The sequence below is a fragment of the Calypte anna genome, chromosome 2, assembly GCF_003957555.1.
Source record: "Calypte anna isolate BGI_N300 chromosome 2, bCalAnn1_v1.p, whole genome shotgun sequence".
In the NCBI taxonomy this organism is placed as follows: domain Eukaryota; kingdom Metazoa; phylum Chordata; class Aves; order Apodiformes; family Trochilidae; genus Calypte; species Calypte anna.
This window is the reverse complement of record NC_044245.1, coordinates 91,313,948-91,456,746: the sequence shown is the minus strand read 5'-3', so window position 1 is coordinate 91,456,746 and position 142,799 is coordinate 91,313,948. Positions and strand designations below refer to the sequence as shown.

The window sequence follows — 142,799 nt, the reverse complement described above, 5'->3', positions numbered from 1 at the left end:
GTTCAAGGCCAGGTTGGATGGGGCTTTGAGCAACCTGGTCTGGTGGGAGGTGTCCCAGCCCATACTGAAGAGTTGGAACCAGATGATCTTCAAGGTCTCTTCCACCCCAAACCATTTTGTGATTCTATGAATAACAGAAATTACAGATTCTGAAAGATACTCAGGGAGAAACCAACCTTCAGAAATACTTAAAATGGTAATAAAGTAATATATTACTTTTAATCAAGTAAGAGTCCAAAATCCCAAACAAACTCAAGTCATTCTTGTGTAAAGTACTGTGAAGATGCACACACAGAGACAGAGATAATCCCAGTGAAACACACACAGGCAGGTGTTGCTGACACACCAGATATGATTTTTTGAACTTCATAATACATATGCAACCAAGGAACTTCTACCATAAGCAAGAGGCCATAAATATGGCCAACATTTTCTGTTGGAAAGAAGCCATCCATGTTCTTGAGATGTCTCCTATGGAATTTGTAGCCATGTCAAACCTCAAGGCACACCAGTGATCTCCAAAATATGCTCCTGCTGCCACATAGGTACACAGGCAGCACCTTTGCTGCTGTTATCTGGAGCCAAGACCTGAAGTTGCATGTCTTCTATTTCCTCTGCAACCATAGTATGATGGATATTTTTTCAAAGAGAGAGGCTAATGCTTTTACTGTGTTACAATTCCGCTTTCTGGGATCAAAGAAAATACCAAATACAAGATGACATTGAGAATTAGCAACGCAAATGTGAAAATAGAAAAGCTTTCTTCTGTACCTCCATTCATGTAACATCAGACACATTTTCTCAAGTAGTAATGTTTCCTCGTTGCTCTGAGCTACAAATAAGCTGGCTTAACTATCAGTGTGTTAAAAATGCCTTAGCTCAAGCTTGAACTGACAGCACACACTTCTGCTCTCCAATCTGAGATTTGAATATCTCCATAGAGTCAAGTAGTAAATATATAGTATTTCCTGCCTTTTTAGATGGCATTCAATAAGACGTTTTAATAAAAATATTTTTAATATATATATAATAATATATATATTAATATATATTAATAATATATATTATTATATTATATATATTATATTATATATATTATTATTATATATAATAATATATATATTAATATATTTTAATAAAAATATTTTTATTTTTATTTAATTCATTTTAATTTCCAAAACCAAAACGACTGTGAATGGGTGCTAAAAAAATGTCAGGTACAAACTCTATGTTAGTACCAAATTAATGCTAATGAATATTTATTCTTTCAGTGGAAAAATAGAGAAAGTTAGCATTAATAAAACCACGGCTAGTCTCGGGAGGAAACACCTACTATTTGTCCATGAAATACTGTGGGACTACTGCCATCTTCTGGGACATGAAACAAAGGCAGGTGGATGCTAAATGGAATACTTCACCTGTTGGCATAGAAGAGACTGAGGACTTGAGATGCAGAATTAGCAGAACATTTGAGGGCTGCCAAAATTGCCCATGGTTTCTTGTACATATCATACTACAGCCCTTGACTGTTTGCATATTTGACTCCTAAAAACTAGATGAGCCTCATTTCATAAACTCAGCAAGCCGACACTTATTTTGAGTTTAGGGGAAGACTCTTGTAAGCACTTACTGCATTCTGCTTCTGATAAGTTTCTCAGGGTCACTGCATGGGAATACTGTAATTTTTTTTTTTGTTTATATCATACTGATTGACATGGCTTCTGATGGTTCCTGATTAGGGCTCACTGAAGGAGTGTTACAGAAACACGTAATTCACTAGATGTATGTGCATGTGATGCATTTTACAGTAACTGTTGCTTATTTCAGACTTTTTGTGCTTTGAAAAGGACTCCAAGCAGAGAGAGATTTGGATTGCTTTATTTTAAAATCTATTTATTTATGTATTTTTATTTATGGTTGGTTGTATGGGCTTGTTTGTCCTGTAGCTTGATTGTGAACACAAAAGTTTGTCATAGGAGGCCAACACCCAATGCATAAGCTATGAGTGGGTTTGTCAAGGCTGACAACAAAGAGCTTTTTGGTGTTTCATGATCAGAAGGCAAACCAAAAGAAACTGCATAGCACCAGGCTTCTCGGGGATAAATTAGACTTCAGGTTCACAGAAAATAAATTCTTAATGAGAAATAAATAATACATAAATTAAATATACATATATATATATACACATACATATATATGCACACATATATATGTATATAAACAGGACTCTTAATTCTCCCTGAGTGGTACATCATTCCTTTTCAAAACAAACAGCACCTCCTGCCTAACCTTAAGGTCCTCAACAACCACCTACTACCTTAGGCCATTTAATGCATACACCTTATATTGGAGAAATGTAACACTTCTGCCTACCCTCTTAAATGTTAGCCTGTGGCATAACTGAACTTGAGATGGTTTTATTTTTTCACTAGTTTCTCCCTATTTTCTCTGCACTTTAGGTTAGATTTTTCCCAGTCTGAAATTACAATTGACTCCTGGGCTTCTTTTTTTTTTATTTTCTTTTTTCAGGACAACTCAAGCAAAGATAAAATGTTAGCTGGTCAAAATCTCTACCCCAGATAGTGTGGCAGGAGGAAAAGTGCAGCTTTCTGCCCACAGCCCAGCAAGATCTATGGGATGTCAAGTGGCCTTTGGGACAGGGCTAGCAAACATATGTCAAGTGAGTTGTATACTTGCCATCCTGCCTTGGGTTTATATTTGCTGTTCGTGCTTGCCATCTGTCCTCCTGAGGCTGACTGCTCTTGCAGGCAACTCCTTTACCTCTGCCCACTCATTGTGTCTGTCACTCACAAAAGACAATTTTATACTCTTGGTGCAATGAAGAGTGTCAGCCTATAGGCTCAGCAGAAATAACTCCATGTCTTGAGGAAGTTCCCCATGCTCCAGTAAGACAGTGGAGGAGGGATGCTACAGAGACCTCAGGTAATCTAGAGGTGAGCTTATGATAACTGGGAAGTGAAATACACCACTGTAGCAAGATGAACCTCTTTTAGGGAATGGCGCTTCAAGGTCCAACCAGGGGTTCCAGCAGAGACTCACGAGCAATGCTCTAAGCCTACGGCTCTCAGAGTTGACTAGCCCGGATCAGTGCTGTTGCTCCAAGAGCAACTGACCTCTCTGATGGCTTGCTCAGGAGTGAGCTGAGCCTGTGCTTCAAGCCTCACCTTTTATTGGCCCCCTGGTCCTGCTCATGCGCAGTCAGGGCCTGCCTTAACCAGGCACAGGTGGGCTTAACACAAGCTCACGCCCACTACCTGGCAATTAGTGGCACCTGGTTGCCTCATTTCACTACATACCACAGTCTAACAACAATTAAAACCGGGACAATCTGGAACAAGATCTGTGCAATATTTACCTGTAAGTAATATCCCATTCTGTTAAAAATGCCAGTACATTTCTTTGCTTAATCATGCCACCAAAAATAAGATACAATCCATCAGTTCTGAGTGAGGTAGTTTATTAGTTACACAATGTACTTTCTAAAACAATAAATTCATTTTTGTGATATCCCAGGCTTACATCATACTTGATGAGAAGACTTCAAAGGCTTATTACTGTGACAACCCAGAGAAAACAGAATCAGTGATTAAGCATTGGAATGGGCTGCCCAGGGAAGTAGTGGATTCTCCGTCCCTGGAGATATTTAAAAAGAGACTGGATGTGGCACTCAGTGCCATGGTCTAGCAACCGCAACGGTGGTTCAAGGGTTGGACTCGATGATCTCTGAGGTCCCTTCCAACCCAGCCAATTCTATGATTCTATGATTCTATGCTTGTCACATTATTAGAAGAAATTCTATTTAGTATTTATAGTACTGCATTTTTATTACTTGCTCCATTTTTAACTATGTTGAACTAGGATGGTTTAATATGAGAACCTTGACAAAAAGAGAAAAGAAAGAAGTCTCCATCAGCACTGACTTTGCTGATAGTGAACAGTATTTCACACATTCCATAAAACGATGCAGACAATCTGCCATCTATCCAGAACTGTTTTCCATGTCACATTGTGTCTTGTCTAATAGGAAGCATTAAATACAAGGTAAATTAGTGTGGCAGTGTAAATTACTTATTAATTTGTTACCTTTGAACCTTATACCAAACTGTTCTTTGCATTCTAATATTAATATTTGGAACTGCTACTACTATGTTGGCACCATTGCTATTTACAGGGAGGGGGCAGGGGTTGTTGCTTCAGGTTGTTTATCACTGTGCTTCTGTTTCCAAGTGGAAGACATACAGTCTATAGGATCATTCAGATATGACCTTTGAGCTGCATGGTGTATGGCACAAATATGCATAAAGATGGGCTCCTAGAAAGCCCTTTATGTTCTAAAAATGCCGACATGCACATTTTGTACAGTAGTAGAGGAATGTGTGTGGTCCCCTTTTTATTTAGTTTTGAACAACTGGAAAGAGGATACTGGACCTGGCAAGGCAATACATTAAAATTCACAGAATAGGTAGGAGTAGCCCAGAAGCAGCAAATCCTCAGGCATGCCATCCTCTGGTTGTCTCCTACCCTAAAAAACACAGTGGCACTCAATAGGAATGGTCCAGTTGATGGAGCCTGAGCTACCCTTACAGGATGTTTCCCAACAAACATCCTCACTTTTGCTAGAGGTTACCATGCAGCTGAGGTGGGTCTTCTGCCAGATACTGAAGGCAGTATTCTACAAACAGCTCCCTGTTGGAGCTTGCTTGGAAAAAAAAAAGAAAAAAAAAATACAAGGGAAGTGGAGGGAGGTGGGAAATAGATTTTTTTTTTCAGACTTGCATATCTGCTAAGTTTACAACCAAAGTGTTTGTTTTTAACATGGTATTTTGAAATAAGCAAATACTCATAGAATCATAGAATTGGCTGGGCTGGAAGGGACCTCAGAGATCATCAAGTCCAACCCTTGAACCACCATTGTGGTTGCTAGACTATGGCACTGAGTGCCACATCCAGTCTCTTTAAATATCTCCAGGGATGGAGAATCCACTACTTCCCTGGGCAGCCCATTCCAATGTCTGATCACCCTCTCCGTAAAGAAATTCTTTCTAATATCTAATCTAAACTTCCCTTGGCACAACTTAAGACCATGCCCTCTTGTCTTGTTGAAAGTTGTCTGGCAAAAGAGACCAACCCACCCATGGCTACCCCCTCCTTTCAGGGAGTTGTAGAGAGTGATGAGGTCTCCTCTGAGCCTCCTCTTCTCCAGGCTGAACAGCCCCAGCTCCCTCAGCCTCTCCTCATAGGATCTGTGCTCGAGTCCCTTCACCAGCCTGGTTGCCCTCCTTTGGACCTGCTCCAGGACTTCGATATCCTTCCTAAACTGGGGGGCCCAGAACTGGACACAGTACTCGAGGTGTGGCCTCACCAGCGCTGAGTACAGGGGCAGAATCACTTCCTTGGACCTGCTGGCCACGCTGTTCCTGATCCAGGCCAGGATGCCATTGGCCTTCTTGGCCACCTGGGCACACTGCTGGCTCATGTTCAGCTTCCTGTCAATCCAGACTCCCAGGTCCCTTTCTGCCTGGCTGCTCTCCAGCCACTCTGTCCCCAGCCTGTAGCGCTGCATGGGGTTGTTGTGGCCAAAGTGCAGGACCTGGCACTTGGCCGTGTTGAACCTCATCCTGTTGGAATCAGCCCAACTCTCCAGTCTGTCCAGGTCCCTCTGCAGAGCTCTCCTGCCTTCCAGCTGATCCACACTCCCCCCCAGCTTAGTGTCATCTGTGAATTTGCTGATGAAGGACTCAATCCCTTCATCTAAATCATCAATAAAGATATTGAACAGAACTGGGCCCAACACTTTTTGTTTTAATAAAATTTAAGATAAACTTTGATTTGTCTTTGATATGTAATATTTTTTTAAGAGAGTAAAATTTTGACAATTTTTTAGAATTTTCTGTAAAAAATGTAATCAGATATCGTATTTATAAGCTCTTCTAAATATAATGAAAAGAGATGCTCCAGGGTCCAAGGATGGATGATACTATGAGAAAAGCTGGAGCATCTTCTGGGTTTATGGGGTCTGCTGCCTACGGGTGTGGGACTCTTGATGAGATATGGGGGAAGAGCATTCTGGAAGAGAATAAACACAGGACTTACTATGAGTTCTCTAGGGGAGCAACCAGAGGGCTGGAGAAAGCATGGATTTAAGTGATCTAGGGAGGAACAAGTGTGGGTAAAACAGAGGAGTAAAAGGATTAAAAAGGACGGTCTTGTGTCAACAGTTGGCTGCTCAGTACACTTGTCTGGCCATGCCCTGCCCCTGATCACCACAATCTGCCCCAGCCCCTTTTTCAATGCTCTCTTGAACACATCAAATATGATCTACTTAGAGCACTGATGGATTACCAGATCAGTTAAAAAAATTGAAATCTGTTTTATGATATCCAAAGAAAGTGAAGCCCAGCTGCTCTTTTCGATCTTATTGCTTTTAATTAAGCTACTAGTGACCTGAACTGGATTTACTGGAGGACATCACTTTCTCAGACCTGTGCAACTGTATTTGTATGAAGTCTCTGATGCATTTAGCTATGGGTGACAAATACCTGACTTACACACTCTGGCTTCATGCATGTGTATTTAGACAACTAAGACTTAAGATCTTCTTAAAGGAGAATCATTATATGATCATATATGGGCTGGAAGAGCAATGAACTCCTGCATTCTCCTGGAACATGGATTTACCTTTTATTGCAGAACTGAAACTTAGATTTCCTATTTATTATTGTATACAAATATTCAATTTTTGTCTTAATTTTCAGAACTCCAAACTTTACCAGATTCTGTTGTCTGTTTCTCAAATTCAGGACTGGAAAGTGAGCAGCAGAAATGAGCATGTTCTACACGAGTGGGACAGAGCAATACCCGAAGTATTAACAGAGGGAAAACAGAGGAAAAAGTGGGGGATGAGTAATTTGCAAAAATTCTTTGCCACTGTTTAAGCCAGAATGCTTTTGCTCTGCCTTTCCACATGACTAAAACTTGTGTGCATGTGCCCCTGCCACCTCTCTGTTGCCTTAGTTTCCACTGGAGGGAAGGTTGGATGTGTAGGATAAGGATGGATGGACCTTGGGAACCTGAGGGAGAATGTGGAGCTGGAGCTTAACCAATGATCGGGCTGGATGTAGCTTTTGACACTTCTGGGGCAACTGCAGAAAAGAGAAGTAAAAAAAGGCCATTTGGCCAGATGTCTCTGCTACTTCTGTTTCAGAGCTTGAAGCTTCAGATTCCAAGTCAGGAGGCTATTTTGAATTACCATGAAGCACTTGTTCTGCCATGACTGTGGACGTTCGAGTTGCTCAATGACTTCTAAAATCTCTTTGGTTTTGTAGAGAAGAAATCCATCATGGACCATAAAAATTCACGACATACCTCATTTTTGTAGCTGGTAAGTCTTACCTTTACTACATGCCTACAACTTATACGTTCTGGAAAGTTTAGGTATGATTTGTTCTCACTAGAGTTGGGAAATGTAGAGTCCTGGGTGATCCCAGTAACCTCTACTATTTCCCCAGGTCAGTCTGACTAGCAAGAATCTAGGCTAAAAACTAAAAGCTGGGGATGACTCTAAATTTGCCTGAGGTAGGTTCCTCCACCTTTATTATTATTTAACTCCTATTGGAACACAAACTATGAGTATTTTACAGTTATCTTCAAGAGAAAGCTGACCATCTCTTACTGGCAGTACATTTATTCATATATTGCATAAAATAATAAATGACAGCCATCACTGTCTTCAAGATCAAACTGAGCTACACTGACTTTAATACAATTGAAAAGAGAATTAAAAGTTTAAGTCAAATTACTATTAAAAGATGAAGCGCTTTGTGCTCTGATTCAGCAAGATACTGAAACATAATTGTAATGAAAAGTGGTTGGTTGCCTTGTTCTATTGCATGTGCACAGATTAAAAGTAAATGTGGCTTAAATGTTGTCTTGAAATGAAGCCACTGAGTTGTAACTTACGCACTTTAAAATGCAGTCATTTTTTGCAAATAATAGCAAATTACTCTGAAGATATAAAAGTTGTGTTGTATTCCTATGTCTGCTAATTTCAAAATACCTTATTTAGAAGAATCATGCAATATCTGATGCAGAGGAAAAAAATCCTCCTTTGGCATTAGGCAACATTTATCAATTTTAAACATTTGTTCATATTACCCTTTATATGTGTGTGACCGTATTTTTCTTCTCCTTGATGAAGCTGTGGCAGAACAGAAAGGGAATTCATTATGTTAAGTGACAGAAAACTCATTTTTCATTTTTCTGGCACCAAGCAGCTACAATGAAATTGCCTAAACCACTAGATCACAATTCCTCACCACTGTGGTTCTTCAGGTCACCCTCAAGGGTCTTCAATTTCCTTATATTGCAGCTTGGCACCTAGTAATTTTCAAAATCAGAAAATAGAGGGAAGGGATGTATTTTTATTCTGAGGAGGATTTTTCTTTATTTGAGAAGAAACAAATCTGTCAGGTTGAAGATATTTAAAAAATCAGGAGTTTGACTGTAATAATCACAACAACGTCAATGCCAATTTTGTTCAGTAAACTTGGGAAAGAAAATTTTCTGCATGACAAAGAATCTGGCCCTCTCCCTGCAAGAAATTGTCCATGGTCAGTAGAAACTGAATTTTGAGTTCCATAATTGATGGAGTTCAAGAATAAGTTATGGTAATAAGGTTGAAAGGCACCCAGCATTATTTTTCCTTAGATTGCTCATTATATTTGCTGCTGCTAACTTCTCTGGGCTACGTTGTCTAAAATGAAAGAAGTGTAAAGAATTTTCTCTATATACAAAATGTTCATAATGCTTGTATACAAATATTTATAACTGAGGAAATGTGACAATGGGCAATAGTACAGAATTCAACCAAATTCCTGAAGTATGGCTTTGGATATTTGCTTTGAGCTGTGCAATAGTGTGAAAGAAGGGTTTCCTTTTCATCTGATTTTATCTCTACCACATATACTGGATATGCCCTGTGAGTTTGGGAATCACTTATATTGGTGTCTGCCTGCAATGTACACACGGAGCTTTGACCCATCCAGTTACCAGCTCAGGGCAAACACAGCCACAGAAAGTTGTCTGTTTGTAGAAGGCTTTTTTCCCCTCATGTTGAAATTATGTTGGAGAAATCAAATCTGTTAGGGGCTAATAACATGAGCCACGAGATACTCTTCCATGCTGACACAAACAAAAGCCTAAATCAGAAGCCACATCCACACAGGGGTTTTCTTTATTACACATCCCATTGAAGGGAGCAACTTCATTGATCAGACTTCCAACCCCAGTGCAAGTGCATTTTTGATGAGAGCATTCTGAGATAATCTTTCTGGATCTACCATGGAAACAAAAAATTTAATGGAACATGTTAACCAGACTGGCAGTAAGGTAGGGAAAAGCTGTGGCTCATAGTGTACCTACAGATTTACACATGCATTACCAAATGGGACAAGTGTATATAAGTAAATGTGTATTTTCTCGGACTTTCTCTATGGCTATGAAAATATATAGGTCTTTTTTACACCAACATCTTTCTTTTATAGTATAGTTTTTGCTGTCAATGGTTAAATGGCTGGCTTTTTGCCTTAATGCTTTTAATATGTCATTATCTATTTTATAGGTTTTATTTTTTAAAATGTGAATGTGATATTTTGATAACTCTGAAAACTATAAATGGATATGTCTATGGTTTCACACGTTTTTGTTACTGTTATTTATTTTATATGAGAGAAATCCAACATTTTTAACTTTGAGTGATAAGCAATTCAAGACCAATTACTACCATGTATCATGGATCATTACTGTATTTGTCTGAGGTTTTTACAGTTAGGAATTTCCAGTCTTTCTCCAATAACTTTTAGTTCAGATAAGTTACAATGCTGAATAACTACTGCAACTTTTATGTCTGAAATAAATCATGCTTTCAAGAGAACTTCTTAAAAATAATTATTTTCCAAATAATTTTTAAAGATCCAGGTCTGTATTTCAGAAATGCTGCTAGTTGTGTTGTTTGATGGGAAATTTTTGACGTTAAATGTATCAGGATTTAAATGGATATTCTGCAAGAACTGTGTGCAAATGGTCATTACTGCCCAAAAAAAGCAGATCTGGGAGATGGCACAGCTGTAGGTGAGAAGTGTAGATACAACCACTAAACCTTTGCAAAGTTTAATTTCAAAGAATTAGCTGGTTAAGATGCTGGTGTTGTTTTGGATGTTGCCTTATCAAAACCCCAAGACTACTACTTTATAACAAAGTAAACTGCATATCTCCTCTTCTTTACTTCTTCCTTTACTCCCTCCTCTTCTTCCTCCTCTTCCTTTACGTCCTGTGCCTTAAGCCGCCTGATTCAGCTGTACGAGGGAGCAGCTGAGCATGTAAATACGGAGCAGATCACTAGATGTCCTCCTTTCACAAGATTTCTTCTCTTTCTCAATTAGTAAAGGGATAATTTTCTCTTAAAAAGACCTACTACCACCGTCATCAGCATTAAAAAGTTGCCAGTGCCAATCTGTGTAGTAGCAAACCACCTGAGCCCATAAAACAGGCTGAAGGCAGGTCAGAGCTCTGCACTTAGGAAATATATTGTATTATGTGCAAAGAAGGCCCTTAAGGGGTACAGAGAAATTTTTTGTTACAGCCAAGTGTTGCAGGAGTAGAGGGCCTGGGAAGCTATCCCCTTGGTGACTTACAAAAATCTGGAGTGCATAGATATATGAGACTGAGAGTAATATTTTTTATTATCTATATGCACTGGTTATGTGGTGGTTTCTGTGCCCAGATGCATAAATTCTCAAGATGATTCCTTATTTTTGCATTATGTGACCACATTCCATTCTGCTTTTTTTTTTTTTCCCTCCTAAGGAAATACAGGGGTTTTGTTTCTTACTTTTCCCCAATGTGCTGAATACATCTATATTCCTATAAAATATGACATATTCCATATGAAACAGGTACTTGCCTTGTGAGGGGTTATGTGACACCAGTCACCTCTCTGTGGCTGCTGCTCTGCTGCCTGGAGAAATCTGAAAAGCAACTGCAGCAAACCCACCTTTAAGGAATTAATTAGCAAACAAGTTTACAGTTCACCTTCTCCAGTGATAACACATGAAAAATCTACAGCTCACTAAACACAGCACTGGAGAATACAGCTTTGAATTCTCCAAGCACTTCAGAAGAATCTTTCACCTACTAATATAACCAACACGATGATTACACATTTACTTCCTAGGTAGGGCATTATTTTTTCTCCTGTGGCATGCAAATTTCAGGTGACAGCTTTCTGTTCAAGCTTTGAAGTGTTCCCCTTCGGTTTTCTATAATTACTGTAGAGCCTGTGGAAGAAAGAAAATTTGAGATGCTGAAGGAAATCTGCAGTACAATAATCTTCTCCCTAAGGTCAGGAATGGACACGCCAAACTGTTTTTGTTTTTTTTTAAAGAAGAAATGTGCTTTTTTTCAGCAACTGCTACAGGGCATCAGCATCACCTCTCGAATTTTATGTTGTGCTCTTTTCAGTCCACTAAACATAGCTGTAAGAAAGCACTAACTAAACAGAGAACCCTGATGCACCTTTCATTCAGACCACCATAAGCTATCATTCTTACAAAGATACTTCTTTTGCTTATGCCTAGAAAAGAGGACTTGACTTTGTGAATAAAATCTTTTCTCTATTTACTTCTATATTGTATATAAGATCCATCAATAAAGTTTCACATTTACATTTCTGATCAATGGTGAAAGCATTTGAAGGCTTCTGTAAATCTGTGAAAACCAGAACCTGGAGGCTGTACTGTGAGACCCAAGGAAACCTTATATTTGTTGGGAAATGGAGGAGTCCAGAGTGCTTGTTCACTGTGTAACTCCACCGACTTTGTCCATTATGTGCGTTATAATACCCTACAACTCCAAGGTTCTAACTCCTGTAAAACAATAGTTTTACAGCTCACCTCCTGACTTTTCAGTGTGTCATGGGCCATTGCACTGTAAACATACAGAGAAGATGAAGTAGTTGCACATCATTTAAGTATATATATCTTACTGGCAGACTTTCACAGGCCTTTCTTGTGTATTACATATTAATCCCTGTCTTCTATATTTCAAAACTGTAATGATTAATTTGAGATATGTGAACAGTGTCATTATCTTCTGGCAATAAATGGCAATACATATTCATAGTTGTATGTATTTCATCTTCCATTAAAAGGTCCTTATAAACATTTCTCTAGAGCTTATCAGCAATTAATCCTCAAAACAATAAATGGAGAGAGTGTCCTTTCCCCTCTGTCTCTAGTTTATTTATGTGTTTCCACTAATTATGCCAAATTTTCTGTTGGCACTTTGCTTCTTAATGCACTTCAGTTTTAGCATATCTTTCCAAAGATTTATTAATTGGTAGGATTGTTTACATTATGCTGCACAAATATTTTATAATCCACTAATCATGACAAAAAAGCTAATAACTTATTAGGTCAAATCACTGAATTTGAAATGTTTATCACAATTTAATTTTATCAGAATTCATCTCTTGCAATGTGCTGCTCTTCTTCATCATTTGTTGAGATTATTTTTATCCCAACAAAAGCAGCTTGCACAGTAATAGGGCAGACACATGTTGCAATAAGCAAAATTCCACCTGGATAAAGCTTAAATTTCGCCATGTTACACATGGTTACATAGTAGAATAATTTGACCAAGGAGATTGGAAGCTCAGTCATACTCAAAGCAGATTGAGACGACGATCCAGTTTCATACCAATACTGTGCATTCCAGTGTATTTAATATAGCCTAGAAAAGAAGGGCTCCAATCATAATTTGTATGCATTTAATTTCCTGGATTTGCACTAGGAAATGGGTAAAGTTATTGTGCCTTACACAAATTTAAGAAAAAAACAAGCAGGGATCATAATCAGAGCTCAAAAAAAAAAAAAAAAAGAAAAAAAAAAAAAGATAAACTTACTGCTACTTACTATCACTTACTGTCAAGTTAATCACTGACCATAAGATAAATTTGGGTTAAGACTGTAGCAACAGGTAAATTGATACAGCTCTCCCTTAAAAAAAAAATCTGAGTGAGTAACTCAGTTTTACGAGAAATTTTGAATTCTGGATTGCCTATCAAAAGAGTAAGAAATATTAACACTGAAGGTGCTTAATGGCTATAAAGAAATAATTTGTGAGTTGTGCTCAGACCACATATAAAACTAGGAATTGGAAGGGCCCCTTAGCTGACCAGCTACAGTCAGTAGTATCAGTATATTCAGTATACAGTCAGTATACAGTCAGTATATCATTGGTTTGGTGTAGGGACAATAACCTGAGAAAGATCACACTCTGACATCTTTTCCTTTGTATTGGCTGCTGTATGAACAGAAACTGTTCCCTCCAGCCAGCCAGCTATTGATCCCACTCCTTCTGCCAGTGAAGCAGTTAATGAGAATTCCATGGGCAAATCAAACATGCATTTTGTCTTCATTTTCATCTGAAATATGAGTTGGTCTTTTGTACTCTAGACAGTCATTTACTACTCAATTTCCTTTATTGATGTTTATGAGCTGAAGCTCATATTATTCTCAGATACAGTTTAACTGAGGCAACAGTTGACACTGTGACCATGACTACTGCTGCACCATCAGCTGCATTAAGTTCATCAACCAGGCTTTGCTTTTCGTTCATCTTTGAGGCAGCACACAGTGGAAAGCACCCTTAAAATGCAGCTGTGCTACAGCTGAGAGAAATCTATCCATTTGTCTGCATAGGGACTGAGGGGGGAAAAAGTGCCTGAAGCCTTCAGTAAACAGCAACAGAGCAGTAAAATGTTTCTTATTACTTTGTACTCAAGAGCTTTTTTTCCACACTATGTTTCACAAATAATTTGCAAAATGGTCTTTCTTATATGTTTTGTAATAGTTTTCTCAGTCACTTATTTGTAACAAAATTAATAGAAGGAAGCCCTGCCATGCACAGCAAGAGGGAAAGCCAAGGCACTTGATTAATTTGTAAAATGGTAAAGGACAATTGATACTGTGGGCAAGTATTTTTTTGGATGCAGTTATTAACTCATAAGCTACATTATATCTTATCATCTCATTTCAACAAGAGTTGATGTCTTCATTTCCCCATGGGTACTCCTGAAAGTCCCATAATAAGAATCATAAAAAATATGTGTTAATGCGATATGGATTGACTATGTTGGAAAAGCTGACATTTTCATCCATCATTCTAAAAGATCTTCAACGATAGATTACCCACTAGTAATTCCTCTGATACAAGTTTAAATAAAGTAGCAGGCTGTTTCAGCAGGGTAGTCCGAGGAGATGGCAATAAATCTGCTCAATTATTGTATTTCCAATCCATTTTTCACTGCTAAAGATATTATTATTTAATTTAGACTTGTTCAAGCATCAGATTATTTTATTTCAGTCGGCCATTTGGAGAAACTACAGTATTTTATTCTCAGAGTTGCAAAGAACGGAGCTTTGAGAGAGTAGATGCAATAGGCCTCAAGAAAAGAGAAAAAAAAACTACCAAGCTCCTATCAGACAAAAAGTACTTCATGAAAGCCACATTTTAGAAAGTAGCATTTTGTTTTCAACCTAGTTTATTTTACTTAGACAAAAAGTCTGAACTGGCTGAGAAGCAGATCCATTAAAACAGAATTATTAGGTCTCCTATGATCTGTACCTCATCTGGGCTCTGTAGTATATAGAGAATTAGGCCATTCAGATTATCTTTTGGACTTAAATATTAGTTTGCAAATAACCACAGCAAAAAGGGTTGTTTGGTTTTTTTCCTCCTGCCTCATTCTTGGGTGGGGAGAAAGCATGCAAAGTTTGTTAACAACACCCTGACACAGAAAGATATCTTCATTTGTCAGCCTGACTTGACAGTCCTCATAAAATCCCCTTCCTTGCAATGAAATAAAAAACTCTGCACCTCAGTCAGTGTCATGTTTTCCCCAGAATGTTTCAGAACAGCAGATATTACTGCAACATGAAGTACACCTAGTGTCCACTTCAGCCATTGTGGAAAATTTGCTCCAGTAAAAGTTTCCTCCCTAACTTGTTCTTGTTTCTCAGCCCATCATATAAGCTTTTATCTGATACAGCAAAACAAGGCCATATTGCAGAACAGTGCCCCATGGAATCATAACCTAAGTATCTATGCAGTGCTGGACTAACTTAACATTAAGGAAGGCAATATGGGGGTCAGTATGGATAGGTCTCTGAAAATAAAAATAGTTTGATTCTCACCATTAGTCAAAAAGGCAAAGAGAGTTATTAGGAGTTATTGGGACAGGAGTGGAAGTGAAATAAAAATGTCATTATGTCACTGCATTGACTACCATCATCCATTCAAAAAGGGTTTAGCAGAATTAGAGAATGCCATGAAATCAGGAGTGGATCCAGGCCTAACCTGTTGAAAAATTATTGGGAAAAACTTACCACCAGCATGGCCAGATTCCAGCTACTGCTAAGACATAAAAAATGTCATCCTGTTAACAGGCCAGCAGCTAACTGCTAATTTTTAAAAGGCAATAAATACGTCACAGATATATCCCTTCAAGGATGCACAACACTTCAGATTTTTATTCTTAGCACTTTAACAGTCTTTACCCTATACAGATTTTTTTTTCATGTTCTTGATCTCCTAGAGGCTCACAGTCAAAACACTCACTTGGAACTCTGAAAATAAACCCAAAAGCCAGCTAACTCAGTTAGAGGCCAAATCCCACACACCACATCTAAAGCCACGTACAGAACCCACGCACGCACCTGAGCACATTTATGGTGCGGCTTCACTGTGGGCACAGACTCCTGAGGCTGCCTTTGGCTACACCATTTTACTCATGGTGTAAAATCTCTCTGCAGGTCCTGGCAGAAGGATGACACAGCACCTGAGGATGTCGCATCCCTGCTGACTCCCATGAAGGGAGGGAAGAAGATTTTTGCTCCCATGCTCTGTCTTGGTTTTTCTGGAAGCTGCATGGTGAGGTGCACCAGCAGACCAATGAGCAGAGCCATGTCATTGCTAGGGCAGAATGAGTGGAGGGTATGAAGATATTGTAGTGTATGCAATAAGCAGTAGGTACCTCAGTAAAGTTACCAGCAAAAAATGGCTCAAGGATGTTGGTTTTTTCCTAATCTATACAACAAGATATACCTACTGTATATCCAAAGTGTTATCAGCACCACACTCACCACATGAATCTCAGAAGTAGGTTCTATTGAAATAGCTCTCCTTAGGGAACCCAAAGAGGGACCAATAAACTAAGAGTCTCACTTCAGTGATGATTCTGTTAGAGTCTGTATTCAACCAGCTGTTCCCAGCAAGGATCCATTCTGTCTAGAAGATCTCACAGAAAAGTGGTTATGCATGGAAAGTTCTTAGAAAGTCAGGCTCCATTTTGAGTAAAAATAAGTAGGTTTTATATCACAGAGACATAAGGGGGTATAGGACATTATCATCATTATCATTATCATCATTATCATCATTATCATCATTATCATTATAGGACATTATCATATCATTTGGGAGACTCTGAAAGAAATTAGGGTTAAGAGGAGGGCCTACCAATTATGGAAAAAAGGGTTAACTACTGAGGAGGAATTTAGGAATATTGTTAAGTCACGTCGAAAGAAAATCAGAGAGACAAAGGCACAATGCAAACGGAATCTCGCCACCTCTGTGAAGGATAACAAAAAGTCCTTCTACAGATACATCAGCAGCAAAAGAAGGGGCAAGGAAAACATCCATTCTTTACTGGACACGGGTGGGAATATAGTTGTCAAAGATGAAGAAAAGGCTGAGGTATTTAACATCTTCTTTACCTCAGTTTTCGGCAGAAGGACAGGTTACCCTGAAGACGGATGGCTTCTGGAGCTCATAGAAAGTGACATGAATCTAAACAGCCCCCCTGTAATCCTGAAGGACACAGTCAGTGACCTACTGAGATGGTTGGATCCCCACAAGTCTATGGGACCAGATGGGTAATGAAGGAGCTGGCAGAAGAGCTTGCCAAGCCTCTCTCTATCATCTACCAACAGCTATTTTTATTTTTTATTTCACGTCCAAAGGAGGGCAACCAGGCTGGTGAAGGGACTCGAGCTCAGACTCTATAAGGAGAGGCTGAGGGAGCTGGGGGTGTTCAGCCTAAAGAAGAGGCAGCTCAGAGGAGACCTCATCGCTCTCTACAACTCCCTGAAAGGAGGGTGTAGCCGGGGGGGGGTGGTCTCTCTTGCCAAATGACTTTCAATAAGACAAGAGGGCATGGTCTTAAGTTGTGCCAGGGGAAGTTTAGATTAGATATTAGAAAGAATTTCTTTACGGAAAGAGTGATCCGGCATTGGAATGGGCTGCCCACTGAAGTAGTGGATTCTCCATCCCTGGAGATACTTAAAAAGAGACTGGATGTGGCACTCAGTGCCATGGTCTAGCAACCACAACGGTGGTTCAAGGGTTGGACTCAATGATCTCTGAGGTCCCTTCCAACCCAGCCAATTCTATGATTCTATGATTCTATGATCTGGAGCAGGCAACGAGTGCTGTTAATTTTCATTTTTCACCTAGGACACATAATAGCTAGTGATGGTTTTTATTTTCTCAGACTAATTTTTATTTATCCATACTGTTCTCCTTTTCTTCCAGGTTGAAGAGCCAATAGCATTTGCCAATTCGTACCTTCTCAGGATGTTATCTCCTTTTCCAGACTATTCCTCACCTTCTCAGATGATGACCTGCTGTTACAGATCCTTAGTTTTGAGCTCATAGATCGTAACTCAGGAAGTCTCCGGTTTCTTGATACTCAGCCACACTTCAAAGATGCAAGCTGTGCTTCTCAAGGATGCTCCCAGTTCCCAGGCTGGCAGGCATTTTCTCTGTCAGTATTTCAGCAGGTATCTCTTCTGTATTTTTCCCTTTATAACCAGGTCACCTTTATGGCTGTTCCTATCAGCTACTGGGTTCTGTTCAGCCTTTTAATACATTGACAGTGCTTGACTCAGGAAAATGGTATTTTGTGGGTGTTACAGGATGACTGGGAAAAAAAAGGTCTTCTAAAGATGTTACAACTTTTAAAATCTCTTTTCAATTTCTTTCTGATTCCCACTTGCCAATTTCTTTAACAATAGGCTGTATGACATTTCCTGAAGCTACTCAAATATCCCTTGGTATGAGGAGGCAGTAACTCATGTGCTTGCTCTGCAAAGCAAAGATTTCAATCTCTGAACTGTAATACTGGATTGCTTGTGGATATCCATGATGGAGACTGAAGGAAATGTCTGACTGCATTTTTAATATTTTTTGTGCTATGTTGTTATGGCAGTTTTTATTCCTTGGTTTCTATGATTTCCATGTTTAGGTCAGACCTATGGAGGCGGAAGTCTGCCTATTTGTTGTAAAAACAATTATCCTAGTAACAACATAAAAGCATCATTGAGAATGTTCTATTTTTTTCTGATTCTGACCGAGGCTGCTTGGCTTTGAAGAAGAGGTGTGTACGGAGAGGAAAAGCCTGGCTAGCTTTCCACTGGGAGGCAGCCCCATTTCTACTGCCTCGGAGCCTTCCTGTCAGCATGAATGTTGATTTCAACATTGATGTGGAGATCCGGTGGGGGTAGATGACTGTTGTCCAATGCTCTGCATAGATGTGAGTTCCTAATTTTACTGACTGTAAAAGCACCTGATATAGCTAAACATTTTTTTTTTATTCCCTCTGCAGGAAAGAATATTCACTGGCATGCTCAGCACAAGTGCGTTTTGAACCATCTGTACTCCTCGGTGCAGCGCAGGCATAGGGAGAGAAACTCTTCCAGTGAGGAGGTACCTCCCACCACCCCAGTGAAAGCAGGTGGAAAAAGATGAAAGCAGCAGCTGTCCCTGTTTGCTTTCTTTGCACAGTAGTAGCTGGTGCAGTGCCCTTTTGTCTCACACAGACTTCCTTCTCCATGGAATGAACAGGATGCAGCTCGTCCCATGAGAGTACAAAGACATCAGAGCAAACAGCTCCTGCTGGAGAAACCCAGCAGCAGCACCTATTGCCTACTCTGTCTGCAATTTCCAGAAACGGTATAAGATAGGAAGCAGGATTGCTGCAGATGGTTGTGGCTAAAATGTCACTTTCTTGACAAGCCAGTTCTTGCCTTTCATAACACTGGTGAGCCAGTAAGCTTAACACTGATGAAATAATGGCTGAATGTACTGTAATGCTACCTGAAGACCACTAAAGCTTCAAAATGTAACCTAAATGCCACAAAGATGATCCAAGGGCTGGAACACCTCTGGTAGCAGGAGAGGCTGAAGGAGATGGGATTATTCAGCCAGGAGAAGACTCTGGAGGGACCTCATAGCTGTCTTCCAATACCCGAAGGGAATCCATAGGAAGGCTGGAGAGGGACCTTTATTCATAAGAGTGTCCAGCAATAGGACAAGGAGAAGGCTTCAAGATGACCTTATTGTAGCCTTCCAGGATCTGAAGGGGCCTACAAGAAAGGTGGTGAGGGACTTTTTAAGATGTCAAGTCGTGATAGGACATGGGGGAATGGATTCAAACTAGAGGTGAGTATATTTAGATTGCAAGTTAGGAAGAAGTTCTTCACCACGAGGGTGGTGAGACACTGGAACAGGTTGCACAGAGAGGTGGTGAAAGCCCCATCCCTGGAAGTTTTTAAGGCCAGGCTTGGCAGAGCTCTGAGCAACCTGATCTAGTGGGAGGTGTCCCTGACAATGGCAGGGGGGTTGGAACTGGATGATCTTAAAGGTCCCTTCCAACCCTGAAAATTCCATGCTTCTATGAAGGGAAAATGGTCTTAAACTGAAGGAGAATTGGTTTAGACTGGATATTAGGAAGAAGTTCTTCTGTACAAGCATGGTGAAAGAGTGGAACAGGTTGCCCAGAGAAGCTGTGGTTGCCCCCTCCCTGTAAGTATTCAAGTCCAGGCTTGAGGAGGCTTGAGCAACTTGTTATGGATGAGAGGCATCCCTGCCTCTGAGAGGGATGTTGGAGTAATAGGCTCTAAGGTCCCTTCCAGCCTAAGCCATTCTATGAAATGAAGGCTGATCTAGCTACTTCCAGCTCCTTTCCACAGCCAGACCATAACCCTGATGTAGCTGTCATCAGCCAAGACAGCTAACTCACTTCCAGACAGCCAGAGGTAGTTTGGATATCTGATGAGCACCTCCCCTGTCACCACCATACAGCCCTTCTGCTACCCACTTAGTGCTGGTGGCAGGGAAGCCCTGACTCAAAACAGGACATTACTACATGTGCAGGGAGGTTCCTCCTGTTGCAGAGGGCTGGGGCAGCCTCCAAGCACCCTGCTCTCTCTCCTGACACCCTGCCCCTTCCTCTCCCTCCCCCTCTCACCAACTTGTTCATAACCCAATAAGCTGCTTTGAAGTTTTTAGCATGACACCTAGCTGAGAGAGGTCTGGGAGATGCAGTAGTTTGGCTGCCTCGGCAAGACTGTGTTGTTGTGTTTTTCAAAAAATATCCTTCTTCTGTACCTCACATCTTAAATGGGTAAAAAATCTTGATCTCCTCTAGTGGAAGGAACTGTCTGCCAACACTGAAAAAAAAAGGGTTGTATTCACCTCCAGGGCACTGAGATAGATTTTTTCTGATTCTGCAAAAATTGAGGAAATTTTTGAAAGACACAGCGAGGTGAGTTCACTTTCTTGGACATATTTCTCCAGCATTGTCAGTTGTACTTGCATATAATATTTACTACCACATCTTTCCTTTCCTTTTTCCTTTCCTTTCCTTTTTCCTTTTCTTTCCTTTTTCCTTTCCCTTTCCCTTTCCTTTCCTTTCCTTTCCTTTCCTTTCCTTTCCTTTCCTTTCCTTTCCTTTCCTTTCCTTTCCTTTCCTTTCCTTTCCTTTCCTTTCCTTTCCTTTCCTTTCCTTTCCTTTCCTTTCCTTTCCTTCTATGAAGAATGCTAACCCTCATCAGGGAAGACATATACTCTTAACCTTTTCCTTGGGCAAAACTCCAGCTCTATTTTATCTCCTTGCCTGAGGCTCACCTGCAGGCACTGTGTTTCCAGCAGGACTTTGTACCTGACTGCTTGACACTGGGTAAATACACACAAAGAGATATGCAGAAGTGATAACACAACCTTTATGGAGTTGTTCAACAACGCTGAGCTGGCACAACTGAAAATCATGCCATTTGCTCACCAAAACACAGCCCATCTGTTCCTGTGTAATTGTTCTCATCTTTTATTTGGTAAAGCAACCATAAGGCTTGGTTTTGCAGGTGTTGCCATAATACAAGTTTTCATGTCTGTATTTTGATCTAGTAATTTTGGGTATGTGATGTCTCTTCTTGTATGAAATTGATTTCCAAAACTGTATATGATGTATGATGTTTATAGATTTAATCTTCCATGCCCTTTCTCCTTGTAAAACAAAATTTTGAGTTACAGTTTCAGATTACTTCTTACAGTACAGAGCATACATATTTTTAGGTGTATACTTTCAATCATGATAACATAGTTTCCCACTGTTGCTATGGTTTTGCCTGCTACTCTTTTTTTTCCATTTTTTAAATCCATTTTTTTATTATGCCTCCCTGGAGGCTAACATTTCTTTATTCTATGTATATGTCTTTCATTTAGTAAATTCAAGCTCTTTTGATGCAGAAATATTTAAGAATGGATGGATCCTCAGAAGAAATTACTTCTTGATACCTGAATCAAAATAGTACTAAAATAATTCTTCCAATAGTACATGATTTCCACGAGGTCCATTGTTGCTATTGATTATTAATAGGAGAGAATTACTAAGTTTTCTCACATTCACATGTTTGTATAAGTCCTTTGGGATATATAGAGGCTATAATATTGTTTCTAAATCAGGAAAAAAAATCAAATTACAACTTGTACACAAAGAAAGCTTTTGCTTGGTTTGTTGCTTCTATCCCTTTAAGTTTTAGTTGCCATATTCAGCAGATACTTTACTTTTTAAATCACTGATTAAGAGGCAAATTAATTTAAGGGCTCTAACTTCTCTTTACTGTCGGCAATTTAGATGCTTATTAAGTGGTTTAAAGTTTATTTAATTAAAGATATACTCCTTCACACCAGTGGTAAAACATTTAGAATTTATTTCTTCTGAAATTTAAGTATTATCACCTTTTCTGTAGTTCAAGAAGAATTTTAAGAGAAGTAATTTTAAGAGATGTATACGTAATTCCCTCATTCTCAAAGAATACCTAATCACTAATTGCACTGAACAGTCTCCCTCTTGCCTGTTTTATACGTAGAAAAATTAATTGGCCCTTACAGTGTTACACCTTTGCTTGTTCCTAATACAAATATTATGTTCCTACTCACTCTCTATTTCAAAGATTAAGAAAGACTGACAGTAGGAGGAGGGACCACTTAGCTAGAGATGGGTCTGGAATTCAGGCATTAAGCTAAATCATACACTGCTCTCAATCTTTTTTTTTCCTATTGTTTCTTCCCCAAATTTAAAACCTATTCTAGAACAAGAACAATGAGCCTTATCCAATATATCTTTCAGAACAGCCCAGAAGCTGCAGCCATAATACAGAAGACCACACACACAGTGGTTTCTTGTGAGGAAGCATGAGTTTGTTGTGCTTGCCCCTTCTCCAACACCTCTAGGGAGGTTACTACAGACATTATCCCCTGTCTTCACCTTCCCCACAAAGCCTTTGGATGTAACTACTGCAGAGGGGGTGTAACTGGTGAAAACAAACCCCACGACATTTCTTCAAAGATTGTTGGTGATGAAGAACAGAGCATGGACCAAGTCAGAGGGTGTGACCACACCACCTCATTCTAAACCTGGAACGAAATTCCTGGCAGTTGTAGATATTTTAGACTTCTTTTATAGAACTATTTATTAACTATTAATATTGATATTAATTTGTCATAAATTAATTTCCCCAAATTAAGTCTGTTTTGCCCAGAGAGTAATTTGTAAGTGAGTGATGCCCCTCTCTTTATCTCAACCTGTGAGCTTTCTTGTTTTGGTTTTTCCTATTTCCTCCTCCCATTTCACCCAGTAAGGGGGACTAAGTGAGTGGCTGGGTGAGAGCTTGGCTACCAGCCAAGAACAGAAGTCCAGCAAAATACAAGCCATTTGTAAGATTGGGACTTAATACTAAGGACAAACAACAAAAGAAGTAAAAGAATTCAGGCTGTCAGTCTCTGTCTTCACTTTACATGTTTATGGATAAGGGTTGTCTGTGTTTTCTCTCCATGCCTGTGCAATGAACATCAAGAAGTTAGGAGATTTTCCATTTTAAATCAGCTTAGTACTTTGTACATCTACAAAACAGCTTCTATGAGATTGATTACAGAGTCCTTTTTGATTAAGAAAGCCCCTTTGATGTTTTCCAATGTCAGTGAGACCTGGAGCTGCTCAGGCTTTGCACAGCAGTTGATAAGTAGTATGTTTCTAGCAGTTCACTGGAAAGAAACACCCTTGAATCTGCAATTTGGTTAATAAACACAAATTAAGGTATACACCTCCCAAATTAATAACTTCCATGCATCTGCCTATATCCTTTTCTTGTCGAACAGCAGGCATATTGTTCTTAAATCTGTTCAATATCAGTTTCTTACAGAAAAAACATTTATTCTGTGATAATCTTGTGATTCAGCTCCTGTATTGCTTTGCTTAACAGTACATATGTAAAATACAAACTTCAGAAGCTAATACAAAACACCTTACAAAAGACAGAGTTGTAAAGGACGATGGAAATGGTTACAAAAGAAACAAAGCAGACATAAAAGTATTCTTAAAATAAAAAAGCACAATTTATTAAAAGATTAGAATACATGACAAAATAAAAGTGTCTTAAAACACTGAGCATGTTTAAGAACTGTATTTACATTTTTTTCTCCCATTTTAGAACTATAATTTGCTGGGGTTTTTATTTGTACACTTTATTAAAAATAAATCTTTTTCAATGTAACTAAAGAACAGATGCAGACAATGAGAAGAAGGGAACTGCAGCTTGAAATGAAGCCATTCCAGTGTAAGACAAGAACAGAGAATATGTTAGGGCTGAAAATTTAAATACGCCCTTCTTAAACTGAGAGGGCAGATTTTTTTTAACAGATCACCTCACAGTGCAAGTCTTTTTTCTATTTCATAATATCACATCAAAGTTACAGAGAAGACCCCAATGATCACTAGGGAATCGGCCACAGTCTAATTTTTCCAATCCAATTAAGTCCATACTTCGTGGAATAATATGTCCCTCACCTGCTGCAGGACGAAAGTAAATACGGTCAAACCTCATCTTGCACTTGTATGGTGCATCCAGGTTGGTGTTGGAGTGGGTGTCCCAAGTGTAGCGACAGTGCTGAGGTTTACCCAGAAACTCCCAGATATCCACAACGTTCTTAGGTAAGCTTCCGAGTTTAGTAACCTGAAAGCAGAAAGGGGAGAAAAGTCCCCAAGATATGAAATTCACAAGTGTTGCCTTGAGAAAGGGAACTGAAGTGTTTACATATGGCTTTTTCCTGCAAAACACAAGTTGGTAAGAACAGAGATACTGCAGATGTTTCTAAACTGTGGTATTTCTCAGGATGCTCTTAAAGCACAACCAATTCATGCAGTACTTCCTAAATCCAGAACACATTACAAAATAAATGTTCACCTCTGAAATTCTGCAGTATGTCAGTTAACATGGTGTTCTCTGAAATGTCATCCTAGTTTCACAGTGGGAGAAGTTGAAATACTTAACTTTTAATAACAATTATGTACAATTTCCACTTTTTACTATCAACAGCCAAAAATTACTTCCACTTTGTCATCACTTTTTGTCACTTTTTTCATCACTTTTTTTGTCAAATCCCTTTTTGTCTCTGTGACTGGCAAATAATGTTAAACTTAAAAGATCTATTTCTCTATAGCACCCCCTTATTTCATTGATTCAAGAATTAACTCTCTGAGAATCAGAGAGCTGGAGCAAGTGAAAATCAGTTTCTCAAAGTGAGAAGATGCTTTTGAAGTCAAAAGTAGACTATTCCTGCATCTTCTCAGTTATAAATATTGGCAATAAAGCACTGGGGAAGAGGGGCTCTTCATAAGCATCACCTCAGCTATAACAATGCCCCAGCATAGCAATGCTGCAGCTTCTATTTATTCATGCTTCCACTTCTTAAGAATAAATGTTGCATGTCTCTGTTCTGCCTCAGCAGGTCATTTCTCATAATGACAATAGAAAAACCTGCAGAGTTTGTCAGAGTAATTTCTCAAAATAACAAGTTGCCTTATTTCTATTTACCTCACTGTCTCTGAGGTTTGTATCCCCTCCAAATATAACAGTAGTGGACTCTGACTCCTTCTGCATTTCATTGAACACTATTTGCAGCTGCTTCACACGCTCCTTGGAGTGATCTTTAGTGCTTTCCAGATGAGAAGTCATAAGGCAAAGTTCATTACCAGATATGCTCACCTGGGCATGAAACAAAGAGGCAATGTTACTTTCCACACCGTGATAAGTTCAAACACAAAATCTAATCACAAAGTAAACTACTGAGTGACAGAGCTCTGGTTAACATTACGTTTGCATTGAATAAAACTGGCTTACAGAACAAAAACAGGCTTTTGGTTTAGTTTTCAGAGGTTATGAGACTAGAAAAGCAAGTAGAGCCATTAACTTACATATAAGTTTTAAGTTAGTTAGTACCAAATGTGACTGGGTTTGGAGAAGTTTTTCTGCTGTTTGAGACTTTCATAGAGTAAAGCCAGTCCAGCCTTTCCAGGATTTTTTTTTTTGTTTTGAAGGCAGCTCTTTAGTACATACTGACTCACATGTGCAACCAAAAGGTTCCTCATCATGGAGGTTGTTGGAAAAGGTATTATCTCATGTTTCAGTAGCTTCACTCTTGTTTTCTTCAACATTATGGCAGTGAAATAGCCATCTATGTTACCTAAAGTGGAACAGGGAAAGAAATGGTCGAAGATACCTCCTGCCATGCCATAAAGAAGTTTTGGTTCTGAAAAAAGACTTTTATTTACCATGACCTGGGAGCACCACATTGATTTGTAAGGTGTACAAAGTAATGAGTTAAAAGGTTCATAATAGCCTTGTGAAATTTTCAGATTTCTTAAAAAAATAAAATATTTAAGAAATTACTTTTTGTATGGCACTTTTTTTTGGCTACCCTTGCTATCAGTCTTCAAAATGCAGAAAAAAATACAAGGAAGCCACCACACAAGCGTTTCACATGCATAATTTGCATCAAAATATATGTTGATATCAAAACAAGTAATTTAAGTTCACTTTAATCTTTTCCTACAAATGGTCACAGACATTGGGAAGGAAGAATAAAACCAAACTTACTTATTCCAGTTTCTTTGTTAAGAAACTGAGCATTATTTCTTACCTGGAATAATGGTGTAACTGCTTGCTTTCATCTGTAGGAGGCAGAGATGTGGTGGAACAACTTCTTGTAAAAACACAACATCTGGATTGTATCTGAAATCAGCCAGACAAGATTTTAACTTAACTACTGAAAGGTAGTACTGTTACACTCTCAGGTAAAAAGAAACAGGCTCCGGGATTTCAACAGCACCATGGCCTCATCTCTCTAGATATTTTAACAACCTGGTTTAAAAAAAACCCCAAACCAGCTCTCCATCATATGTAGTAGCATGTAGACACATCATAATTGCTTAAAGGGAGGAAACAATGACTATTATGGACAGAGGACTGACATAGTAATAAAATGCAATTGACCTGGCAAATATTTGCACAGGCTTCATATACCACATACAAGAGAAATCAACTTCAGCAGCTGCAAAGCAGCTTTGGAACCTACTCTGCAACATTTAAGTTCTTTGGGAGAGTCTAACCACCTCCTCATTCCCTTACAAAAAAACCTGTGCAGGTAACCTCCAATTCATTTTTTCCACTCTCATTGATGCCAAGCTCTTTTATTTCTTAGAGCTATGCCATCAGTAACAGTTCATGTGGGACACCAGTCCTGAAAATGCTGATTTAGGCAAGACTGTACAGCTGTCCCTACTTTAGTTGTACTGCTGAATAGCCCTGCTCTAGGTAGGTGAAGCAAAAACATTACACCTTATTTGCGGAAGAAAAATACTTTCACTTCAGATTAACAAAATCAAGTGAAAAATTATTTAGCTAAGGAGGATTCTGCTGTTTTAAAAGGAACTTAAGTTATCATTTATTTAAATAATTTACTGATACGTTACTGTATAAGGGTAAATCAGTTTATGTAATGTTATATTGCTCAGAAATATATTCATGGAGGATTCTACTGGTGGAAGTATAAAAGTAACCACAGATTCTATTGCTTTTATCTTATCTGATACATTTTCTTTTTTGATAGACAAGTACCAGTAATGACTTCACATTTCACTATAAAATCTTCTTTGTTGTTTCAAACAAGTCTGCTCTAGCTTGAAGTTACTCATATTACTGGAATGAGACACACAAGTCCATTTTAACCTTCTCTGCAACTGAACAACATTATTCATTGTAAAAAAGCTTTTTATATAGCAATTGCAAAATACTTAAACTTTGTGAAGCTGCATAAGTACATACTTCTTCCAACCAGTGTATCAACTCTCATTCAGCTTTTTAAGATTTAAAAGTGACAGTATTGTTGCGTCCAAAGTTAAGATAATCTGGGCATGAAGAGTTGTAAATACCTAAAACAGGGAGATAGCTTTTTCCTTTAAGACTGATGACAATACAAAGATGAAGCTATACTTACAGTGTCAGGTAAGAACAAATTCCTTTAGCTCTTTCTTTTAGATTTCCTATATCCAGCCCATCAATGTTCCAGGTTAACAGTGAAAACCTGCTGTCATCTTCTTGTTGCTTTGGGTCCATGCTGTTGCCACTGGAATTACTAGTAGTCGCATCTGCTGTAAGGTCAATACTAAAGAGAGAGTTTATTTGTCAGTCAGCATGCATACTACTGTTCTTCCTGCAGCTCCCTTGCTTGTCTTCTAAAGGAAAATGTTTTAGACCTATCCTATAGGGCCCATCTAAAATCTTCCTAACAAATAAGTTAACATGTATTTGTCTCAACATAATTTAAAAGCACAATAATTAAAACATACAGACTGCAATCATACAGAGCTCTAGTACACAGGTACACAGGTGTTTTTTCCCCACTTCTTATCGACACAAGATAACTTTTACTGATTTAGGTTAATCATGCAGCAACCAACATAATCCAAGGCCCTTGAGTAATTAAATTCCTTCCCCATGATAGAGGCAAGCTATATTACTGTATACTCATTTTTCAAACACTTGACAGGATATCAGAAACAAAGGACAAAGTGCAGCCAGGACTTGCTTTTATGTGTGCTTCTCTGAAGTGTGTGCTTCTCTGAAGTGTGTGCTTCTCTGAAGTACAGCTGAGATGCTTCCAATTGCTGAACCCCCTGAGGAGATACATGTGCAAACTCACTCTCTGACAAATTCACAGTCCTTTTCTCTGGGAATATTCAATCCACAGCCCCTGCCTACTCTGTTGATCAAATACAGGCTAAACAACACTGTCCAAATTTGAGTGCCTAGTCCAGTAACTGGGCAATGCATTGCTAAAGAGAACCAGACTCCACCTGTTAACACACGGTGGTGCTGGTTTTGGCTGGGACAGACTTAACTTAGCAGCAGCTCATATGGTGGTGCATTTTGGACTTGTAAACAAAACAGTGTTGATACCACAGGGTTGTGTTAGCTGTTGTGAGCAGAGATAACACTGCACAAATGCCTTCTCTGCTTCTCCTACCATGCTGCCAGCAACTGGGCTGGGAGTGGGCAGGAGGCTAGGAGGGGACACAGCTGGGACAACTGACCCGAACAGCATATCCCCCTCCATATGTCACACTCAACATATAAAGCTGGGGGAAGAAGATGGAAGGGGGAGACATTTGGAGTGACGGAGTTTGTCTTCCCAAGAAGCTCTCATGAGTGATGGATCCCTGCTGCCTTGGGCATGGCTGAACACCTAGCTGGGATGGGAAGCACTGAATGAATTCCTTGTTTTGCTTTGCCTGCATGCACATCTTTAGTTTCATCTGTTAAACTGTGTTTATCTCAACCCTCGCGTTTTCACATGTTTAGTCTTCCGATTCTCTTGACCATCCCATTTGGAGGGGGGGGAGTAAGTAAGTGGTTGTGTGGGGCTGAGCTGATGACCGGAGTTAAACCACAGCACTGATAAAATGTAAATTCCTTGAGGAAAGTCTGTAACTAAATACATTAACTAGCATAGTTAAGACTAGATAAACTATATTTTGGCAAAATAGGGACATTACTTTTGTTCTAAAATACAGGATTTGCACGCACACATGAAAGAAAGGCCCTGAACCAAATTTTTTACCGGGAATTTAGTACTTGTTGTGTGCCTGGTGCTGCACAAACACCTGCATGCCTCCGGGTTGCTACGGAGGAAGAAGGCACCGCTCCATTCCCCTCGCCCCCACCGAGCCAAAGGGCCCCCAAAGCCCCCTCCTCCCGCTACAGCCCCAACCCACCCCCTACCAGGTCCCGGGCTCCGCGCTAGCCGGCAATATCCCTCCCTCCGCCTCCTTCTCCTCCTTCTTCGCCTCCTTCTCCACCGGCACCTCGAAATAGGCGTTCAGCGCCATCTGAAAACACAGAAGCAGAGAGGGCAGGGAAGGTGCCGCCGAGGCCGCGGCATCCCCACGGCCCCGCTCCCGGACCGTACCTCCATCTGCCAGTCGTTGCCGGCCAAGAAGCTGCGTGCCACCGCCACGTCGCTGCAGGTGATGGCGGCAAACTCGGAGCATAGCACCTTCCTCCGCTTGGCACGGTGTGACGCCTCGTCATCATCATCATCCTCCTCCTCTTCTTCTCTCTCCTCCCCCTCACGCTGCTGCTCCGGCTGCTCCGGCTCCTCCTCCTCAGGCAGCGGGTCCCCCGCCTGCGGGCACCGGAGAGCCTCACCCTCCTCCAGCCGCACCCCCGGCTCCATGGCTTCCCCAGAGGATCTGCGGGGAGACGCGGGCGGAAGGCGTGGGGAAGCTCCGCCCGCTGGGTTGCCGTTCCGGGGCGCGGGAAGGTGGCGGACCGGGCAGCATGGGGCTCACGTTGGAGAGCCTGCGGGAGGCCATGAAGTACATGGTGGAGTCGCGGGGCTTCGACCGAGTGCTCCACAAGGTACGGGCGGGCCGCAGGGAAAGGGCTGCGGGCGGGGCAGCCCCCAGGAGGGTCACAGCGGAGGGGACCGCCCGTCGGTCAGGAGCGCGGCAGCCCCTGACGGGAGAGGCGGGGCTGCTGGTTTGAAAGCCGTGTCTCCTCCGCCTGGAATCGGGGAGCTCTCGCCCCAGGGAGGGCAAAGGGTGGGTGCCCCCGAGCCGCAGGGGCCAGGGCGCCGTCGGTGAAGGCCGAGGCCGGCGGCAAATCCGGGCCCTTCGGGCGTCCGGTGCTGCCGGTCTGCCGCTTGTTTTCTCCGGGTTCAGGGTCCCCCAGCGAGGGTGTGTGGCTGTGGTGGTGACACACGGTAGAAAGCACAGTTGTTACTCAGTAACTAGAGCTGCCTTGCGGTATCTCTCTGAAAGAGGTCTGTGCTGTAAGGAGAAACAAAAAATCACCAAAAACCAACCTTCCATGAGTTATTTAGAAACTAGTATTATTCCCTTCTTGGTACCTGTGGCTGAGCTAGCTTTCAGGACTGTGAAATTATTAAAGAAATGATTCCTCTGCTTAAAAACCTAAACAGTAGTTGGTTATAACATCCCGCACCTCACCTCTCACCAGGTCAAGCATCTCAGTGCTCTGTGAGTTTCTCCACAAAACAAAAGTTTAGTTGGTTGGTAGGTCACTAATGTAATGCTACTTTGTGATCAAAAAAGAAGTTGAAGTGATGTTACTGTGTTGTCTTAGATTTTGTAGTGTGCAGTACTGAAGCTGATGCTCTCCTGAGGTCCTGTGAAGCAGTTTCCATATTCTCAGTAAATTTTGTAACACTAAAATTCTCCATTTAATTTCTCTTTTATTTGACTATGACACAGAATGATGCAGTAAATGTCTCTAAGAAAACCAACCATGTCAGAATTTATATTATTTTTCATTGTAGAGGAGCAAATACTTTTACTGGAAAACAAGTGCTTTCACTGACAGCACCATGATCCAATACATTTAAGGGAAAGTAGCTATTTACAAATCAATGCTTATTGTCTTGTTCTCCAAGATATTTTGGTCTTACATATAAAACCTATAAATCTTTATGTTTACAAAAGTAATTCAGTTATAGAGTCCACTTAGTTCTTAGTCACTTCTTCACTGTGGTAACTGAACTCTCCTTGGCCTTAAAATCCTACTAAGTGGAGAGCAAATGCAGTGTTTCAGCACATAAAGGTAACTGGCTGGAAGTGAGCCTTGTGAGGAAGGTTCCTTACCTTGCTCAGGAATTCTTTTAGACTTTTTCTGCAATCTTCCAGGGTTATGATGCTATGAACATAACCATAATAAAAAACAGTTTTGTTTGAATTGAAAGTGTCTGCTGTTTTTCTGGGAGATACCTGAATCTTTTCTTACCATAACTAAACATGACTCCAGATTTTTCCTGCTCTGGAGAAGACAGATATTTTTAGTGTGAAACTTTTCATCTCCGTCATCCGCCTTAGGTTCTGGTTTAATACCAATGTGGCATCTATGTAGGCCTTAAGGTCTGTGGGTTTTAAAACCTTTTTTCCAAAGCAGTGCATCACAGTAGTGGCTGAAAGCCAAAGCAGCATACTGCTCCCTGGGACAGACGTGTGGGAGGACAGGCACAGCAGAGCTGTGAGAAGTACAGACCAGCAGCTCTGGCTGCATGAAACCTGGGAAGCATTCAAATACTGAACTATTTTTGTCTAGGAGAGCAGGCAGCTGGTGCCAGATCGGAGCAATGGCAGATGAAACCTTGATGCTTTCCTTGCCTTGCGGATGGATTGGAGCACTCCTGATGGCAGTGGAAGCCATCTGCTCCCAGTGTCAAGAGTCAGTAAAGTCCTTATTAAAAACTGTCAGAATCTTAGGCCACCAGTCTGTGCAGCTTTTTTTATATTAGGACACTGACTCAGTGATTTCCCCTCTACTTAATTCCAACTTTTTCCATTCATAGATGGAAATTCATCTATCTTAGTATCATTTAACTGCAGAATTTGGTTAAAATTTGGCATATCAGGAAGGGTCATTGCCTGAAACTGAGCTTTTATATTGCATTTTAAGTAAAGAATAGTGAAACTGGAGGTACTTCAGTCTCAGTACCTTTTAAAATTAAAAATATTTAAGTCAGCCGATGTAGCGTGAAAATATGTATTTTTTTAAAAAGCTAGAAAATTAGTAGAAATTACAATAAATATTATGCTCACATTTAATTTGTGACTGTCTAAAGGTACTTTGAAGTCTTAGTTGTTGGTGAATTTTCCCAGCTTTGCATTTGTATTCAGATTTTTAATTTATTTCAGATTTTGAATATAGTGCTACTAACTGGAGAAACTTTGTAAAAAAATTTTAAGATACTGATTTGCAGTAACTTCCTGGTCTCAAATATCCAGCTTCTTGTGTTGGTTACAGGGGGAAGCATTGCACCGTAGATGTACTGTAATTTTTCTACTTAACACCTACAGACTAGAATAAAAGTGTATATGCAAGTCATGGTGCTGTCAGCCTTGGATACCTTGCTTGGATACTTCTATCCAGGAGTATGAATTTCAGCTCAGGGAGGCCACTCTGATCCATTTGCAGTGTTTATTTCAAAATCCTGATTTTTACTGGGGTTGCTCTAGTGCAGTGGTTAGTGAATTACTGGCAGTCTCATTTCCGTTTTGTGAGCTAACAAATTTGCCTTCACAGCTATGGGACACAGCAGTTTTGTGTTCCCTTTAATCTTGCTTTTAAATCACAGATTAATGTAAAAGAAAAATTGAAGAAGAATGTTGTCTCCTAAGCAATTCCAGAGAGCATAGCAAGTATTGAAGTTTTGTTAAGCTGTTGGTTTAAGTATTTATTTGCACTAAAAATACACATTTTTTCTAATGCAGCAGTCTTATGCTCAAAAATTATGGAGGTACCTAATGTGACAGTTGAATTACTGTATTTCCCATCTCTTAATTTGATTCGGGAGCCCTGAATTAAACAAGATTTAATTTCTGTTTGATTCAGGGCAGCGTCGGATGTTGGTACCACTGTCAGTGAAGTGTTTTATTCTTCTTTTGGTCATACAGATGAAACTTGTTTCTGCAACTCCTGGAAAAGTTGTTTGTGAAATGAAAGTAGAGGAGGAGCATACAAACAGAGGTGGCACATTACATGGAGGTCTGACAGCCACACTTGTGGATGTGGTGTCAACAACAGCATTGCTGTACACAGAAAGAGCATTGCCTGGGGTCAGCGTGGACATGAACATCACGTAGGTATCATCCACCACGTGTGCCAGAACATACTAAATTGCCCCCTTTCTAACACGGTATTGACTCCACTGTATGTCATTTTTGTGCTGTATTAGTTGATTAAAAAAAAAAAAAAAGGTGTTTTCTTAGTTTTTAGAAGTCTTGTTTTGATTAATCAAGAGGGAGAGGGGTGTTGTATGCAGGGATCTTGCTATTTAGTTGCAAAATTTGAGTTGGACTTTCTTTTATTGTTATACACATTTAAGAGATGGTACCCATCTAAATCTAGGGTAAGCAACTTTATATAAACCCTTTTTTATTATTCGTCCATGAAGTGTTGAAACAGGAAAAATTTTATACCAGTTTAGAAACAATTTAGCTCTGTTGTATGGCCATGTAGAGAGAGAATTACAATTTGAATCAGAATTTCTTGCTGGAGGATGATTCCTTTGCTTTAGGTCATCTAAAGGTAGTTTTCTATTGAGAATAGTTCTTTCTGTAATGCAAATTTAAAGCACAGTGTCTTGGAAAAAATAACCCAAGTTGTTCTGAAACCTTTGATCATGCTCTTATAGCTTGTCAGCTTTGCTTTTAATGAAGAGCTTATGACTGATTGTAACTAAAGTAATCCTGCTTGAAATAACTAACACAGAGCATTAAAAATCTTGGAAAAGCAACCCCTCACCAAAACTGTCTTTTTTTAAGAAAAAACTTTAAAAAGTGTGTGGGCAGCAAACTGTATAAAGTTCCCTTCCTTTCCCACCGAATACCCTCTGATTTCTCCACTGGGCAAGTGGGACTGGAGTATCTATTTAAGCTTCATACTAGCACTGTGATGACTGGGAAATTACTGGAAATTAAACCTGAAAGTCTCCTATGATACTGTTTTTCCCCTACAGTACAAGAGGCCAACAGCTGTATTATTTGCATTATTAAGTATTTGTACCCAATTACACATGGGCTAAAATCTTAAGAAACTGCTCTTTGGAAGTGATCCAAAATATGAGTTATATGCATATATGAGTTGCATAAGCTTTAGGAAATGTTATCTGAAGTAATATTAGTAGCTCTGTTTAACCCAGACTACTCCTTCTTTGAACAAGTGATATTGGATATTAAATACTGCTCTTATACAACTCTTCCTCTGTTTGAGAAGGAGGTTTTTGAAGAGTTGTCACTTGGAAGCTACTTTACGAATGGAAAGAAAAAAGGGAAACAGAAACTTTTTTGTGTGGTTTTTTAATCACTAGAGGATCAGCAGCAGCCTCTGAGAATGAAGCAAGATCGAAACCCTGCCCCCATAAACTAATGGGGCTTGTGCTCCATCAGCATTAGGTGTGGCTGACATACTTTTGACATGGTGTCATGTATAAAAATGGACTGGTTGATAAAATTTGTCTTAAAGATTTATACCCAGCAATTATACATTCTCCTCTAACATTTGAGTATTGTTCCCTTGCCACAGATCATGGCTGCATGATATTTCTCCTAATTCTTTCCAGACATTTTATGGGCGAATTTCTTCATATTCCCTGCAGTGTTTTAAAAGCACACCCACCTACTCATAATAAAAGCCAAGCATTATCTAATGAATGGAAATGCCTTAAACCTGGGATGCTTGAAGTCCTCCCAGATTTCCATGACTTTTCTCTGACCAGGATATGGGAAGCAGTTGACCTACGTGTAGGTTCCATACAGAAATTTTGCAGCTGAACCAGCCAGACTGGTTTTAGAAAGCCTGCAGGGAGCCAGCAGTGGCTGGAATAGGATTTGGAGATGAACTTTTAACTGAGGTCTTTGATACCAAAGTATTTTTCCTAAATGGAACAGAACTTGACTTCTCAGAACCAAGCCAGTTGGTTTCTTTCTAGCCTTCATTTTCTGAGAGAACTCTTACACTAACTTACCACTTCAGTACCTACAGGAACTCAAGGACTTAGAAGAAATGGGCGCTTGCAAACAGGCAGCTAGAGAGAGATGTGACTTTATTACCCACCTTTGCTAATTCCCTTAATGAGAATTTGTAATGTAAGAATAATCTTGGATTTGTGCTCTGTACAGCCTCTTACCTGTTAATTTTGTTCTTCATTGAAGATATGCTTCTGCCGCTAAGATTGGAGAAGATGTACTGATTACAGCTCAGATTTTGAAGCAAGGAAGAAATCTTGCATTTGCCAGCGTGGATTTAACAAATAAAGCGACAGGAAAGTTAATTGCACAAGGTAGACATACAAAGTTTCTAGGAAATTAAAATAAGAAAGTAATTTTTAAAATAATTAACTTGAGCTTAAGAGTCTCTTACAGAACAATTTTCTCATTTATGCTGTAAGACATCATCTGCACAAAGTTGTAGTAGTCTTTATAGCATTAGTCTCACTCCCATAATAAATAAATTTCTCAATTATCACCAAAATTGCTTCAAGCCTAAAATTAGTGCCTATTCTGGGATGAACAACACAATGTGATAGTATAAAGATGCATATGGCTTTTTTTGGTCAAGGCAGCAGGAGGAGAGTGTCTGGGTCAGCCATATGGTTTACTGATATAACAGTGTTTTAAGAGATACACATTTTCTTTGCCTTTGGTGTTGTCATGTGACAAAGCAATCCTGTCTTCAGGGCCCATAACAGTCACATTCAAACAACACTATATGCTTACAAACTAAGCTACCTGTTCTGTAAAGATGGTAGAATAGAGTTCCTGTAACAATGTGAAACTGCTTTGAAAGTGTAAAGCAGGCTGATACAGAATGTAATTTATTGATACTGTAACAAATTAAAAAGTATCCAATAAAGCTTTCTGAAAATTAATTTTCAAAGAATGTTTAATAGTTCTGTGATCTGTTTGTGCTGATTAAAATCTTGCCAGTATGGACTGGTTGAGAGAGGGTGTGTTAGAACCCTGGTACATGAATTCACCTGAGATTTCATCATGATTTCCCTGGGATTCCTGATTGTGAAAATGCAGTTACATCACCAGGGCTTTTCACTTCTAACCTACCTGAAGTCCTGGCTATATTTGTTTAAAAATGATCAGTAGAGAGTTAGAGATGTACCAAAAGAAACTTGGTGAGCCTTTCATCAGGCTAAGGCTTCTAGATTGTCTGATGCATTGAATTTGGTAGAGTTAAGCTGCTGTTCATCTGCTGAGGACTTGTCTCCTCATGCACTGAACAGGTTTAACTGCTTTCTTCAGACTGTTGACACACAGTCCTTGACTAGGCTATCACACTGTAATAAAACAGTGATGCTACATATACAGTGCCAGTTTACATAAGCCATGACCTTTATTTTTCTTCTCTAGTAGAAGATTTTAAAAAGTTAATCTACACTAGTAAAGGGCATGCATCATTATTTTTTTTTTCATGGAAATTGACTTATTGCCTTTAGTGATTAGAACTTCATGAATAAATGTGCAGTTAGGGTGATTTCTGTGCATTCCTAAATCTAAAGAAAAAATTTTCAATGAGTTTGTCACAGTTTAACACTGGCCCGGCAATTAAACCGAATGACAGATGCTCTCTATTAATCCCCCTCCCCTCCCTGATAAAGGAGAGAGAATAAGGGGGAAGAGACTTATGGGTTGGAAACTAAACTACACAGCTTTAATGAAACAGTAATGATAAATAGGAAAAATTACTAAATATATACAAATATACAGGAAAATTGATACCACTTTCCTCCCCTCTTTCCCCCCAATAACTCTCACATCACCACTGAGGCTGCAGGGCAGCCCTGGGAAAGTCCAGGCTGGACTCCTGGAGTTGGCAGCAGTCAGGAGCTGGAGGCAGGAACACACAGATATGGGCTGGCATGGATCAGGACCACAGGCAGGCGAACAGACGGAATCCTCCTAGGATGCCAAAGCAAACAGGGACAGGCGAAGAAGAGGAAGGGAGAAGGGAAGGGAGAAGGGAAGGGAGAAGGGAAGGGAGAAGGGAAGGGAGAAGGGAAGGGAGAAGGGAAGGGAGAAGGGAAGGGAGAAGGGAAGGGAGAAGGGAAGGGAGAAGGGAAGGGAGAAGGGAAGGGGGAAGGAGGAAAGGAAGGGGGAAGGAGGAAAGGAAGGGGGAAGGGAAGGGGGAAGAGAAGGGGGAAGGGAAGGGGGAAGAGAAGGGGAAAGGGAAGGGGGAAGGGAAGGGGGAAGGGAAGGGGGAAGGGAAGGGGGAAGGGAAGGGGGAAGGGAAGGGGGAAGGGAAGGGGGAAGGGAAGGGGGAAGGGAAGGGGGAAGGGAAGGGGGAAGGGAAGGGGGAAGGGAAGGGGGAAAGGAAGGGGGAAAGGAAGGGGGAAGGGAAGGGGGAAGAGAAGGGGGAAGGGAAGGGAAGGGAAGGGAAGGGAAGGGAAGGGAAGGGAAGGGAAGGGAAGGGAAGGGAAGGGAAGGGAAGGGAAGGGAAGGGAAGGGAAGGGAAGGGAAGGGAAGGGAAGGGAAGGGAAGGGAAGGGAAGGGAAGGGAAGGGAAGGGAAGGGAAGGGAAGGGAAGGGAAGGGAAGGGAAGGGAAGGGAAGGGAAGGGAAGGGAAGGGAAGGGGTTTGACCCTCATGATTCCTCAAATTTCTACTGAGTATGACGTGTATGGGATGGAATACTCGGTGTCGCCAATTTTGGTCATTTATCTTGTCTGCTCCTCCCCAAAGGAGGGCTGCAGGTGTGATCTCTTTACTCCTTCTCTCCTTCCAGAGGGCAAAATGTTCCTCAGAACTAAGCAGTGTCCTTGGTTCTGCATCCCAGACTCCAGCAGTAACTATAATCATTGAGTATTATCAGCCCTAGAAGCAGACACTGCCTGAGAAACTTGCTGTTAATTTCAGCAAGTGCAACTACTTACAAGAGACTTAGCAGAAAGCAAAATTACAAGACAGAAAATTAACTTTATCCTGGCCCAAACCAGGACAGTTAAGTAACCTCTTCATGCAGACTGATTGTCAATATGACCTAGTTTCTAATGTATCAGAAATCTTTCCAAAATTACTTTCAAAAAAAGTGACATAGTTGATAACTTCCCATCAGTGGAAGTTACCTACAGTGTACTCAGGCTATTAGCATGTATTTTTGCTGCAAGTTTATATACTATGAACAATTGTTCTAAACTTCAGGCAAAAGCTTTTTCTCTGAGGCTTCAAAAGCATACATGGCTAACTAGCCTGAACTTTTAATAACAGTATCCTCTTCAGCAATACATTTGTAGCTATTTTTGCCCAATACTTGCACTCATACTCAGAATCATCTTCAAATCCTATATATAGAAACACAATGCTTTGCTAAAGCAGGTCTGTGAAAACATTTACAGAAGCAACATTTTTTTGTTTAAAATCTTTGCTCAGCAGAACCATACGCTTCACTATATTCTTTATGACTTGACAGTTTCCTCTACCTGGAGATGAGTTATGAGTCTTAAGCATATCAGCTCTTTGAGTTACTAGGATAAGGAGACAGAGGATCCATCTTGGCATATGGACATACCTAATGGGTTTGGAAACTGCTCTTTCTGGTCTTCCTCTTATTGTTCTAGCCTCTCGAATCATCTTTGTTTTCTCATTCTCTTAGGTTGCCCCTGTAGTAGAGTGCAAGAGGTGAAGGAAACAAGTGAGGACTAAAACTGAACCCCCAGACTACTGTAAACTCACCTCCTTCACTGGAATACAAGAATAATTTTGACTTTAAAATACAAGGCAGAGAATGAAGAAAGAAGGAGGTAGCAAATCCAGCATGTTCCAAGATTTAGAATGGTCTCAGTTCTGTGTTCTGGGGCAACTCTGTCCTTGTATAACCAGTTAAGTGGTCTCATTCTATCACTTAGCATTCATCTATCTACATAATTACAACTGAAAAGTGTCCAGGCAAATTAAGAGTGGCAAACTTCAACATGGAAACTACAATATCTTCCTGTTCCCATTTGAGCCTGGCAAGGACTGTTGCAGGCTCAGAGGGAAACAGAAAAAAACCCTTCCTGAAGAAAGAAGATCTGTTATCCCTTGTAAGATTTTTCAACACAGTGCTTTAGTGGTGCCTAATTAATACAAGAGGGACAGCATTAATATGCAGGTCAGTTATTTTAGAAGCTGTTCATTAAACTGATTATTTTAAGCCAACCTTGTCTGTTACCAATCCACCAGCAGCAGCATTTTGACCTCATAATTTATTTTACAACTTAACTTAGACTTGGAGGTGATCTTAGAAGGAATTGTCACCATTGAGCATGCTTAGCTTTGGAATTAAACTATCAAACATCAGACCTGATATTTGGAAGTGTTCTTTACTAATTTCACCCTAACCAACATGTAAAAAAAAAAAAATCTGTTTCTTGCCTTAGTTGAGTCTGAAAGGAAGTAACAGAAAACAATCACTGTTAATAAGGACAAATGACACATGGTTCCACCTGGCATCAAAACAAACAGAACTCCTGTGGAGCTGACCTGGTTCCATCACTGCAGATTTAAGCATTCCCTCTCACAAGCAAGCAAATAGAAGTGACTTGATGAAATCATCTCGTGAGTCTTATTAGTATGCCAGATTACCTATCAAATAGCTGGCAAACCTCTGTAAGATCCAGGTATTTATAGCTGCAAATCAAACTATCACTGCCATATTGTGCTGGTTTGTTTGGCTTTTTTTAAAAATAACAAACACCTGCCCCATATTCCTCAATGTCTAGAGGTGTGGCCACACTTTCATCAAAGTAGATGACATGATGAAACAGTTTGTCTCTATCAGAGAAAGTAACTGCAGCCTTCTACTTCATGTAATATATTGGTCAGCCAAGCATTTGTTTCATGCTGGTTTCACATCACTAATATTGCATGAATGCATTCAGACTGATGTGACTGTCAGGTATTCACACCATGGTAGAACTGTGCATTGCAGATCCTTTGACAAAATGAGGAAACAGAGCAGAGTCCAACTGCTGCTTAAAACTAGGAATACAGATTAATCAGGGCAAGTCAGATGAAGATGCTGTGAGGAGGGATTTAGTCAGTAAGGATTCCAGCTCTCAGGAAGCAGCAGCTTGTCAGTGACAAACTGGGAGAGGGAAAGGTAATGAAGGCACTGTAGAAACAGCCATGAAAACTATGATGACTCCTTGCTCATCTTTCAGGTTGAGCCACCTGTCCCAGGGGTCTCATGGCTGAGCTGCTTCCCCTAGGTTAGTCTGCCCATCTAATTATGAGCTAGTTGATTTACAATGCCCACATTGGCAAGCACTACCACTTAAAGGGGAGGGGGGGTGGGGGGAACAGGGAGAATAGGCTGGGAAGTTCCTGTTGAGAACAGCAGCCCAATTATCTTCAGCTTCATTGAATGGCTCTGAGCCACTGCCAGGGAGGGCACACCAAGGAATTTCCAACTGCATTATATCACTGATCATTTTTGAGTTTTCTGTCTGCAGAAACCACTTAGCTAGTAGAAACCTCAAAGCACTTCCCTTACTTCATTCCTGAGAATGAAGAAAAAAAAGCACTTTGATACCTATTTTGCTGCTTCAGAGTTGAAGGACAACACAATGACCATAACTACCTTTGTGATTTTGTGTTCACTGAATGACTGCTGTTACCAGATCCCCTGGTCCCAAGCTGCCATGGCTGGGGGACACTGCAGCATATACACTGCCTAAATCACTGTGAGTTACCTGCGAGCCCTAATCAAACAAGACATGTTGGCTATGGGCCATAAAAGCTCCAAAACTAAGAGAAAAAATCAAACAAACAAACCTGCTTTTGTCTACCTAGGGCTGCACCACTACAGTAAATTTCTGGATCTTTCATTAAAAGCAGTAGCTGCTTCAATACTTTTTCAAGAGCCCAGAAAAGCAGCTTGTAGAGTGGGTGCTCTAGCATACAGTAATTGTACTCAAATAATGTGACCTTTCCATATGTAAATCCTTCCCAAGCAGAAGTAGGTCACAGATCTCTTCAGCCCTAAAAAGCATTTCAGTCAGCCATGCAAAAGAGAAGTTACATTCATCACTTAACCTGTGGAGCTGACACATCCCTCCACAGCACCTGCACTGTGCAGTCAGCCCTGCGATCTCTCAGCTGCAGTGCCCAAATCCCAAAGCAGTGCTGAACACTATAGGTGGGACTATTTTCCTTCTTGGTACTCCTGACAGCAGAGACTTTAAATCTGTACTCCTACCACCAAAGGAAGATTAAAACACCAAACTAACACAAAGCACACAGCCCCTGCACGCTCCAGCAGGGAAAGAGCTAAGGGAGACTTCCAGTTGTAGTGCAAGAGGAAGCCCACGAGGCCTGAACCTTTTAATTCAGTCAATGCTGAGCTACAGTGAAATGGGAGGAACCTAGCAGGCACAGAAGATGCCTACAAGCTGAAGCCTTGCTCTGGCACCACCGGGATGGCATCAAGTAGTACAGGCCACAGGAATGTCCTTTTTGTGTGCCAATACAAAGTAGTAACATTGGCCTGATGTTTTGGGAAAGAGTGTTTTGCATGGAAAGATCATTAAAGTCACAAAGGAGGTGTGTTCCACAAAAGGAGTTCTAGAATAAATAACACCAAGGCTAGTACCGTGCCTCAAACACTCATGCTAAACTTTTTTCTTTTGTAAAACACCACTAAAGCCTTTTATCTCATTATTTCATTATAGAAAACTGTCCCAGAATCTGTAGGCTTATACAGTGTCTGAATTTGCTGCTGCAATAAATGGAAACTAGAAATGGGTGCAGCTTCTCCCAAGTAACAAAAGTAGTGATTCAGTAAACTCACACCATGTGTCCACCCGCTTAGTGGATGTAAATATAATCCAGTAACTCTTTAATAGCTAGCATGCTAGTGGCAGGAATCTTGATGTAATCTTAAATCAAACCTCTAACAGTCTATTAGAATCATCTCACACATAAGGAGTAAAATTATCCTTCCATGACGACTCTCACTGTTCAGGCCCAAAGATCCAGATAGAACACAAGATGGCATTCATTCACCCCAAGCAATCTAATGACTCAGCAGAGGACAAGTGCAAGCAAAGGCAGCATCCTGGCAGAAAACCAGAAATGGGCAGGGAAGGACACCTGCAGAGCTCACAAACTGAGAGCTTACGCAAGAAGCAAGACCTTATGGCACTCATATCAGGTCTTAAACTAATTTTAAAACTAATCCATTATGCCTTCCTGTGGCCATTCACAAGGACCAGAGCACCTAACTGTAGTGAGCCAATTCTCTTTTGTTCTACAATTTTACATACAGATCAAGTAGGTCTCTCATTTTTTTTTTCCTTTAACAGTGTCATTAATTGGAACTAACAATTACCATCTTTCCGCCAGGTTTGCTTCTAATAGGCTTAGCATTTTGCTATGCAAAAAACCCCACAACAAAAACAAACACAAAAAACCAAAAAAACCCCCAAGAAAACCACAAAAACTTGTAGCAAAAGATTGGTTGCTTATTCTAAACCTTCCTAGGCTCAAAGATTAGTTCCAGTTTGAGCAACTTCAAAAAAAGCAGCACTGAGTAATCCCAAGGTGGTTTTACTACCTGACACAACACTTAATACAGTTTGCTGTGATGAAATAGCTTTTAAGAATCAATTTTTTCTTTGAGAGAAATGTGACAAATGGTATCAACTGCCAATTAGCTACAGGGCTATTAAATTTGGGCAATCTTGTACAATCTGTTCTGTCCATTGTACCGTATTTTTTGGTAACATGTGCATCTGAAGATTGATACAGAGGAGGGAATTATACAGCCATATACAGGCTATGACATTTGGGAAGCACCTGACACGTGTGCCCCCTTCACTAGAACAATTATATGCAAAAGATTTAATGGTCCTCTGACTACTTCATTTTACTGCCTCCACATTGATCCCTGCTTCATCTGAACTGCCAAGTTCACATGACAAACCCTAGAGCAATAGCCTGGTAAAACTCCTATACTCAGATGAAAGATTGAGCTTATTTCAATTCTTGGTATCAGTATACCCAAAGGAGGCATGCAAGCAGTTGACAGCAGGGAGTAATCATAATTTCCCTTGTAAGAGAGGCCTGGTTTTACATACAGCTCCACTGTGAACAAACTAATTAAACTTTAAGTTGCAAACCATGCTTTGCAAACATTTTTAGTGAGATAAAACCTACACATTGAAGGTAAAAAAGCCCTCACTAAACTGATATAAAGACACTAGACATTATGAACTGCTTCCATTTCTGTAGAGCATTCTGCTGAAGAATATTCTGAGACTGAAGCAGAAGCTCCATTGAGAAAGAGTGGGACAACTCTCAGTTTCATTATCTCCCTCAAAAGTCATCCTATTGAAGACACCTTTCAAAGATGGCAAATGATTTATGATTAACAGACTTGCAAACGCTCCCTGTGATTCTCATGCTCTGAAGCTTATTTTGCTTTTTTTTTTCCCACAACTTACACAATGCAGGTGTACTGAAAAAAAAAACCAACTAAAAAAGCAATTAAACTTAATACATTCTCTGCAATATGCAGAATTGAAGTTAAGGACAGTCTCACTACTAACAGTTGAAAAGCATCAGACACAGCCACTCAGGCCAACACCTTGAGACTTCTTTACAGAGGAATCAGAAAACCAAAATTAAAAGTACTACTGTCATTTAAGTGCTATTGTCATTTGCTTTCCTAACTAAGGTAACTACAGCCGTATTTGCACTACTGCAAGATGATATCCAAAATGACAAATTAAGAAGAGACTAAGAGATTGCACTTTAGAACTCAAAATCCAAACTCAGGAAATTTCAAGATAAAATCTCTCTCAAGCTTCACGTGGACACTTGGTATTATGTCTTGCATGCCATTTAAAGAGGTGGCACTTATAGCTGGGAAATGTGTAGTACTATTAGCAGATATGGTGGTTACTAAACATTCTAGAAAGCCTTAGCATTCTGTAGAGCAGCATTTTCAAGATATTTCATTGTGACTGAAGGCATTTGCTATGTGAAGTTACAGCTCTCAAGAAGTGGCTCCAGTTTAACCTGTAGGACCTTATGATCAAAGAACTAAAAATATTTATGTGCCAAGAGAATAGTATGCTAGTAATCTGAGTATTTCTGGCAGCTGCTTTTCAAAACAAACATACTGCCTGCATACTTAACCCCACCTTTGCCACTGACCTCTATTAAAGCAATTTTACAGCCTGTACAATTTCAGGTTTTGCAATGGGTGACACAATTCACTTGATAGGGTTTCCATAAATACAGCCAGTCACTTTTTTACCTAATTTATTTAAGTTCAATTTTTTCCAATTCCAAACAAAAGCTAAATACAAGTCTTAAACAGGTAAGCACTAATTTTATCCAAAGGGAGCAGGCTTATGCAGTTTTACTCCAGTAAATTACTCAACCCTTAAGCAGAGCTTTCTTTGTCAAAACTATACAGTAGTCTTCCTTTTTGTCATTGCACAATCTTAAAATGCTCTGTCAGAACCAACTTTTGACACTCCAAACACTATTTTACATTGGTTTATAATGTCTATTACAAAAGAAAAAACCTCAACGGGCTTTCCATAAGAAATGTTTTAGAAACCAGTATTTCCTGCACAGTTTACCTGCAAGTTTACAAGTCTCAACTCTCAAGAAAAAATAATCCTCTACCAACATTGTTTCTGCAGCTATTATTTTATTTTTAGCTGCTTTAGCTACTTCAGACTCCAGGTATATGACTGCCTCATCTGTATAAACGCATCCAACTCAAAAGAATACTTTAATACAGTTATGCAGCAGCTTGGGGAAAGAGATCCAAAACAAAAGTGCCAGTAAACTTAGACATGGCCCAGCAAAATAAAAGAGGCAAAAAATGCCTACACATTAAATGAGATGCTTTTTTTTTTTTTAAAGAAAGATTTCTTTCCCACATTTACTCTTTGTAATAGCCACTTTTCTGCTCATTAAAATGAATGATAGTGCTCTTTGATACAATCACTAACAGCAATGCTGTAAAGGCTTTTATACCAGTTACATTCACTTCTCACCCTTCAAATTCTGATGGCTAACATTATAGATGTTAGGGGGCATGACCAGCACAAATGGGAACACCACCACAAATGATCACCTTGTGCTTTTGGATACATTTGTTTCAGTGTACAGTCCCTTCATTTCACATTTCAGTAAGATGCTGATGCAATGCAGAAGCGTGCAGAGCATCCTCTCTTTCATAAGGTCCATGCAGAAAACATCTAAAAAAATTGTAAAGTTCTGAGATACAAATGATAAAAAAAATCCAGGATGATCAAGTTTCACAATGCATAGTGTTCTGAACATGAGTCCATTTTCTTCTGAATTCTGAAAGAATAAACTGGTAAGGAAAGTGAGAATCCACTGCTGCATTCTGTGATCTTCCCCATTTTGCTGGCCAGTACCTTACTCTGGCATATAAGGACGGAGGTGATCCTCTATAGTACCAATCGTCCAGTGAGTGAGCTGCTCCTGTGGCAGGTACAGGCAGATGCTGCATAACTTGAAGATTGTAGCTTTGTTTTTTGGAGTCTAGAGGCAAAGAAAACAAAGAAAAACTATTGAATGTGAAAGTTAATGCAAGACTAGTAGGCAGAGCCCCAACAGATCCAGCTCATGTATTAGGTTACTGCTGGTTGTGGAGGAACACCACAGAAATTTAAGCCACTATATTTCACCTCTATGAACAGACCAAATTCAACATTAAGCCTGCAACCTCTAATGCCTAAAATGTTTCCACTATTATGCTCATTTTCTTACTTGAAAAATTTCTGTAATACCACCAAAATACACCAATGTTTTAATTTTTCCAAAACCACTCAAGTCTATTTTAGAACTGATTTTTGATAGAACATTAAATCAATTCTGTATGCACAGATCTGTGGCCTTTGAAAAAGCTGAAATGCAATCATGAATGCATAACCTATTTTTCTACTTCAGTATTTTGCAATGACATCACTCACGTTCCCAAGAAGAAAAAGAACTAGGATTTAAACACACCTGATAAAAAGAGGGACAAAATGAGCTTACCTGCAAGTGCTGTCTGTCAATGAAGAGAAACACTGACTGGCTAGGGTTGTTGACAACAATTCCAGTCTTGTCCTTCCGGCTCAGAACATGCAGAAACTGTTTTTCATAGTCACCGTGATGAAACTCAAACTTGGCCTACATTGTGGAGAAAGGTGAATAAAATATTTATTAAGCTAAGGCTCACAGTTAACTAATTAATTTCCTTCAATGTTGAGCTTTATAACCACTTTGCTTCTTTTTCTCATTGTGAAAAGCAGAAATCAGGGATCACAGCAATACTCTTGAGTGTGCACAATTAAAGTAACTCCCTGGTTTTGTTCTGCCAACACAAACATTAGCCATTGCAATGACATACTAACAATCCAAAAATGTAACTTTAACTGCATACATAAAACCAGACTTAGCTTGTTCTGTCAGAACACTCCTATGTACTAACAGTACAGCACATTTCTTCTGTTAACTTCTTATTGCAGAACCAAGCACAGAAAGTACGTATTGCGTTCAGATTGTTTGAATATTAATAGCTCAAGCTGGCTACCAAAAAATAGTTTAAGACATCTGAAATGTGTTTCAAGGTAAAATCATACTGCAAAAATTCCATCTCAGATCCTCTTCCATCTAACAAATGACAGCAACTTGGGATGCTCACAGAACCTTTATAACACCACTTTAGACAAAGATTCAACTGTACTAAGCACCATTTCTAATCCAGTTCTACAAATACTAACATGATACATGCTTTTATACATTGATGAACTTGCCAAGGGTCCTTCAGATGCTTAGATTGTGGAAATCTTAATACAACAGTGCATAAAGATAGGAGACAGAATTTGGCATTCAAAACACCGACTGCTTTACAATCAGAACAGCAAGCATACTTTAAGGTCCACGGAAGTTCCACACCTCATCAATTTATTTGTTAAAAAAGTAATAATCCTCCATTCCAAATAGAAGTTACTAACTGAACTTAAACAAAAACATACCTGAACAGGCCTAAAGGGTTCATCAGATCCCTTCCACCGGGAGAACAGGAGACAGACTATCTTCTCAATATCATTACGAGGCCAAAGAATGAAGTCCATCTCCTGGGTACAGCCGATCACATCCTGTAAGTAGTAAAGTTCTGTACTTACATTCCCTTCATTAGTCGAAAGCTAGATAAGCAACTTATCTATACAAGCCTGTAATTAAAACGTGGTACTTATTACCACTTGTGTAATTTTCCATCTGTACTACTCATAGAGCAACTAAAGACATCCTTGACTACCACTGAGTTTTAGTACCAGTACCCAGTTAACACAAATTCCAACTTTAATGAAACTACCAGAAGACAGGCTTTGCTACTTAGTTGTACAGCAGGAGTCATTGCTAGAATCAACACATGCCTACTAAACACCAGGGCAAGAAGATGTAATTCCACAGGCATATTTCAATGAGACACATTAAAGGTTAAATACTACATATTTAAACAGAATTTCAGAATGCCTATGCTGTTACCTGTCAAACTAGGGCCTTCAGAACCTTCTTGAAGCAGATGAGTTGAGTAAGAACAGCAGGATTAGGCTAAATAGTTATAAAAGCCACAAGCACTGAAAACAAGCTATAATTCAGCAAGTATAAACCTTAACTTTACCCTGCGCATAGACTGGTAGCGGGGTGCATGAAGCTGTACAACATCCTTCTGCAGAAGCTCTAAGGAACTTTCCAAAGAATAGCTGGAATCCCGTACACCTTTCAGGATATTTTCTTCATAATTATTGGTCATGACTGGTATCACTTCAGACACTTCAAAAAGTGCTGACTTTTTCTTCTAAAAAAAAAAAAAAAAAAAAAAAAAAAGCACAAGTAGCATAAGATTACAGTCTTTTCAAGACAATTATAGACAACAGCTTATATCAGATTTTGTGATTTTTCTGTTAGCATTCGTATATAAAGCACTCATCACATAAGTCAGGAGCTTGGCCAAACTAAAAACATATAAATTAAACAACATCAGCCCAACAATTTCTTTAAAAAGCTGAATGCATTTGTGCTGTCTCCAAAGGTGCTGATTACACAACAATCTTGCAACCATTAAAGCAGTATCTAACCAATAAGAGAAGTGCCCTTACATCAGATAGGATACATGACTCTGGGCAAAGCAAGAGTCCTCTGCAAGCTTCTCTTTTCAAGGCAAGTCATATTTCAGAGTTTTTGTTTTCCCTTCAAAGTTCTTTAAAGGTGGCTTTTTATGGAAAGTGAAACCTTTCAGTGTCACATTTGGTAACTGTGGCTGATAAAGATCTGATCTGAAGTTCACTACGTGCATAACCTTCACAAAGAACCAATAAATTGTTACATAACTTTTATACAAATATTTCAGTCTTCTTCAAGCAAGGCAAAACCATTATGGGGAATTTGGATGAACAGTTTTTGCTGTATGTACAAACCACTTCAATTTGTGTGCCTGCTTCTAGCAGTTTTCTTGTAGCTCTTGACCTATACAAGAACTACATGATAGACAAAGCATATTTTATCACACAACCTCAGCCAGCACCCACACAAAAGCCAGCTATTTGCTGATCAAACTATGCTGAGCTCAACTTCTACTTTAAACAAACAGGCATTGGATGAGTAACTTTAGTTCACTGTGATATAAACAAATTTTATAGGATTTGTAAGAGGTATCTGCAACAGATTTCTACAAAGCAATCAGAAATTAGTATGAGTGCTCCAACTAAAGCCACTATGGTGTTAAATGGCCTATTAATATCCTACTCTCTATCCATCTCTGCACCAGAAATGAGGAATAAGAGCAAACTGAACTTACTAATTTTAAGGAAAGTTTTCAATTAATGCTGTTCAAAAAATATCTTCATTAAAAATGCAACTATTATATCAAATACAATAATGCATTTGAAGGGACTAGAGAATTTCAGTGCTCATCTGCTAGCATCACGTATACCATTGCCATCTGCTTTTATCTTCACTTCCTCATCATTTGCTCAGCACATTCTCAGAACTTAAGTACTTTTCTTGCCCTTCTGTGGACTGAAGCTCTCCTACAATTCTGGGTCTATAGTTAGCTTTAGAAACACCAACAGGTTTTAGAAACACTAGTCGGGCACAGATGCAGAGGATCCCTCAGCACCCAAGGAGGCAGCCAAGCAAATGAAGACTTCCCCTTTTCCCTCCCAGCTCCCTTTCAAGATGGTAGCAGCAGTTCCACTCATGCTTAGGCCACTGCAATATTGCATTTTGCAACTCCACCCTTTGACTGCCAGACTCTCCCTTCTGCCTTAACCAGATAAAGATTGCAACTTTAGCAATCACTTCAAGTCAGCTTTTTGTTTTCTAGTCAACTTTGACAGCCAACAATTATGCAATCCAGACCCCAATTAGGCTTAATCAATTACAGCATTAATGCTGAAAAATATTTACCCAATATTTTGGGTAAATACAGAAGTGACCAAGACCTCATTTAATGAGGCACTAGGACCCTCTACATTACTAAAATAGAAGCGTATGAAAAGCCAAAACTACAAACGTTAGCCAAGTAAATATTATAGTAACTGGCTATTTTTAAAACAGTTTAAAAGTCAGTGGAGTCGATAAGGGAAAAACCCTAAGATGCAACCAGGCATCAAGATTTTTGCACAGCATAACTAACATACACTGCAACAAACACAGTAAGAAAGAAACATTAAAACCAAGTTACCTTGTCTTTGAACACAAAGGCAATGTACATTTTGAAGTCAAACTGGTCAGCTAAAGATTCTTTTTTCTTTCTAAGCTGAGCACGAAGTCTGTTCAGAGCTTGTTTCTTCCGGGAGTTTGGGTCCCCCATTTTGTAATACGGGTGGTACTAAAGCCTTTGGAAACTGCTGCTAATCTATGGGCACCTTTTCATAAGACTCAAGTACAACAGAAACAAGTCGCTTTATTCCTGCTAATACGACTAAACAAATAAAACGCGAATGTAACCCAAAACCACACCGCGGGCAATATTTTTACGAGAATGTAGCATCGGAGGGGTCAAGAAACAAAGTAAGAAGTCGTCCAGCCATGGCTGAACATGAGATTTAAAAAAAAAAAAAAAAAAAAAAAAAAAAGGGGGGGGGGGGAGGGGGAAGGAAAAGCAAAAACAATTAAAAAACCAAAACAAAAATCTAAGAATTTTGGAGAAAAAATTTGAATAGTTTAGCTGCAGGAATAAGTGGGTAAGAATGAAAAAAACAACAAACAAATCTTATCACAATTTATGTGTACAATAAAAAGCAACTGGCACAAGCCCAATCCATGGGGGGGGTATTTTTGCTCTGCTTAAAAAAAAAAAAAAGCAGCTGAAATTACAAATTGCGCTTTACCCCAGCCAGATTCATGACTCTACTGCTTATTAATCTCAGCTTTCCACTATTGCTATGTTGCCCGTCTGTTTTTTTTTTCTTTAGAACAATTACACTTGGTGGAGAGCAGAGAAAACGGTGCTAAGAAGGACTGCACATCCCGGGAGATAGATTTCTCTGCCAACAACAAAATCGACTACAGACAACACAGTGCTGGTTTGCAAGGGAGCAAAGAGAAAAAACAGCAGTGTCATTTCTAACTTCATCCTGCTCATCATCAGGCACATCATTGCCCTGAGGCTGCTGCTGCCAAAGAGAAGAGGGATCATGATGGCCATAGACGAGGTGCGGGCAGGGGGGGTTCAAGGGACAGTATTATCTCGCCTATTGACTAAAACTCAAACCAATGCCCCAAACCCGGGCTGCTCCTTAGGACTGGGAGATCCCTACATCCCCCAACACCTCAGACGTTCCCTGGGCTGCTGATCCCCCGGGGATCTTTCTCTTTCTGCCGCTGCTGCGCTGCACAGACAGCCCGGTTAGCCGAGGCTGTGCATGGCCAATGCTTTTCGCTTTTCCTTAGGCCTCTCTCTGCCCGAGCCGGCAGAGGCTGCAGCGGGCGGGCGGGCGGTGCCCGGGGCAGCGGGACACCCGCAGTCGCACGGCCTCTCCCCTCTCACTTCATGGTCACGACTTGGGAAACATAGAGAGCTTTGCTCCTGCTTTTCTCGCTACACAGGTTTTCGGTTGGCAAAAATTTTGCGAGATTTAAAAAAAAAAAAAAGAAAAAGAAAAAAGAAAAAAATTGCAAGCCTCAGCTGCAATTTTAAATCTCTGAAATACCCTTTCTCCCCCCCCTCCTCAAGAAAGCAGATCGCCAATTATCAGGTTATTTTCCTCCTCTCTCCAGACATTTTTCCCCGCCCCAGGTGTTGTTTGATCAGTCGGAGTTTAAAGTTTTTTTAGGTTAGCAAATTCGCCTGACCAGGTTAAAAAGAGGGGGAAAAGTACACCCCCCCCCTCCTCTCTTGACAAAAAGTAAGAGAAAGGAAACCAAACCCCCCCCAAAAAAGAAACCCCTCCCAAAACTTCCCTCCCCCCGCTGAAGCAAGAGCCTGAGAGAACTCAGACAAGAGACCGAGACCGTGGCCCGCTCGCTACCCGCAGCCGGCGGGCGCAGGAGGAGCAGTGGAGGCGGCGGCGCTGCTAGCAGCACGGAGAGGAGCCATGTCAAGATAAAGCCACGAAGCCACGGAGCCCCCCCATCCCTGCCGCAGTGGACACGGTGACCGGGCCGCCCGCTCTGCCGCTGCTCAGCCCCAACCTGGTCCCCATAGTCTAGCTCAGAGCCCCGGTGCCGGGGAAGGGGGAAATGGTGGCGGGGAGAGGAAGAGGAGAAGGAGGAAGAGGCGACGGCTGTGGTAGCAGCGGAAGGAGGAAGAGACGGCGGCGGGTCCCTGCGCTAGTGGTTCCTACGGAGGGCGGCGGGCGTAGAGATCCCGGAGCGCTGGCGGAGGACGAAGATGACCGGGAGAAAGCTGAAAGGGCTGAGAGCCTCTTTTCGCCTAAGCAGTCTCGGGACGTCCTCGAAAGCGACGACGGGAGGGAGCGGAAGCGCCTCGGTCTCCGCCTGTGCCTGGGCACGGGAGCGAGCGCAAAAAGCTACTGCGCGGTCCGGACCGAGCACCCAAAATGGCAGCGCCTGAGTCACACAGGCACCGCCCTACCCGCCCCGCTCAAGCGCGCTCTGCCCGCCCGTACCAAGCGCCCGGGCTCCCGAGGGGGGAACCGAATCTTGTGTTACAGGCAAGAAGTCTCAGCAGTAACTTCGCCAGACACAGACACTCCCGTTTGGGCGAACAACGCCGAATAATCGAACAGCTACAAAGAACCTCCGAGCCGCCGCCACGCCAAGAATCCGGATCACACTTTCTTACTATTTCCCCCCACCCCCTGGTCCCCGCACTGTCACGTCCCGTATCAACGCCCTCGTCCCGCACGCGATGCCGAGTCTGGAACCGCCCGCGGAGTAAGGACCCGGATGGAGTTGCTCAACGCAGTTCTCAGAAGGGGAGAGTGGAGGGAGGCGAGGGGGGGGGTAAGAGAATGGCGACCCCCTGGCCCCCGTCCTCTGAGGTGGTGCCTGCCCGGGGCAGTTTCTCCTCGCCCCCCACTCCCGCCTCCTTGACAGACTCCCAGATTGTGTCCTTTAGACTCCTGCTGGTGTCCCGTGGTAGATAAAGGGAACGCTGAAACTTGTTTCAGCCTTAAGGGTGGCGATGTTACGGGCAAATACGGATCCTAAGTGTTGTAGTGGCGCAGTTTGTTTGATGTAGTTCGTTGGGGTTTATATTCAACATACTCGAAGTAAACTGCAAATAAATAAACAAATAAAATCCAGCTTTTGATTGAAAGATTAGAAGTTGCCTTCAATATTGACCCTGCAACAGAAAGCAGCACACAGAGTGTGTGTGTGACAATTCCCATTCCTGTGGTGCTCCTGAGGTTTGCTTCCTGAGGAGGCTGGCTAATTAATTGCTATTACAGAGGAACAACCCAAAGCAAGCATTTTTATTTCTATACTACAAAAAATTGCCTCCCTCTTTTCCTCTTCTCTGCTATGGAAGCAAAGTGAGGACACAGCTCACTTTCGGCTGGATTGTGTACAATGGGAGGCCAAGATGAGAAGTAACCTCCATCTTCCAACCCAGGACCCAGGCAATCGGTGGCTACCTTTCCGTGCCTCCTCTCGGGCATGCCAGGGAAAGCCTCACCATCCAAAACTACCCAGGCTGGAAGTGCTTCCACAGTGCCTGGCAGCGCAGGTTCAGGCTGTGCTGCACTGGAGTGAGGTGAGGGGATGGCGAGTTGCTGGTTTGTGTGGCGACCAGGGCAGGTGAAGCCATCCCTCCCACCTTGCCCCTGGAGGCTGTGACTCACCAAGACAGCAACGATATTAAAAGCATGACAAGCAGAAGGCAAGCGCGGACAACGTCCTTCTCATTAGATTGTGTTTCCAAGGACAAGCAGCATGGCAATGACACTTCCCTGTAACTACAGAAAAATTCTGACTTTGTGCTTTTTTCCCACGTCATCTCTGCTCCTTCTCTCTGCAGGTTTCCCTGGTTCTCTCTTGACCTTCGTATCAGTTATTTCCCCATATCAGACCTTTCCTTTACACGCTTCCCTTTGGACACCTTGTCAACATTCCTCCTGCCTGTGTTGTAGCAGGCAGCTGCCATGTCACAACCCTTCCATCTTGCCTTCCTTGTCACAGGCATTGCACAGGATACGTGTTTGAATGGGAACAGAGCAGAAACATGATTTTTAACCACTTACAGACTTCTCTTGATTCCTAATGGCAGTGCCTACTGAAAAGAAACCCTGCGTTTGAGGTAAAAAAGCAAGGCATCAAAAAAAAAAAAAAAAAAAAAGAAAAAAAAAGAGGCACTACATTATCTCTGCACTGCTGGGTCTATTTCAAAATGCCAACATTATAAAAATGTAATATCAGCCAGGCCTTCACGAGAGCTGTGCTTAGAGACCTACTTTCCTGGGACAGAGTGGTTTGGGTTGCTGTGCTGTGCTGCCCTGGGCGGCATTTTGTGCTGCAGTCTGAAATCCCCTCCTGTGCCCGCTGCTATTTCCATCCATGACTCACGCTTGGCCCGTGACCTTCTTTGTGCCGCCTCAGCCCAGGCGAAGCGGGGCTGGCACAGCAGCCCTGCTTGGCACAGGCATAGCCCAGGCACAGAAGGCCCTCCGAGGGAGGGAACTGGCGGCTTGCCTGCCTGCGGAGGGGAAGGGAAGGAGGTTTCTTCCAGGCCAGTAGCTCCAGCTGCCCTCTCGAGAGCAGGGAGGGATGCAGCCACAGCCACTGCCCTTTATTGCAAGGGATCGGGCAGCTGCCCAGCCCCAGGCTGAGGAATGCATCCAAAAAACGTTGTCAAATATGCTGGCAGAAGCACAGTTTTTCTTCTGGAGGGCGTTCTAGAAGAGCTATGAGGGGAGGAAAATGCATACTTAGAGGAAATGTACTTATATATATATATATATACACTTGAGATTGGGTACAGAGTATTACTTGCTAAGCAGCCACCATCTGTCTTCTGCCAACTTAAGCTGCTCCAATCCTTTCACAACATTGCAGCAGTGGATGGAGAACTAAAACCCCTCCAGGTCCCTTTTTATTACTGCTTGCCCTTACCAAACTCAGAGATTTTCTTTCTTTTTACTCACTGACATGTAAGGATATCCTGATAACACAAAAGAGTAAGCCAACCAACCTGTTTTTATTATACACACATGCATGGAAATATCTGCACTATTAAAGCCATGAGTAATAGCTGAGCTTTGTCCTACTTTTATACAATCGTGTTTCTTTTCCTCCATAGTGCACCATGTTTAAACTCATATAGTAGAAAAATGGCATATATCAGCATCTCTGTTAAATATATATATTAAGTAGCATCTGTTACTGACTGAAGGGGGAATTAAGACTTATAAAATGAATATTTATATGCAATTATCGATAATTCACTTGCCCAGATAATTGTATGTTATGGTTAGGCTTCTTACTGGTTATGCAATGTGGTATCCTTTATAAAAGAGGTTTATGTGCCTGAAAGATGGTGTTTTACAACCGTATCCTTTAGTCTAATGACAGAATGCTTCTCTTCAAATCTAGTTGGTATAAACCTTATCATTAAGGAGAGAGAAATGTGGGTGGTATACAAAACAAACCTGACAAGTAGGTTGCCTCAGTATACCCAAAATAGGTCATGGTTCTTTTTTTAGGCTTCAGTCCCATTAACACAGCAAAAGTAGCATTTCTTGTGCATGTTGAATCTAGGCTGAGCAAAACAGTCAGTGGAGTTTCTGCTAGGTTAACATATCACAGACAGATAAGCTGATGTCCTTTAATCTTTCTCCCACTCAAAGTGAGGAGGACTTTGCACATCACAGTGTAGCTGTAATCCTGTTGTCTTTGGGGAATCAGATGCATACACACCCCTAGGGACTTAAGTCTCTGAAGTAGGGGGGTGACACTCTTCAGCTGTCATCTGACAGAAACACAGAATCAGGTAGCCTAGGCAATAAGCCACGTTATAACCCAAAGTCCGCAGGACGGACTTTGTCACAAAAATATATTGCTTGGGACAGCAAGTATTGGAGTAATGCAGTTTTGAGGAGCACTGTCAGTTTGGAATGTCTGGTTGCATGTGTATTTTTTCCTTTTCTGCTCTGAAAAACTTCTCTTTTTTGTTCCCCATCGTATTATTTCCTTGCTGTTTCCAGTGCACTAAATCACAGTAGGGGTCTTTTCACATTTCAATTGCATAGTGAGTTGTAATTTTTTTCTGTAAATTCAAAAATATGGGTAACTTCATAGAAACAACTTGCTGGGGTTTTCTCACTAAAATTTATACGATTTCAAAGTTTAACTAGTTTCAAAATTAAATGTTCACTCATCAGCATGTGGGAAAGACTATAATGTCTCTGCCATTAGTTTCCATCTTATTAATTAGTTACGTAAAACTTAATAATTTCTAGGTAATAATTACTTTTTAACAGATTGTAGCCAATTGATATATGTTACAGACATAGTTAGGAAGAGATGAGATGGATTCTGTTATATTTCAGTTTTTTAACTTTCCATACATACTGTACTGGCTGTATGTGTTAGAAGCTGTATCAGCCCCGAAGCTACTTGCTTCAAAAACAGAACCGATTAATCCAGCGCCAAATTGTTTATGCACCAGACAAAAATAAATTAGCATTCCTTTCTAAGTTCAAACAAGAAAAATTAGGTGGTAATTAGAAGTCTTTCATACAATTCACAGTATACTGTGATTCACTCTTCCTGCCTTTAGAGCAAACATCAGTTTCCAAGGCATAGCAGGAATGCTTTTGTGCAGGGAAATGGCAGTCTGTAATGCAGAAAATGTTCCTTACGCCATGCTGTGGACAACTATATATCTACTGCACAGCTATTGCTATAATGTTAAGCTTCATTAATCACCTCTCTGTGTCCTGACTTCTAACTGTAAAGCTGTGGAATGGGCCATACATTCTTGAGCATGTGAGATATTGATCCTAAATTTTGGCTGAACTGTACTTACTATCTTTCTGACTTTGTTCCCTCTTAATAACTGAGCATATATATATATAAATATAATCACCCACATATACTAAAATATATTTTATGTGTGTTCTCATATTTTGCTTGTGCAGTTTGTGCTTCACTGACCTGTTTATGAGTGCTGAGTACGTGCAGTTACGGTGTTACAAGTTACTGACGCTTCTCAGCGCCTCTGCTGAGATGACACAGCTTTGCCCTGCTTCCCCAAACACCATCAATTGCCTCTGAGTACGATAGTTATGATTTCTTTAGCAGCTTGCCCATTTGTTTTGCATAACAAATGCATCTCCCCTCTCTAAAACTTTGCATTTATTTCGAGAATGCCTGAAATGCACATTAAAACCAAGGATCCCATCCTCCCATCTGCACATATATCTGCAATTCAGAATTTCATTGGACAAAGAGTTGTGGTATCTGAAAGACTATTGACTCTGTCCCCATCCCTCATCATCTTTAACCTATGTTATCTTTAATTCAGTAATGTGTAAAAGTATTTGTCTTTACTAAGATGGTTTGATCTATCAAAACAAAAGATAATCATGTCTCTGTGTAGGTTTTGTGTTTGCTTAGCAAATGCTTGCAAGAATAAATGTCTAAAACAACTTATTTCTTCAGTTTCATAGAATCATAGAATCGGCTGGGTTGGAAGGGACCTCAGAGATCATCACCCTTGATCCACTACCGCTGCAGTTACCAGACCATGGCACTGAGTGCCACATCCAATCTCTTTTTAAATATCTCCAGGGACGGAGAATCCACTACTTCCCTGGGCAGCCCATTCCAATGCCTGATCACCCTCTCGATAAAGAAATTCTTTCTAATGTCCAACCTAAACCTCCCCTGGCACAACTTGAGACCGTGCCTTCTTGTCTTGACCATGCCCTCTGTCTTCTTGTTTGTAAATAATATTCTAAATACGTGTAGTCAGCAGAATTGGAAGCAGCTTTAGATTAAGAATTCCTAGCCTTTATAGAGAATGTTTTATTTTTTTAGTCTTACAGTGCTACAAAAATGGGTTCTTTCAAGGTAATTCCATAGCTCAGAAGGTTAGGACCTAGCAATGTTGTAAGGGTTGTCAGTGATTCACTCAATATTTAGTGAGGGAAAAACTCAGAAGATGAGAAGTAGATTTTTCTTTTAACCTTTCTCCCCTGAAGCACTATGGATTACCATTCAAAGGGCGAAGTTTTATTCTAATAAAAGGATCTCTGCTGATACTCTGGAGTGACTTAATGGCAGCAGCTATCATAGCAAACTGGTTTGCATTGTGAATTACACCTGGATTCTGATGTGTATATAATCCTTTCTTTAGGCAGAGTTTCATTAGCATGATGCCATCCGTTTTCATCAACCTCGGGAAAAAAAAAGAAAAAGAAAAATTAAAAAGACAAATCAAACTTCGTGTTAATAACACGCCAAAACGCCTTGAATACAGCCCGATGTCCCAGAAACAAGATGAGGGAGAATTGGGCAACGTGATGCCACACTGCCACCTAGTGTCACTCGGAGGATTGCGGGGAGCCGTTTCATTCCTATAATAAATGGTACTTTTATTGGGCCAAAAGAACAGCCTGAGAGCCACAGTTCCTGTTCATTGATTCAGAGATCCCAAAGCCAGCCTTGGGGCTTCCTGCCCTTTTTGCAAAGCTTGCACCCCGAGATGAGATATTCTCAGTCAGAGTCTCAACACTGCACCGAGATCCCTCCAGAAGAGTTCTCTGAATCTACAGCAGTTGCAGGAGCACCTTACATTAAATACTAGTAAGTAGGAAAGCATTAATGATATTTATATAATAATTTTTTAAAAAACCAAATAACAATGTACCTTACCTGCACTTAATGTGCCAGCTAGAAATAAAGAGTATTTTAAGCACCCCAGAGCCAGATAATTCTTTGTGGATTACAATAAAGTCAGTCCGTCCTTGACAAAAGTTATGATGTGACTGTCCACTAGAAACAACATTTTGCCAGTACTTGAATCAGCCATGTCCAAAATCCCCCTGTGAAATGCTTAGGAAGTTTCCACACACAGGAGTATAAGCAAGGCTGGACCCCAGAGTCATCAGAGATCAGGTAGTGCCTTCCCACCTATCCCCACATTCCCAGGCACCTGAAGTCCCCCAAGAAGTTGGGTTTTTTTCTGTTGCAATTTGCTGTGAAAACTGATAACGTTTATCAATAGTACTGGAGGACAGAAGAATTAAAAAGCAACACATTCTCTGCTGCCATGAATAATCCTAGAGGTTGGCTGAGCTCTGTGGGATGCCTCAGTGTGTTTGCTTATGCTCACTTGAAGTTGTAAGTATTACTGACAGAGAGTTTTATTTTTTTATTAAAGAAACAAGCTGAAATGCATTATGTTGAATTCAGCCTAAAAGTATATATTCTATGATTATTGGGTTGACAGATTTTTGCATGTAAAAATGCCATCATCTGTATTTAAATTTAACCTTCAGCCACAAAAAATGGGAATAATTGCAATAAAGTAAACTGAAACCTTTCTGTGAGCTTTTCATATAATTCAACTGGCTTCCCATAGGTAAGGATATGAATAAGTTTCTGATAATAAGCTCTCAGTGGTTTTTTTGACACAGCAAAGGGATTCTTTACAAACCTTTCAAACTGAAGAAAATGTACGAATGAAAAACTCTGAGACACAGTGGTTCATAATAGGACATGTTCTTCAGTTAGATAAATTGAAGGAGTGGCACCTTTGTAATAAAACTCCAGATTGTATGCCTCCAGCAAGGAACAAATTAAAAGGGAAAACAAACAGAACAGTCACATCAGAACCATCTCCCATTACCTTGGGCCATTTCCAAAAGCAGTTTTCCCACTTCTGAACTGTAAAACTGCCTGGAAATTTTCATAAATTAAAACTGAATTTTGAAAAGGAAATTTTAATGAAAATTTCACTTGAGAATGTTATTAAAAAAATCTATCACAGTCATAAAAGACACAGATTGCCTTTTATGTATATAAATTATGCATACATATAGTTTAAATGTTTCATATATGGTGTTGTATATTGCATATTTATATTGCTATATAACAATAAATAAAACATAAACATAATAATATTTTGATGTTGTGATTATGTACACATTACCTGTATCCAGATCTTTCTGATTTAATGCTGGTGAGATTTATGGATATGTTTGCATATCTGCTAGTGTTATGTAATATGGAAATCTAATGTTTTTCCTCTTGAATCAACAAGAATTAAATTAACTTAAAAGCATGAACAATTTATTTTTACTACTGTAACAGAATGACAGTAACCGATTCAGACATTTCTGCCCATGTTCTTTTTATTTTCTTGATAGAAGACAAAGCTTACTGAGGTGACAGCTTGTTGATGACACTGTAATAATAGATAATAAGAACTGAACTGACTGAAAAAAATTATGGAATTGAGTAACTGACAAGCACACCAATCAATGAAACTCAAGGTAGATAAATGTAAAAGAACATATGCAGGGGGAAAAATAATTTCACGTATCAAATAACAGACTTTGAATTGACCATCATCACAGAGTAAAATCTCAAGAGTTCTGACCGACATTTCCACAGAAACTCAGCCTGATGTTCAGCAAAAAGACACACAGCTCGTGGAAGAGCAGAGGGGGACAGCTTTCACCTAAGGGATGCCTAAGTAGAGCTGGAAGAGACAACTTGAGGGGAAGCTGTGTAACAGTGCCCTAGATGGGAAACAATTGTGTGTTGTCTCTTTCAGGACAAGGACTGGGGACATCACAGGAAGCTATAGGAATTGGGTTCAATATTAGAAAAGGAAGGAGGAGGTTGTTCAAACAATAGCTATTTCAGCTCGGAGAGTATGTGCCAGAGGATGTTGTGGACAATGAAAGTTTATATGGGTCAATGGGAGACTGAACAAGTTTATGCAAGAGAACTTTATTTCCTTATCTGTGTTTAAAGATTTCCTAATTCATCATTTTTATGTTCTACCTTTCTATTTCACTGGACTGTGACATTCCCCTTAAGACATTCTCATTAAGTGCCGTACAGTTTATTCACAAACATCAGGCTGACAGAGTGGCATGCTAAATAAATACTTCTCTCTGTAATCATCCTGATTTTTAATAGCTTTGTCATATCGCCTGGGAAAAGTGTTGATAGCTGCTGTAGGTCAGCTATAAGACCTTGATTGCAAGGACCGTGCCCTTTGCTGCACAAACGTTTACTCACGATTCAGCAGAAGATACTCTTAGCAGAAATAAAAGACAAACATGCAAGTATTTGCAAGAACATAATTGTAAAGTGGTCTCTAACAAGCTTACAGCAACCTTCTGCCTAACTAATGGAAGTCATTGTCTATATCATATGTGAAATTACTGTATTATACCCGTTGTGGCTTAACCATGACAGTTGTCTGCCCCAGTTTTGCAGCTTGTACTGTGACATTACAGTACACATAGTGATGCCAATGTAAAGGACAATACCAATGAAATGCCATGCCAATGAAAAATTTGTTTTGCTACAATGCCTTTATAAAATACAATAAACAGTGGGAGTCAGAAAGCAGTCAGAGAGATCTTGTATCTACCTAGTTTCAAGCTACAGGGAGATTTTGAACACTGAACTAGTAAGCTTCCAACACGAGGTTGTCATAACCATGATGAGCACTGAGCAACGCTTGTGTTTCCTTTCCTACAGCTTCAGTGCAGGGGACTCCAGCCAGATTGCACCACCTGTGGCCTGTGCCCACCCAAAGATTGGAAAAGGCATTCAAGATCACCAAATCCAACCAGTAACCCAGCACTGCCAACTCCATCACCAAACCATGTCCCGGAGCACCGCATCTTGTTGCCTTTTAAGCACCTCCAGGGACGGTAACTCCACCACTTCCCTGGGCAGCCTGTACCAACGCCTGAGAACCCTTTCAGTGAAGAATTATTTCTTTCCTAACATCTGATCTAAACCATCCCTGGCACAACCTGAGGCCATTTCCTCCTGTTCTATTGCTTGTCACTTGGGAGAAGAGACCAACACCCACCTCGCTACGCCTCCTTCACCACTGGAGTGTCTCTGTGGCGTTTCCCTCTCACCTTTCTCAGGATGAAAACCTCCCTTCGCCTCACCTGCAAAGGAGCTGCCTCTGCCCTACCCTCCTCCGTGATTCTGCCCCTGTACTCAGCGCTGGTGAGGCCACACCTCGAATACTGTGTCCAGTTCTGGGCCCCTCAGTTTAGGAAGGATATCGAGGTCCTGGTGCAGGTCCAAAGGAGGGCAACTAAGCTGGTGAAGGGACTTAAGTAAATATCCTATGAAGAGAGGCTGAGGGAGCTGGGGGTGTTCAGCCTGGAGAAGAGGAGGCTCTGAGGAGACCTCATCGCTGTCTACAGCTCCCTGAAAGGAGGGTGTAGCCAGGTGGGGGTTGGTCTCTTTTCACAGGCAACTCTCAGCAAGACAAGAGGACACGGTCTCAAGTTGTGCCAGGGGAGGTTTAGGTTGGATATTAGAAAGAATTTCTTTACCGAGAGGGTGATCAGACATTGGAATGGGCTGCCCAGGGAAGTAGTGGATTCTCCGTCCCTGGAGATATTTAAAGAGACTGGATGTGGCACTCGGTGCCATGGTCTGGTAACTGCAGCAGTAGTGGATCAAAGGTTGGACTTGATGATCTCTGAGGTCCCTTCCAACCCAGCCAGTTCTATGATTCTATGACCCCCAAGCCCCCAATCCCCCCATCCCCGCTCACGCTTCCCCCCTCCTGGCCCCGCACTCCCGCCAGAGGCCCGGGGAGGGGTCGAGCCCCTGCGATTGGCTGAGAGAACGGCGGCCCTCGTGTCACGTGACGCGGGGTCCCGCCCCGCCCCTTCAGCCCTTCCTCATATCCGCGCGCTGTCCCGCAGCGGGTGGCCGCCTGGCAGCGCGCGCGGAGGGGAGGCGTGAGGCAGCGGCGCGGGGTGAGCGGGGTCCGGATGGGGACGGGAAGGGGGTGCGGGTGGGTGGCTTGAGGGGCGTCGGTTCCGTCTGGCTTGAGCTGTTCGGGGCCAGGGGAACCGCGGGCTTATCATGGCCGCGTTTGGGTCTTGGCGGGCTCCTTGCCTGCCTTCCCCATTGGCCGTGCCGGTGAGTGAGGAGGGGCGGCTGCGGGCTCGGCTGGCGGGAGCGTGGTGCCGGCTGCCCGCCATCTTGGGTGTGCGTGGGGGGAGTCCTCCTTCCCCCCTCCCTCCTCGGTATCTTTGTGGAAGGCTTTAAAGGGGTTGTAATCCGCGGTGGTGTCTGCGGGGTACTAGCGTGCCAGCGCTGGGTGTCGGCGTGTCGCGGTTTGAATTAAACCTCACGCAGCTGCTCCGGCTCACCCACCCACCCTCTGTGGGATTTGAGGAGGGGGGAGGGGGGGAAGGTAAATGTGCGAAAAGTTGTGGGTTGGCGGTAAAGACAGTTTAATAGGTAAAGGAAAAGCCACGCATGTAAAGCTAAACATTCACTGGGAGGCAGGTGTGCAGCCGCGCTCCATCTCGTGTAACGGTGACGGAGGCAGCCAAGCGCCATCGCTCTGAAGGCCTTTCCCCCTCTTCCACCCGGCTTTATATGCTGAGCGTGACGTCATACGGGATGGGGTATCCTTCTGCTCGTTTGGGGTCATCTGTGCCTCCTCTCAAGGTACTGTGCACCCCGGCTTAGTTGTGTGAGCAGCAGAGAGGCCTTGGCTCTGCATGAGCACCGCTCGGCAGTAATGGAAACATCCTTCTCTTATCAGCCCTGCTTCCAGCACAAATCCAAAACACAGCCCCGTACCAGCTGCTGTGAGGGAAATTAACTCTGCCACAGCCAAAACCAGCACATGGCTGCTCGTGCACTTGCTGCTCCTCTGGAGGGATGGAGCCCTACGAGGGGCTCTGGAAGAGCCAACTGACCCCACAGTTCACGACTGAACTTTTAGTGCTGCTCTAAAAGTTAATAAACTGAAATTCGAATATTTTGTGTACCTGAACTTCAGTTACAGCCAGGTATTAATAGCTTTTTTTTTTTTCAGTGATCCTATGAATTCCAAAATGAAAGATAAACAAGCAGCAGAAAAATCAGGATCTTTGCAGGTATGGGCTTTAAAAAGTCATGCAGCTAGGGGTTAGAAAATAAAAGCTAAAGTTTAAGTGCATCTCAAACAGCAAATTTTTGTTCAGTCGTGTGCTCTGCTCTCTGGGAAATGGTCCCTGTGATACAAGTTTTATATCCACTGAAGAAATACAAAGGGATCTGTTATATGGTGCTTCCACCTGGCTTATGTCCTGTTGGCTTGAGTAACCTCCTGGCAGGCAGAATGACTTGGGAACACCATGTTCTGCTTGGGCATATGTACTTACAGCTATTTTTTTTTTCTATTGCTCAGCAAGCCCTTTTTAGTTTGACAATGTGCTTGCTGTCTTGTGGTTTTGTTTTGGTGTTATTTTTTTTAGGTCCTGGCTTTAGTTCAGTTACTGAGTGCCTGACTGCTAAGGTTTTGTAGAGTATAAGTGTAAACTTACTTAAGGTTATATCTGCCCTGAGCATGCTTTAACTGAAGAATTCATGTAGGCAGTTCTTTTTCTAAAGCCACTCTCCTGAAGTTGCCTTGGAATTGGTGGAAGTGCTCAAAGGATTTAGGCTTTTAGTCACTAAGTTACCAAAGTTTTTAACTATTCTAGCCCTGTGAATTGGTAAGTCTAACTTCCACATCTGGTAGTCCTGTCCTATAGTGACTCTAGGATATAAATCCCTCGGGGTGGCTTTTTGCACTTTCTAATACTTACAAGCAATGGATTAACTCCATTATTAGTCAATTTCTTGGCAAAGTATACTTAACTCTAACCTTCAGTAGCAGCAAGCTGTGCCTGACACACGATGTGATTTTTGTTCCCACAGTGGTTGGTGTTTGTCCTTTAGTTAACAGGAGGGTAATTGGTGGCAGAGACTACCGTGGGAAAGTCCAACTCTTTGTCATATGAAGTAGAGTGTGAATCGGTAACTTTCTCACGCTGGTGTGGCATTGTATTCTGGCTATTCTTGCTTGGTTGTCTGCCATTGTTTGCTGTCCCTTGGTGGCAGTGTGACCAACCCAATCAGAAAGCTTTAATACAGGAAATGGGTATTTATACGTGACAGGGAAAGTGATAAACATGCTGTTCATACAAAACAACCTATCTGAAGTGAAGCAAGGAAGCTTTAGATCCATTTTAATGGGTAATTGAGGCAACACATTTATTTAAATGAAAACCACTTGAAGGTGTTGCTCACAGGTAACAAAAATGGCTACAGCCTAAATTGATGTGTGTGACTTTACCAAGGAAACTTGTAGTTGCTGTTCACTTTTGTCACTCTCCTGGAGTCTCATGCTGCTGTTGCTGAATTCAATCTGGAGAGTTTACTATGGAAGTCATTATGCTGCAGTTGACCTTAAAAGCTAGTCAGAATGCTATAAGACCCATTACATTTTTTTTTATTGAAGAGGTTTCTAAAAGGCAGGGATTGGGCATAGCTTCGTGTGGTTGAGGTCCATCTCTGCTACAATTAACTAGATTTACTTCTTCTCACAAACCTTAACATGGACTAAAGTATTATCTTCTTGTCTTCAAGATGAACCATTGGTTGCCTTAGTGGAAGTGTGACAGATTTCTAAGTCTCAGTATGTATAGAGAAGAGTGACAATGGTCTGAAGCTGTATTTGTCTTTTCAGAAGTACCTCATAGACACATGCGGTGCTGCCCCAAGAAGGACTCTTAAAATGATTCAGCCTTCAGCAGCAGGTTGCCTGGTTGGCAGACGAAATGAGGTATGAATGAGAGGATAACCTGCTAATGTGTAATTATTTCTAATAATAGTGAAATGACTTTGAGCTTTTATCTGAGAACTAAGGTAATTGAGAGAAAAACACCATAATCCCCTAAGGTAGTGTGATACAACTTCAGTTTCCTATTATTCTAGTGATTAAACAATATTAAAAACTAGCTATTTCTGAGAACATCAGAAGAAATTTTGAAATGTTTCCTGGGTATCAAGGATGGTGTTCTTTAGCTAAAACTATATGCTAAAGAACCCAGGGCTTATCAAGCCTGATTTGCAGTCATTGGTAAACAGGCTTACAAGTTTGTATTTTTTAAAAAAAAACCAAAAACCTGTCTGTGTTTTATGCAGAAGAAATCTTCAGTCAAAAGGAAACTCTGGAATAACAAGTTCACCACAAAGGCTTGTAAATCTGAGGTGTCTGTAGACAAGGAGCAAGAAAATGAGAATATGAATGATGTAATTCAAGCCGTAGACCTTATGATAAAAGGTATGTGGTAAATCCTGCTATGTTTTCTTGCACTTACGATGCTATGTTCCCATTGGAATACAACTTAAAAGGTGGTTCCTCCACCAGTTAAATGAGGGCTTATTATTTTTATATAATGCCTAGCAGGAGTTAATGATACTTATCCTCTGTAGTAGAGTAAATACAGTATAATTACTTAATTTTTCAGAATTATTCTCAGATACTGGCTTCTATAAACTCAGTGTGCAGCAGTGTTAAGTCCTGTAGTCTGCTACTTTGGCTTGCCTACAGGCTTTCAATTGACTAGTAATTAAGTTAAAATGAAAGCCTGTTTTAGCATAGCATACTGTGTGTGGTTTCTCAGAACCAGTTGGAAAATATCAAGTCTGATGGGAGACTGAAGTCTGGACAGTTACTTACTCTTAAGAATTTAGTCTTCTACACTGGGTGGGTGAAGACTTGATAGCTGTAAATTTGCAAGTATTTACTGGGAAAATAATACAGAGTGAGTTCTTAACTGTCACATTTCATTGGACAAGTTTGTCTTTAAATGATCTCAATAATTCAGCCTTAGCGCAGACTTACTGTAGTTTCTTACTTTAGGAAACCCTTCACCTCAATATTGGAAAGAAGTAGCTGAAGAAAGGAGGAAGGCTCTGTATGAAGTGCTTCAAGAAAACGAAAAGGTAGCTAGTGAAAGCTCATTAACTTCTTTACCATTGGCTATTGTCTTCCTCTTCTAATGTTTTATTATTTGAATTCAGCTGCACAAAGAAATTGAAGAGAAAGATGGTGAAATTGCCCGCCTTAAAGAAGAAAATGAAGAGCTAATGGCCATTGCTGAACATGTGCATTATATGACCAGCATGATTGAGGTACTGAATTTTCAGTTAATGTTGGGGAATGAAAAATTGAAAAAAAATAGCAAAAATGTTTTTAATATTTTGTGAATTTTAAAACTTTAAAAATTTTTAAATTACTGTCTAAGCTTTTTCCTCTGGGTTTGCTGTAGTCCAGAGGTATGAAACCCCTTTTAGGGAATGAATTTTTCTATTTTAGAATTCAAAAGAGTTGTGAGTGCATAAGAGAGCTGTTTTCTGAAGTGAAGACTCATCCTGCTGTCTTAAAAGAGCAGGTGTTCCGTGTTAGAGATGTTGACATGGGAAGGAAGTGTTCATTTTCACTTTTGACGTTACTTATCTAATGTGTTATGTGGGGCCACTGGCTGAATGAAGTGTTTTATGCAGAAGAAATTCAAAAGTCTGTGCAGGGTCACAAAATGGAGCAGTGAGAAGAAGGAAGCACCTACAGCCTTTAAAATCAAGGCTTCACTGAGGACTTGCCAAATTTCTAACCCAGAAAGGGCTAATGCACTCTGTCTGTAGGGGTTCATAAACTTAAATTTCAAAACCCTGTGCTCTGAGATTATTTGCTGTGGACATATTGTTGTGTTGATTCCATGTGTCCTCTACCAGGAGTAAATTGTCTGTAACAGCCTCTGAAGGTGTGGTAAATTTATAGCCAGCTAACCTTGATACTGAAGTTACCAGCTGGGTTGTTTTTGAAGGGATTGATGAAGCTGAGCGCCTAACAAATACTTTCACTCTCTGGTTAGACTGGGGGAGTGTAAGCAAAATGAAGATTATTGCAAGCAACTTGATCAAGTTAATTTTCAGTTTGTGCAGTTATTTAGGTCAGTCTTTAAAGATTCCATTAAAGTGATATACTTTAATTTTTTTGGGCTTTAGGGGTGCTGGTTGTTAGTGATAAACTCACAGTCAAATACTAAATTTCTTACGGATTTACACCTGCTGTTGGAAACATCCCTGCAGTTCTTTATTAGTTAAGCAAACATTAATTGCAAGTTGTTCACTTCTGAGGCTTTCATGAGAGATGTACCACAGACAAAACTTCAAAAAGCAGCCTCTTACAGTCCTGTTTTTCTTCCTCACATTAGGATAGGTGAGGAACTTGCAGTTTGATCATCAAGTGCTAGAAACTGCTGAGTCTTCCAGTTCATTTAGACTTAATGAAACTTCATTACCGTGATGAAAAATACTGAACTTTAATCTGTTGTATAGTGAATTGCCTAAAATTAAACCTCTGTAGTTTAGTAGTGTAGTAGTAGTAGTGTACTTTAGTGTAGTAAGATGTAACTTGGGAAACTGTTTCCCATATCTTATGCTGCTGAAGGTAAAACCTGTCCTACTGAAGAACCTGAGGAAACCGTAACAGTCAAAGTGGATATGGTCTGTGAGTCAGACACTTAAGTTGAACTCAAATTACTACATCTAAGGTTTTTTGTGGCTGAAAAACATTTTAGATCAAATCAATGATTTCCAAATGAAGATACTTTGCTTCACTCAATATGCACAGTCTTATTCATTGCCTTTTAAGCAGAAAAAACATTATGTTCATGCTGTCTTATGTGTCTGTCTAGAGGTTAACTGGGCAAGCACCTGACAATCTTGAGACTCCAAAGAGTCTGCCTCTAGAGGAATCTGAACAAGAAAATGAAGAGCTTAACTCTGGAGGTGATGCAGACAGCCCTTCTGAAGAAAGACCATTGCAAGTATCATGTGGCTTCAGGCAGAGTACAGCAGATCTTGCTTCAAAGGAAGAAAATCATTTACAACTGGAATGACAACCTAAAATAGCCTTATGTTTGTGGCTTTTAATTGCAGGCTTCCTCTTGAAAGGGTATACTAAAACTTCTCAGGTGTAGAAACTCTTATGTAAGTATAATAGATGTTGGGTTTTAACTAGAATTATGTAGCAGTGGGGGTATCTGGATACTGCATAGAAAATTTACTACAGGCTGTACATAGTTGCTTGTATAAAATGCAAATACTGTGTATTTCGAACTTGTGTAAATATCCTATCAGGTGGTCTCACATGATACATGGAAATTAATAAATCTTTTACGTTACCAAAATGGTGTCTTACTTGAGGGAGGCCCTCCCAGGGGAGGATTCCCCGTTCTGTGGGGAATGATTAGTTCTAGGTTTGTAAGTCAATGTGACTCTTGTAAATGGAAGCTTTCAAGTTTTTTGGGGGTGTACCTGGGGCACTCTTTAACACCTTTAGATTTGCAGAATTTGGGAGAACAGTGTATTGGTGGATAGGGAAACCAAAGTAAAAGTGCTGTTGCAGAGGCTTCAGAAAGTCAAGAATGGGTAATAAGTCTCAAGATGTAAAGTTTAGTTAGATAAGTGCTTTTCAGAGGTTTTAATATTGCATCTGTCTTTTAAAACAGGGAGCCTTTTCTAAGATGTATAGATAAGGGCTTAAGTAAGTAGGAGCTATTAGACAGCTTTTAGAAACAGATTTATGGGCTTATAAAGAAAAGTTGGGGTGTTCTGTCTTCTAATAACAACTGTACTGAAAATTAGATGGGGACAAAGCAGCCTACACTTCTGAGTATCCTGAAATAAAAAACATGTTTCAAGGTATTGCTCTGGTATTTACTGACAGATGAGGTACATTTTTTACCAAGATAATGTTCTGAAGGGTTTATAGCAATAAAAAAAGCACTCTTAAAACTTAATGCTGTTCAAAACTTCAAGCATTTTTCCCATTTGTTTTCAGTTACTGAGGTGAGAAAGAGTATAGTTTTTCCAGTCCTGAGTGAACTCAGTTCTGTACGTAACTCCCAAGGATAGTCTTTAAACAATGGTGGCCATGGCAATATCTTGTGAAGATCTTAAAACTGAGTATCTCTCTCTGGAGGCAGAGAGAATCAGGGATTCTGGTTAATGGAGCTATCAAGCCTTGCTAAAAAGGATGCTTCAGGGTATGTGTGAATGGACCTGTGGAGCTATAGGCTTAGCAACTTTAGATTCCTTCCCTATCTGATTCTCCCTGTTGGTGTTAGTAAGTTAATAGACATTTCACAGCTCATTTCAGTTGTGACTTTCAAGGAATGTCTGAACCATTGTAGGAACTAATATTCCTTCTGGCTTCCATTTAACTTGGAATCTGGTAACCATAAAGTAAGGCATGGTATTTTTCCTGGCAAATGTGTAAACAGAAGATTACACCCTTTCCTTCATGGTGGAGAAATAGTGACAAAGGTGTGGTCTAACTTGCACTGATGCTCTATTTAAGAATAAAAAAAAACTACTGGCATGACTGCTTTGTGGAGTAACGTTGGTATTCTGCTGAAAAGAAAATGACACTGCAAGTTACTTAAACCTTCCTTATCTTGGATTTTAAGCATTTTTAGTGTCAAAGTAGTTCTTCAACAATAGTAAATGTGGAAACAAATTTTAATTTGCCAAAATAGTCTCCATACAGTGCTCTTTAGTTTGTTATTCATAGTTAGTCATTCTTCAGAAGTAGCTTTGGTTTTAAACATCAGGAATATTTTGCATTTGTAGTGTATAGAAGGGAAGATAGCATTGTTGCATGATCAGCTGTCCAGGCAGACCAGACCAATCCAACTGAGACAGCAAGTGCAACTTTTACACCATTAACCTGCCTACTCTGTGAATTGTAATACAGGTGCTGTTGTAAGAACAAAGAACTGCCAGAAAGCAACAAATCTGGAATTTGTGTGCATTATCTGCACCTGGCTCTTCTTATTTTCATCAAGATGGTAAAGAAGAATGCTCATTTAGATGAGAGTTGTGCTTTTTCTTTAAATAGAAAAAAACATCCCTTAATTAGCTAGATCCTGTTGAAATGCATAGTGTGCAAAATAAATCTTGGAAGTACTTTATTTAGGCTCATGCATCTATGGGAGCTTCTGGCCCACTTGTAATAGAAGAACTTTTTACATCCAAAAGATATGGACCATTTAGGAATAGATACACTTGCATCTGAAGTCATCAAGGTTATAGTGACTTTATTAATTTTAGTTCAAGAGCAGAGAGAATAAAAGGATACAAACTCTTCAGCATGCTGCAGAAGAGCAGGTATGAGTGCTGACCTCTGTGGCACATAAGGAGAGCATTTGTATGGGGCGTCTCATCAGACAATTGGATCTTGGTCAAATAATCTCTCTATGCCTATTGTGTGAGGAATGTATGAAAGTGTCATAAGCTTTGTGCTGATGCATTAATCACTCTTTAAAAAAAGTTCTAAAAGGATCAAGTTTCATTTATTGTGCTGAAAGTTCCTGAATATTTTGTTGAAACATGAAGTTGTGTATGTATAGTATGAGAACTTTGCCTGCATGTATGAAAGGCTTGTAAAATGTGTAGAAATTATACAATGATTTGTGTTATCAGTTCTCTTGCAACCATCTGACCTTTTATTTTTGTTTAAGAATATAGGAGAACTCCTACCACTGAAACACCTATGTAGCGGTGAAAATCAATGTAATTATGGGCAAATTTTCATATTCAGCTGTATTACAGAGAAGATCCTGTCTAGCAGAATAAAGTTATCAGTTCTGGAACCTAACTGCAGACTGATTGTCTCCAAGAAGTTGTGGTTTTTTGATCAGCATGCTGACTGACTCCTGCTGTTTGCAGAGGCCAGGGCTACAATTTTGGCTTTCACTGCAGTATTTTAAACCTGCTCTGGGGTCCACTGCACCTACTGCATCCTAGAACGTCTTCCATAAATGCACATGTCCTAGCAGGACAATTTCAGCTCTGTAAGACTGAAGTGTTTGGAGATGGGCCGTTTGTAGGTGTCAGATGTTTTAAGACGGGACTATCAGAGGCAAGCCCACTGGGGTGGGGGTGGTGGTTTGCAGGGAGGAAGAACTTCTAATTGGTTTAGCAATAATAACAATTGTAGCATATAGGCCCATTTTATTTAAGACAATGAGTGGAGAAGTGAATTAGATGATAACTACTTGCCTGGGCAACTGAAACCCACTTGGTGTTTGGCATCATATTGCTTACATGCCTGCAGCACTGGCACGATCTACAGCTTATTTTGCAGCCTGTGCACAAGTAATGAAGTTGGTTATTGATTTTTGCAAGGAAATATGCTGCATATTCATTTACTTCTTAAGGGCCACCTGAGGTGGTTTTCTTTTCAGAACAGGATTTGCAATTTGGAGCAGAAGGTTTGCAAATCTACCAAGGCCGTGTTTCCAGTGCTCTGTTTTTTGAGACTGATTTGTGTTATCATCAATATTTTCTGCAGCAGAAAATGTATATTGTGTGCTGTTAGTTTGTCTTCTTATTCTTGTAATAACACAAAGTAGTTCAGCAAATTATAATAGTGTTGTGAGAAACTCTAATTTGCTGCTGCCAACAACTGCCAGTAATGAATGTGTGATAGGTCATGCTCAAGGTCAGACCCTTAGGTATGACAATGTTTCTGGCATACCTCTGGGGACACCACAGCCATTTGAAGGGAGAGTGTTACAGATCATAGGATAATTCCATTGCAGATCAGCAAAGCTGGAGTCCACACTTAAGATACACAGGCTGGCAGTCTTCTCTTTTTCAAGGGTCTTACCCCAAAGCACAGAAACTTGAGGGATTTTGTTTGGTTTTCATTAACGTGAGGGTGGTGAGACACTGGAACTGGTTTCCCAGGGAAATTAGAGGTGCCCCCTCCTTGGAAGTGCTTATGGCCAGGGTGGATGGGGCTTTGGGGAACCTGGTTCAGTGGGAGGTGCCCCTGCCCATGGCAGGGGAGTTGGAACTTGATGACCTTTAGGGCCCCTTCCAACCCAAACTATTCTATGATTTTTTTTTTTCTTTTTTCATATGTTGATATGAATTGGGTTAGAATGCAATTTTTGGTTTTGTTTGTTAAAGTGAAATTCAGCCTCTGTACATTTATATTCCAGGTTGAAGCTTGTCAGTCTCAGATACCACAGTAGGAACTGAACTGGGCCTAAAATAGTTCCCACTAAGATCCTGTGAATTTCCTCACTTTGCTGAGAGCAGGATTTGCTTCTGTATGTTTTGTATGGGCTTTATACATGTTTTTTAATGGCTAGAACGGTGAAGCAGATCAGCTTTAGGTTAACAAACCTCTCAAAGGGTGAATTTAAACTATCGTGAGATGAAAGTAGCTATAAGCTCGATGTGACACGGTAAATGGATGCGTGAGCAGGCTTATGCTCTGCGTCTCCTTCTCTCTACTCAGTAGGCAGCTCCCTGGGTCTGCTTCATAAGCCCTAATATTTGTAAAAGGAAAAGGAGTGTCTTCTGAGAGAAGTTTTCCTTCACAGAAGGGAAGTAACCAGCCTTAAGTAAGTAGCTCTTACTAAGCTACCTATAGTACTGGGAGCTGACAATCACGATTTTGAGAGTTTTATGAGATTCACAGTGGAGAAGCTGCTGACAGAGTGACTATACATATGGACTGATGTGCTTAGTAATTATAAAATAATCTTTATTATAACTTAAATGTGATGGGAAATACGGTGAGTACAAATGCCACAAAACTAAAAGTAAAGGAAAAAAATTTAAAAAAAGAAGCAGAAGTCATTACAAAAGGACACCTTGGATGGAATAGACATGGTATAAAAACCATAATACAGTTATTTCTGCCTTCTGCAAAAAGAATCTATATCCTTCAGTAAACAAGTAAGCATTTTGAACTGTACAAAATGTACTTTTTTTTCATTAAAGAAAGAATATATATATTTATAAATATACAGATATGTACATTGTTGTAGCATTCACAGTAAAAAACCCAAAACAAAATGAGCCCTGCCTGCCAATACCTTTGGCGCAGGCGGCTTCCTTCTGATGTGAATTGTTTGCAATCTCTTCTATGTAGTCTATGCAAATTTGGGTAATTTAATTGACATCTAAATAGCATTTCATGCATAATCAACACAGTACAGGAACACTCTTCTGTTAAATTCTATTCACCACCTCTGTTAACTTAAGGCTCGTAATCAACAGCTTAAAGCAGTCGGTGCCTTTCATCCTTGCAGTGAGGGGGGGATGCATTCACTTCACCCTCTGCTTATTACTGCCTCTGAGGTCCACTTTAGTTTGTTCTGGTTCTTTATAATGAAATCACTCTATAGAAGCTATGATCTGCTAATTAGAGTGTAGGAAATCCAATCCTGCCTGCAACTTCCAGGACCAAATGGCTTTGGGAGCTCGTGCAATTAGCCTTGTTCACTCTTTCTTCTCAGAATAAATAAATGTCCTTTACCTTTTCATTTAGTTTTCGAAAACCTACGTGGTTGTTTGATCCCCCTGGCAAGCCACTGGATTAATGATGGCTTGTTACTGGAGGGCAAGGGAAAGGAAATAAAAGACCAGCGGAGGCATTTAGAGTGAGTCACCAAAGTGACACCTCCCAGGGTTTGCATCGTGCTGCTTGTGGAGGCAAAACTTGAAGAAACTTGCTCTATATTTCAAAACTTGAAGAAGCCAAGTGGCATTCCCTGCTGCTGGAGTGTTGCTGGGGACACTGCACAGCAGCAGATGCTTAGCTCGGAGTGGAAAGGGAAGTTTCTTTGCAGTCCTTTTTAGGTGGCCTTCTACTTGTCCTCCTTAGATACAGGATCACACATCTCAAGCTTTCATGACAACTTGAAGGGAGTAAATGTAATACTCAGGAAAATATATGAAGATGCCAAACTCTAAAAACTCACAGCAGTTTGCTCAGGCTGAGTAAGTGCAGTTACATTACTTGTTACAGATCCGTCAAGAAAGTGTTGTCCCTCAGCATCAAACTGTTCCATCATGAGCTGCAAAGAGGAGCCAATAGGAACTTTTAAGCTGGATTTTAGATTTCACTTTGCCTTAAAAAGTCTGTTAATTGTTACATTTTGGGGCATTCTCACAGAATTCTTCAAACTTTCCCTTCTGTCCCTCACACTGAAGTGCAGCTCCATCCTACTTTAATGACTGTTAAATGTGGGCAGGTTCTTTTCCGCCTAAAAAGCTGTGGCAGCTTCAGTTCCACGGCGGCTTCCAACTTTAACAAATTCCCGAGGAAATTTGTCCAGCTGTTCATATGCCAGTCTCCCATCTTCACCTGAATGCAAAATGTTAACACATAACAGTGGATTATATCATTGCCCTCCAACATTTAAAATACCGGGTTCCCTGCTGTTAGAATGTGCTGAACGGCCAGTATCTTCTTCCCCTTCTAAAAATTTATGTTGTTGATGGCTATTTTAGAAATTACTTGGGAAAATTAAGCCTGCTCTAAATGTTCAATTATTTTTTTTTTAATTATTATTTGCTCATGCAATTTTCTGGGTTTATTTAGAGCAACACAGAAGCAGATGTGGCTTGTACGATTAGGTGACAGTATTTGTGAGTCTGTCTTACTAAATGACCTAAGGTTCTTGTCAAGGTCTCAGCTGCAGCTGTGATACACCCCAGGCAGATGATGTTTAGCTGCTCCTACTTTAGGCAACATAAAGTTACCCACCTCTCACTTCCTGACACTTTAAAGGAGTGAGTCTAGCCACATCTTTACTTTTATACCGCTGTATAATAGGAAGCAGAAAAGAGGAAGCTTGCTTGCTAAGTTTCATTACTTCTGTCTGTCAAACCCTTTTCTCTTAGGTACTGGCAACTACACATGCCTGAGGATAGGATCAAGGCTTGGGTGTTAAATTCACCATTAGCAATCAAAATGGTTTCTTTACATCCACTAGGATGGCAGCACAGACTCCTGGAGTTTACAGAACTGTCCCTGGGTTGGCTGTTCTATAGCCTAAGAAACAGCATGTCCAGGAGCAGAGTGAATTCTGTGGAACTGGTGAGTGGAAGAGAGTACATGTGAAGAGTCTGGGTAACTAAAATCAGGGATGGAGCAGAAGTTCATGCATACCCTAAAGGCCAGAAAAATACAACTTTTCTGCGCCACTGAAATACGGGTGCTCTGAAGCCATGCTTGCAATCACACAGTGCTATGCAGCTAGATTACAGGTTAACGAACAGGGTATCTGTTATCTCAAGGACAAATGGGGGAGGGTCAAAGCATAGTGCCTGTGGTACCATGTGAAGGAGGACTTGCAGGCTAGGGTCTGTCCATATAAGCATATAAAGATAATTTAGGTTAAATGAATACTTGGCAGTGCTATTGGTACTTGAGAGTGTGATACTGGCACCACAGGGTTCTAGATAGGAGGGGACTCCCAAAAGGAGGATATATGAGATACAGCAGGCAGTGTGACCCTACTGCCTCCTTGTTAGGAGTGCTTGTTTTTCAGATTAATGATGAATTATTTCTGTTTGTCAACTCTTCTGCACTATTATTAATTTTCTACTTCCCTCTCCAGACACACAATTCAGTTTCTCTCTTTCTGTCTCATTTTATGATTTTAAAAATGAGTACATATTTAAGAATATGTACTTTCTAATCTGTCTGACTCTCTATGTAAACTTATGTTTCAATTCAGAGTCTCATGTTTGACTAACTCAGGTGTGTTACGTGGTGGTCTGTTAAAGTAAGTTGAATACTGCTCTAAAGCAGGCAACTCACCAAGTGAGAGCAGGGTTTCAGATGCCACTTTTCTGATCTCCTCGTTGTCAGACTGGCAGAGAGTGATCAGCATTTTAATACTCTCAGTAGCCTGGAAAGTGCAAAAAGAACCTTATAGTGCACAGTAATTTTATTTTGCAACATTGTGTGGAAAACATGACCATTCTCTGCATTATCTTAACTACTCCAAGGGAAGGACCTTGGTGGGAGGCTGGAGCCACACTACTCAAGATGAGTGTGTCCAGCTCCAGTTCCCACTAGTGGTTTCTAGTCTGCCTTTTTTTTTTCTCAGAGATCAAAACCCCCAGTGTGCCCTGCATGCAGCAGAGGTGTAAATGCCCCTTGCCTTTGAATCTCCAAGATGCAGGCTAGCTTCTCCTTTAAGAGAAAACATAATTTTAAAAATTTAAACAATATTTCATTATGGGTCACATAATGAAATCAGTTCTGGCTGGGATGAAGTTACATCTTAGAACTGTCTTGAAATTCAGGAGACAGTTTTGAGGGAGAAATTGTTTGTCCATGATGGGTCTGTGTCATGGAACACAGTTTTTGCCCCACTGTCCTGTAGTGGTCAGGCTTGCTGTTTCCCATGGCTAAATACAGCCAGAGCAAAAGTTCAGTTTTCCTTCCTGTCATTTAAGGGAGTGCAGAAATGGTACCAGATGCTAGCTGACACTGTAATGCCCTGATGTAACAGTTATTTGTCACAAAATGAGCTGTGACCTGCCTCTTCCTTTCTCTTCTACTGCTGCAACTCACATGTATTATGGCTGATTTTATCCAGGGAAAGGCCATGGTTTTTTCCCTACTCAGTACTCTGTGGATGAATAACTTTTCTTTTCCCCTGTGATGTGGAAGTAAGTCTCCTAAAGTCAATATGAGAGGGAGGAAAAGATGATATGCGAAAGATAAACTTTGTTATTGTCACAGAGCCTGGCTGGTTTTGCAGTGAGGTTTCTAAACTGTTCCCAAGCAGCATATCTGTAAAAAGATGAAGTGTAGCAACACAAAATGAAAACACTACAGATGCTGCTACTGCAGTTTCTATTTTGTCTTTTGTACCTATCAGATGTCCTTTCTTTAAAATAAAGCCAAGTGCCACAACAAAATCCTTGTCTCTTACCTTGAGGTATCTTAGAGCCAAGCAAGCTGCTTTCTGAAGCTGGAGGTTGGGCTGGGTTAGTGCTTCACAGTAATAAATCAAGGCCTGAAAACAGATAAAGCAGAGTACTGATGAAAATACCTGTGCCTGTGTGGAGCAGAAGGGTGGAGTATGGAGTCATTGATACCCTATTAAAGGGAGAGGGATTGCAGCCTGCCTGCCTGACAGTGAATGTGCGGAGATGGAGAGGCACAGACCTTGCTAACCTGGTGGGATTATTCCCTACATCAGATTCTGGGCAGGCCACTAGTTATAGCCTAGCGGTCTCAGGACAGCTTTTGGTGAGGAAAAGTTCTTGTTAAAGTGAGAAGTGCCACCAGGCACCCTTGTGGACCTTTCTGCATAAATCACCAAACAGCTTTAAATGGTCCTTGGAGTCTAGATAGTTCAAGAGCTCACCCTTGAGATTGTCTCTTAATGTAGGGATAGTAATGAATGGGCTGGGCTGGACCCCAGGGGGACAGCAAATAACTATTATAAGGTTAGTATGAGCAGCTAGACCAGTTTACTTCTCTGTCCTAGAAATTAGTAGCTACTGCTGAGCAAACACAACCAGAGTGAGCAGCAAAACCCAGTGGCAGTCAGCTGCACAATTAGCTCATCTGCAGCATAATGATGCATAATGACTTCATACAAGGCACATTGCAGCCCTCCAAGCTGGAAGTGAACAACCAGGTATCAGCTACACACAGGAGCTGTCGTCCCTAAGATGCTGCCTCCAAGAAAGTGTGGATGGAGAAGGATGGTATGAGGTACCAAGAAACTGCAAAAATGAAAGATGAAGCAGGAGGGAAAGCAAAGAGGGAACTGGATCAACAGTAAAGAGCAGCAGAGAGTGAACTCCTTTTCCTCCTACCTCTGCCTTCCTTCCACCACTCTTCCAGCTGCCTTTTCTTTCCCTGTCTCACAAGAGGGAACAAGAAGGAAAGCAGGGAAAGGTCTGCCATAAAAAGATGGAAGTGAACCCCTAATTTCTTCTTTCTCTTTTCTATTCTCTGTAATTTCTGACTTAAATCTGGCTCTGCTGGTTGTTTTCAGTATCTGTGATGGATTCAAATCTCAGATCTCACAGCTCAGCTGTATTGACCCAAGTCAGTCCATCCCCTCCAGAAATGAAAGGAGATCCAGAAAGTGCCAGCCTCCTTTGTGAAAAAAGTAAGTCTCAGTCTTTGCACACTGATGATGCTGAGGGCTGTTGCCTTGAAGCCTCAGACTGAAGCCAGGTCTGAGACAGCCCAGCAGAAATGCTGAAATGTGGAGGATTGCTGGAGAGCACAGCTTTCAGAATTTGTAGAGTTTTGGTCAGTACCTGTTTAGTGTGATGAGAAGTAGAAACAGACTAGCATAAGGACAGAAACAAACATGGATGTTTGCAGATAAATTAGACAGGAAATCCCTTATATCAAACTTGGAGCAATTATTTTATACACACAGACATTTGAGACACACAGACAGAAAAATGTCATGATGATACAGCTCTCTTTTGCCATAGGTGATTTTCTGTCACTTACCTTCTCCCTGAAGTTCCTGTTTTCTGCAGTAGCTGTCAGAAGTGATGCCACAGTCTCACTGACTTCATTTTTATTTTCATTGAGAAGTAAAGCCAAAGCTCTCAAAACTTCTTGCTGTGGTGGAAGGTTATTGGAGTTTATTTTGGCCACATTTTGCTGCAGTTTTCCATCTTTCACTGACTGTAGCACCTGAATCAGAGAGGCTAAAGGAGCAAGAGGAAGGTCTCTGTTACTTATTTTGCCCTCTTGATATATCAGGTTGTTCCTTTCCCTGCTAGTGATCCTCAGTTTTTCTACACACACAAAAGACATGGAAACCCCCCCCTCTGAGCAATTGCCATGGATCCATATTGCAGTGTGTCTACATTGGGAACTGTCTGGACTGGTTTCTCAAATGTTCTTCCAAAGGAGGAGATGAGTATATGGGCCAGTTGGGACACAGCAGCCCTTTTACCTATCCAGAGCTAAGAGCCTCCCTGTCAAATCTTCACTCTGCTGGAAGATGTAAATCCTTCCTATAACAAGTGAAACCCAATATTGTAAGTGTACTGACTTCCAGAGCATCTTTGTGAGAGGTTTTCTGAGGCAGACTGATGTCTGCCACCAAGAGCCAGTACTAATGTGTTTCAGAGATGGGCTAAAATAGCTCCTCTTTCCAGGTTTTTGAGCAAAATCTCCTTGGTATGCCCCCAAAAAATTGAAAACAAGGCAAGTTTCCTTAAAATCCTTCTCAACTAGAGAAGAAGAAAACTTGGCTTGCTAAGGACTGCAGCCTAGCACAGTCTGTGGAGCATATGCTTCTTTTTATAGCTATTGGTGGCAGAGCCTGGCCAGGCACCGAGGGCTGTGATCCCTTGGCTCTGGCAAAGCACTCAGCACTTCAGAAGGTCTCTTCATAAAGGATGGGGAAAGACCAGAATGTCATCCAAACTGCAGGCACAGAAAAGTTCCCAGACCTTGGGCCCATCCCACTGCCATCAGCCATTTCCTACAAATTAACTTTCAACAGTTTTTCCTATTGATATATGGAACTAGAAATGGGTCTGTTGGCATCAGCTCCTTTCTCTTGGTACATACAACTGTCCAAGTGTGTTCAGATTTTGTATCCAAAAAATTTTGTATTTTTGTCCTTTCTTTTTCTCCTTTCCCCTCTTATTTTTTAAAACATAATGACATGAACTGTTTGGTGCTGTCAGAAAGGCACAAATGTACTCCCCAGTCAGCCACCAGAATTTATATACCCTACCTTCCTTTGCAAGCTGCAGCAAGTAACTTCCAAGGTCATTAACACTGTGGCTGGCAAAATAGTTGTAATACTGAAAAACGGTGATGATCTCGGAGGACATGCTGGAGTAGAGGACAGGCTCTGTCCGGTCCAGAATCTGAGACACCAGGATCCTGAAGACTGCAGGCAGCCATAGACAAAGGGATGAGTTAGTGAGAGGAAAAGCTCCTGGAAAAATGCCTGCTTCAAACCCAGAAAGAAAGAACTATATTTGCAAAACCAGATACTTCCAAACATTTCTGACCTCAGCTGCAGTTAGGTTAAAAGTTAGGCAGACCTTCTCCATGGCTGTCTGTCATTACCAGAGTATATCTTTGGAAAGATGATCTGCCAGTTTATGGCTGGCTAGTGCAGCTTCCTATCCAATACAGCATCCTTTCTAGCCACATAGTACCCCGAATCACTAAACACATATCCACATGCATATGCCAGTTACATCTCTGCAATGCCACTGAAGCAGGGGAGATAGATGCACACAGAAGCAGGATTTGCCTTTGCTTGAGTGAGCATGTGACACAAAGAAAGATCATCTGAGGCACTGTCTCTGAGTGCTGTAGCATGAGGTAGGAAGGAAAACATTGTCCTGGGTAGGCATCTGCAATGCAGGTGTCCACATCTGAGCAAGTCACACTACATCCCCATTCTAGCCCAGGGAGATCTAGTCATTCTGGTACATCTGTTTGGTTCCATCTCCAAACAGGAACATATATTCAGACAGACTCGTTTGGATATATATTAATTTCATTCCAGTGAACTGTAACAGGGCACAGAAATTATACAGATGCATAAAATTAAGTGAGAGGATTCCTACATCTCTGCATCACTGATGAACTTGTACTTGGGAATAGACTTACTTTCCAGTTAGCTCATAAACCTGTAAGCAGTTTTTTTTGGTTTTTTTCTGCTATTCTATTATATTTCTACTGTTTTCTTTTCTGCTATTTTGATCTGCTATCTTTTCTCCTATATTTTCTTCTAGATTCTCTCTATAGTTTCTATCTTTTTTCCTATTTTGATCTGATTATTTTTGTGCCAGCACTGCTTCAAGAGTTCTAGCATATAGGTTTCAAATGAGATCTTGGAGCTGTGGCCAAAAATATCTCCAGGGGGTGGAAAAACAAAGCAATGAAGGATGAGTAAAGCCCAGCACACAACTGTTCTCCATTTTGATGACCAAGATGATTTTTTGGCGGCAGCAGCTGGTACCTGTTTCTGCAAGTCCTGGACACTCCTCATTCACACTGGCAGCAAAATTGATATCCAACTGCTTCATCATCTTGTCTGCAGATGTGTGATACACTCCTGAAGGGCCAGTACACTTCATCCAGAATGCCAGCAGTGACAGCTTCTTGTGGAACTCTGGAATTGCTGTCAGAGAAGACAAAACAAATGATGAAGCAAAGCCATTGACTTCCAGAAGAGAAAAGATGGTTAAGAGTGGGGGAAATCTCATCGGAGCCCACTGAGAGTTACTGTTTGGGGGGTCACTGTGTCATTATCTTCACAGAACATGATCATCTGTGCACCCCAAGTTTGTAGTGTGGTTTTTTTTCCAATTGTCATGGTAAGATGTGAGAAAATTCTCTCCTGATCCAGTTCTGAGCACTGATGTCTCATCCTTGTAAACACTGTAAAATACTAGGGAGATACCACAAAAGGTCTGCACAAGACCAGTTCCTGTCCTAGAATGGCTCTCAATTTTGCCTCAATTTTCTGGTGAGAGAACTCACAAGGGTGAGTACCTAAGTGTTTTTCAAAGTCTTCTAGTGTATAAAAACAGATACAACAGAGAGAAAAATCATTAAATAATTCTCCATAGCAATTACCAAAAATAAAACAGATAAAACATACGAAGAGCTGCATTATGCTTCTGATAGGATAAGATAGATCCTTCCTTTCCTCAGGAAAGAGAGGTGGCAGCATCCTCGTGGCACCACAGCAATGACATCTGTCCAACTTCTGCACATTAAGCAGGATAAGAAGTCTGCTCTCACCAGCTTATTTCTAGATACCAGTGCCAAAGACTGACTAAGGCCCCTGACCTGCTGGGGTGGCTGCTGTATCTGCTGGTAACCATGAGCCAACCCCTACTATGGTGGCATCTCCTGAAGTGATGGTGAGCTCTGCACAGTGATTATTTCATCAGGCAGATATGCCTGAACCCTTTTCAGAAGGAACCCCAAACTTGTCTCTTACCATCAGTAAGGGAGGTGATATTTCCCAAGTTCTCAGTGCTGATCTCTGCGATATTCTCCATCACGAGGATCTGCCTGGACAGCTTATCCAGGAGGTCTCTTGTCACAAATGGTGTTTTACTGGACAACACAATTTGCTGGTGAAGACAATCAGGAAGGGAAGAGAAAAGTCATTAAAGCAGAAAAAAACAAAACAAAACACCAAAACCAAAACACAAACCAAAACAAACATCAGAAGAAAACTAAAACCTCCAAAACAACTGGCAGCTGATGAAGTGCAATGGCAAATTAATTGCCCAGAATCATGAGATCTCCTTAACTTGAAAGGTATTTTGGTCTCTGATATTTTGTCATCCTGGTTGATACACATTGTTGCTTTTATCTTTAATGTCTACATCCAGAGCCAGACACTGGAGTATCTAAGCAGCCACTTGCATAGGTAACTTCTGATTTATACACAGTGCAAAGCTAAAGGAATCCATCATCATAAGCCTTTAAGCTAGAAAAGAATATTAGTCTGACTTTCGCATAATATAGGCCATGGGGTTTCAAAAATGGGGTTGCCCTTTCCCCATTTTGTTTCAGCTCTGATCAACTACCCAGGTGCCTTTAACAATTTGATGCTTTCCCCTTCCTGCTGCTCCTTGCTGCTGACATCCATATTTACTTCAGCAGTCCACTGTAAATACTGTTCATATCAAATCTGCTCAGTGTGTGGACAGAGTTCAATTGTGCCTCCTCCAACTGCATATTTACTATGTACTCTTGTACTTGACTACCCTTTTTCTCATAGTAATGAGTCAGCAGTGTTCATCTCAATCCTAAATGTGCTGTAGTCAGGATGACTCTGCATTTGGCCTTTGAGAAAAAAAAGCTGATCAGATTTAAGATGGAAGACTCAAATTATTGTAAAGAGGATGTTGCAGTACAGTTTAATTTGTCAGGAAAACCTTGATGCCCTCACTTGATGGACTTTTAAAATCACATTTGATGTGCTTGAGCTCTAAAAAAACACAGCCCTCTAAAAGGTTGTGTTAGCTAGCCGTAAGCACAGAGAATTTCCATGACCGAAAGGGGGTGACATGTGCTGCCTTCACTGTATCTGCTGCAGACAATCTCTCCACCCCCCATGCAGAAATTCATCTTTCCTCTTAATCACAGCAGTCTTGGCTGGGGTTCAATTAAACAGTGGGGCAATAGGCTTCTGTTTTAACTCTATAGACAGGATCAGCCTTAATTAGAGACTGGTCTCACTGTGGACATCCCATTTCTAACCCAGAGCAGAGGCTGTCCCTGGATGGACACTATGGATGTCTCCTTCACCCCCCTCCAGCACAGCAGCTGTCCCAGCCCTGTGGTCCCACGGCCTCCCTCGTGTTGTGGACACACCAGTGCCTTGCTGGGAAAATTTTAAATACAATACACGGCCCAACTAAGCTGGGCCTGGTACCTGAATGAGCTGCGTGCAATACTGCAAGTGCTTAACTATGGTGACATCGAGGCTGTCATTCCCCGTGGTGAGGGGCAGAGGGCTGCCAGCCACGCTGGTGCCCACCCCCGTGTCCTCGGTGAGAGCTTCGCTCAGGTGGCCTCTGGCTTCTGGGTGCTCCGTCCTGTAACTGGGGAGGGATGAGGGAGGGAGGTCAGTTCAGGGCCCACCAGCATGGCAGACACACACACACACACACACACACACACACGCACACACACACACTCACACAAGGCAATGAGCAGCGAGCACGGCAGAAATGCTGAAAGCAGCCAGAAACCTGGTGATGAACACATCATATCACAACAGAGCAGTGATGCCCTGGCTGGGCATGGAAGGGGGACACGCTTCTGTCCCCTTCCTGGTTTGCCTTGAGTGATTCCATGCCCTCACCAGCAAGGCTTTTTAACCCCCAGTTATTGTCACTTGCTGGTGACAACGTTTGCTTCCATCTGTTGGTAAAATCATCTTCCCATTGCTCTGGACTTAAGCTCTATTACAATCTGAGCCGTCCCAAGCGCTGAGCTGCTTAGAACAGCTCCATGTTTTTGGTGTCCTCCTGCTGCTAAATTTAACGCAGAAGGAAAGGAAAGCCACTGCTGGAGTAAGAGACATGATGTTTTCATACAGGGTTTTAGGCACAATGTGTAGAGCTTACTTTGCCAGTTGTTTCTGAAAGAGCGTGAAGCTAGTCTCACTGTGTTTTAAATCATTATCTCCAACATTGTCTTGTTGTCCAAATGGTCCTTCCTGGGTTCAAATGCAAAGCCTGAGCTCAGTCCCCAGACAGCAAGTGTATTTGGCTCCAAGTTCAGAAGTTTCAACACTCACAGTCTTTACACTGAGTCACACGCTTACACATCTAAAAATGGAAGTGGGAATCTACACTGGTCAGGGCTGAGCCAGAGGGAAAGAAATAGAATTGTACAACCTACTTTAAATTTTTTAGTTGATTTCTAAATTGGCTTGTAACAAACAATTTTGGCTATTTAAATCAAATTGATGCTGATGTGTCTGGTTAAAGCCTGGTTCTTATCTCTACACAGACCAAACTGAGCTCAGAGTGCCAGTTTAGCAAGCACGACATTCTTCCAATTTTTATTTCCCACCAAGTGTTATCCTGAGAAGAGGATACGCAGTGAGATGAAGAGAAGTGAATGGTGGTTGCTTTTTTGTACTCAGAATTGTTTTAAACAGGCCACGATGAGCCTGTGAGAAGTATAGCCCCCTGGCTGGAAAGTGTGGGGTCCTAGGGAACAATGTTCCTTTCATTTTTTTCTCAGCTCTAGTGCTGCTTATGTGCCTGCTGGGCATCGTGTCTGCTTTGATGATGCAAACATGCTTTTAGGATCTAATGATTGAAACACAGCATCTTAAAGTCACACAACACTGGCAGACCACAGCACAAACACCACAGCTTTTTTTTTTTTTTTTGCTTTTTTTTTTCCCTCAGAAAGACCAAAAGTGATGAAAGAGAAGGGCAGGTAACACGCAGGGCCATGAACAGAGTACCAGTCATCACTCTTACATTCCAAAGGAAACCTACACCATGCTGCTTAAATCTGGCCCTGTGTTACTGTTACTGACAAGCTTAATCCACTGCAAAGACTCATTCGGCTAGAGAGAAAAGACAAAGGGAGGGGGGGAAAAACCACAGAGGAATTAGTAATTACATTCAAGGAAAGCCAGGTCCAAACCTATGTCAAGGAAGAGGCTCTGCCAGTATTGATGTCATCTTAATTTAATTTACCCTTCTCCTTTGGAGGACAGGTTGCATATATTTGAACAGGAAAAAAAAAAATCCTGGAAGCTAAAGATTTTTGTATGCAGCAGCCACGGGGAACCCTCTGACCCTATGGACTCATCAAGGAGTAGTCAGTCTTCCTTGAGTAATGTATGCACCGGGATCCTCTGTTCGCGACAAAGAGCCAGGGTATCAGTTTGGCGTAAGCAGAGCTGGCAGTTACTACAAACTTACCTATTCTTCTCAATCTCAGTGTCTGAAAATACTGAGTCTGCACCTCCTCCACCATTACAAACCTCCACACCACCACCATCCTCATCATCAAAGTCAGAGGTGTTCAGGAAATCAAAGCTTTCTAAAGCACTTTCAACTGTTAGACTTAAACTGGAGGACCTGCTTCGGCTTACTGCTGGCTTGCACTGCAAAGGCAGAACGAACCAATGAAAACCCCAGATATTAGCTACTACTGAAAGAAAATAAAAAGGATAAAGCTTAAAACTTCCAAATTCTTCATTTTATTTTAAAAAACATTTTATTGGCTGTTTCATTTCAAAACTTCATATTCATAGCATATACAATCAAAGCCTGAGAACTGGAAAAAAACCCTTCTCTTTCTCCTCCCTTCCCCATCCTACTCCCTTTCTCCCCCAAAGGAAAAGCTTCAATGGCAAAATTTGAGTTGCTTTAGAGAAATGGGAAGTACACCTTGAATCCAAGTGATGCAGCTTTCAGCATCCTCCAAAAGAAGAGATGTCAATTAATGCACTGGAAGTTGAAAGGGCAAGGCATGTTCTGTGGTTGTTCTAGATACAGAAGCCAATTTATGTGTATCTAATGGCATTATCAGATTTATTCCAGGTGTAAATCCAACAGACCTTAGCCAGGAATTAATTTGGTCCCATATCTGCAGATTTATTCATGAGATGATAGCACTTTTGTGGCCTTTGAAGCCATGTGGCATACCAAGGAAAAGCCAGTCAGGCATCAGATTCCTAAGTGACAGAGAAAGGCAGTACTGTAACATGGAAATTAACAGTGTTAGAGAGCAGGGAAGCCATCCCATTTCACTGCTGGGAAGAAATGTGACTGAGCTCTGCTGTTGCTGTAGAAAGTACCAAAGGCCCTGGTCCCATGTGGCAATTAATCCAGATGTGCCCACAGAGTTACTTCCAGGGTTATCTTGCAGGATCAGATGCAACTCGAGGGATCATCACTATTGGTCTGAGCAGTGACTTCAGCATCTTTAGCAGTACATCAATATTTGACCAGAAACAGTCAGGAATCACCAGTGCTGTTCCACAAAACACATCTTCCAGTCACAGCCAGGAGCCAGGATTTTGTCTTGGTTTGTAGAAAGAAATGTTCTGGCCTCTGAATTCAGTCTCAACACCAGCTCCTCTAGAGCTATGGAGGCTTGGAGTTCTGTTTCCAATTTGTTTGTATGCAATGTCAGTGCTATAAATGTCATATGTTAGCACTTGGGATGTGCAACAACTTAAACTGACCATGCAGTCATTAGCTGATCAAATGCACTTCTCAACACCTCCGTGAAGCACATGGGTGTTGTATCCCCCTTCCTCCGCAGCAAAGATGCTTTTAGCTACCATTTCCTTCAGGGCTGGTAGTACAGGTTCTTAAGGAAAAAGCAAAAGGCAGCATGGGTTTCTCCTTTTCTCTGCTCATCTCCTATGGCCAAGAGAGCTTTCTTCAACCAAAGCTTGACTCCAGCTCAACCTTTTTGTATGGAGAGCCCAGCATGGCTGCTGGCAATGCTGACTGCTGGTCTGCAAGCTGATCAATTGGTGGCATGGAGACATCAAGTAGATTTGGGAAAGGCATCCTTCTCCAGTGTGCAGGAATCCTGTCTGCACATGGCCATCCTCTATCTTCTCCTTTATCCCATCTCTGTCCCTTTTTAACTTTTGGTAAAGGAGTATAAATAAATGGTCTCTATTGTCTGCCTGCTGTTTGTATAGCTGACCTCTTTGTACAAGCTGCAAAGCAGCCAGGAAGTTAAAAATATAATTGCAATGGTAGCTTTGCCTGCTTTAACTTCCTTTGGGAAATAGTGCAAGAAATGGGCTTCAGGCTGTCAAAAAAGCACATAACTTGGGAGAGTACCATGCAGCTGCAAACTCCAATGGAAAAACCAAACGTTAACAAAGTTTCTTTGTAAAAAGATAATGTTGAAGGATAAATGCTTCCTTCCTTTCTCCTCAGCCATGTCTTTAAATGATGAGTATTAAATGAGTAGTAGACCAACTTGCATATGAATATGAAGCATTTGAAATTATTATTTCCCATTATTTCCCACTCTTTGCACAGCAAAGTGTCATGGGAGAGATACAAGTCACATTGATTGGCATTAGACATATGAATACCACACATGCAAAACCCATCTTTTTCAAATTTTCAACATGTTCATCCATTCTGGTGTGATGACAGGATGTCCCTAATTTTAAAAATGGATGGGGGAAAAAGGAAAAGGCTTGGAAAAAGCACAGGTGATGTGGTGATGGCAACCTTCAGTGAGACCTGTGCTTCTAAACCCCTTTGGCAATTTAGAAAATTCACTTTCTATGGCTACAAGGTTTTTTCTATGGCAGCTGGTGTAGTTTGGACAGTTCTGTGAGGGTAGTATGCTAAGGTACAGCCACTGAGGATGTGACCCATGCATTTTAAAGGCAGAAAATTGGCTCTAATCTCATCTCCAGGATGGCACTAGCAATGGATTCAAATGCGGTTTCTGCAGATAAGGTTATAATTGAATTACCCCTCTGCCATCACACCTTTTTCTCTTTCCCCCAGGTTTCGGGTAGATTAAAACCATCTGTTACTTAAGGATACAAGGCTATGGTAAGCACATTGCAGACAAGGTTAAAAATGCAACACTGTGAATGGATGCTCCAAGCAGGAGGAAATCTACTATTACCAAGGAATTTTAGTGATCTCCAAATACCCTACATTGACATTTGTGAGGAAGGGGAGGAGATTCTACCTACTCAGATTTTCTTTAGAGCAGTATTTTCTAAAAATGTACTCACTTTTAGGACGTCATCCAGATGCATCACTTCCTGGTCCAGGTCCTGAAACTCTTTATACTGCTCTTTATGTGGCTCAAGAGCTAAGAGAAGCCCTTGCAAGGCTTCTTCAATGCTCCCATCAAGATAAGACTTATATCCTTCTGACTCCCCACTAATTGATCCCTCACATGGCATCCTCTCTGGGGTCATGGGTGCCTCTGCTGATGTGAGCCTTTTTACCAGCTGCTTCGTTATGTTGCCCTCATAGGTATCCAGCTCTACAGGCTTGAGCTCTGAACTCTCATCTGTGTCCTGCAGGAGGGACACCGGGACACTTGTCTCTATAAAGACATGATCACTCCCAGTGTCAGAAGTTTTTTGGCAAACTTCAGGAGCTGCCCTTGGGGTGGTCTTGTCCTCAGCCACTGCTCCCTCTCCCTGGGGGAGGGGGTCCTTCGGCTCAGCAACCGAGTCTCTGCGGGAGTCACTGCTGCTACAGTCCAGGCTGGAGCTCTTGGAGGATGCGAGGGCTCGGTGCTGGGTGGGGGTGGCAGTGATGTCAGGGCTGGAGCTGATGTGAGCAGAAGAGGACTCTGCTGAGTTGGCAGGGGGGACGTGGTCTTCGTAAGGCAGGTCGCCAAAAGTGAAAGAAAGAGGCCGCTTCTCAGTGGTTGCTGTTCCATTTTCAAAGACATCATCTGGTAAATTTGTCTGAAGAAATAATAGAGAAAGAGAGAAAAGGATTTTTATGTACCACTGGAAAGTGGAAAAAAAAAATACAGTATGTGCCTGGGAGAGAAAAATGCAAGGAAAAAGATTAAAGAAACCTTAAAGATTTGAGAGGCAGGAAAAAGATTTCAAATCCAGCTTCAGCTTTCATCTGGCATAGCTCCTGATTTTGGCAGGAAAACTGCTGGAGAAGTTGGGCTCAGCATCTCTCTGGTAAGCTGAGAGCTCCAGGAATTGAGTCCCAAAACAGAAACCCAGATTCTGCTCATCCTACCAGACTGTCTCAGACAGCATTTCCTGCTCTAGTTCCTGCAGCATGTCTCTTTTCAATGGGGTTGTACTTAAGCCATCTTGGCTGCATTTTTGTACCTGTTACAGATTTCCATTGTGTTTATTTTCTGACTTCTAAGTAGCAAGTCCTAAAACATGACAGTTTGCTCCAAAAGCTACTCTAGTGTCCTGGCATTTTAATGAATATATTGCTATGTTATTTCTTTTCTGTTGAAAGTATGTTCATCATGTGGCATGGACAACTCTAATAATTGTTCAACATGAGTTACATGGGAGCAATGTTCAACATAATTTTCTACCAAAATGACAAAAGAATTTGTGTGGTGGTGTCTTGACCAGGACTTTAATCATTCAGGAAGCAAAACCAGTGTATACAGACCCCAAAATGATCTCAGCATAAATGTAGGTGCATTTCTCTGATTGACCCATGGGGGAAAAAAATCACTGCAGGAGTCACAGCCTATAATTTTTCCTCGGTTATCTGGCAATCTTGCACAAATATTAAGCACAGATGAAAGGCAACTACCATTTTGCTGACAATTTGATGGAAAAAATTGAAAGCACTTGTGTTGGTAAGGTACATAAGGCCAAAGTGTCCAAAACTCACAACTTTTCCCCAGCACTACTAGCAGCTTTTTTCCCTAAGCATAATTAAACTCATAGGTTCATTTCTTCTTTCCCCCCAACGGAGTATGCTTTTAGCATCTGAAAGTCAAGCTTTCAGGCAAATTTATACTATCAATCAGTGTAGGAGGAGATTTTTAACAATACCATGTTGGCTTGTATACCTGCCCTGATCTCCACCCACAGATAGTTGTTCTATGATCATTATCCCTGTAGAAACCAAGAGGAACTTTGATTTAACGTGAGCAGCATGGGCCCACCATCATGTTCTCCCCTCTAATCAGTCAGCAAAATGAGTGAGTTGCAACAGAGAGCAACACAGGAAGCATGCGTGGGAATGGAGATGCCACACGAAGACTGAAAGGCTCCTTCACCAAACGAAAAACAGGACTCACATATAGCTCTAGCCCTGGTTTTGGGCTCAGTCTGAGGGATGGCAGGTCACTAAAAGAGCAACTGCGTCGAAGCTTGTCAAAGAAAGTGTCTTGCAGAGCATCTAAGATTGTCAACTTTGGCCTGTCTTGCAGGGGATGCAGCCATTTCTTCAACAATCAAAGCAAAGAGGATGTGAGGGAGGGCAAGCTAAATGAATGCTTTGCAGCAGAGTACTAAATTACAGGCGTGGGATGCAGCACTTGTAAAATTCAGATCTGTACAGATGGCCTATTCTGTTCATACACAGTTCTGATTAAGCATTCAGAATTTGATTCATGCAAAACATAGGAGCACCCTGCAAATATCTTCAGTACAAGGGCAAATCTTAACGTGGGACACATTAAAAAGTACTAGTGCTATCATGGTCATTTAACTACCATTACAAAAGGAACATACATGTCATAAAGATTATTCAAGTATTCTAGCAGTCAGGCAAGAAGAAGAGGCATGAAATAATTGGGCATATAGCTTTGAAGATGTCAGGATCATAGCCACCTTCTTTTAGGATTAGCAGCAAGGAATGCACTTGCTTTATAAGAATTTGTAAGGGTAACCTGCTAAAACCAAGGAAAAAAGCTTAGATATGTAAAGCAACAAAGTGTTTGCAATGTTTGAACTGCTCTAGGGCTTCTCATTACATAAACATGAAGCTGAACAGAGCTTACAAAGAATGAGTGGTCCTTGAAAGTTGGCGTTTCGGGAGTGCCTTGGCTGTACATGGACATTCTCCTCTGGAGAGCAGATGCCTTGCTCACATTTCCTGTGGATGGGGTCAAGTCTTCGACATCAAAGGGGCTATAGGGACACAAACAGAGGAAAAATGGTTGTTAGGCTGAGTGAGAAGGAACTTGAGGTCCATGGAAAGGATTTTTGAAAAGGTGATTTATTAGCACATCAAGACCCAGAGGTGGCAATTTTTTTAACAGCAGTGTTTAAAAGAAAATGTTAATTAGACAGCAGGCTCAGAAGTGTGGTTTTCAGTTCTGATAAAAGCGTTCTACTCTCAGAAATCATTTCTGTTGCATAGTCTGATGTTATTCTTCTCACATGAGAAGTATTCTTGGATTTGAGCCGGCAAGTGTCACACATACTAATGAGAAAGGTGCTCTACTATTAATAGAGCTGGTGCATTATAAAGGCAACCAGTACTGATTACTGCTGGCTTCATGTTTGTTGCATTTTAAGAAACAGCACATATGACTGCAAAAGCTAAAAGCATCAATGCTTCTTTAGAAATGACAGCTACCACTTTTATCAAAGTGCCATGAGAATTGGGTTTGAATCCTAACACCCCCAGCTTGCCTACCCTGACCGATGCAGATAGAATCATGGAATCATTTAAGCTGGAAAAGAAATGTAAGATCATCAAGTCCAACCATAAACCTAATGCTGCCAACTCCACCCCTAAACCACGTCCTTAAGCACCATGACTATATGGGACAGTGCTACATTCCCCACCACTCTCATGGTGTATGAAACCCTTCAAAGCCAGCCTTTAAAGACTGGTCAGCTTGCAAACTTAGCTGTGCTAGTGTAGAGGCAGAACAACCCCACCAATTTCACGGTAATATTAAAATATTTTAATGAATAGATGAGAACCCAGTTAGGCCCTTTTGAGCTTGGGGAAGAAGTATACACTTCAGGCAGTTCCATGGCCTGCCTGGTTTCATATGCCTCATAATGTCATTTTTCACCATATCTACTGTAGCAGCTGAAACAAGGCACCACTAAGAACCTAAGCATAAACCCATTTTCCACAGGTAACACTGGGAACCTGTGGATAACCATGAGCTATTTCTCTTCTCCCAAACTTGGGCCACAATTTCTTCCCCACCTGCCTTAGTAGGGAGCAAAAAAGAGAGAGACCATAAGGACATTTTCTCTTTGGTTGAATTTTTACAACTGCTTGACCCAGTGACCCACCAGTCAGCTTTACTTACTACCAGGTGATTTCAAGGTTGAGCTTTATTGTGCCAAGGTCATTAATATCCACTGCAACCACCTGAGGCCGAGCTGCAAACAGGTCTTTTGTCTCACAGGTGACACTTCCCACCAGGATGTGAGTAGCAAGTCCTTTAACTTCTGTGACCTGTAAGAGGCAAGAATAAGATCCCTAGGGCCACATAAGGCATTGTGATCCTTATTTACAAAGCAATGGGTTAGATTTTCTGGCCTGGACCCCTTCTAAAAGGTTTCCAAAATATATTTTTTGCATCTTTGTTACTTAATGGAAAAATCAGAATTATTTTTTTAATAACTGCATAGTTGCATATGTTCATACTTCTATGTTTTATTTATATTTTTATGGGTGCCAGAAGAGAACAATGATACCGACTCAGACTAAGGGGTTATCCAGCCTCAGTAATTGGTGTTTTGCAGTGATCATAAACAGAACACTAGGGAAGAGTAAGAACTGGGAGGGTACATTGGATGTTTTCCCCTCCAATACTCTCTCAGCAATTGACAATTTTCAGGACAGGCAATCTTCTGATGTAGCTGGCTTACTTAATAATTCCCAAGGCAGCTCTTTTCTAAGTATTAATCTCCTATAACTGTGAAGCCATATAATCATTTGTGTCTAAAGTGGACTTTGGTGAGGACTTCCACAGAAATACTGGTGAGGAACCACTTCCATGTATGTTCTTATAGTAAGAGTAGAGTGCAGCACTATTCAAACTTACATTAAGATCTGCCTCAAAATTCAGAGGGCAGTTATATATGCAGCTCCTACATAAAAAAACTTTTGGCCATATGCTTGAAAGTAATTTCTTTAACCTTTTATGTGAAAGTCTTTGGAGAGAATCCACAAAGGGCTGAGAAGATACCCATTAACCTTGATAGTAGTTAATAATCCCTTAATAAGGACTCTTGTTTGTCACTGTCTCGTACCATAAGAGAGGGCTCTCTTCTAACCTGCCACTCTAAAACTGTTGTTAGATTGAGGAGAGTGACTCATCTTGTGTCACAACTTAACTGTCTATGAAAACCTACTGTCTCACACATTCAGGATTATTTTGATGGTGGTTTTGTAATTGCTTGCATGTTTTTTTTTTCCATAAAGTTTTTGAAGTGTCTAAATGGCATATTTTCCATGAGAGTTCCAAACACTCTTCTGTTTAAGCTGCCTAACCAGGGACACCTGGAATCATTATAAGCAGCAATTTCTAGACAGTGGTGAGGGAATGGGTATCTCTAAGGTTGGAGGTTTGTAAGAGGGAAAGCATGTGGGCTTTCACCCAGCAGAAAACTGTGTGGGAAGGCCTGGAGCAATGAGGGAATGGAGCAGTGGTGGAAAGACTCTGGGTTGACAGAAGCCACTGCTGAATGCTAGGAGTTGTAAGGGCTGTTCTTTCCCTGGGAGATGGGATGTAGAATCAGAGGGCAGCAGAAGCTGCAGGCATTAAGAAATGTTGGGAACTGCTGTGCTCTGGGAAGCTGCCAAAAAGTCAAGAGTGGTTTTCCCATAGGCCCCCATCTATCTCACTGTGAGCAGAAGCATAACGGCACAGTCCTGTGTAGCATTGCTGTTCTGTACAGGGAAGTGGGAATGGACTTCAGGACTATTCCAGCTTATGCCCAGCTGTCTCCTATGGGTGTTCAAATGAGAGCCCTATGTGTTCCTCCAGATCAGAAGATGCTGCTCTCCCATTAGTATTAACAATAGGATTAGTATTAACAAACTCAGCAGTGGTGGGATTTTTTGGATTTGGGGTTTATGGTGAATACTGTTAAGAAGCAGGTTTCTAGTTTTTCCTTGCTTTTGTGCAAATAATCTGGGTAGCTGGAGAGCAATGTGAGGCAAGGGTTGTAATAGTATGGATTTGAGAGCAGTGTCACTCTGCCACAGGACTCCCAAACTGATTACTGTCTTGCAACATCTGGACTGTATGATGCTCTAGCACTTTATTCTAGTAGGTGCTTTGGGAATAATAGTGATGGGTCATTTCTAAAGAGTTTAATGACCTGCTGCTGGATTTTTGCTGATGGTGCATGATAAGGCAGCTTCTGCACTTCTGCCTTGCTTGCAGGCAAAGGAGTAAACGTACCTTAATGGAGATCAGTCCAACAATGAGAGGAAGGAAAACCATTTCTTCTCCATCCCAGCTCTGCTTGCCATTCACTTCTATTTTGCCTTTCAGTTTCCATCGTTGGCGACCGTAACGCATGAAAATCTGAAAGTGAAAAATCCTCTTATTTTCTTGAGAAACCTGCTTTCTTGATGCACAAATATCAGAAACAGAATTGGAAAAAGTGTCTGAAATATAGGTTGGAAGAGCTAGTGGTGTAGGCACTGCCCTTCTGTTTCCCACTGAGGCAGAAGAAAAAGGTCTATACCACAGGATCTCTGCCTCTCAGCTCTTGTTTTGGCAATGTACCCCTCACTGCAGCTTTCACCTTCATATAATTAGGTGAGACATCACAAAGAAGCTGCAGGAATTCGAATTTTCTTTACAGGGAAAGCAGCAGTGAGGGGTAAGATATGGAGGGTCCTCCTAACCATGCCTCACACCTACATCTTAGTGCATCCACTGCCTTTCCAGGCAGCAGAGAGGGTAGGTGAGCTTTTGACCATTCCCCATCAGAAGCCTTACCAGCTGCAAGACTTTGGCTGACTGGTGATGGAAATGTTTTAGATGTACAGTGCGGTAACATAATTTGAAGCGGTAAGAGAAACAAGCTCATTTTGGGCTATGGGGATGGCTGGGAGAGACCTGCCCCAACTAATCCATCCCACAGAGGAAGACAAGCTGCTTGCAGGTGTGGGAGTGGCAGGAAAGATTTCTCACAGCGAACAAGAGTGGGAAGAGATTAATCCATGATCCAGAAGTACAGGTTGTGGGGGACCCATTATCAAGCCACTTTGAATTTCTTGCAGGGCTATCTCTGTTCTGGAGAGAGTTAAGACTTTTATTTGGATCCTTCTCTAATTAACCTGTTTTTAATGTTCTCTACTGGAAGACTGCAGCGACCAGATATCCTGGCAGAGCCTTGCAGCATGTAACATCTGGGTTTCAAGAAATGGTTATTCTGTGTCCTTCTGCTACTCTGCTTTATGATCAACTGAGTCTAAACATTCATATGCTTGCAAAGCCTTGTGCAATTTGCTCTGTGTCCATGGGATGGGGCATGCACTTTACTCCAGGGGAATTAGAAATGTTTGTCACAAGTAATACAGTGAGAAGGATGCCCTCATTGTGGGAGACGATGAAAAAAATCAAGAGGTTTGCTTGTGGGTGTTTGTTGGGTTTTTTTTGAAATTTAAATTTTGAAAATTAGAAGAAAAAAGCAAAAAGCTTTTAGTACTTTGAACAGTCATCATCTAGTGCTCTGGATATAAATTCTTAGGTTTTCTGACAGATTCCCTGGCATAGGCAGACAAAAAGAGAACTGCAAGGTTTGTCAGAGCACATACAGGAAAAATAACAGCTATTTCTTGGGGTGCTGCTGTGGAAAGGCTTTATTCACTGTGAAGCAAACAGCAGTAGCAACCTGCCTTCACTAATAAACAGACCACGAACCAACCCAGACCTACCTCGTATTGATCTCCCGGGCAGAGCCGAGCGAAGCCAGCCAGACCTGAAGGAGAAAAGAGACAGAGAAGCTGTGGGAGGGTCTGGGCAGCCGGGCACAGGGGCTGTCCCCGAGGGCAGCAGTGGGACAACGGGGTACCCGGGGCTGCTGCTGCTCCTGCGCCCGGACAGGAGGTGGCAGCAGCCTCTCGGCCACCACTCCACCCGGTGGGGTTGGTAACCCCCCACTTTTGCTGCTGACTCCAAACAAAGACTAACCCCCACCCCCTTTTTTCTTTATTTATCTATTTATTCACTCAGTTGTGTTTTCTTGCATATCAAAGATTTGTACTTTCCAGCTTTTTTTTTTTTTGCTTTTTTTTTTTTTTTTTTTCCCCTACAGCAGCTCAAATTATTCTGCAATCCTTATGCAGAAAGAAGAAACAGCTTCCTGATGTCATCTGGCTTCAGAAAGGCGGCTTAACACCCGTACTGTCGGGAGGCGTAGGCGAGCTGATTACCATGAAGCACTTGCTGCTTACCACTAATGAGACCAAGCTATATATTACAGTACAGATTTCTTTTCAAAATATCTCAATAGACACATGAGAGGGGCTCCTTCTGTCTGGCGTTTGCATAACTTCACCATTCCTATACTAGCTGAGTATCTTGCAATAGTAAGTACCTCAAGAAACATGACTGACATCTGTAATACAAGATTTATGCCATCTCTCCCCAGAGGGGGAGTAGTGCAGCAAAGCACTTGTGGTATATGTTTGACTAATCTTTTTTTTTCCAGATAGGACATCACGATGCTATTTCTATATTGGCCCTGTGCATATGAAATGGAAAGTTTCTTGAGGCTTGTGACCACCCTGAAATCTCCTGGCCTTCTGAGCTGCTTTTCTACAGGATGAAACTACTTGTTTATTCCTAACCTAATCCTCTCCCTCCACAACAGGAACCACTCCCTTCTCACAGCTCTCCTCAGTAGGTAGCTATTGAGCTTGCATTGGAACAAAAAGATAGTTCACCCACCTGGTCTTACTGTCACCAAAGATATGTGCTGCCTCACACTTGCCATGAGGCAGCTGCTGTGGCACTACCAGCTCACAGGGCAGGTTTGCATAGTCCATACTCTCAACAGGACCCAGATTTGCCTGGGTAAACCCCCAAAAACATGCCTGCAGTGTTGCAACACCCAAAACCACAACCTTGAGTATACATACAAAGCCCGTGGCAGAGAAAGGCCTGAAAAGAAAATTTTTTTGGTCTTTGGGCTGTATTTAGCCTCAAATGCCATGACTTACAAGGGTGTGTTAAGATCACAGCAAGTATCAGGTACCCAAGTGCTGGCTTTATTTACAGAGCTGAATTAGTCCTCCTAGCAAGACTGTGGAAGCAACTAGATACCTGCATGCAGTCATGACTTGTCCCCATCATCCATTGATCCTCCTCTTTTATTTCTTTGACCAGAAAAGAGTTTTCTTTGCTCATCTTACTGTTGAGCAGAACAGAGAAGCCCTTGAAAAAAGCTCATATTACCAATTCCTTTCTAATTTATTTACTATTTATAAATAATTTAAGCTTACGAGCACTCCACTGCTGCTTCTCTCTCTCCAGGCATGCTTTTAAAAGTGAATTTGATCTCTTCTGAGAGATCACTGAAAGTATCTGAGGAAAATAAGTCTTTCCTTTGCTCAGTGAATGGGGTGGGCAGGCAAATGTGTCTTAAGGCTCCACATGGATGCTGTCTGGAGACAAATTCTGTGAGTGGTGACCAGTCCACCCAGGCTGGTCAAGTTTCTTCAGCTTGATGAAGACAGATCTAAGCACTGACTTGATTACAGGGGATAAGTACTTTCATAGGAAACAACTTTTTGTTTACTGAATGTTATTTGGGGGCTGAATGCATGGCAGGAGCCAATGCCTCTATTGTACCATTTCAAATGTCCTGCCTTTTTAAAAGCACTTACAATGGGCTTGCAATGTAGATGAGACAGGAGACTGGTCCTGGGGAATGAGTCCAAGTAATTTAGGGGGCAGGATCTGTGGTCAGGGCACTGCCGTCTCATGTTGGCAAGGCCACTGTTGGTTCATGTGCTGTGTACAGCTCCTGCTTGCATGCAGGATGCTCCATGTGTGGACTTTGGTGCTTTTGCTGGGTTTGGTGCTGCAGAGCCCCTGAGGTATCAGGCAAGAGTATTGCTGTCCCCATTTAAAATAGCTGAGCATTTCATCTCTTGCTGCCCTGGAACTTCAAACAGGTACAGGGGCACTTCCCTACACATCTCTACAGGACCAGACTCCATACAGGGGCTTCTAAATTTACACACTGGATCTCCCTGATTAATTTCAACAGCTGATTAGTTCTTAAATCATTAAATCTAAGCCTGCTGGCAAAATTTCTATCTTTATTTTAAAAAATTATCAGGGTTTTTTTTGTTTGTTTTTTTGTTTTTTTTAATATCAGTCATAAAAACACAGTGTGGGTCCCTTGCTTCCTGACAGCACTGTGTAGGTTGGCTTGCTTTTAGTGTTAAGTGACAGAGGGCACAAAATAAAAATAACTTTCACTGGAATGGGTAGGAACAGATAAGCTTTGAGGAGAAGAATGCTTTGATTTTAAATTAGATCCTAAAGTTAGCTGGATATGCTGCAGAATAACTTAAAGGGGAAGCTTGCTGTGTGCTCTGCTAGTGTGAGCTTTAGGATCAGCAATAGCTGGATGGTCCTATCGGATTCCTGTTTCTAGGGAAAATTATCTTTATAGTAATCTTAGATGTCCAAATTAGAGGATACTTAACAACACAGCATTTCTCTTTGCTATTTTCTGATCTGGGCTTCTTTATGTTATGTGAACTGTGTTCAGAAATAGCTGTTGTTCTTGAATTGTGGTCTGGTCCTGCATGTGAGAACAGCCTCACCTGGCCTCTTGAGATCCCTTGAGCTTTGCTGGAGAATTTGGGCACTAAAAGGAGAAGAAGTCAGACCTTTTCAGCCCTTTGGGGTGCCATGGTACCTTCCACAACAGGTCCTGCTGTCAGGAACTGTATATTGCACTGCATTTACAGCAAGTATGGAAATGGACCTAAGAACCTGGCCTGATGCAATTCCCTTTCTGCATTATTTGGCTTCCTATTTGCTTCAGTGTGTCCACGCTACAGCTCTCCTGGGTTTTATCTATAAATACCTCTCTTGGGCTATGTGTATCCATCTTGTAACTTTACATCTATGCACCCTTGACTGCCTTTCCAGTACTGAAGATTCTGAGGTTTGGTGCTGTAGGATGAAGCTAGGGGAACAATAATAACTGCTGCACTTGTTTTCTCTAGTTTAGAAGCCTGGAGTAAGTACTTTAACTTGGTCTAAGCTACATCATGTCTCGTGCACTGCAACCCCTGGACACAATGAACTCACAGCTGTGACAGGGCAGGTGAAAGCAAAACCCTGTATGAGATTTGTGAACTCTAAAAACTCCACCAGCAATACCACGTTTGTTTTTTTAAATGGATGAGATTTCAAGTGACAAATTAATGCACAAATATTTATGTGCTGATTTTGTTTTGTTGAACTATTTTCATGCCAGTGATTAAAGATCCCCCAAAAATATATGCCACCACAATTTAGTTTTTAAGAGATAACAGCATTAATAATCCCTAGTGATTTACTGAGGTGAAACTGATTCTATTGTATTCAAACCCATAAAGTGCCCTGTTGTAAAGACAAGGAATAAAACCGAAAGGTGAATGCAGCCACCGAGTTATCCAGGTGTTTAAATGGTAAGATACCCCCAGGTCTGTGCTTTCTTACAGTCATTAAAAAATAACAGTAGTCAGCATCAGCAAAAGCAAAGGACTTAGAAACAACTGATGTCAAGTTAAGAAAGTATTTAGAACTAGAGCTCCACAGGCATTCACATAATTTCCCAGTCATCTTCTTAAAGGATCATGGAAATAGAGGAAAGAGGTACTGCAGACCTCAAAACTGAATTGCTTTGGCTGGTGGGGGGAGTGTTTGTGGGAGGTAATTAGCCTTGAAAACAAGAAGCAGCATCTCAGAGAAATCTCTCCCCAAGCGTTGATGTTCCTGGTGTTGTGATCCTTTCCACCAGGTAGAGGTCTAAATTGGGGGGTTGATGGCTCAGCAATGGGGGAAAAACCACACCTATCACACATACAGGTCAAACAAGCATGTCTTGATGCCTTCAGTAACATGCACAGAGGCTGCCACTGTTCAGGGTGCAAAAAGGGGAAAGTGAAAAGGCAATTACCTTTCATCTTGATGCAAAACTCCCCCAATAGGTTTTCCAGCTCTGCTTCTATGGTGCACATATTCTGTGTTGGAAGGGAGAATAGCAAGGTCAGGCAAATCCTTTTTTTAACACTTTTAAAAAAATTATTATTTAAAAATTTAATTTAACAAAAAAAAAATTTTTAGAAAGAAAAGCTTCTGTTATGCCCATGAAAGATATTTTGCAATAAAACCAATCTGCCAGAGCCATCTTTGCTGTTAAGCTAGGCCTGTCCCTAAAAATGTCAGCTGAGCTATGCTTGCTCATGCTAAAGCTAAATGTAACCCTGTGCTCTTCTGTTGCCCTCTAATCCCATCCACTGGCAGAGGGCAGCTGTGACCCCTGAGGTCCCAGTCCTCTCCAGCCAGGACACATGCCAGCAGCAGCAGTTCCACAGAAAAGTATCTCCCAGCATATATTAGTCTCTCAAGAACTGGGGACTACATTAAGTAAAAAAAGACTGTGGGAGATGGGTACCAGACCCTCTCCCGTTCCTCCTCGATTTCAGAAGGCTGCCACAACTTGTGTGCTGGGATGTTTACAACATTATCTTCATTCACAAAGCCAAACCATGGTGAGACCCTTCTTAGACTACTGCCTGTTTAAAAAAAGTGGATGCTGACCACAGCAAATAAAACTGGATATGATGCAGCAGATATTTGTACACAAATAGGCTCCAGCCAACCTGCCATGCCAAGATCTGCGTGTTGGGAAGGAGGCAGGTTGGAGCATAAGTATTTACAGCAGATTGGCACTTTTTTCTTTTCTTGTGCAGCAATTCCTGGGTATAACCCTCTTGCAGAGGATAAACAATATTTCAAGGAAATTTTGGGGCCTGTGTCACCCATCTCTCTAAGCTATCAGATACTCATCTGAAGGTGAACCAAGTAATAACAATTCTTCTTCAATGAATTCGCTTCTAGTTCTTTTATCTGGATGAAATTCTCCCAGAAAACAGTGGCAAAGTTGCCACAGCCTTCAGACAGAGAGCAGAAGCCTAAGCAGATGAGGATGTACCTCTGTGTACTCCTTGTAACTCCTGTTGATTTCAGTTAAACTTTCTCGAGCTGCTTTGCTGGCAGGAGACATCGCAAAGGCTTGCTTCATTTTGCTGGCACCATCACAGAGACGTCTTTGGATGCAATAGGCTTCATAAAGCTCATCCACCTAGTGGGAACAGTGAGGGTGTATTGGAAAATAAAAAAAAAAAAAAAAAAACAAACCTGAGAAACCCCAACAAAATAAAACAAACAACCAGTGAGGCAATTTGCTTCACAAGGTAACCAAGCCAAACAAGTGGCAAATGGTTAGATTCATTGCAGGGGGTGAGCAGATGAAGCTGTGATACAGTTACAGAAAAAGAAACTCTAGATAAAAATAACTTTCACTGTAAAAATCTCATTACAGCTTCACTAGAGGCTGCCAGCAATTCACCTGCTTCCTCTGCATGCCTTTAACCATTGCTACTCCCTTTGCCCCTTGTCTGGGCTATGTATGATTATAACAGTAAGGCAGGCATGCAGCAGGCTTCTCAAATATATTGCTGTGGAAGAGCTATTTCAAACACTACTGCAAAGTCCATAGTGGCAAAGGGGATGGGATACATTAAATGGCACGTTTAACAGATCCTTCTGTATTGCTTATGCCAGCTGTGGATCGAGGCTATTGCAATATATGGTAATGCAAGTTGCAGTAACAGGGAATACTGGAAGCAGGGAGTGATTTTTTTGAATTCTCACTGCCCATCCTCCAGAAACTGGGAGTCACAGTCAGAATCATCACAAGGGCTTAGAAACAGCTGACGTCAAACTGAGGATGTATTTTGAGCTTCAGGGCCACAGGTATTATTATAATTTCCTAGTCACCTTCAGCTCCTTTGGCATGGCTTAGGGACTCAGAATTTAGTAAACGTTCTAGAAGGCTTGTAAAATCTACTGTCAGGGAGTTTAAAGCCTCACCTGGATCTAGCCTCAAAGTGCAATGGATTTACATGTTTCTCATGCTTTGTTTTCCCTTTTCCTTCTGATCCCTGCACTGAATGTATATATTTACTCCATGTGAGCTGTTTGGTGTGAGTCTGCAGTGGTACAGCTTCATTTATATAAACTTAATCTGCTGGGTAAAGGAGATGTAGTCTCCTATATAAGATGAGACTCCTACATGAATTTAACTTGACCTTATCAGTGTAAAGAGAAGAAAAGGAATAGAGGAAGCTGTATCCTTTTTTCTCCTTCTAATATCCCTATTAAGGTAGGGTAATGTTTGTTTTCTACCTAGAACAACTTCTCTTCTTTGTTATCTCTGCCATCATGCAGTCACCCTGTGGTGCTTTGCTCAGTAGTGGATTTTCAGAGCAGAAATTTTCCTCTATGAAAGTTTCCTGCACCTTGGCTTCCTCAGTTGGTGACTGTGTTGTTGCTTTAGAGATGAGCCTGATCTGACAGGTGTCTGATCTGACAGGTGTCTTAAAAATCCCATTTTCCAACGCTGTTAAACCTCTAAAAAAAAGTGCTGCTGCTTATTTGTTTGGAATGGGACTGGTCTTCCTGACAGCTCCAAAGCATTAGATTGACTTTCTACAAGACTCGCTTGGATTCCCCATGGCTTGACTCCTGAAGGCTGAGTGTTCTCTAACCAAAACAGGGACTGCTTTTCAAAGTGAGAGAGTTCAGCAAAGGGTCATGGAGGCACAGGTAATGGCATTTTGCCATTTCAAAGTTACTAAAGAAGCTTCCTGGAGTTGTAGCCACTCCTATTTCTTTTGCAAGTCAGCAAGCTAGAGACAGCTCCTATAAATAGCTGTCATTTGGTATTTATTTCTGCCATCCAGGAAGAGCATTAGGCCTGATCTGATGTCTTGCCCCTGCAAGCATGGCCAGGGCATGGGCACCTGCCTTGCCCTCCAGTACGTGGGGTCTGCTGCATCACATCCCATTTCCTTTGCTCTGCTTCCCCTGCAGAGCAGCAGCAAGCAGACAGCAGAAGACATCACTGCAGCCCTGATTGGATGCAGCTGAAAAAGACCTCTTCCAGCATTACAAAGATGTTTCTTTACCTGCCCAAGCCCTTGTGTTTTAAAGCAGCACAGCTCCACTCTTTTCGTCTCTGTTGCTGTGGGTTACAGAAAGGGAACTGATGTGCTCGGCAAGCTTGAGTAATACTGACCAGTGTCACCTCTTGTGTTCAATGCTTTTCAGTCCTATTATGAGCCCTGAAACCATTAGCTCTGAGCAGGCTGGAGTGGGAAGGACTTGAATGGAAATGTTTTTTCAGCACTAATTTTGCCATTCATGTTGCCAGCAAGAGAGAAGGTCGTTTGGGAAACAAAATTTCAATCTATCGCAGGACGATTTTTATTATTTTTTTTTTTATTTTTCCAGCTTCAACAGTAAAAGAAGACTGAAATTAAAAGGTTTGGATGGGTTGTCATAATGGGAGCACTTCAAGCTGCGTGAATGCTTTTCAAATGACTCTCAAAAGACATTTCATCCATCAAAAATAATTCATTCTTTTGTCAGGCTCGGAAAAGCAACTAATCGCTAGCAGATATGTTTATAAGTAAGAGAATACATGCCTTGGTTTTAATCCAGCTTTAAAATGTATTAGAATAAATCACCAGTACTTCTACTGACTATTCTCACCAATGTAATCAAGTGGATGTGGCCCCAAAGCAGGCAACAAAAGCATTAGCAGTGAAATCCAGGAATAAGTCCAATCTAGCTGCTGCCTACAGTAGAGACAACTGGTGAATTAAATTACTTTCAGATGCAACTCTCTCTCTACCTATGGTTTAACAATAAGTACACAAGAAAAGAAATGTTTCCCAGCAAGTGCCTGACCCTGTGTTCTCTCTGTCCTGGAAAGCAAGATGGGAGTGTCTTGGGGCACGGCTGGACCTCAGGGGCTGCAAATCACGTGGAAACCCATTCTTTGGCTCTGACCAAAAATACTGTCACAGTAAAAATACTGAATCTGGGTGAGGCTTCATCCAGGCGGCCTCCCCGGAGTGAAGGAGAAGCAGGAGGCCACGGGTTTGTTTTCCTAATAACATAGGAGCAGATGCGGGAGAAAGATGATAGGAGCACGCATTACCTTGCTGATGTGGAACTCCAGCCTTCTCATGTATCTTTCAACTGCTTTGATTTGCTGAAGGAAAAGAAGAAGCAGAGGGCGAGGCACATTTAAATAAATCAGTAAACCATCATCATGCTAGCTCTCCTCAGGTCTTCTGGTTCCCATGATGCTGGGAAACTCCTCCTCAAAACATATGAATATGGAATCAGCTGTCCCACCTTACTGCCCCTCATCTGCTGCTGACAATGGAGCTCCCTGACTTCTCTGCCTAATGCACTTTTTAACAAAACCAGGCTTTTCTTTGATGGGTTTTCCCTAGTTTGTTTTAATTCTTAAAAAAATACAAAGGATCTGATTTTTATTAGTTCAAAATACAGTCATCTCAGTACTTTGAAAACCTGTATTAAAATTGATCAGGTTTTGCATTTTGAAAATCCCATTTTTTTTTTTTTTTTTTTTTTTTTTTTTTTCCTCTGCAAACTGTTTCTGACAGCAAAACCAAGCTTGGCTTTTTGACAGAAAAACCAAGCTTGGCATTTTGACTGAAAAGAAGCCAGACTTGTTCAGGAAACATTTCTGAAAGCTTTCCTTTTGTTTCACTCAGATTTTTCCTGCAGGGATAATATTTTCAATTTTTCCTTCCCCAGAACTGGCAGGAGCAGAGATGAGACAGGGCTTGACCTGGCTCTCACGGCCACTTTGGGATGTCCCTGCCAGTCGTTGTCCCCCCCCAGCCCCTCCTGGAGCCAGCAGGGCAAAGTTGCACAAGGGGATTGATTTAACAGCTGGCAGCTGAACAAACCAGGAGGTTTTGCTCCTCTGCCTACATCCTCCTTTGGCAGGAGTCTGCCTTCTTCCCTGTGCCCATCCTGGGTCTGGTTTAACTCGGCAGACCTTGAGGAAGAGCTAATGGGCTAAGTTTGATGGCTGCTTACTGAGCCAAGCTGGCGGGGGAAGGTGCTGGGCAATACCAGAGCCTTTGGAAGAAGAGGGGAGTGGGAATTCTTCCTTTACAAGTGCAGATTGTCAGGTAACTTCTCCCTTGATATTGCTGGCCTGAGTAGTAAATCCGGCTTAGAGAGGTTTCCCATGCCAGCTACTTACACCATATGAATACCAATGCTTCCTTGCAAAACCAGTGTCAAAGGGGGGTAACGTACCTTATCTAAATCATACAGGACTCCCTGCAAAAGAGAAGATAAAATTGTCATTAATTTTGCAACATCACCACCACAAGAAAGTCATGTTTGTCAGTCAATAGAAATCACAGGACTGGAGGGCAATAAGAACATAAATGCAAATTCCCTGTATCCAGCTCCCACCCTGCAGCTGCTCCAGCATCTCACATGATGAAAAAGCACTCCCATGATGAAAAAGTGTGACACGTACCAGGCGTGAGTTTCTTTTCATGTCTTTCAACTGAGTAGTCAATTTATCCATCTCTGCCTGGTGAACTTCCAGATACTCGCTGTAAACACAAACCAGAGAAAGGATGCATGAGCTCTGCAGCACATATTGAGCTGGCTGCTGACCATCCTAAAAGGAAATCTGTGCAATAAATGGCTTTCCTCATTGGATCTGTTTTCAGATAAACACTAATTTACATTGATCTGTCCTAAATGCAGCTCCCTGCTGTCATTTTCAGAATAAATAGGAGCCACTTATTTAGCTGTGCATAAGAACTCAGTGTTCTTCTTACACTGAAACACCAGTTTCAAGGAAGCTAATCTGCTGCTTTGTTTATGGGCTGTGTTTCAATCACTGTGCCTGTATCTGGGTGGTAAAAGCCCCTTTATTGTCTGGGACATTATCTTAAGGGCGATACGAGCCTCTGATAGGACTCTAGGAAATTCAGAGGGAAAAAAACCCCAACAAACCAGTGTTGAAATCCCAGCCTTTGGGACATTTCCTAGCAATTGGAGTGGAAATAGGATTCCACCCTCTGAACAAATATTTCAGTCCCTAAGTGTTATAATACTGGCTCCAAGAGGTATGTTTTACTCTCCTATGATTAAGGATGCCTGTTCCAGTGATATGTTTCTTCAGGCTCTAAAAAGACATGGAAAGCTTCAATCAAGAAGCATTAAAAAGGATCTTACTCCAGGCCATTCTTCAGGGCTCGGTAGACCTCTTCCATCCTTTTAGGCTGGGGCTCTTTGGGTGTGGTGCTGTTCTTATGGCCCAAATTGTGTGTTTTCTTCACTTTTGCTTGGGGCTTCTTGAGTACAGAGGAATTTTCAATAAAGGAGTTACACCTGCAAAATGAACATGAAAGAGGAGGAAATCCCTATAAATCATAATGATCTCAAAGGAGTGTAGCTTGAAGAAATCTTCTGGTATTATCTCTGTTAGCAGAAATTAATCTGCTTCTGTGCCAGGCGGTTAAAGGACTGAATTTGTTTACAGGTTAAGAGGTCTGAGCTGCCTGGGACACACGCTGTCAGCTTCTGATATGCCAGTTGCCCTGCTGATATCCAAACATTGGTCTGGAAATGCCAGGCTGAGTCTGGAGCTCATCAGATCTTTCTCTGTCTTACACTATGCCTGTCTTGCCTCACGTTGCTCAGACACAGCCATAAAAGGGCTCAGCTACATCCAGGTGCTGAGAAACAAGGGGAGCCCAGATAATCTTAGGCGTAAAGCCCAGTGGCTCCTGAGGTGGATGAGGGCTCAGTTAAGAGCCCATCTGGAGGACAGCATCACAGTGCTGGTCTTGAGCATGGCCCATAGGTTAGTTGTGCTACATATAGGTGCCTCTTTAAGTGACTCTGCTGGGGTAGGTCAGCAGCTAGCAACCATCACTGACTTGAGTCCATCGAAGATGGGAGGTGAGCCTTTGCCTATCGTTAGTCCTCAGTTGTTAGCTGATGGTTAGCTGGAAAAATTGTAAAGGAGCCTGTAGGGGCCTGAGGAGCTGGATGACTGACAAAGTACCTGACTCGGAGCTCTGAATCTTAACTAAAGGGCAGTGCAAGGAAAAGCTCTGCAGCCAAGCTCTGCCCCATTTCTAGAAGGACATGAAGGTAGCCCTACAAAGGAAAGGAGAGTTGTTTTGAATTCATGGCAGCAAAGCCATGAAAATCTGTTTTGGGTAGCAACAGTCTTAAATTGGGCATGGTGGGATGTGCATCGTGTTCCTGCACATTTCATATGTCGAAAAGATTTCTGAGCAAGTTAGTAAATTTGAATGATTCTCTGAAATTCTCCCACAGAGAATGCCCTTCTGTGGCATGTGAGGAAGCCCTGCAGTCTTGGGGGAGAGGCAAACAGGCAAACAGGCACTTGCTAGCTAAGGCAGAGGCTAACAGCTTTGTTATACAAGCAATAAATGTATCAATTGTAGCCTAGAGGACTGACTTCTTTTCTGCAGAGAGAAAGCAGCCCTCTCTCACCTCTTTTCCACCTTCACCCTCCCTTTGGGCCTGATTTGAAAATTCCCCTTAGAGAGCAGAGCACTTGCCTGGATCGTCTCTCCTGAAGCCCGCTGAAGCCAGCAAAGGACTGGCTTCTAATAATCCCATTAGGACCTCCTGGAGAGAATGACTGTGATCCTATTGACATGATTTCAGGGAGCCTGGAAGGGATTCCTGGAAAACAACAGAAAGCAGGTCAATGACAGTGGAAGGTAAGAGGCTGTGGGTGAGGCCAAGACTACCTGGGGCCCATCGGGCATACTAAGGGGTAACTGAACCCCACAAGGGGCCACGAGCCAGAGCAGAGATCTCTTTTGCACTGCCAAACTGTTCAACCACAAAAATAAAAGGGTCCTATTTTCACTTCTGACTTATGGAAAATCTGCCAGATACACATCTAGCTCCCAGATATGGGACTAGGAACCGGGTGCTTCAGTGTGCTTATCCCAACACCATCCCTGATTTCTCCCATTCTTGGTGTACTTCACCCCAGCCCTGGCATCTCCATCTGCTACATCAGGGTGTCTTGGAGATTATTTTGGGAGCGTGAAGAGCATTTAGGGGGCTGGTAGATTCTTGGTAGTTTTCTCCTTGTCTGTTTCTGCCTGGCTGCTGAAAAGGAAGATGTGGTGGGTGTACACACAATCGTGGCATGCTTTGATGAGAGAGGGATGGTGAGGTGAGTAAACAATCTTCAGGCACTGTACATACTACATTTCATGTGCTCAGGGGTGGTTCAGCATCCCTTTAGGAAGCACTGGCTCTGTGTGTGCTCATTTCCAAGGCCCATCTTGGCACCCAAACCAAACCAAAGTGTTTTCAATATCCTCACAGAAACAGCAAACAAGCACCATGGGTCACAACAGGTCCATCAGCTTGCTGCTGCCAAGAGGGGTGACAAAAGGGATGTCTCTTCTTTTCATCCTTGTTCCACTGTTTTCCACATCCCAACCCCAGCACTCGCTGCCCAATGAAGCAGATTTTTATGCTGCCTGGGTTTTGTGCTGCTGTGGTGAGATGAATGGCCTCACTGAGACATCTGAGGGACATCACAGCCAGCATGAGGCCAGGCAGCAGGACAAAGAGCAGGAGGGAAAGGGGGTGCTGGAAAAGAGGCAACTGGTCCTAAGGTGCTGCTAGGGACCAACTCCTTCCCTGCAGGACCTATAATGTCACCACCTTCTTCCCTCCCCGGGTGTCAGCATGGCTGTGAATACCATTGCACTGAGAAATTAGGCCAGCTTAAAAATAACCTGAAAAAAAAAATGAAAAAGAGATTTTTTAATAATATTTTTACCCCATTTCTTTTAAAAGCTGTACCCAGCATGCCTCATGCCTCCAGTCCATTTCACTCCAACAGCTGAGCTGAGGAAGGATGGCATGGCAGAGGCTGGAGCTATCCTGCAAGCAGAGGCACTGATGCCTGTGAGACCATGATCTACACTGGGCTAAAGGTGTAACAGTGAATCTAAGCCACCCTCTCATCTCCACAGATGAGTAATGATCACGAGTGCCCCCAAAAGCAGCCACTTGTGAAGGCCACAGATTTACAACATAAGCCTTCTCAACTGAACATATTTATTAAAGATAAGCACCAGTGCTACGTGGTGCCTGCACAGCAAACACTCACTGGATAAAGCAAATACACAGGCAAATGTGTGCCATCCAGTTATGTTTAGTGTGTAGCACTAAGCTGGGCAAATACTCTTTGAGGTGATATGAGGTGTCGTGGCAAGCTACTGCTTCTCCATGGAGAGGACTGCATTGCCTGAGGAATATTTCTGCAAGAGCTCCAGAAATATTTCTTCCAGTCCCAGCACTGCTCAGTGCTACTGGTAACTTGAAATTTTGCCTATTTCGCAACAAAAACCAGAGTCAATCTTTCTGTTTCAGAAGCAAGAACTGCCCCCTGTGACAGGACAGCCCTCGGAGGTACCACCTGGGCTGCAATTAAGGACAATTTTTTGCTCTGCTGTGGCCAGCAGATAACAGTGCTGCACCATCTTTGTCCCTGGCTGAGCCTGGATGCAGGACATCCAACTCAGAGCCAGGGCAGCTTATCCACAGCAAGGATAAATGCTTGGGACAAAGAAGTTGCTTCAGGCAGAGCAGTGCCATGAGCACCACTGTTGGTGGTGCTCACACCCCACAGCCAGGAGAGAGTGGGAGCAGAAGGGGCTTGGGAGTAGCCACTCCTCGCAGGTTCAGGAGAAGCTGCAGAGAGGATGCACTTTGGCTGCCTCATGCAGTGATAAACATACTCCAGCCACAGCTGAAGGTACTTGAATCTTCAGTCAATGAGAGCCCAAACCTGGTGACACTCATCCCCAGCTCCTTAAGACTCTCAGCACAGCGCTGCACAACTGAGCTCTGCTCCAGCTTGCTGATGCTCAGCACTTAGCCACTCTACAGCTTCCAGAGTCAAACCTTGCATCCCTGTGTATGATGACATCTACCCATGCCAGCTGATGTCTAAAAGCTCAAACCCCCACCAGGAACCAGGACCCAAGAAACAAAGCGGAAACCACACAGTACTCTGGGGTCCATGCTGCAAGTTCTCATTGGTTTTGCAAATAACCTGCAGACAGTTGGGTTGCATGCTGTATACTGCCATTTATATACGAGGATTTGCATTAAAAGCTGGGTCCAGAGAGCAGAAAATCCCTTGCAAGTGCTCAGACCTTGTCCTACTTTACAAGGTGATTAACACCTCCACCAACAGCATTTGGAAGTATAGGATGATAGAAGCTAAACAATTTAACTGCACAAATATCAGTGATTCCTTAGAAAATAGGAGGAATAAAATCAAACATGAAGTTGAGTGTAAGTCATGCTCACATTGGCTATAAAAATGTAATTACCTTAGATTCAAAACTCTCCTCAAAATGCTAATATCCTCCACACAATAAATAACTTCTGCCTTAATACGAATGAAAGGTGAATGGGTTCTGCCTGAACAAAACCTTTGTGTCCACATGTGCAGGGCATACTGAAAGTATTTTGGTTTTCTTTTGCTTTGGGGAAACTTTAAAAAGTAGTGATTTTGGATAAGCAATTTACTTATTTTTTTTTGCTGAAGCATTGGGATGGCTTTAGTAGCTCAGACTGTCCTCAAGATAGTGTAAGGACTAGAAAGTGTGGAAGAAGTGCAATGGAAATGCAAATTGAAGACCTGCCAGGAGCTTTGCTTTTGCATAAAACAGTCAGAACTCAGAGCCCAGATAGGTTGCTGCTCTCTCATTATATATTATATATAATCCTGGTGATTCATGTGTTTCATTTCTGCACAGAAGAAAACTGTGATAAAAGGATGTAACAGAGTCAGAACTGACAAAATCTTCCAGTTCTGTTCAGTTACTTTTCAGTTGGTCAGGTTATACACTGACTCTATTGTACAAACACATTCTGATTGAAACTTATATTGCTGACACACCAGATATTTCCAAGTGACCTCACAAAATAGCATTGACTCTGCCCAGCAGCTGCAACCTCTTAGCCCAGATTCACATGGACAGTGGCTGCATAGGGGCATCATGTAAAAAGATTATTTATGATACCTGTATCTAGCAAATACACTTCAAGTGATGAGTATTCATCCCATTGTGATAATCTACTTTGTAGAGGGGGACTTATTTTCCTGCCTTTTAAACCATTCACAGGCCTCTGTGCTATTGACTACACAGTCTTTCCTCTGAATTTAACAGTACAGCTGCGTTCTGATTATACACATAGATGTAGTCAGTAGTAAAATCCTAGTGAGGCTCAGCCAACAAAGATTTACCCATATCTTTTGCTGTCCTTATCAGTATCCCTAGAGATGAATAATGCTAAGGGGATTTTGGTGCTACTGCAGGACAGTGACCAAGATTCAAAGTCTGCCTTCAGCAGTTACTCAGCATAATTCTACTGTCTTCTAGATTCAATATGCATTTGACTCTCATTATAAAGCATATTATCTAAAAGGGTATTAAATGCTTTTGAGGTCTGAGAATTCAACCTCAGCAGCAGAGCCAATGACTACACTTACATTTTTAAATCTATAGGGCTGGTGCACCATGGATATTTCATTTTTTAAAAGTCACCAGTCTGCTCACTGCTAATGTAAGTGTGTGCTGTGTAGGACATAATTAATATAATCAGCATTGCCCATTCTAAGTGCATGGCAGTTGAATGATAAGCCCATCAGCGGGTGATTCACCAGTGATAAGGTGAAATCCTATCAGTGCTTTTTCTCTTCCCTATTCATTCACAGCTTGCAGCAGGGAATGGCAAGATAATTGATGTCTCTGTCCCCGGGGGAAATAAAAGTCCCCTCTCCCAGCTTTCCTTTCAGTCTGGAAACAGGGAAACAGCTGAGCCTGAGCTAATGAGAGTGGAAGGGACCACCGAGCCCATCACTTCCACAGGACCGCCCACTCTGCATCACCCTCAGCATGGACTTCCACCTCTCCTAATGACAAAATATTTAATAAACAGTGTGGACTTCAATCCAAGTTAAGAGAGGGGAAATTCTGGCACAAACCCATTTGCTATATCTAGGCTGACTTTTGCAGTCATTTTTTTATTTGCTTTTTTCTCATGCCCAAATCTGGAGATGGTGTTTTTTGTTCAGCACATGACAAGGGGAAATTGTAAACCTGCAATAAGTACACCACTGGTAATGGTGCCCTTGATTCCTTTTATTCTTCTCTTGTGGCATCTACAGCTATTGCTCTGAGTCTGGGTTTTGCTGCTGGGTGTTAGAGAGCTGTCTGCAGCTGAGAGTTTGTGGAATAGAGGCTCTGAGGATGCTCTGAGATTCTGAATAATCCTTGATTAAGTGGGAGTATGGCGTAGGACTCAGTGACTGAAGGGATTCCTAGATAATCCTTTCCTATATTGTTTTTTTGTGTGACACAGGTTTCAAGGCCCATTCTGGATCTAAGAAGATGTAATCCCTACAGTGAGATGGTTTGCATGTTGTTCCTTCTGCTGATCTGTGGTCTGCAAGCTGTCTGTTAAAAACTAGAGGTAACTATGCAGGTTAAGGCAAGCTGAGGGTGCTCACTAAACTGATGTGAGTGGAAGGCTACAGAAATCAACTGATTCAGTTTTGCATGCTAAGAACGTTTTTCAAGGTCTAACAAATTAACTAGTATCTTCTTGAATAATGAGATAAAATAATATGTTCTTCTCTCCTCAGTGTCATGTTATGCTTATCAGACTAGCTGACCAGCTTAAAAAGGGAAACATTTTCATTGCTGCAAGATCCCATTTAGGAGCATGCATCTCCAATCCAGTAAGGGAAAAAACTGATTATTCCCTAGAAGCCATGTCCTCCTCCCTGACAGTCAATTCTTTCTGCTTTGCATTCATAAACCCAAAGAGCACAATTCAATTCTAAACTTACTCAGGCTCAGTTCAATGCTAAGCTCATTCAGTACATTTTCAGCTGGTGTTACTTTCTTTTGTAGCCCAGTCATTTTTAATATCATTTTTCCAACTTCTTCCTTGTGATTTAATTGAATCACCCATACAATATGAGGCCAGAACAGCCAGTAGCTGAAATAAACTGCCTGAAATTTATGGTTTCCATGTTCCCTAGACTCCTAGAAGGCACATAGGTATGTGGCTTGGATGATAATGTAGACATTCTTGTGGGTGGGTTTTTTAATATAAAAATTTGACAATAACATATGGGTAAGAGAGCTCCAGAGGATGATAAAAACCTTCATAAGAAATTTAATTATTTCATAAAACTTTTTAAACTTTTACGACAAAAACTCTTAGGCATTAGGGCATAGACTTATAATTTCTGGATGTGTCAGGAACACTTCCATGGGATGTGATCTCCAGGAAAAAAACCTGTAGAAAGCTGTCTTCTCCTGGTCACTGGAGTACATGAATTAAGACTTTCATGGCACATTTTATGCTCTCAGTGACTGGGCTGCTCCTTCCTTGTGCAGGGCAGCATTTGCCAGAGTTGTACAGGCATGTGAGCTCCATCTGAAGAGCTATTCTGGTTGCCAGAACAAAATCATGTGCATTTATTCCATTGAAGTCCACAGCTATGAGATACTCCCAAATAGCAGCATATGGCTACACTGACAAGCACATTTCCCAAGCCTACATCAGCCGGTGAAAGGCCAGCAGATCTGTGAGCTTCAAACATTAATTTTAGCATACAGAAAAAGAGCCACATGGGCTTACCAGCATGGCTGTGGAGAGCAGTAATGCACAGAGAAGTAGTTATGGCCAAGATGACTCCCTCTCCTTTGCATGGCAAATGTGGGAGCACCCCAGTCCCACGTAGGTGGGCATCAAAGCCACTGGTACCCCCATATTCCTGCCCTGACACAAGGAGGCAAATTCTTGCCCCATCTCTTAGAGCATCAGGAATCTTAGTTTAACCCACTGCAGCTTGTCCTGCCCTCTCTGGCAGCCTGAGGTGGGTTCTTTCCTCCACCTCTCACCTCTCATGCCACTGACTACCCAGAGCAATCTCACTGTTCACTGAGGGCTTTTTCTGCGTCAGTGACACCTGCGGTGATTCCTTCTTTTATGAGTTGTATTTCAATACCTTCAGTTTGGGTGGATTCAGGTTTTCCAATGCACGAATGAGTGTTTATGAAACTCATGCATCTTTTACAACTCCACTTAAGGCCATAGCTGGATTCTCTACTTTGTCATGCAGAAATCCCTGTGAGTGAGCACAAGGCACTGCTACCTGTTTCTAATAGATTAAAATGTTGACTTTGGGTACATTACTAACAAAATTTTTAGCTTTTCTTTCAGATAAAATTATTCCCAAGGCTTGATGTGAATAGCAAGACTTGGGCTTAATGGTTGCATTCCTATAGGAACCTTTTTTATGTTGTGTGTAAGGACATTTTCAACTAAAATGTTGCATTATTTGCTAGCACATCACTAGACACCCTGAACAGAAATTGCCTACCATCTGGAATAGCTCATGCTGTTTGTTCTGTGCCTCCTTCCCAAACTAGCTGAAGTACATAAACCAAAATGCAAATAGTAAGGGGGGAAAAAAACAAAGCAATCCAGGTCAATAGCAAATGGGAAAGAATATGTGGCTGTAAATGTTTATAGGACCTGATACCTGATGCTCCCACTGCAGTATAGTTCTATAAATTCAGTAAACATTCGTTGGCTTTCACACCGGGCGAAGTGCCAAAGTCAGTGTGGAGACTTTTAACTTTGTCTTTTATTTTCACTAAGCCTTTGGCTCTAACAGTAATCACAGAAATAATTACTTGGTAGTAGGTAAAGTAAAAGCAGCACTTTTCTGCCTTGTACTGCAATTAGCTTTCTTCCTGCCCTTTTTGTAGCTACTTTTTCACCAGAACTCTGGGTACCTGCCCTGTTTCATCAGTCAAGGAGACTCAAACTGCCCTTCCCTCTGCTTCACCTCCGCTCAGAGAAACACCTACAGCCACCTCACCCTTGCTGTAGCACGTGCCCAAAACCTAAGGAGAGGGAGATGTAAATGAGTTATTTCACTGTAATAACCCCAAGGAAAATGAATTTGATCCTAAATGGCTCCTGTGCACGACAGATGGGTTCAGGGTAGCTGACCTCATTTTTTTTCAGTTCCACCATTTGTTTCATGCTGGCAGCTGGAGTGAGCGTGCGCACGAACCCCACGCTGTGCCCTCCTGGATGCTGTTCCCTTGCAGCACTCGGAACACAGAGCAATCATGTTCAGCTGGCATTAGTGCAGAGAAGCAAAATTTGGTCTGTAACAAGTATGTATGAGTGTGGTTGAGGGGTCAGAATCCATCCGCCTAATTAGATTTGACGTTCATTCATTTCAAACTCACCCCAGTATGCAGAATGATCTTTGATTAGAAGTCAGCTCCAGTTCTACTCATCAGTGATTATTCTTTGTGTCAGTTAGAGATTTAATTTAAAACAAAGCCCCACTTCCACTCAAGTGCTGTCAAGTAATCCAAAGAAAAAGCATTTCTGAAAATCAACTGAGAATGATCTTCTGGCGTTTTAAACCCACCCTCCATCAAATCCCTAACAGTGGTTCAGCACAAGTGACCTGGGCATAATTAATCACACAGTTGTTTTGGCAGAGCTACACAGTAGTAAAGGTGAAATGCTTTGTGTTTCTCTGTTATTTATTCCTGTGCTAGAAGATAAACTACAAGAAGTGATCTTGTGAGAAGTAGTAAGACCAGCAGGAAGTAAAATGGGCTATGGGAATTGTTATGTCTAGCAGCAACCTGGCTGCTTGCTTCTCTACTTTTTTTAGGCTGAACACCACCCAGCTGACCAAGAATGTTGGGTCACAAAAAGCGATCAACCTACCCTGCACTTTAGCAAGCATTAGCAGTGAGGGAGGCCTAGGAAACCATGAACGGTGCAGGTGGCATCTCTTGTCCCCTACTGACCAACAGGAACACTTGGGTAAACATGAGAGTAAGATCTGAGAAGAAGCAAGGAAAGTCAGCCCTGATGTCTGTATGCATCACTGGTGGGAGTCTTCACAGGCTCCCTGATGACTGTGAGCAGTGACCTAAATTTGTATGGCAAGTGTAAGCAGTAGAGTGGCCTCACTTTCTCAGAGCGTGTAAGCAATGAACATAAACCCCATCTCTATGTCAGGAGAGAAAAGCAGTGACCCAACAGTGCTTAATATAAAATCATGCTTAAGAGTGCTGCTTTCTTTTATTACTTTGCACCAGTGTTTCTGCTGTTCATAAGCTTCAGCTAATGCAGATGGCCACAGCATGGGCAAAGGCAGCAAGCTGAGGCTACAGCATCTTTGCATCTGAGGGAAAAGTAAAGGCACTGAGTAAACGTGTGTAGGATGGTCCAGGCAACCACTGGGCTGTTCTAGAGATTAGCTGGTTTTCTTCATCCAAGACAGACAAACTGTTGCTGCACTCCCTATACACTCCAGGTACACTCCAGTATAAACACAAGTTAGCTAAATTAAGCAAAGAGGGGCTTTTCATCCCTGAAAGGAAAGTAAAACATCATTGTTGTCAAATCCTTCCAGTTGCTAATGAGATACAAACACTTTGCTGCTTCACTTTAAATACGTGGGATTAGGGTGACTTAAAATGCCTTGCATGTTTATACCATCGTTCTATTTCAAGAGGTGTCTTAGTGACACATTACTCACTAAAATATTGTTGCAGACCACCCTTATATGTTTTAGGATAGAACATCTTTAAAGGTGGACATTCTCTTCCTGGATACAAGTACTTCAGCCACTGATTTATTTAATCTTTTTGACACTTCGCAAGTGTGGCCATTTCAAGAGCACTGCCATAAAAGTACTGTTACTTCATTTATATTTGGCTATAGAATGTGTCTGAAGCTTCCTTCTGGTACATAAAGTAGTTGAACACTGTCCATGCACAACCCAGAGAGGCTGTGGGAGCTGATGTAGCTCTAGTCTCTTGGCTTTAGTTTATTTAAATTTAAGACTTGAATCTTTTGCTAGAGAAGGTCTCACACACATGACTTTAAAAACTTTCATTCAAAGTCATGGAAGAGGTTATTATTCTTCTTTTCAGTTTTAAAAACTCTCAAAGGCACAGGAGGCAATGGTGCACATCCAATACCACCGAATAGCCAAAACTTCCCCCAAGCCACCACCATCTTTTCTAGCCAGGATCATTAAAAGAGATGGAAAAAGCATCTGAAAGAGATGTGATGCAGGATGAAGGGTTAAGGGGGGGGGCTCTCTGCTGGGTAAAGAGTACTGTTGAAAAAGTTTGTTAATGATGCTGGTACTGGAGAAGAGATCTGATGACCAAGACTAACAGGGCACCTGAGCAAAACCAGGAAGGTTATCACTTTGTGCAGTTGCCCAGGAGACCTGGGTATCCCAGCTCCCTTTTCCCATGCTGCTGTTCTACATGGAGCAGTCACAGCCCACCAGCACAAAAAGCAGGACAGTTTTATAGACACACAAGTATTTCCAGGAACTGCTTGAAAAAACACCTAGAACTCTATGGGGAACTGCTGTCCTTGCTGCCCCTTTCTGAAACCACATCTCATTCCAGCAGCTATTAGGTTATATAGGATAGAAAAGCTGTTTCTACTTGAATCTGCAAGGGCTTCCTACTCCTTGGGGCAAAGGAGGTTATGCTGTTTGAGCAATTGCTGGCCCAGTTTGGCTTGTGCCAATTATCCCTCTCCCACACAATTACCAGGCACAGTTAGGGAAGAGGCATGAGCCCCAGGACCATTCCCAAAGTAGTCTCTATGCGCTTCCCTCTTTTGGAGGACAGGGGACTTTAATGCCATGAATACAGGCTGGCCAGTATCTCAGAACAATCCCAAATGCCTGTAGTTCACTGTCACAAACAGTGACAATAGAAATGTCACTGGAAAAGCCAATGGAAACCTGATGAAAATCCTACATATACAGTAAGTTGATCTAGTCAGGTTAAATTGGTAAATTTAATCTGTAATGAACACTGAAAAAAGAAATCTTGAGTTTAAAACGTCATACACCCTAGGATTAGTTGCCATTTGAGTCTTTTAGACACAGAAATATTACGGATAAATATTACGGATAATATTACTGAGCATGGATTAAACAGATCTGACAGCATTTATTGTGCTGAACTACAAGGTAATTATCTTGCTTAACTTTTCTGCACAAATTAAGGCTGTACACATCTTGGAACAGCCCTGATTTTCCACAGTCTGCCATTTTAAGGAAAAGCACACCAGAGCCATCATAGGCTACTGAGCAGCTGATAGGAGTAACCCCACAATTTGTCCTCCTATGCCCTCCCACTCTTTTATCCTTCTCTGCTGAGATGTCTGCATTTTCACTTCATTGTAATGGACCATCAGTCTGCATATAAGAAAAGGAAGATGTAATAATTTTATACATTGATGGAAATCTACTGTTGTCCTTTTGCCAATGGAAGCAATTGTCTTTCCTCACCTGGTTGCAGTGTGACATTCCCACAAGAAATAGAGTGGCTGGAGAACACAACGTGTACAGCGTTTGGTTTATGCTCATGGAGGAGCTGCTACACTGGATCCCCCCAGTGCCTCCTTCTTCTGTACTAGAAAGGAAGATTATTTTCTTTTTAAGGGTAGAGCCAGGAAAGACTGGGGAAAAAGCAACCCCCATGGAGGATAACTACAGATGAAAAGCCATTTAACCTTCAGGGAGCTTAAGCTTTCAGTGTAGTGCATGGAAATCTAATATATTGCAAGCACTTCCAGCCCAACACCTGCGTGCATGGAAACAAGGCTTTGTGGTCTAGCTGCCATCTGGGGAGATAATGGCAGGCAGCATCTCCCTCTGATGGAAAATAATTCAAAACCTTGGTACATGCAGGCAGAATTTTAAGCTGATTACTCTCCATCCTCAGCTGAAGTCTTAGCATTTTTAATATGGCTTTCGTTTGGTTTCATGTAGGGCAGACAACTAAGTGAGCATTTCCAGCTCTTGGTTTTATTAGTCTGAACGCCTAATAAACTAACCATTCATTCTGTTTATTTTAGCAGATGTCTATTCTTATCAATAAGATTTTGTGTATATCTAAGTAGATGTGGCCTGCTACTGTTACACTGAATTCAGGAAAATGCCTCATGGTTCAAAGAGCACCTCACAGTCCATTGCTTCCGACACCACAATCATCCCTGTGCAAAACCCAAGGCCCTTCTTTGAACTAACAAAGCGGTGTTTTGCGGATGTACTGAACAAGACAAGAAAAGGGCAGTCATTCATGCAGGACTTGACACATTATACACTTAATCGAGCACATTTTTTCAACAGCATCATCACCCACAGACATGACTCTATGTTTGGGAAAGCACAGGGTGGCTGTGGCTACCAGAATCCAGCCATGCCAAGTAGGAATGAAGGGAGACAAAGGTGTCTCCACACCCAGGGAGAGTCCCTGGAAAAAGACTGCTTGTGGGGATGTTATTGCACAAATCTATAACATAAACACTTAGTTTTGCATTTTTAAACCAAAACATCTTTAAATTAAATGCCAACAGAGGATGTCAAGCTGCTTAATTATGGTAAAGGCCCTTCGCCTCATGTTAAATGATTAGAAAATGCCCCTGGGACTTTGAACCCTGAGCTGCATCCAGCATCCTACCTGCTTGGTAGGACCAGTGCCACCATCTCAGCCCCAAGCACCAGCTTCTGACACTTCTGAGGCATCTTACAGGGATGCATTCACTACAAACCACATTTTTCCTGTGTTTTGCCTCTGTCTTCTAGGAGACATAAAATGAATTTGACAAAGAGAGAAGACAACTCAATGAGGGACAGATAGAGTTGTTTTGGCTACTCGAACTGCAAGTAGATAAGTTGGGGAAAGAGAAAGGAAGCTGCAGTGTTCAACCTTGTCCCGCCTGTCTAAACACAAACCTCCTGCAGCTATTTGCAGGTGCTTATTTGCCTGTCTTTCTCCAACAGATTTCATTGTAAATGAGTTCCTTCCTTTGGCCAGCTTGAATAGAAAGGTTGAAGTAGTAATAGATAGGGTTGGTCTAGCCTGCTCTTTCATAGAGGTGAAGGCACGAGCTAAAACTAGAACCTCAGTGACGAATAGATAGATTTTTCTCTGCCACAATGGCTTTTTGGAGTTGATAGATGGCTTTCCTGCTGGTGATGGTTTCAGGACAAAATCAAGTCTGACAAATTGCTGGACATTCCAGATAAATTGGTTTTTTGATTAAAAAAAAAAAAGTTCCTTGCAGAAGGGCTTAGTTGAAACAGAGCTGGTGTCACTGAAGGGCTATCAGCAGGCTGCCTAACCTGGGAAGCTCTAGTTGTTGCAGCTAATCAGACTGCTGAAAGTCCAGAAAAGAGGGCAGGCTGTGAGCAATGGGACAGCAGTAATGAGGTGGCTGGCTCTGCCAGGCAAGGTCATCTTACTGGAGGCATCAGAGACCAGAGAGCTTCTGATGCTTTGAAAGGTCTGGAAGATAAAATGTATTATTGTGAGTATTTCATGTGTTGTGCTGGTTCCAGACAACTGTCAGCTTCAATTTGTTCCTCCCATTGAAAAGAAGAAAGATGCTAGAATATTTCTGTGCTAATCCCTCATTTCTTTTGTGCTGGTTGGAGGGTAAAAATTAGAGGATACATTTGTAACATAGAAACACAGCAGAAAAAGACAACTTTAGAGAAAAACCCACACACAGTTCTTGCGTCACACTCAGAAGAGTCACTTTCTTACTGAGGCCACTGGGTGCAGAGCTTGGATGCAAAAAACAAGGCAAGGTCTCTGCTTGTGGCTGCCAAAAGGTAATTCAAGAGCACTCAGGAATCTGCTCTTCTCTGTGCCTTCCAGGGAGAGGGGCAGTGTGTACTGGGATCTGCTTTTTGATCATGACTGGAATACATCTTGTTCCTGGAGCCTCACTGCCACTTCCTAATTAATTTGGACCTGATTGGGGACAGGGGTCCTCTTTCTTCCCAATTGCACCAAAGCCAGCAACAAAGACACTTCAAAGCTAAAGCTGCATCCCCTGGATTCAGATCTGTAGCAACAGGACAAGGAGTAATGGTTTTAAACTAAAAGACAGTAGATCAGACTAGATATAAGAAATACATTTTTTAAGATGAGGCTGGGGAAACACTGGAGCAGGTTGCCCAGAATCCCTGGAAACATTCAGTGTCAGGTTGTACAGGGCTCTGGGCATCCGGATTTAATTGAACATGTCCTTCCTCATTGCTTGATTGTTGGACTAGATGACCTTTAAAAGTCCCTTCCAACCTGAACAATTTTATGAAAGCTGAAGGAAAACTTCTGCCCACTTGCAATAAAACAGGATCATAAAGTAGTGAGAGCAGACAAGTAGTGCTCACCTGCAGGAGGATGCTCAACCATGTTTTGGCATGGTGGCTGTTGCCAAATCAGTGTAAAACCAGCTTCAGGAGAGGTTTACTTTTTACCGTCTGCTTCCTTTCCCCTGGAAATACCTGCCCAAAGCAGGAGTCAGAGCAACAGCTTTGTAGCAGAGGAGAAGGATGGAGTCAGCCCCAGCCCAGCCACAGAGCCCACCTGGTACAGGTGAGGGAAAGTTCAGCATTAGCACCGAGGAGTGGAAATAAAGCTACTGAACAGCTATGACCAGGAAAACAAGCAGTTTCTACTTTGATCTGGGGTATGCAGGGAAGGACAGTCATGGGGCTCACAGTGAGCTGGCTGCCCAGGCTTAGCCAAGCCATTCCTGACATTAGGCAGAGATATAGAATATGATCTGGTTTACTTCATCCGGGGTTGGCTCCAACTGCTGCTCTCCTCCCAGCCCTCTGATGGGGAGTTTGTAAAGCCCATCCCACCGTTCCTCTTCAGGATGTCCAGATTGTCTGCCCTCCTGCCTTGCACTGACAGAACTAAATTCTGAAGGGCCACATGGGAAAAAAAGATGTTGGCAACTCTGCTATAGGAAGGAAATAAAATTCCCATTTACACTGCTGCATATCCAAAGTAGAGCCACCACAGTTTGTGAAGTCCCCTAGAGCAAAACTTCTTCTGCTGTCAAAAGACTTTAAATTTGATTTTAAATTCACAGTGGGCCCAGTTCTTTCTCTCTGCCTTCTAAAAGGGCAAGCACAGCTCAGAGTCAGTGACACAATCTATGCAAAACTGGCAGGGGGAAAAGTAGTCAGTGCATGCTCTTTCTCATTATTGTTTTGCAAATCTCTTACTGAGAAATTCCTTTAACACCTCCCACCCCACCACCAGAAAAGCAGCAAGCACTGGAAGCTGAATGAACAAAACAGTGACCTCCAAGCACCTGCTAAGTGGGAAAACGACTGGGTTTCTTAGCAATTTGCTAATAAAGTCATCCAGGAACCACATAGCTTGGAAGAGATGCCACAGGCCCCTGGCCGATCCTCATTATGTCCTGGTTCTTTTTAATGAGCCCATGCCAGGAGCATGGTTCAGGCATCATTTGCCTCACCTCCTTCTCTGGCTGCTTTCAGCTGATGCTCTGTGCTGGTTGAATGGCCACAGACACAAGCCACCCATCTACCCCCTGCTTGCAGCTTAGCTTGACTGATGAAAACTACCCCAGTAAGTGGGTTGTCCATAAGCAGCTTGTCACTGCCACACGTATAGCATGGGGGGGGGGGAGAACCAGTCAGACCAGCCATCCCTTTTTTGGAAAAAGCCAAGGCTGCCTTTAGTTCTCACTCCCCAGTGGGGAAGCAAGGCGGCTTTCCCCAGAAGCGGATTTTCCCAGCAGTGTGCTTTGTCTGGAAGTTATCTTTCTGCTTGCTTGGGTTTAAAAATACCAAAGAGCAAAATGTAATGCTGCATGGCACTTGAATATACTGCTGAGCTTTGAGAACATACTTTTTACTGCTCTCACCCTAGTACCTGTATTACGTCTGTGGGTAAAACAGCCATGTGCCTTGAGACCACAGGGAGGTAAAGAAGCCTTCTTATTTAGGGATCTTCCTTCAAAAACCACACACTTCTCCCCTTGCACATTCCCAAGTGCTTAAGGAATATTAATTTGCTGAAGGAAAACCTCTAAAATGTACCATCATTCTGAAGAGGAGTAGAGACACAGAAGAGCTAATTGCTCTGTTCCATAGGCAGGTTCCTAGAAAGAAATTCTACCTGTTGTTTCTTATAAAGAAAAACAACCCCCACCAAAAAAAAAACCCCAAAACAACAAACACCCCCCCAAGAACTCCCAAAACCAAAACAAAATAAAAAATACCCACATAAAAGACCAAAAAGAACCCCAAACCCCCAAAAACAAACCACCAAACAAAACCCCCAAAGCCCACATACTGTCAAGAAAATGCTTCCTGGATGTCAAAAGTTAAACCAGCATGAGGTTATGAATGCTGGGATTTGAAAAGTCCACACTGCACAAGTGCCAATCTGCACTTGCAAGCAGCACTAATACCATCTTAAGTGACTGTCCTAGTGGTTTACTTACTGGCTTAGAACATGCTGAATTCACAGAAGATAGATTTTGCTACCTTTAGACTCCCACCATGTAACGTATATCCACCCACACTTACTCCAGTGTGGAGCAATCTATCATGTTGTTCCTTTATGGTTAATAAAGCAATGCTCTAACCTGTCCTGATGGATACTTCCCTTGAGCCTGGCCACCATAAACCAGCTCACATTATGTGTCTTCCCAGTGTGGGAAGATCTCAGAGATAGCTGGTCAGCAAGCATAAATATCTTCCAGGAAAGACACCTTCCTCTTGCCTCCTTCCTCAAGCCCCCTGTTTGGATATGCTTCCACTTTCTGTTTATTCAGGAGAGAGATGCTTGTGAAACCTAATTAGCCACTGGAGAAGATGAAGATAATGTTTCTGTTTGGGAGTATGTTCCCTGCCCCGGGCTCCAGCTGCGTGACAGCAACTCAAACACGGTAATTAAGATGAGCGTGGCAGAATGCACGACCAGATTAATGAATGTAGAAACTGTGCTGTAAATACATTCAGCTCTTCCCAGCGAGATGTATAAAAAGGGTGCAGAAGCAGAATGGCCACGGGCACACAAACACACACAGAGTTTCCAGAAAGCTTTTCGAAACTTTGAATGAGAGACAGCAAAATACTCAGTTAACACAGCAATAGAAAGATCAGTCATAGGATTTAGGATGACCTTTTGTAACCAGGGCATTCAAAGGTAAACTAAAGTGCAATGACAGTGTGTAATATGTTTGCATCAGTTCTTGGGAATAAGCCAGAGACTGAAAGAAGAATTTAAGAGGGTCTAAGCTCTCCTCCAACTAGTAATACCATAAAAGCTCACTGGAAATAGAAGGACGAGACCCGAGGAAACGCCAAGACTTTTGGGGTTTGGACGGAAACCAGGCTAAGCACTTCCACGCGCGACGAGAAGACATTGAACCAGTTCCCCTGTCAAGCGGACAGCCACAACCAGGATTTTCTTCACGTTCCCAGCCTAATAGCACAGTCAAGAAGCCCCACAGAAGCCCATTTTCACTCCTCAAAAATCTGTCCCCTCCTCACAGGTGGACAGAGGGGACAGAACCCACTCCGGCTATGGTGGCTCCTCAGCCCCACAGGTTCGGCTCGGCCGCGGCCAGCTCCGGCACCAGGCAGCCTTCGTTCCATCCCACCCGGGTTTTTATGTCCCCCCCTTCGTCTCTCCCCCCGAGCGCGGCCGGGTACCTGTTGGTGCCGGTGAGGCTGCCCGCTTACAGCCCGACCCGGTGCGCCGATCGCCCGCCGCTTCCCAGCGCTCCCCGGGCACCGCCGCCCCCCATACCCGTCGGCGACGCCGGCAGCCAGAAAACTAATAATAACTTATAATAATTTAAAAAGAATAAATTATAATAATTTTAAAAATAAAGAAAATAAATAAAAAGGAAAAGAAGCGCGGTGGCAGCCCGTCGGCGATCGCAGCCCACCGCCGCTCTGACAGCGAGAGCAGCCGCTGCCGGCTTTTCCTTGCGGAGCTGCGGGAGGGACGAGGAGGAGGAGGCGGAGGAAGAGGAGGAGAAGGCGGGGGCACTGCTGAGCTGCGCTGCGCGGCCGCGGCCCGCCCCCGCGGGCGGCGCGGAGGGGTGCAGGGAGGTGCGGGGTCCTCTGTGGACAGCCCTGTGCGGACCCCCAGGCGGAGCGGTGCGGAGCGGTGCGGAGCGGTGCTCGGTTCCTCACAGTGCGGAGGTCCCTTCCCCCGTCGCTCCCTAGATCGTCCCGGGTGGATGCGTTGCCGATGGCTCTGCACCTTTTTTTGGGAGAGGCGGCGGAGCGACACTTCCCCTTTTTTTACTCGGCGTTTTTTGCCAAAAAAATGGGACATCCGCAGAATGGCCCTGGGCCGTCTCCCGGGGAATGGTGAGGGAAGGGGCCGCCGCCGCTCCCTGTGGCCCGTGGGCTGCTCGCTTGTAGCCTCCGGTGCCTTCAGTAGCATGTGCGAAAAGCAGGCTCTAAATTTGGATATTGGAAAGGCTGCAGAGAGCAGTTAAAGATGAATATAAATGAAAGAACATTGCAAGGAACAGAGCTTAATATTTCTTCCTTGAAGCATCTTTCCCATATTACCCTGAGCGAGATGAAAAGGCAGGAACACTGTAGTTTCCCAGGCATTGTGGGGTATTTTCTTCAAATTCTTTCTTCCTTCCAAAACATGTAGTCCTAGTTACTATAAATACGTCTCTCTATAGGAGTAAGGACTCTGGATATATTGATCACCAGCCTTAGGACTTTTCCATTTCTTTTCTGCAGCTTTTTTTCACAGATGGCTGAGGCCATCACCCATGTTGTATTCTCTATATGATTTGCTGCCCCTTTTACAACATTTGAAGCTCTTTCAACAGACTCTCCCCTGTGTCTCCTAATGAGCTGAAGTGCTTCTTTTTGAGAGGCAAATTAATAATTTGGTAAATGGGCACTATATGAAGGGGGCTTGAGGAAGCCATTCTGATACTCTCCCTGTATGCCTGTGTCTTTCCCTATTTGGGTCAGGATAGGAAGACTCATCCTTTCAAACACAGATGTTTTTCATGGAGCACACAGACTGGTAACATATGTATGGAGGAGTTTAGGAAATGACAATGAAGATTAAGAGTTATGGTTTCACAGGGCATTTTGCATGAAAAAAAAAATAAATCTCACTGAATTAAAAAAATCCAAGCTGCCAATTCCAGCTGACCTATCATTTCATGTAATTTTCAGCAGTAATGATGAACATTTGTTATTTATACTGTCTGCTGAATTTTCAGCACCCGTGTAGCCTTAGGAAGCAGAAATGAGAAAACAAATCTAAACTGAGGAAACACAGAAGATGCTCTTCACACTGGCATGCAGACCTCTGGGGCCTAAGGGCTGTTTCCAAGGTTTCTGAGTTCAGATGGGCTCTACAGCAACCACAGTGGTAGCTTTTCCAGAGACACTCACTTTCCCACTGGAAAAAGTGTAGGGACTCCAGCCAGCTGGTGCTAGCACTGTAGCTGCAGGGTGAACTTTTTAAGGTGACCTTTGTGTGGCTCTGACTGAATTGCCTGTACCCCTGTTTCTTGAGTTTCAGATAAGATGTAAACTTGAAGGCCAAGTTGGAGAAGATGCTTTCTGGAAAAAGCAGCTGTGAGCTTCAGGCTCTGGAATGCCAGGGAAAGAAGAGAGGGAATATTTGTGGCAATGCTGAAAGCTATAAATGTCTCATCATGCATAGTTAATATGCTTTTGAGTCCATTTCAGCCTTTTAGGGGGTGGCAGCTCTCACTGTGGAAGCCTGGTTAATTTCTTAAAGGTTTTCAGTGCCATATACTAATTGCAGCATCTTACTCCAACCTTGAGCCTCCTACAGTAGTTCTTAGCAATTACTCTGGGTGCCCATGCTGCAAATTCCCTCTGGCCTTTTTGGTCTTATCTTGCAGGAGCTTTCTTGAACTTAGAGGTGGAAGATGCAAATACGTCATTTATTTGCAGCCTCTTCTTTCAAGGAAATACTCTCTATCCTATGCAAATACATGTTCTAGGGATGTATGAACTGGTTCTCTTGGATCCTTAATTCGGTTTTGCATAACAAATGCAGAAAGCTGATTTCCTTCCCTCTATCACCCCCCAACTCTACACACATTCCCACTTCCCTGCTCCCAGTGCTGCAGCTTGCCAAAACTGCCTAGAGACTGAGTAGGTTTATGGATGCTCTAGATAAAATCTTTGCCCCACTTAGTCCTTCTGAACATGTATTCATTCTGACACATATGCTTTTGAAAGGCTCTGGTTGATCATTCCACGTGTGTCTTGTTTTGCTAAATCAGTGGAAAATGCCAGAGATCTCTGCCTCCCTCCATAATTAGGCAGGAACCAAAGCTGCCATTGTATTGTGGCTGTGATCATGCTACTACTCCCATAAATTATTCACTGTATTGCAGTATAATCTGCCGTTATGTTAAAAACAGGTCAGCATGAATGTCCCCAGTGAAATTTCTAAGTGACAAAAGCCAATTCCAACTTTCTCTCCAGAAAACAGTGACCTTTCCAAACTGGTAATTGCCAATTATGTTCCACTTCATCTCCCTGCCAGCTCCCGTGCACCTTCACAAACACTAATTCCCAGCAATGGTAACCCCATGTTATACTTGAGAGAGCTAAGCCAGAGTTCCTAAATTGCCTGCTGGCTTTGCCAGAACACTTTGCTTTCTATTAGCCTTTGCTCCCAGGCCAAAAAGTAAATCAGGATTACCAGTGAAGAGATTATTGTCTGAGAATACCTAAATGTCCTGCTCCTCCCAGGCACCCAGAGGGCTTCTCTCAAGGGCTGAGCAGGATTTTCTGGCTGGTATGCATCAGCTACACATCTCTCTAGGGGGTGGATGTAAGGAGAAGTACTTCACTTTTCCCATCGCTTTAGCCTGCTGAATCCCCCAGGTCAGCTGAGGGGAGGAGGAGGACCTCCTGACTTTCAAGTCTCCTGCAGATGTGTCATCTAGAGAAACATGGAAAGGGATAGTGTGGCCTGGTAGGTTGGACAGAGGCCTGGGGGAAACCCTCTTTTGCCATAAGAGACTCTGCAGGAGGACTCTGTGAGGCCCCCAAACAAATATGGGATTATTCTTGCAATTTCCTATCTTATTGTGGGGATATATGTCTAATATGGAGATGCAAAGACTTAGCTCAGTCCCTGGTGACTTCATTCACCTGAAAGTGAGGGTTGGTGGTGAGTGGAAATGCTCAACAGAACAAGCAGATAGCAATTCACACAGTGATGTCTTGTTAGCATGTTGGGATCAGCAAGAGGCCAAAGGAAGCACGGTAGCTTTGGATGTCTGAGGTAGAGCAGGCCTGCCCTAGCCTTTAAGGAAGACTATTTGTACATGGGTCTTTTTCTGTTGTAATTCCTCTTTGCTGTCTTTCTGTGGATTTTTTTGGCTCAGAAAAGGATGCCTGGAAGCACATGGCACCTTCATATTGCTGATGGATACCCCACAAGACATCTCCAGCAAGTATCACACCCAGGCAAACCACAAGTGGCACATCTGAGTGCTCTTAGGTAAAGTCTGCACCCCTGCCATGACCAATCAGGGCAAGATGCAAGCTTTAACTTGTTGACTACATGTAAGTTCACCATTATTCTTTCCAGCTAAACATAATAAAGTGTTGCCACAGCTCTCCTACTCTCCATGCTACACTCTGCCCATGCTGCTCTTTGGGCTGACTCCATTCCCATGCTTATGCTTTCTCTGTCAGACAAGCCTGTCCAGTACATCTAGCTTCTGCTCATTGTCATCCTGTAATAATTCTTGCTCTCCTAAAAGAGTTTTGTACCCACTTGTTTTTCACTGCCGACATCCTCTAACCACTGTGAAACCATTTCCCCCCTTTTATTTCCCATCACTGTGTTGCTGCTCCACCCTCAAGTTCCTCATTGCTCTTGATGTTGCTTTTGCAGATCTTTCCACCTGCAGCTCTTAGGGCACTTTGAGGGGACAAGCGACTTGAGCTGATGTTCTGCAGTGATCTCCTGGTACCTCCATCCAGATAGATGTTTGTCACAGCTGGATCTCTGGGAGTGACAAAAATACAATGCAGTGGTTGTGCCTTGTGGCACACTGATCATGGCACACTTGGTGTGCCAAGCAACAGCAAGTTTCAACTGCAGAGGTAGAGGCCTAGGGACAGAAAGGGGAGTTGCCTTTAGCTTTTAATGCACTGCAAGAGGTAACATTTTCCATAGGTAATCCTTCTTCTACCTCTTCTTCATCCCACTGTGCTGCATTTGTGATGGTCTGAGGGAGATGCCTCCAGAGCAAGAACACTTCTCACTGACAGCCTGTGCCTCTGCCACCATTTGGAGATTGCAAGCTAACTCTGGGAGGTGTATGGACAAGCATACATCCTACCTGCCCTCAAGTATTAAAATTGGAACAAGAGCAAGGAGCCACTGATTGCTTGGTTTTCCCCCAGAACTGTCCCCCTTTCAAAATCATCAGCAATCCACTTCTGGGAAGGTTTTGGGTGGTGCTGGGGAGGAGTTCATGGAGAGTTGGAGGGACCAGCACATTCCAGTTTCTCAGAGTGCTTAGCAACCAGGGCTGGCTGAGCAGCTCTTAAGTGCATGCTCTTAAGAGCAGCTCTTAAGTGTGTGGATGGCATGTCTAGTACTGCAGATCTAGCATTCCTCCCACCTTGTTTTTGAAAAACATTTCTTGTTTTCTAATTAAGGCACATTAAAAACTTCTGGCAACTTATTCTTGCTTTCCTAGACAGCTGGAATCAGCTACACAATTCAATGATCAAAGCTATGGCAGTGATCAGAGAACTAAAGAAACAGGTATGGCACTGTCAGTCTGCTTTTTGGGAGTGTGGCTGTCAGGCAACCTCTTCCATGCTGTGGAAGATGTGCTGGCTTGAAATCCTGCTGCTGGACAGCCTCGAAACCCTTGGCCCACCTTGCCCAGAGGAGTGCACAGAGTGGGATGCAATGCTGCCCACAGGTCTGCAGCATGTACGATACCTGCTAGGGGCTGCCACACAGGTAAAGTGCATTTCTTAGTACAACCAACATGTATAAGATCAAGTAGTCCCTGTTAGACCATCACAAGGAAAGGGTTCAGCTTTGTAGACAGAAAGTCTATCTGAGCCCAGCTTCTTAATTTCAATCCTCTTGAATTTTTGGGTATTCTCTTGGCTCTTTCCTGTTCCTTGGCTCTCAAGTGCCAGACCTAGTTCCTCTAGTCTAGTGCCAGACCTAGTCTCTCAGACCTAGTTCCTGCCACAAACTTCACTTTTCATCACAACAGTGGGCTAATCTCCCCACTGTGTTTGTTGGTTTCTCAGAGGTTTGATGCCATCTCTACCTATGTTACCAGACAGTATCATCCCCTCCACTGCTGAAACTTGCTGGCTACATCAGACCTTCTGTTAAAATGTGGACCCAGCCTATATCAACCTCCAGGTTCCCCTTGCAGCTTAACCTGGACTTGAGAGCCAAATTTTGGGCAAGCTCTGAAGCACAGAGGTGGAGAAAGCCTTTCTTAGTACATGCCCATCACACCCTAGTTAGCAGCCAAGTATGGCTGGGCCAGCCCTATCATCATCCACCCCATGCTATGAAACAGGTAATTGCCCTGAAAGGACCAGGGATCATGAAGAATAGTTATTATGTGGGGTGAGACACTGTGGGCCATGTTAACAAACACTGAAGGTATCCTAGCTCCATGACTGAAAGAGCAGGTTGGGAGCTTTGACCTGCCCTGCTGTTCCCTCCAGCAGCCGTGTAGAGACAGCCTCTGCCTTCCTTCTGCTTAGTGTCTCACAGAGGTCACAGCAAGGAGAGGAGTTGCAGAGATAAAGAGCAGGCCTGGAGAAAATTGTGATGAGGTAGGAGAAGGATACAAAGTCTGAGGTGTAGGAAAAGGAGCAACAATGCCAGGTAAGTTTCATAATCAAATGCTGTGTAGGAACCCTGCAGTGCTAGACACCCCTATCCTCCCCATGTTCCTAATGTGATCATTTCATAATAGAAACCCAGGAAAAGTCCTCGGGGGAAAAGGCTCCAAGCAGTTTCCATCCTCAGTTACACTTGTATAAAACCAGAGTTGCCCTGAAACCATTTCCTGATGGGCTGCAGCACGGGTGACCCAGCCAGGTCCTCAGTGCAGCCACCAACCCCAGCTGACTGCACACTTCTTTCCTTCTCCTCTGCAAAAGTTCTCCAGGGAGGATTGCAGCTTTGAGAAATGATTTTCATTCCCTCCCTGCCTCCAAGATACCACCACTGCCCTTTTTTCCTCATCAGTGCATATTTCTGTGGCTTAAATATAGCAAACATAAAACAAGTGCAGCGCACATGAAATGCCATTCGGGGGAGCGCAATGAACACGCTGCCTCTTGTAATGTAATGAGCCCCAAGTGCATCTGCCAAATATTTGGATTGAAATTCCAGAGAAGAGGCAGGGATGGGTGGGGGGTTCTGTGGTATGGAGATACTTGCAAATAACCCTCTCTGCATAATTTTGGGGAATACAAGTTGTTTGCTGGCCCAGCCTGCCTTCACCTGGAAGTGTTTAACCACTCACACAAGTAATTTCCTCTAGGAAAGATGAAGAGCACTTGTTGTGCCAAGTCACAGGGACCCTGAATAGATTTGAATTAAAAAAAAATAAAATTTCATAAATAATATTTAAAGAAAAGCAAGGAAATAGTGTTTCCTTAGTGGCATGGTCTGGCTTTGTGGCTGGGGTTGAATGACACCAGTTATACCATGCCAGTTTTTGCACATATGACCCTCAGTACTATTTTCAGCTCAGTGATTTTTGAAGTGATTAATGACAACAGCTTGGCACTAATCAGTGGCTGGTGTTGCTGATTAAGCTAACTCTTCCTTGGCTCACAACAGGCATCAGGAATAGAAAGGGCAGGAAGCTCCCCAGAGCGACAGAAGAGGCAGAGCTGATCAGATCACGACCTCCTGAGCTGCCTGCTTTGCTTTGGAAAAATAATAATAATAAAAAAGCAATAGCCATCCAACTCCAGATCTGAGCTCAGCAGTGCTGGAGGGTTCTGCTTCTTCTGTGTCTTTGTTTCACTTTGAGAATATTTTTACATGGACCTTTTTCAACATTCCCACCCCTCTCAATCAAAAAAGTGCCTCACTTGTTGCATGTATGCAAGTATTGCTAGCGTGGCACTCCTTGCATGTGTTTGTAGGAGGATCTCAGAGATGCTGTCTGGCTTCAAATCTACCAATATCTAGAAAATATCTCTTTTCTTTAAGGCTCTGATGAGAAGGAGATTTGTTAGGTTGGTGTGAAGGCTGCACATTATGACCTAATCCTTTGGTCCTGATGTAACCTGCATTCTGCAAACCATTCAATTTATAAATCAGATGCATTCTCCAGATGCCACTCCAGAACTCGGGGATTCCCTAGAGGAATCAGGCTCTGCTCGCTTTGCTCTTTACATCGCTACCATTAAGGAGCTGCAGTGAACTCTGGTCTGCTGTTGGTGCTGGAGGCAGAGAAAGATCTCATTTGCTCTGTGCTACCTCAGTTAGCTTTGTGACTTTACCTAGGCCCTGCCCTCTCTTCTTCCTTCTCAAGTGAGAAGACACAGCAGGAGGGACTCCAAAACTTAGAGGGAACTCTCACTTGGCAAACTGCACTTCTACACAGTCCCAGCCATTCTGCTGGAGTGAACACAGTGCCTTGCAGGATGCATCCACATTCACAGTAGTGCTCTTCCACTGCCCCGAGCTACCATGAATTGGAAAGGATATGAAAGCACCTTTGTTTATACTGTGAAGCCTGGATGCTGGCCAGCCTTGTTAGCCACTGGCACCTTAATCAAACTTCAGAGTAACGTAGGGTGAAAATATAAGATTTTGTCATCTCCAAGAGGGTCCTGCAGGAGTCACAGAATGCTAGGGGCTGGGAGGGACCTCAAGATCATTGAGACTGCCAGAGCAGGGTCACCTAGTGTAGGTCACACAGGAACACATCCAGGTGGGTTTTGAATGTCCACAGAAAAAGAGACTCCACAACCTCCCTGGGCAGCCTGTGCCAGTGCTCTGTCAGCCCCACAGTGAAAAAGCTTTTCTTTATGTCTGTGTGGAACCTTCTCTGCTCCAGTTTGCACTCATTGCCCTTGTCCTGTCATTGGAGCAATTGAAAATGTAAAGTTTATGGTAATGACAATATATTTACAGAGCTCTTAGACATCCTGTTGTGCTCCTCAGAGAGGCCATTTCTGTCTTTCTTGCCACAGGTGTCTCAGATACCCCTCCAGGGAAGTGCTCACATCACTGCTCAGCCACTGTCATGCCCTAACCATAGACACAATCCTCAGGGAATCCTGAGGTGCTTCCCACTCCAGTATTGCATGGAATGAAGAGAGAGTATCACTTGCACAGAAGTTCATCACACGGCGTGGCTTCTCCTTGGGTCAGGCATGGGTTGGCAGAAAGGGGAGGTGTTGCAAGCCCTTGTGTGCAGTGTCACTTACACCTTACACAGTTCTGTCTGAGATTTTGGGGCAGTTTTGGGTTTTGTTTTCCAGGGTGGTCATTTAAACTGGGATTATGAGCTTGAATGTTTGTGGGGCTGGGCTTTTTTTGGTGTCCTCTCTGTGGGATGGATCTTCATTAATTATAGGCAGGCTCATGTGATGTTGTGATGTGGGCAGTAAAGGCCAGAGGTTGTCTTGGCATGGGTCTGGTGACCGATGCTGCAGGAGCAACCTGGGTGCTGAGCTTCTCCACTGAGGTTCTACAGGGTGGCTATCAGGTAGTCATTTTTCCCAGTTGGACATGACTCAAAGCATTGCCATGCACTGGGGGAACATAACCCCAGGCCTGTGTGGGCAGTACCTTAACTACTAAGTGCCATTTGGAGGCAAAGTACAAGTAGAGCATCACTTTGATGGTAAATGGTTGCTGCAGAGCTTTCTGGCTGAAACCCATTATCACAAAGATGAGTCTTCTTAGATCCTCCAGTGGATCTGCCTCCTGTGGCCCTGCCTGGTGACCAGCCACCCCCATGGACATTCACACTGTCCTATGTTGTGCCCACTGTGGCCAGGCTAACAGCAGGGGACTGCCATGGGCAGGGCAAGAGTCAGGGTGTTCCAGCAAGTGATGCAACCCCATTTCCATGTTCTGAATTGGCATCCGGAGGGGCACCTTGTTTCCATCCCTGCTCTCCCTCTTTTTTCATATTTACACTGCACACACTTACTATTGATTATAAGGGGAAATTCAGGTTACCAGCTTGAAGAGGCAGGACCCTAAATATTTGAGAAGATTGGAATAGAAATGACTTGAACTGCCCCAGATTGTGTGCAGCCAGATGTGTTTCTCCCCTACCAGTTTTTCAGGCAGGGACTGAGTCACAGTGGGACTCTCTCTTTATCTTTGTGTCTTTCTTTCTTTCTGCCTCATTTTTTGTCAAGTATTTGAACTACAGGCATCATTTCCAAGCTCTGGGTCTCTGAGCTTTCCAATTCCCAGACTACCTGCAATTAAACCAGAGTAAAGCCAACGTCAGCCCCTATAAATTATGCAGTGTTAATCCTGTTGTGTTTAGGATAGTGAACTTTGCTTCACCTGTTTTCTAGTTGCCAAAGACACAAGAATATCATCAGTGGCTCTTCACAGGAAAAATGTTTTTCTTCACCTTCTCCACCAACTTTTTATGGCTGGGTGTCACACACACCCACCTCTTTAGGCAGGTCTATAGGTTGAGCTGTGAATTTCAGCAACAAAGAAGGATTGCTTAGGTGGCAGCTGCAGTGGGACCCCTCTTCAAACCATTTCCCTTCAGCTAGCTGCCAGATCAAGACAACACTGCCTAAAATTCTGTGGGGCTTCACAACATCCCCCACCCCTCCAGTGATGCTGAGATAGAAGAGAAGCCCTACCACCTGGAAATCATCCCACCATCAATTTTTCAGTGCCTCTGTGCCATTGTCAAGTACTTGACTGCTTTCCCCTCTCTCTTCTAATTCATGCTCTCAGGCTGTTTTCTCTCCTCGCCTTTTAACTCTGCACTTCCTGACCGGGTTGTTTTGTGCTTGTCACACCCCTGATACACCAACCACAAGGCTTTGGTTTTAGCATCCAGGCAGGCGGAAGCTCATTTCAGAGATGGCTGAGCTGTGCCTCGAATTTTTAAAGGGGTGAAGTTGTTTACACCACTGGCTCGTGCTAAGCCAAGCCACATTTATTTTGGGACTTTAATGACAGGACTGGACAATTAAAAGCTTTTGTGTTTTACAGCATTTTGTAAAGACACTGTTTAAAAAGAGGAGGGGGGAAAAGGGTGAAAAGGAAGGCAGTTCTGCTTCTGTCTTTGGTAAGGCTCTTGTTTTGAAAGCCTAGAAGGTGGCCTGAGCACACCTCATCAGTGGTTTCTCTCTGGCTTGTACATACCTTCCTCTTTTCTCTGAGGGCTGTTTAAATGTCACTTGTTTACTTGACCTGGTTTTTCCCCTGCCTTGTTATTATTAGTGATCTAGAAACACTGTCAACAATAAGAACCAAACATGTTGCCTTCAAGACATGGAGAAGGAAAAACCAAAGAGATCAAAGATTTTTAATTAAAAAAAAGAGAGAGGCAACAAAGCAGAAAGTGTCTCTCATCAATCTCCTTTTAATTTCAGACCTCACGGACTCAATCACTTTTGCTTCAAGCACTGATCATGGTGCCCTGTTAAAAATATTCCTCCAGCTGCCCAGGACAGCTGGAAGTGCCAGGGGCTGGAGTTCTGTGGGTGATTCTGCGTGGGGGGTGCCTGGGGTGGGGACAGGCTCCTCACACTGCCTCCTCCCACCACAAAAAGCTCTCCTGCCTGTCTGCATAACTCTGAGTCTACCCAATGGACCACAACCAAAAAGAAGCAGCTGTGAGAAGCAGGTGAGACAAGCATTTAGCACAAACAGTAATGAGCAAAAAATGATCCATAAGAGAGCACCCACTTTCCCACACTGTCCTTGTCCTACATGCTAAGGAGGTTTGCACATCTCTTGGAGAAAGGTGCTTCAATCTGAGTTTATAGGCCAAGCATCTCTTGCTGTGATCTGTCAGTCTGGTTGAAGTAGACACTGTTGCCTTGGTGATGAAGTGATGGGACTTCTCTTCCTCTGGGCTGCAGTGAGTATGGCACACGTGCTCTCCCTCTCCGGGAACATGACATAAGCTGAAAGGACAGGTAGGTCTGGTGGGACTTAAAAACCTTTTCAGGACAATGACCCATAATCTCCCAGCACTCAGGAAGGGAAGCCTGCATTCTTAACGCATTGCAAGGCTGCTCACTTTTAATAAAGACTTTGCAAATTTTAAGCACTTGTTTGCTGGAAAAAGTAGACATTTCAAACTCTATTTGGGATGAAAAACATAGGAAAAAAAAATCTATCTCTGTATATCTCTGAGTTAGACATCTGCTGGAATACTGTACTACTTTGTACACATGAATAGCCTTTAGAAGACATAATTTGCCTCAAGCTGCATCAGTTTGATGCTTTCTGTGTGTAGGAGACATAACTGAGCTGGCTCTCAGCAAAGCAGGGCTGGCAGCTAGCTACAGCATGGAAAGAAGCCTGGTCCAGTGGGTCACGGACAAGCTGTGACATTGATCTCCCTGTGTGATTTTTAGATAAGTCACTGCAACTTTACATCTGAGAAAAGCATACAGTCTTATATTGCTTTAGGGGAAGAGAAAAGTTGCTTAACCTGAGTTGTTGCTGAATAAAGAGTATGTCTCAACTTTAAGTTAACATCCTGGACTTCATCCTCTTTTTTCTCTAACATCAGCTGCAATGTTACAATACACCAGGCAGAACACATAACCATGAACAGCAACTACCTTTCATTTCAGCTAAGCCTCAAAGCTGATCCCAAACCCCAGAGCTAAAACTTTTCTCTCTTAAAAAGGGCAGGAAGGCTTTACAAGGATGTAAAGGCATTTGGTACATTTTTTGAAGCATATCTTAAAAGTTTGATGCAGTTACTCTTTCTAGTGTATGAAATGGCTAAATTGTGACTGTATTAATGCTGAGATTATTAGCAACTGGCTACAATTTTGATTAGAATAGTGATGTACCTCTAGCTGAGACTGAGAAAAATCAACTTGAAACATATAAGGTGGTAATTTTCTAGTTTGCAGAAGGTCAGTTACAGAGATAACACGGCCATCTAGTAGCCTAGGTTTCAATGTGATGTGTATCTGAGAGAGTCAGGAATGCTATCAGAACACAGGGATGGTAAGTCATGACCTTGTTGACAAGTCCTCCCCTGGCAAGCAAAGATTGATACCCTGTCTGCAGCTCAGCTGTTAGACTCACATACACTGTTTACAAAACCAGAGTATTAAAGATGGGCAAAACAGGCTGTCAGTCAAGGTGCTGATGACATTAAGAAGGTTTTTCTGTTTCAAAGCTTCCTATCTCATCAGCCATGATCTCAGTAACAACAGGATTGCTCAGAGACACTTAGCCACCCATGCTGTATAAATGAAGATGAAGAGAGTTCTGACTTCTGTTATACCATTTATCTTTACTTCAAAGGAAAGACTGAACAATTCAGCTCAGTTTCCCCTTGTCTCCTTGCTCAAATCTTTTGCTTGGGTCCTTCATGGGCAGCAGTGCTGGAGCATGTCTGTGGGCCATAGCAGCACATCAGTCCAGGACAAGGAGAGGGTTCTGGCATTCTGACACCTTGCTGTGCACCTTCTAAATTGGAGCTCTGGTCTACTGAACTGAAGCATGCACTTACAGAACACAATGAAAAGAACAGCTTTGGATCTTTTCCTTTTGGAAACATAGATGGGGTTTTGTGTTGGCTTTGGCCTGAGAGGTAGGTCAGGGTTACTGTGGGTGCAATCAGAGGAGGTGGGAGGTGGAGGTGTGAGGAGAGGTCAATGGGGAGCAGCTCTATGAAAAGATCTGCAATAAATGACAGACTGATTTCTTTTTCTCCTCTGCATTCTCTGAATATGTGGTTCTCTGCTGACAAAATGACTGGATCTACATGCTAGCTCTTTTTGCTGAGTGTCTGCAACTCTTTGCATGGATGTGTTGGCACTGATCTAGGGGCTCCTGCTGTGCCAAGCCTCTGGCCCCAGTCTGGGGCAGTGGCATCATGCCTCCCTCTGAGCACTCAGGTCTTCTCCCAGGGTCTGCCAAGAAAATTAATTTATGCCCAAATATTCCTCCCTCCCCTGGGAGGCCAAGGAACCACAGGAGCCTTCCTGGTTTCTCAGCTTAGACAGACCTAAGTAAAACCCATGCCCTCTTTGGCTGCAATGATGAGGGGAAGCTTTGTGCTATTGGGAGTGATTTCTTTTTAATGAAATACAACTTCAGAATCTTAGGCACTTAGAGTCACTAAAATTTAAAAGCTTTTTCCCCAAAGTAAGTGTTTGGACTCTGTGCAAGACTAACTGAAGTCACTTGCCTTGAATTAATATAGTGAGTAAGGCCATAAAAGAAACAAAATGCATCACTGCCTGTAATTTCAAGAGGGTAAACCAGTTCCTCTTCTAATCTTTTCCATGCTACAGCTGTGTGCTGTAAACGATGGCTGCCTTGCATGGGAGAGGGAGCTGAGCTTCACTGAACCCAAGCACCATAATTCACAAAGTCTCTGCTGATCCTCTGAAGGAGATAGCACAATATATGTGCAAGACTGTTATTAGAAAGCAGGAAAATTAGGTAACAGATTTTCTTAGTACTGCACAAGAGCTTGACTAAGAAACTTGAAACTGAGTGGATCAATTTGGGATATGCTGAATGGATCAAAACAAGTCTGAATGACAGATGTAAGCCAGCTGAGGAATCATCAGGGATGCCAGTTTCTAGGGAGGACCTGCACAGACTAGTTCTGTCCCTGTGGGATTTAACTCTTTAAATTCTGTCACTGACCTGAAAGTCACTGAACAGTGACTGACTGAATATGTAGGTAGCACAATGTCTGGGGAAGTGGTAAATCACTTCAAGAACAGGCTACTTGAGAAAGTGAGCTGGCTTTAGTGTGGGCATAGCTGGAAGGAAAGCTGTTTTTTTCTAAACCATAGTCATGGGATACTTCTGACTTTGTCCTGAGAAATTTTAATGCCAAAAGACTTGAGAATTATAGAAGAAAATCTGATGGAAAAGAGACCCTCAAGTGATGCCGGGACCCAAATGGTCTTAAACAGTCTTTGTATGTATTAGCTGATCCTTGAACTGATCCTGATATATATATCACAAAGTAATTTATCCTGTGACTTATGGATTTATTTCTAGTGTAACCATTTTGGGATGGTGGGCTCCATGCTGGTGTCCACTTCTCCAAAGGAATGATCCCAAGAAGAACCACAAAAATGCTTAAAAGATTAAAACTCACATGTAATAAAGAAACAGTCTGATAGCAGTCTGTTTGGCAAAGGGAAAGAGAAGTCTGAATACAGTCTGTGGATAGTTATGTGAGACCTTCATACAGAATCCAAAAATCAGAGGTTGGTTTTGGTTGATAGGGATCATGCAGTTCCAACCCCACCCCTAACCGCATGGGCAAGAACATCTTTCACTAGACCAGGTTCTTCAAAGCCCCATCATACATGGCCTTGACCACTCCCAGGGATGAAGCATCCATAACCTTCCTGTTCCACTGTCTCATCAGCCTCACACTAAAGAATTCCTTCCTAATGTCAAAATAGACACAGAAAGAAATAAGATATATCTGATATATCTGATATATCTTTAACTGTGACAGTAGCTTAGCATTGGATCACATTAAAGGGGTGGATGGGAAATCTGCCATCATGATTTCCAAATCAAGCTGGATGTGGAAAATGAAAAATATTTAAAAAAATGGCCCACACCCTAAGAGCTGTGGTCACTGCTGAGCTGGTATTCAGAGTTCACCACCTGACAAATGCCTCCATCCAGCCTAAAAAAATCTTCGGCTGGCTCCTAGGTCTCTGCAGTGTGAGTGGGGTGGGAGCTGCCTTCTGACCACAGCAGGCACTGCTCCTCCCCTCTCACATCCCACCCAGCCCCGGGGAGCACGCTGGGTTGTCCAGGGTCAGTGGAGCTCCAGAAATAGCAGCTAACACATTCATGTTTCCTTGCTCTCTTCCATTGAAGAGAGAGGAGAGAGGGCTGTGTTGTTTGTGCCTGTGCTGTTTGGGCTTTCCAGCTGGCAGGTTTGGGAGCCAACAGACCCTCTGGCCAAGAGAGCAGCTGGGGTCAATTTGTTCCCAGTTACGTGCAGATGACTTGAAGAGGCTGTGACCAAGCTACAGGCTTATAGGATCACTCAGGTGGGAAAGGACCTCAGGAGGTCATCTTGTCCAACCTCCTGCTCCAAGCAGAGTCATGGAGAGATTTTTTAAATGTTCCCACCTTTGGAAAGCCAGCTTCCTCTAGCTGTTTTTGGATCAGCCTTGCCAGAAGCAACGTAGCAGAGAGGCTGGAAAGGATTTCTTAAGCACTTTATCTTTCCCTTCAGATAACACAATATAAATGTCAAATAACCTGCATGCATTCCTCTCCTTCTCTCCTACATTTCTGAGTAAGAGCATAGACTAGAGGTTTCAGAAACATCAGTGAAGCCTAAATCCCACTGACTCTTCAGACCAGTTGAAAATGTCCATATTGAGCTGGAGCACACTGCTGGTTATCTTGGGAAACAGCATCAACCTGTGTGAGGGCAAGGTGTATGGAATAAAACAGGGTAGTTTAAATGCCAGTTGATTTGCCCAGTGGCATCCAGTCTTCCCTGGACTATCAGGTTTTTTTTTCTCAAGATAACTGCTGTAGTGTCTCCTTTCTGCAAAACCATCGCCCTTCTGAGCCCAGACTGGGACACAGGGTGAGGAGTGGGGGCATATATACGTGAGAAATGTATTTGAGTAGGGACAGCACATCATTGAAACTGCTTTCTTTCTCTGCAATGCCTTTCACTGGTGCTCAGATAACTTGATTTGGCACTAGTCAATGCTAAGTTTTCCATACCAACCACAGCTGAGCTTTGTTTAAAGGAGGTTTGCTGAAACTGTGCTGAAAGCGAGTTTAAAGGTTCACAGTCTTTGGAGCTGATCCAGGCAGCTCTTTGTGCCTTCAGCTCCCTTAGAAACTGTGGAGGGCTGGGGGCCAGAAGAAGATTTGCATGAGCAAGTTCTCCCCCTGGCCCCTGCTCAAGTGCAAAAGGGAGCAGAGAGCAGAAGCAGAAATCAGACACCGTGGGCCAGATAATTCCTCCTCCTCTGGGTCCTTTTATCTGTGTCTCTGCTATTTGGACATGGTAGCACTTGGTACATGTGTAAATGGCGGCACAGGGTGCAAATCAAGCTCCGGAAGAAGCAGTTTTAGGGATAAAAAACCCTATGGCACCAGCTTTGTGCCCTGAGTTTTGGCAATAAGAGAGGGGCAGGCTAATTTTGCTCAGATAATTTAAGTAGCAAGTCTCCTTTAGCCCCTGTAAGGAGCCCCTGCAAGGAACCCCTGCTACTTTAATGACAGCTGCACCTGCGGTGTTGAATGCCCAACACGCTGCTTTGCATAGTGCAGCCCCTGTAGAAAACACACTTGGTGCCCCCCCAGCTTTCTTCTTCAGCAGTAACTTCCTTACTGAAGAAACAAGCTGCTGAACCAGTGAGAAAGTTATTTTTATTGTATCCGGGATGCTTTTGTTCTCCATTCTTTTAGGAGAAGAAGAAAGTCTGGGCACCCTCTGACCCTGGAGCCCATACACAACTTCAGATTTACCCAAGAAATACCACCCAAGCTGGAAAGAGGTCTCTAGCCAAGCAGAGGAAGGATTAGTTTAAATAAAAGATGACTTTACCTTCCATAAAGGCATCATCTTCTTCCCCAGGTGCAATCAGATCTTCTTGGACGTGCTGCATAGTGGCGAGGACACAGCAAGAGGAGCAGCCAGAGCTGAGTGCTGGGACTGGTTTCTATGCTACCACTCGACTATTTCCTTTCACCAGTTTCCTAAACATTTTGGTGGTAACAGCTTCCGCATCGGCACTTATGAAAATAGTCTCATTCATACCAACAACGCCTCTTGTTTTTACAGACAGCCTTTGAGATGGGTTTTGAGTTGAGGTGTCCTTGCTGCTGAGAGAGAAGTTGGCTTTGAGAGGAGAGGCAGGCAGGACTGGCTCAAAATGCCCTCTGCCCTGT

At 42.3% G+C, this 142,799-nt stretch overlaps 5 protein-coding genes across 9 annotated transcripts; 2 read left to right on the top strand and 3 right to left on the bottom strand.

Annotated features, from left to right (window-relative positions):
- Positions 1-23,753: 23,753 nt before the first annotated feature.
- Positions 23,754-30,088, bottom strand: TDP2 (tyrosyl-DNA phosphodiesterase 2). Of its 2 annotated transcripts, XM_030445876.1 has the most exons (8): positions 29,719-30,088; positions 29,532-29,638; positions 27,748-27,915; positions 26,392-26,483; positions 25,817-25,935; positions 25,287-25,457; positions 24,132-24,425; positions 23,754-24,101 (listed from the first exon to the last, which is right to left on the bottom strand). In XM_030445876.1, the coding sequence occupies exons 1-7, from the start codon at positions 29,983-29,985 to the stop codon at positions 24,144-24,146; spliced, it is 1,206 nt and encodes a 401-aa protein (XP_030301736.1). In that variant the 5' UTR covers positions 29,986-30,088; the 3' UTR covers positions 23,754-24,101; positions 24,132-24,143. The 2 variants fall into 2 exon arrangements, with proteins under 2 accessions (XP_030301736.1, XP_030301735.1); XM_030445875.1 differs by having other exon boundaries at positions 23,754-24,425.
- ACOT13 (acyl-CoA thioesterase 13) lies at positions 30,029-36,206 on the top strand. Its single transcript, XM_030445877.1, has 3 exons — positions 30,029-30,170; positions 33,224-33,408; positions 35,483-36,206. Exons 1-3 carry the CDS (start codon positions 30,090-30,092, stop codon positions 35,637-35,639), a joined length of 423 nt encoding a protein of 140 aa, XP_030301737.1. The 5' UTR covers positions 30,029-30,089; the 3' UTR covers positions 35,640-36,206.
- Positions 36,207-44,567: 8,361 nt separating this feature from the next.
- On the bottom strand, positions 44,568-51,467 carry C2H6orf62 (chromosome 2 C6orf62 homolog). Its single transcript, XM_008505486.2, has 5 exons — positions 50,041-51,467; positions 47,977-48,153; positions 47,327-47,449; positions 46,344-46,478; positions 44,568-45,845 (listed from the first exon to the last, which is right to left on the bottom strand). The coding sequence occupies exons 1-5, from the start codon at positions 50,167-50,169 to the stop codon at positions 45,720-45,722; spliced, it is 690 nt and encodes a 229-aa protein (XP_008503708.1). The 5' UTR covers positions 50,170-51,467; the 3' UTR covers positions 44,568-45,719.
- Positions 51,468-62,643: 11,176 nt separating this feature from the next.
- GMNN (geminin DNA replication inhibitor) lies at positions 62,644-71,475 on the top strand. Of its 2 annotated transcripts, none has more exons than XM_030446221.1 (7): positions 62,644-62,740; positions 63,817-63,877; positions 65,494-65,589; positions 65,952-66,090; positions 66,673-66,755; positions 66,834-66,944; positions 68,510-71,475. In XM_030446221.1, the coding sequence occupies exons 2-7, from the start codon at positions 63,824-63,826 to the stop codon at positions 68,711-68,713; spliced, it is 687 nt and encodes a 228-aa protein (XP_030302081.1). In that variant the 5' UTR covers positions 62,644-62,740; positions 63,817-63,823; the 3' UTR covers positions 68,714-71,475. The 2 variants fall into 2 exon arrangements, with proteins under 2 accessions (XP_030302081.1, XP_030302082.1); XM_030446222.1 differs by lacking the exon at positions 62,644-62,740 and adding an exon at positions 62,956-63,013.
- A 2,109-nt stretch (positions 71,476-73,584) lies between these two features.
- RIPOR2 (RHO family interacting cell polarization regulator 2) lies at positions 73,585-142,524 on the bottom strand. Of its 3 annotated transcripts, XM_008505482.2 has the most exons (23): positions 142,456-142,524; positions 108,276-108,402; positions 106,915-107,070; positions 106,205-106,283; positions 105,976-105,999; positions 104,834-104,887; positions 101,759-101,908; positions 100,721-100,784; positions 96,471-96,514; positions 94,984-95,109; positions 92,878-93,026; positions 91,603-91,732; positions 90,898-91,044; positions 88,880-89,569; positions 86,070-86,254; positions 84,053-84,221; positions 82,604-82,739; positions 81,614-81,775; positions 80,369-80,527; positions 79,123-79,325; positions 77,573-77,656; positions 76,447-76,537; positions 73,585-74,985 (listed from the first exon to the last, which is right to left on the bottom strand). In XM_008505482.2, exons 1-23 carry the CDS (start codon positions 142,514-142,516, stop codon positions 74,885-74,887), a joined length of 3,291 nt encoding a protein of 1,096 aa, XP_008503704.2. In that variant the 5' UTR covers positions 142,517-142,524; the 3' UTR covers positions 73,585-74,884. The 3 variants fall into 3 exon arrangements, with proteins under 3 accessions (XP_008503704.2, XP_030300719.1, XP_008503705.1); XM_030444859.1 differs by lacking the exon at positions 90,898-91,044; XM_008505483.2 differs by lacking the exons at positions 90,898-91,044; positions 142,456-142,524 and adding an exon at positions 125,354-126,227.
- Positions 142,525-142,799: the final 275 nt, after the last annotated feature.

Excerpts from the sequence above, each read along its gene's own strand:
- ACOT13 (XM_030445877.1), top strand. The coding sequence starts at position 30,090 with ATGGGGCTCACGTTGGAGAGCCTGCGGGAGGCCATGAAGTACATGGTG. Across the intron at positions 30,171-33,223 it reads TCGACCGAGTGCTCCACAAG|ATGAAACTTGTTTCTGCAAC; the intron begins GTACGGGCGGGC and ends TTGGTCATACAG. Across the intron at positions 33,409-35,482 it reads AGCGTGGACATGAACATCAC|ATATGCTTCTGCCGCTAAGA; the intron begins GTAGGTATCATC and ends TCTTCATTGAAG.
- GMNN (XM_030446221.1), top strand. The coding sequence starts at position 63,824 with ATGAATTCCAAAATGAAAGATAAACAAGCAGCAGAAAAATCAGGATCT. Across the intron at positions 65,590-65,951 it reads TGGTTGGCAGACGAAATGAG|AAGAAATCTTCAGTCAAAAG; the intron begins GTATGAATGAGA and ends TGTTTTATGCAG. Across the intron at positions 66,945-68,509 it reads ATATGACCAGCATGATTGAG|AGGTTAACTGGGCAAGCACC; the intron begins GTACTGAATTTT and ends GTGTCTGTCTAG.
- TDP2 (XM_030445875.1), bottom strand. The coding sequence starts at position 29,985 with ATGGAGCCGGGGGTGCGGCTGGAGGAGGGTGAGGCTCTCCGGTGCCCG. Across the intron at positions 26,484-27,747 it reads ATTTGTTCTTACCTGACACT|ATACAATCCAGATGTTGTGT; the intron begins GTAAGTATAGCT and ends GGCTGATTTCAG. Across the intron at positions 25,936-26,391 it reads CAGTTACACCATTATTCCAG|GTAACATAGATGGCTATTTC; the intron begins GTAAGAAATAAT and ends GTTCCACTTTAG.
- RIPOR2 (XM_008505482.2), bottom strand. The coding sequence starts at position 142,516 with ATGCAGCACGTCCAAGAAGATCTGATTGCACCTGGGGAAGAAGATGAT. Across the intron at positions 106,284-106,914 it reads GCCCTGAAGAATGGCCTGGA|CGAGTATCTGGAAGTTCACC; the intron begins GTAAGATCCTTT and ends TTGTGTTTACAG. Across the intron at positions 101,909-104,833 it reads TGGAGTTCCACATCAGCAAG|GTGGATGAGCTTTATGAAGC; the intron begins GTAATGCGTGCT and ends TGTTCCCACTAG.
- C2H6orf62 (XM_008505486.2), bottom strand. The coding sequence starts at position 50,169 with ATGGGGGACCCAAACTCCCGGAAGAAACAAGCTCTGAACAGACTTCGT. Across the intron at positions 48,154-50,040 it reads CCTTTGTGTTCAAAGACAAG|AAGAAAAAGTCAGCACTTTT; the intron begins GTAACTTGGTTT and ends TTTTTTTTTTAG. Across the intron at positions 46,479-47,326 it reads AACCCTTTAGGCCTGTTCAG|GCCAAGTTTGAGTTTCATCA; the intron begins GTATGTTTTTGT and ends TCCACAATGTAG.